At 32.1% G+C, this 144,179-nt stretch overlaps 6 protein-coding genes across 14 annotated transcripts in view; 4 read left to right on the top strand and 2 right to left on the bottom strand.

Annotated features, from left to right (window-relative positions):
* Nucleotides 1-10,290, top strand: part of LOC143911562 (ras-like GTP-binding protein Rho1) — a 147,182-nt gene extending 136,892 nt beyond the window's left edge. The window contains exons 3-7 of the mRNA XM_077430491.1: nt 2,741-2,828; nt 5,381-5,490; nt 8,367-8,501; nt 8,846-8,995; nt 9,249-10,290. Coding sequence (XP_077286617.1) covers nt 2,741-2,828; nt 5,381-5,490; nt 8,367-8,501; nt 8,846-8,995; nt 9,249-9,323 — 558 coding nt within the window. The 3' untranslated portion in view covers nt 9,324-10,290. The remainder of the gene's footprint in view (nt 1-2,740; nt 2,829-5,380; nt 5,491-8,366; nt 8,502-8,845; nt 8,996-9,248) is intronic.
* Nucleotides 10,291-26,827: 16,537 nt separating this feature from the next.
* AQP (aquaporin) lies at nt 26,828-33,181 on the top strand. 4 transcript variants are annotated; one of them, XM_077431720.1, is made up of 8 exons: nt 26,857-26,956; nt 27,049-27,223; nt 30,584-30,767; nt 31,188-31,310; nt 31,392-31,543; nt 31,617-31,755; nt 32,176-32,277; nt 32,611-33,181. In XM_077431720.1, exons 2-8 carry the CDS (start codon nt 27,173-27,175, stop codon nt 32,832-32,834), a joined length of 975 nt encoding a protein of 324 aa, XP_077287846.1. In that variant the 5' UTR covers nt 26,857-26,956; nt 27,049-27,172; the 3' UTR covers nt 32,835-33,181. The 4 variants fall into 4 exon arrangements, with proteins under 4 accessions (XP_077287848.1, XP_077287846.1, XP_077287847.1 ...); XM_077431722.1 differs by lacking the exon at nt 32,176-32,277 and having other exon boundaries at nt 26,828-26,956; XM_077431721.1 differs by lacking the exon at nt 32,176-32,277 and having other exon boundaries at nt 26,898-27,223.
* On the bottom strand, nt 33,086-35,348 carry LOC143912436 (aladin-like). The gene is made up of 6 exons (XM_077431719.1): nt 35,108-35,348; nt 34,439-35,028; nt 34,153-34,365; nt 33,923-34,083; nt 33,646-33,847; nt 33,086-33,565 (listed from the first exon to the last, which is right to left on the bottom strand). Exons 1-6 carry the CDS (start codon nt 35,225-35,227, stop codon nt 33,406-33,408), a joined length of 1,446 nt encoding a protein of 481 aa, XP_077287845.1. The 5' UTR covers nt 35,228-35,348; the 3' UTR covers nt 33,086-33,405.
* A 1,163-nt stretch (nt 35,349-36,511) lies between these two features.
* Nucleotides 36,512-81,195, bottom strand: f (espin protein forked). The gene is made up of 12 exons (XM_077431649.1): nt 80,258-81,195; nt 77,311-77,487; nt 58,970-59,153; nt 58,480-58,662; nt 57,130-57,270; nt 56,844-57,057; nt 55,471-55,665; nt 55,173-55,356; nt 54,549-54,883; nt 40,418-41,019; nt 38,393-38,589; nt 36,512-38,292 (listed from the first exon to the last, which is right to left on the bottom strand). The coding sequence occupies exons 1-12, from the start codon at nt 81,193-81,195 to the stop codon at nt 37,884-37,886; spliced, it is 3,759 nt and encodes a 1,252-aa protein (XP_077287775.1). The 3' UTR covers nt 36,512-37,883.
* A 43,238-nt stretch (nt 81,196-124,433) lies between these two features.
* LOC143911728 (lysosomal dipeptide transporter MFSD1-like) lies at nt 124,434-129,232 on the top strand. Its single transcript, XM_077430740.1, has 11 exons — nt 124,434-124,599; nt 126,129-126,328; nt 126,399-126,549; nt 126,620-126,745; nt 126,808-127,013; nt 127,114-127,324; nt 127,404-127,617; nt 127,694-127,791; nt 127,872-127,984; nt 128,175-128,265; nt 128,852-129,232. Exons 2-11 carry the CDS (start codon nt 126,163-126,165, stop codon nt 128,997-128,999), a joined length of 1,524 nt encoding a protein of 507 aa, XP_077286866.1. The 5' UTR covers nt 124,434-124,599; nt 126,129-126,162; the 3' UTR covers nt 129,000-129,232.
* A 3,313-nt stretch (nt 129,233-132,545) lies between these two features.
* On the top strand, nt 132,546-142,228 carry LOC143912120 (tudor and KH domain-containing protein homolog). Of its 6 annotated transcripts, none has more exons than XM_077431320.1 (13): nt 132,546-132,633; nt 132,787-132,934; nt 133,392-133,615; nt 133,703-133,924; nt 135,145-135,305; nt 135,387-135,531; nt 139,272-139,429; nt 139,501-139,572; nt 139,654-139,908; nt 140,046-140,184; nt 140,260-140,410; nt 140,613-140,716; nt 140,790-142,228. In XM_077431320.1, exons 3-13 carry the CDS (start codon nt 133,423-133,425, stop codon nt 141,251-141,253), a joined length of 2,064 nt encoding a protein of 687 aa, XP_077287446.1. In that variant the 5' UTR covers nt 132,546-132,633; nt 132,787-132,934; nt 133,392-133,422; the 3' UTR covers nt 141,254-142,228. The 6 variants fall into 6 exon arrangements, with proteins under 6 accessions (XP_077287446.1, XP_077287450.1, XP_077287447.1 ...); XM_077431322.1 differs by having other exon boundaries at nt 132,567-132,633; nt 132,787-132,966; nt 135,387-135,492; XM_077431323.1 differs by having other exon boundaries at nt 132,576-132,633; nt 135,387-135,492.
* Nucleotides 142,229-144,179: the final 1,951 nt, after the last annotated feature.

Here is a 144,179-nt window from a genome sequence, read left to right as displayed (position 1 = left end):
CGTGAAATTGTGCTGAAATGCGAGTATTTATCACAATGGTTCGAAATTTGGGTTATGCAAATAGAATACGTTCATAATGAATGCTAAGACTTACCTCGATTTGAACCATTCAAAGGATAATGTTATACATATGTATGTACACACACAAATGTTTGATACGTATAGTAGACTTTTTATAATCATACAAGCATACATAAATACGTTTAGATATAAATATTTTTATACGCTCTGCTAACAAACTATTCAGGGTTCAAAACGATTTCAAACCACCCACCTCCCCTTTAAGTTGAGAGTCACTAAATAGGGATCTCGAATGGAAAAGTCAAAATACCAAAAAGAAACGGTATCCGGAGCTACGAGAAAATTGAAATTTCCCATCTTCCCCCTCTTCTTTTTCCTCTTCAGCCGACCTGCTCACACTCCTCGCTGCTCTTTCCTTTCTTCTTTTCACTGGGGAAACTTTTAATCCTCTTTAATTTACCCCGAGTCGATACTCGTGGAGCAAGAATCCCCCGGGTTTTTCTCGTTCTCCTTTTGTACACAACGTTTTATCATTATTTTCCCATATAAAAAGGAACATATCGAGTGTAAGTAATCACGTTGGAAGTCCTTCCGTGAAATTATCATATTATTACCGGGGTTTGGTGCATATTTCGGCGGCTAAAAATAAAAACTCCGCTCGGAAAAGCGGAAAAACTGCCGATTTGCATAATAGTCGCAACAGATGCTGCTCCGGTCACATATGTGACCGCAACACAACCTTTAAATTTGAACCCGCTAATATACACACACATCTAGTTTATTTCGACGCGAAAACATTCCAAAATTCTTCGTACATTATTATAAACTAATAAATTCAATCAAAATCAACAATGTTTTCATTAATATAATAAATCCAATGGATTATTTTATACATTGAACCTTGCTAGATTAACGTCCTCGAATGTTCGACGACATATTTATTTTCCGGAAAAGTTTCCAGAAACTTTTCCTTCGGATCCGGGCTCTCTATTGTTTGAATTGATTTTCCCTCCCAACTGTTCCGTTGAATGAAAAGGGTTATTTTGATCATGACAATTTTTCCACGCGACTTGAATTATTTAAAATGGAATTGAATTTATCATTCGTATATACAAACCAGAAACACAGCTCAGTGGTTAGCCAATGCTTGCTTTTATATCCCGACCTTGGATATAAAAGCTTCCAAGCCCATTTTTTCCTATCAGAGTTTGCCAATTTATCTGATTTCATTGTTGGAACGTTTCCTACCAATTGACCACTTACCCTCATTTGTCACAATATTTGATTTTAATTTCAAATTTATAATAATATCATAAATTTATCTTCAAAGTTGGCCACAAGTGTCGCCTTGGGCAATCCCGTAATTACACCACGGTAAACTTAAATTTAAGGAAAAATATATAATAAATTTGCACACGGGTACCTACATACATACATATATACTTACATGCATATTTTATTTTACATAGATATGTACATATATACCAGGAAAGCTTGACAGGAAGACCCCAATGCACCATCCTAAACAATTAATTACATACAATGCAGCATTTTTATTACGTAAATCAAATCAAATTGATTAATTAATCCATTGACACATTTTTTTCTTAAATGCTTTTTAAAAAAAATATATGTGTCAATGGATTAATTAATCAATTTGATTTGATTTATGTAATAAGATTTATGTAGATTTGTATATTATTTTTACAAGTTTTACATACAATAAATATAGAAGATTTGTGACAGCATGTACGATGATTTTTTTGCCAATTTTGAGGAACCGTTTCAACAATGATCAGATAAAATTGGCAAACTCTGATAAACGATCGACTTGGAGTCACAAATATCCAAGTTTAACCAGTGGTATAGCGGGATCGAACCCAATAATTACTTGGTGCTAAACATACACGCTGCCACTAAGCCATACTGCTGGCTAATATGTACATGAACTTTAACTGAGCAACGTGATTGATCTTGCGTCATATGAAAAGTATTGAAAAAGAAAATTTTTCTTGGATCATGCATGTGTGTAATAATCTTAAATATGAAACGAATTATGTAAAATTTAATTTTTAATAAACAGTTCAAAAGCTAGTACCGAAATATATATACCCAATATTTGTGACCTAAGCTATAGAATCAATAAATGTTATATGTATTTACGTTCTAAGTGACAGTATTGACAGCAAGGTTCGAAATTAATTTTCAATGTAGTCCCTTAGATGTAAATACAACGTATATGTATGTGCATATAAGGTTGAACGTAACGTTCTTGTCTAATGGACTCTAAATTGACATAGAAGGTTTCAGGCAAGTTTTTGCCCCATGACAGAGTCGTACTATATTGATTCAAAATGTTTGAAATTTCCACGAGCGTCCTTTTATATACTTAAAAAGGTTGCTCATTTTTTTTTTTTTGATAATTATACAAATTGAAAAAATCTATCGACATGAATTGTGAGACATTTCGCTGGAGTGTATTTTAAATATGATACATAGGGGGTTATATTCCGTTTACGATTGCGAGACCGTTGTAATTGAGTTATGTGCGGATTTATGCGCGTATCCATTACTGTCGGGATTTCTTGCCCATACATCATGGGCGGAAAAAAATATAGCACAGAATTCGGATGAGCCCTTGACGTATCCGACTGAAAAATCCGTGTAACACGTGAAATTATAATTTTTTCATGTACAATATTATTTTTGTTTGTTTCAGGCGTACACCCCGACTGGCTTCGAGAAATATAGCACTACGTATAACGTGTCGGACTACAAAATAACATTTTCAGCTTGGGATACTTCAGGTAATCTATTTGTTATAATTAATAACTCTACTGAAAATTTTATTAACGTATTCATAATAAATTCAAATTTACCTCCCATTTTTCGCTCATAAATTAAAAATTCATTAAAACATAACATTGGATAGAAGCTGGGTTTAATATATTAATTTTAATCAAACTTATGGACTTTATTTATACTATCAGTCAGTCAAAGGTAATATTTATTTTACCACGCATGTTTATTTTATATATGTAATTTATATTGCGTGTGATTGAAATTTAAAGGGACTGAAGTTTCTATTTGTGTAATTATGTAGATAAGGTTCTGTAAAACAGATCCACATCCGAATGAGTATTTTATATATCGCTATAAAAAAGATCTTCGATCAATGTGTTTTGCCAGTGATGACGTATGGATGTGAAACTTGGTCATTGAATGCAAAGATGCTGCCCAAAATTCAATGCACTCAAAGAAGTATGGAACGCTGTATGCTCGGTATACTGATGAGAGATTGGAAATGGAATACGTGGGTGAGAAGTATGACAAGGGTGGTTGATGTAATGGTGAGGGATTGAAATGACAATGGGAAGGTAGCTAGAGTAACGGATGATAAGTAGATGAAAGAAGTGTTCAAATGGCTCCCGCCTGAATATAAAAGGGTTCAAGGAAGGCCACAGGGCAGATGGGAGGATGAAATTATAAAAATGCGTGATATGAAATGGATGAAAATTGCCCAAAACAGAGAAGAATGGAAGCATGTTGAAGATGCCTTCATCCAGCAATGGATGGCGAATGGCTGCGAATGATGATGACCAGAGATCGGTGGACAAGTTGCTTTTGCCCACATAAAATGGTTCACTATTTCAACCTTTTTTTTGCTCTCTTGCTTTGTAGGACATTAGTAATTGCCAATAGTAAGTGAACCGTTTTTTGTGGGCAAAAGCAACTTGTCCGCCGATCTTTGATGATGACATATTTAAACCTAATTTGTTGAGGAAGATGTAGTGGAGAGTGAAATGGCGGGTCACGTAGCTAGAAACGAAAGGTAGTTAGAAGAAGTGCTAGAATGGTACCCGAGAGAATTTAAAACGGCGAATGGCCGTAAGGATGATGAGTAGATGAAATTATAAAACTGTCTGAGGTCGATGACAGTTGAGAGTTATGGTGGATGAGATTGAGTGATGGATGAGAGCTGCGCAAAACAGAGACGAATGGAAGCGTGTTGGAGAGGCTTTAATCCAGCAGTAGATGATGATGTAATACTTCATTGGTTTGTTTGCATAATAATCGAATCAACCTAATTTTAGAAGTTTTGCTTTATGCTGAATAAAAAAGATCAATGCTATTGTTTGTATTATAAAATTTGTTTTAGTATATAACCATATATGTATATTAAGAATATATTTATTTTACATTATGATGCAGTACAAGTATTTTAATTCAATTTTTGAACATTTAAATTAAATATTATATTTATTGCAACGTATTAAATCTGTTTCGAATTTTATTTATGAACATTTCTAAATATACATATATTTAGAAATGTTTTGTAAAGAGTTTCGTAAAGTCAATGTTCCCTCCTCTCATTTCAGACGGCTCTTTCAGAATAAAGTTTGTATTGAGTCGATTTACTTTACGATTGTTTCCCAAATTGACTGCAAAGTGCTTCGAATAAAGTTCCCGTAATTTCAAATTATAAACTGCAAACAATAAAATCCTGTCTTTAATTCGTTTTCTATATACTTTGATCAGTTTAAATATATTGTATAAATTTTCATTGTTTTATTCCGATCAATATTTTCTAATTGAAAACGTACATCGTTTGCACAAACGATGTTTGTACGCTGGTAAATTATTAATTTTCAATTACATACAAAATTCATCGATAAACCGCAAAAATACGCATATCGTACACTTCATAGTGAGTTAATAGCAAATAAATTTGTAATCAAACGAGTCGTTTTTCATAATTCGTATACAGAATTCATATCAAATTTGGCACACTGTAAATTCACGATTATTTTCAAAATACCCACATCGATCTATTGCATATAATTAATTAATTTTCAGGAATTTGTTTACTGTTGCATTAAACGGTCTCGCTGCATTAGATACGAGAATTATAGCACGGTTTAATTTATAAGCGTTGAAAATCGACCCGAATTGCGGTTACCCTACCAGTTCAATTGCCGAATGTTGAATGTGCGGTCATGAATGTATTATGAATAATGAATTCGACCAGGCGAATGCATCATCACATATAACACTACATTTTTTAATTAGTATACATACATACATACATATATTTTAGACTCTTATAGATACGTCGTATCCACTCGTATCGAAACATCTCTCTCCCATTCACATCTAAGTTATCCGGTTTCTCAAAGAGTATCTTTGAAAATTCCGCTGGGAGATAACACCAATGCAAGTAATCTCATTTGCGAAGAATCTTCTAAAGCAGATCTGACCTGAATGCAATGCTTGCAACCACCTTATATTGTATAAGATTGCCTGAATATATGTACATACATATACTGAATAATATTAATATGTTGAAATTTGATTACAGGAACGCAAGCGTACGATACTGTGAGGCCGTTGGCCTACCAAGATGCTGGAGTTTTCTTGCTTTGTTTCACAGTCAGCGATCCGACATCTTTACAGAATGCAGTTACTAAGGTAGCAATTTTATTTAATACACCACATAAATTTTATCTCTGAATTCCGGTCACGTCTCTGAGCGACACTTTTCAACCCTTTCGTGTCTCGCGAAACTGCTAAACGATGTTAACGTTTACGTTAAACATAATTAGTGTTAGTGTCTCGTTTCGTAATGTTTCCAAGTCATAAATTCAGAGCAGTTTTCCTGATCAAAAATTAAGTGCTGTAATTTAAAATGAAGTTGGGCTTTCATAGCGCTTTCATGCGCTGTGAAAGTGTTTTTGTAGGCATACATATGTATATGTGAATACTTACATATTACACTATCTACATATATTTTATTATTATTTATGAAAATATATTCAAAGTTTGCAACAGAATAGTTCGGAATCAGATTATTGTTGACCATAAAGCAAACACACGTGCTGTTGCAACTGGGAAGGGCATTTCTTCAGATCGTTGTTAATCCGTACTATTTTATTATTTCGACAAGTTTCTTGTACATTTCTTCAAATATGGGAATCACTGCTATCGATCATTGTCAAACCTATGTCAGTACAAGGATAAAATATCGCCGAAATTATTCCAGGGTGCCATAGCACTGGCGTGTTAGCGTTTTTTTACATGTGCAGAACTATCATAGAAAAACACGTGCCGCGTACTTCTCTGTGTCTGCGCCTTAAGTAAAGGTAGAATGTACAATGGTATTAGGATTTTTGATTTCCCAGACTTTTTCAATTCACGGGATTTATATTTTTACTTTATCTATGTACGTAGTAACAGTAGATGAAGTTTTTTATTACAAGGCTCTTTTATTATGTGTATAATTTACATATTTATATAATATTTTACAAAAGTAAACAATATATCTATTAACTAGAAGAATTTTAATTTTAAAAGTAAATTTATTTGATATTTGCTTCTTAAGAATACTAAAATATTTAAATGAGAATCCGAAAGCTTATTTCTAGATTTAGTCCAAAGACTTCCAGCATTGGAAAAAAATCTTTCAGTTTCAGTCGAAGTTAGTTATATAGTTATCATTTATTTTTTTAAATCGATGCCATTTTTATTTGCAATATTTTGTAGATTTATCTGTCCTTACTCCTTATTTAATTCTTCGTTCATCGCCAAACACACAACTGTCTGAATTCATCAGAATTTAAAAGAGTTTCTTCCATTATGGAATCCTCAATACGAGAAGGGTACACTCGCTTGATATAGTTTCATCGTAGGATATACATTCGACTTTATTATAACTATTCTACTTTTTTTATATTTATTAAAGAACGTTTTGATTGAAATATTTTTCCCGGGATTCGAGATGAGAATTCCCCGGACATCGGACATCAAAAATTCCTTGGAATTTCTGTTCCGGGTCGACCCGGGCAGAAACCCCAGTTTGTATAGCAAACTGGCATTAAAATTTTTTGAAATTGCAAATATCGTGCTCCTCAGTTGTTATATTAAATTCGGTGGAAATAGATCTATATAGTTACTAGATGATATTATACATTGTTCTAATTAGGGTTCAGATATTTTGGTACGGCGTAGAGGCTATTTTATAATAATTAATACATATTAATTATTATAAACCTTCAAATACGGCACAGCGGCGATTGCGGTTTTCTCGGTTTTTCTGCCTGCAGGCTTTCCGTTCGCCTATTATTTACTATTCCTCACCTTTATCGTCCTAGTTATAAATAGAATATGAAAGAGCGTTTTAACTCCATGAAAAGTTTTCACAATGAAAATATGACTATGATAGTTATCGCATATATTAACATACTTGAATAAAGTATTAAATTTTGGGAGTATATTTTTAAATATAGCACACATGTGCTTGCTTAATTAAATTGTAATATTGACTGCTCTTGAATAATGTGATCGATTTTCCTTCCAAAATACCTTAATTTGATGCTGGCGCTTGAAAGGGCTCGTAAAAATCCTTATTCATTATTAAATATCGAAACCGAGTTATGCTCGAAACGCCTAGAATTCTGAATTATATTAGAGCCACTGGTTCGTATATTAATTCAAAGTTGTAACTATGTGTATCTTCTTCGTGTATGGTTCACTTGTCTCGAGTTAAATATGATGTATTTATGAAAGTTTTCCCGAGGACATGTACATATATGTACATAAACACAAGAAGAGGCTGTCCCATCGAGCAATTTGAAGGATTTTCAGACGAATCTAAAGGATGGATAAGTTTGTGATGTGCTTTGAAATATGAAAGTGAATCATAAATGTTGGGCCATCAATGTTTATTATATGTAATATATGTACACAGTGCTACAACTTCCTGTATACCTATGAGAATAATTTAGATTTATATTTTAAATTTATTATATTATTGAATACATTAAAAGATATGATTGATATTAAAATTTATTTTACGTTACAATATATACAACATACATACATACATATGATTCTTTTACCGCTTATCAACTTGGCTTTTATGAAAACCCACAACGAAATTGAAACGAATGAGTCGTCAGTATTAATTCAATTGTACGGTATACTTTTTGCCTTCTATATTAATTTTTAACATGGAGTCGAATCGAATTATACCGTTCCGTAGTCGAAGTCATAAATAATTACAAAAAGTTTCGCAATGCTCAGTCGAAAGTTCAATGAATGAATGGCTTCTGGATCGAGGCCAGATCGAATGATTCCCATTTTGTCAAACTATTGTTAATAAAATGGAATGGGAAATAGAGGAAGTTTTCGAAACAATGGGGAAAACTACACGCCCATTGTTGGTCTCATTATGCTTATACATATGTACGTGAAATTCTGTGAATTATCGCTCGCGTTTGCCGTTGACGGCGTTCAAAATTGATTTTATTTCATTTGGTTAATAGTTTATTAATTATATTCTTTTGCAGTGGTACAAAGAGATCAAAACCCACTGTCCTGGACCACCTGTGATATTATGCGCGTGTCGCATTGACCTCAGAAATGATCCTGATATCATAGGATACTTAGCCAAACATCATCAAATCCCAGTAAACAGTGAACAGGTATGTACTACATATATACATATATATATATATATATATATATATATATATATATATATATATATATATAAATATATATATATATATATATATATATATATATATATATATATATATATATATATTTTTTTTTTTTTTTTTTTTTGATTTTTCGCTGTGGTATTGTTGATGTGAATACTATTCCAAAGAAAAATAAACCAACATTGACATATGTCCATATACATAATATGTAATTACAGTCGAACTGTGCATTGTATTGTAAACGTATGCGCTTATGATAATTTATTAGTTATAAATGTTCACCGGTCTTTGTCTGTAATTTAATGGGAATTTTTGTTATTCAGGCAATTGCAGTCAGTAGACAGCTTGGTGCTACTACATATGTGGAAACTTCAGCCAAAACTTCTTCTAAAGGCGTAAAGGATGCTTTCGAAGTTGCTGCATTGGCAGCTTTAGGAAAATTGAATAAAAATCACACTGTTATACAAAAACAGGTATGTTTGTTTCTCCTAGCACTATTTGACATTTATACATATACAATACATTTTTTTTACTTTATCTTTTTAAACTTAGAACTAGATTTATTAAGTATATACTAAAGAAAGTACAGTCGGAGCATACACATGTAAACAATTGTTATTTGTATGTGTATGTTTTTGTGATTTTATTGAAATATTAAAATTACATATGAAAAACTTTATGTGAATGTTATAAAATGTATTTTAATACATAAAATGAAAATTGCAGGTGGGGAGGAGCAAGAGCAAGCGTGACCTGAAGGCTGAGCTGAAGGGGCGAGCGAAGAGTTGTTGTGTTATGTGATCTTTGGCCGGCGGCAGCGCCAGCTCCTCGACTCCAGGAAGCCACGGAAACCGGTGGCCAGCTGGTAATGAGGTCTGAATGCACCAGCCGCCACTTAAAAATAAACTGTTGTCCACTTATCCGTTGGTCTCCTGGAGCCGAAGAGTCCACGGGCCTCGTACGTCGTATCAGTCACATGTCCGCGAGTTGAATTTCACCCCATTGAATTGACGTATGAAAATCGGCTCGGTGCTACGTGTGAAAATGTTTATCCAAAGATAATTTGTTTTTATATATAATATATGGACGATCTGCTGAAATGTTTCATTTTGTACATATGTAAATACATACGGTATCGCTTCACATCTATTTTCTGACTTTGTAAGTTATCCAAAACAACTTGTTTGTCATGAGTATAAATAAATATTCAGAAACAAAATTCATTGTTTGTAATTTGCTTATATTAAATGTATAAGATTTGGACCAAATATAGTCGCAAGTATTATAGAAATGAAGCCAATGTAAATTTAGTTACATAACTAAAATTAATCATGTTGTAAAATACACTTACATATAATGCAATGGTCGTTATTAAAATAGACGTATTAATGTTTAAATAAACATCAATGTTCAATTGTGCATACAATTTTCATACCAAATGTCCGATTTTATAAAATATTTGTTTTTAAAGCTTACTGTTAAATTTTTTTTTATATATTGGTAGTACATTGAAATGTTTTAATTGTAAAATTGACTTTTAAAAATGTTTTAATTGTAAAATTGACTTTTAAAAATGTTTTAATTGTAAAATTGACTTTTAAAAATGTTTAATATTAAATGTGGAATACAATGTTTGTTAGAATGAATTTGTTTATTCATATGTACCGTCAAATTCATGTTAGATGATTTTTTCAAGTCCACGTTGGCTTTATTTTACTTACAATTTTATGGCTATGTTGATGAAATTTATAAAAATTAAAATATTATCAAAATATATGTCATATTTTTTAAAAGAAATATTCTTGTCTAAATATTGTATTATGTAAATTTACATATATAGAAAAAAATTAAAACATTTTATTAGATAATATAGTGGTATCAATGACCCAAGCTTTAATTGTAATAAATATAAAATTTTATTATATTTAGATTAAATATCCAAAAACCACTGTAGATAATTTATTATATACATATTTATAATGTTTCGGAAGAACATTAGCGATATTCACGTTTTTTGTAGTTTTAAATATTGAACAATAAAAAATCAAGAGATGTTTATTATATTGTGTTATAGTTATAAATAAATGTATGCAAGTTATTATATATAAAACTAAGATTATAAAATATGTATCGGAAATTGTTATTTTTTATAAATGCCTGAATGATGTTTACATAAAAAAAAAAACAATATGAAGTTAGAGTTAATATTTCAGTGTCTTGTAATATATAAAATAAAATATATAAGATAGCCTTTGAAATTGAATAACAAATGTAATTAAATTTTCTTCTGACATATCTTCTCCCATTTTACATCCATGCATGCATGTACCGTTTTAAAATTTTCTAAATTTCTCAATGTGGTATATAATCTCTAAAAATCGATTCTATTATACATACTTACATACATATGTACATGTATATTTCAAATTGTATTTTTATATTTATGATTGTTTTTAATCATTACTTTTGAATTCTCATTTTTATAATTGAAAAAATTAAGTTCTGCTATTAAATATATGTAATTTATTCGATATTATTTAAATGTATGTCTTTTTGTGATTCATGAAAACAAAATATTATTCATTATTAAATATGACTATCCTTAATACTAAATAACTGTCCCTTGTTTATAACGATTGTAGGTATTAAGGTCTAGTCAAATATTTTATAAATGTATAAAGCTGTGATGTTGAGACCATTCAATGTTTTAATTTTTAGCAGAGATAATCTGATTATTTCGATGTACGATTTCATCTCTGCCAAATTATTCGATTTGCATATGAAACAATAAATATGTATTAAAAAGCTCTAACCGTACGAGTTTTCAAATAAATGTTTTAAAATCAGAAATGTTTTTATTTAAATTATTACACTGAAAACAATTGAATAATTAAAAAAATACGCTGCAAATAATTGAAAGCTACTCTGGAATTTATTATATAGGTACATACATACATAATTCAAATTTAAAGTGATTGCTTATTAAGTTAGACTCACGTGGAACAGTTCCGTTTTCCCAAAGCAATTTTTCCGCCTTTGTCGGCAATTTTCCTGGAATTTTCCACGCACACACATACATGTAAACCGGCGTCGAACTGTCAATCGCAAAGTCGAGTCCTCTCGTGATCCTGATAAAGCGAAGGATCCTTTGCCATCCGGTGCGTGATGCTGTTTGCTTAATGTGACGGAAAAAAGGAAAAAGCTGCGCTGGACCAGCGGCCCGCGGGCACAATCATTCATAAATCTCCTTGCGCATAAGCTCGGGGAGGCCACCAGCTCCCTTAAATGCCTTCCGTTGGGATAGAGGGTGTGTAGGGGGAGAGGTCAGGCCCTTGAAATGGGGGAAAATTGGTTTTGTACACACAAATAATTTCGTTACGCGCGCAGCCTCGACGTAAAGAATATTATACGCCAACCTTAGTCAGCGGATCGGAAAATGAGATCCAGTTACGCACTACACTTATAAAACTTCTCCCTGTGTGGGTGAGTAGCCTTTTTTCTGACCTAACCCCATCGAATCATATCCAAAAAACTAAAGGTGAAACGTAATTGGTTCAAAGGAAAAAATAGCACCATTCATTAAATCGCAATTTTTTTTGACAATTACTGTTTGAAAAGTATTTACATATGATTTCCAATCCATATAACATAAATTACATTCGCAGCCAGAAGTATAGCTCGGTGGCAGTGTTAATGCTAACCACCGAGAGATCCCGGATTCGAGCTTGGTTTGACCTTGATTAAAAATAATTTATTCGGAGCATTTCTGCAGCAAGAGGGCGGTCTCCCAAGAGATGGTCAGACCAAATCAAAGAACTGATGGGATGCTTCAACTTCATGGGATGCAGAGAATCGGGAGGAACGGATCGTCCATCAAATTCCACATGATATCAATTACCACGACGCTCAGCATTGAGCAAACAAGGAAAAAGATTTCTGCAGTGCTGCTGGTCAGACTTGGATATTTGTGACTCCACGTCGATCATTTCCTATTAGAGTTTTCCAATTTATCTGGTTTCATTGTCGAAACTGTTCCTCATCAAATTGGCAAAAATATTGTTGCGTGGACGTGAAGAAGGGGCTTCCAGGATCGGAGAGAAAGACGCAGGAGGGTTGTAGAAGCGGTTTATTCGTCTGCTCTCGTCGGCGCTCCAGGTCGGAATGGTTTCCAATTCGAGAGCGCCCCATATTTATACATATTTGGGCTCAACAACTATTGGTCGATGAGTCAGACGATTCCATTGGCCGTTACATACGGCTCATTCATACGTAGAGGCCATTTTGGCGGGAACGAGAGATCAGGTGATCTGCGCTAGTAAACCATCGCTCCACGAGCGCTACTCACCTAATATCTACGTTACAATATCCTACCTACCATTTGTCACTACTATTTGAACATAATTTCAAATTTATAACATATAAATTTATATACACATATTTGGCATCATGGTAATTAAAAAAGAAATTACCAAAATTACAATATTATCCAATTTTACCTATCATTGTAGACTTAATGCTTGTTGCAGACGTAACTTTATTATATACTCAAAGTTATATAGCGAATGTTTAAAGTACTATGTAGTTGATAGAATCATGAATATTCAAATGTAATACATTCACACATTGTATGTACATTAACGGATCCGGTCGGTCAGTTATTGCAAAAGTTTGCCATCACTGTCATAAAATTCACCAGGGTCCTGCACATGAATTTTGATACTCGAAACGATACTTAATCATTATTTCATCGCACTCGTTCGACCGCTTAATTCAAATTAAAACACAATAATTCACTTTACACGGTTCAACTTGCAGCGACGGCGTCATTCGCGAATTTATGATGGCAATTTGTCATCCATTGACAAGCGAACGTAAAACTGTTTTAAACTTTTCTCACGCGTTGCATGACTGTGAACAAAATCCGCCTAGTAATAAAAACAACTTGATTCCATATATTGACGTTCGCATAAATCATGTCTGAGTACTTTTATAATCTAATATTTTTATTCCGACGATTCAATATTTTATGAACTCTATTCATTGCGGTGTACGACTGTTCGCTTTTCCTCTATTGTTCGAGAATTTTCCGCGAGTGTCCGCATCCGCATCCGTTGGAAGAAAATTAAATGAAAAGTCATCGCACGAGAGGAAATTACGCCTAGAAATGGGCCATAGTTGACATGAATAATGTAACTTATTCAATCGTATTTGACGAAAAGATATTCAATTTACTTGATATTTTTTTATTAAATTAGGTTTTTTGCAGTATACAATATGCTACAGTCGAATTTTCAATTGTTATATACTTTGTCCAGTCGGAATGAATCAACTTACATATGTACGTGGGGTAGACGGAATACATTCCAACTAGTCAAAATATGTTACAAGTGGAAAATCTTAGAATGGTTATATTTTAGATTTTGATATCATTCATTCTGTTCTTATTTGTATTCCGTTTTTTTAATCCAAATTTTTGAATTTGCTTCACAGAACTTTAAATGCGACCTGATTTTGATGTATTTTATTCATATGACTGCTTTTCATAGTACTAGATATTATTTTATTGGATTGAGAGCAATTTTATGATTTAATAAGAACGCATGCTTTTGATATGGAGAACGTATAAATTAAATCCAGCACAAAGAGGTCGGCAACAACCGGAAGCTTCTAGCATTTCGGTACAGGAAATTGTGCATTCGCACGCTCCGGAGCTTTCGGGGTGGGCGCGAAAACGAAAATGAATAACCAACACTCCCAGATACGGCGTCTCGATGTTAAGCAATTTAGGATTAGGCTTAGAGATATCTTCAAGTACCTAGTCTATTATATAATATTATCTAGAATATAATATAGGAAGCACAAGGCGTTTGTTCAATTTTGATGTGATAATGGGTCGACGTCACATTCACGCTCGAGCTTTGTTCCTTCTCTGCGAGTTTCGATGAGCTTTCGTTTTGCAGATTCAAATTGATTTTGCGGTTTAAAGGAAGCTTTTACCGTTTTGTTTACGTTATCAAAATTGCACGTGGCAGCTGCCAATGATTATATTTCTCGACTGAAAGAATCGACTCGACGCTGAGGTATTTTGGAACTGATCGAATCTAATTTTATATTCGTTATACAGGTACATAGACTCAACGTTATTACAGATTCGAAATTATACATACTTAAATCGAATATCCTGAATTTATTCATTTATAATTTGTGTCCTGAAAGTTTGGTATTCGGTATAGAAACCTACGCCTTGAATTGATATTCAATAAGTTATATTATAGTTACCTTTTAACTGTAAATGGTGTCAAATTTCTTTAATATATTCATTTGTAATTATGTAATGTATGTCTGTAGTCAATTTGTGTATCTTGAAATTCAAATCCAACAACAGATTTACTGTATTATATTACAGTTTAAAATAATACAACAGTATGTTACAAACATATTATAGAAAAATTGTTATAATTGAAGAAGACGTGTGAGTGTTGCATTTTCTATAGATAGTTTAACATCAAGATCCATTAAAACAGTAGTTCTTGGAAAAGTTCCTTAAAATAAGATTATAGATACATATGTAGTGAATCAGATACCACCTGGGTCCAAGATTCAATCGGCATGGGAAGGGATCGATGTTATTCAATTAGTATGGAAGGCGATCACTTGTATATCGAACTGTACTTGGGTTCAAATTCGACATTGACTTCCAAGTCTAGTTTTAATACCGACGATTCGCCTTACATAATTTACGCGAACGACTTAAAATTATGGGGTCTCCTTCTCGGCGTACCTTTATCTTCTTTGCCGAAGTTCAAGCGTTTCTCCCTCTACAACCCACGGGGTAGATTCATACCCCATTCACCACGACCGCTTCGGGGCAGAGCCGTAAAATAAATTCCATTACGGTGAGCAGCCATTTTTCTCACCGCATTAGCTCTGACAACTAACGGTTAAGACTGACGGTTCTGTTTCGATGTCTGCCAAAAGTGAACCAAGAACGAGCGTGCAAAAGTGAACCAAGACCGACGAACGATGATAATATACAATATATTCAGTTTTTCAATAGTTTCCGGAGGCCTTTGTTCAAAGTTTAAATTTTCCGGAAACTTTCTGTTAAATGTCTTCATAAATACAATGCTTTGTTTTACCGTTCCTTGAAAATTTGCACTAGCACAGATTTCTTACGATTCTCAAGATTTGATCTGATGATTCTCCCGCAAAAATGTATAATAACCTGGAAAAATGTATAATAAATTGTAGCCCCAAGTATAATAAATTGTACTTAAAAACATTTAATACAGGGAACCGAACCGAAAAACGGAATAGCCGCTATTTTTGCCGGAACGAAAACCGAAACCGAACCGATATTTTTTTGCGGTTCGTTTTTTCTGTTCGGTAAAATTAATATATGTATATACTTTGGGAGGGATAGCATTAATGGACAAACATACGGGAATGTATATAAAAAATATGTTTTTGAAACTTTTAGAAAAATATAATATCGATATCAAACAAATCTACTCTGTTGCAACATATAATGTACCTGAAAACTTTTCCTTTCATTGAAAACTGTTCTTTCCCTCATCTCATCGGAATAAAATGTGTGGCACATACTTTAAAATTAGCAATCAAAGATTCTATTAACGATTCCGATTTAAATACAGTCACATGTGAAGCTTGCGACTTGGTTAAAAAGTTTAAAACCCCTTGTCTTATTTATTTATTTATACAATTTTAGCTAGTTATAATGAAATTTAACGAAAATGATACTAAAAGACTGTATTACTAAATGGTACATACATTCGATGTGTTAAATTCTTTATTGTTTTGTAAAGAATTTTGTTCAAAAATAATTAAACATTATGGAGTACTATTTCCTTGAATATATGTAAATTGATCGAAATTAATGTCATCATTGAGACATTACGGCCATTAAAATAATCCACGATGAAATTGCAAAATGAGCAAATGACGTTGAGTGATTTTTACGAGATTTGGATTCAATCGAAATTGAAACTACAAAACTTAAAAATAGATACACCCATACTTTTAGAATAAAAAACAACTAGATTATTTCTAAACTGTTGTCACACTTTTGTTCCTAAAAAGCAGGGCCCGATGAAAAGTTGGTAAACCTAGAGAAAATCAAATAAGTATAAATAAAAAAAAATGTATTTTGTATGCAGTTTCCTCCCTCTATTCTGCAATGCTTCAGCGGAAAGCTATACATGCTAGGAAATATTCTTCTTTGATATTTTAATTATGTACCTATGTATATGATCACAATAAGTTAGTATAGCGAAAAGCCGTATAAAGAGAGGTATATACGGTGAGGGTGTATTTACATTAACTTGCTAATATTTAAATACAAGAGAACCGAAAACCTAAAACCGAAAATCTGAACTGAACCGATTTTTACCGAACTGGAACGAAAAAATAACGGCTCGGGTCCCTGATTTAATATGAATACGATTGTACCTCTTTTGACGGATTTACAAACTATGATACAATTAGGTCTAAGTTTCGAACCACGAATGAAAGCATTTTACTCTAAAAAATGACGGATAATCGAGGTAGAATTTTCAATTCAAAAAATAATTAGTAAAAACATTAAATTTTTAAAATGATTTTGCAGAATTCCTCACTACATATACATACATATATATGTACATATTTACATACATAAAATCATATTATTTTGCCAATTTCAATCTCCCAAACACTTATTTAGTCGAGGAGTCATATACATATGTATGTATATATCATAAGAATTTAAAATTATTTTCATTTGTTTTGATCTTGAAAAAACGATATATTGTTTCATTTATTTATTCAAATTTGACTGACAGCTAAGCTACTTAAAAAAATCAAACATAATAGCAGAGCTGTGGAGTCGGAGCATTTCAAGCGGAGTAGGAGTCGTAAATAAAGTCAACCGACTCCGACTCTTTATTATTATCTTTATTACAATATGTCTCAACTAGAGTCTCCACGAATAGATTGAGATTTATTAATTACTTTATAAAAATCATGAATTTAAATAATATTATAAATAAAATTGTTGATTTGCTTTGTATTTTGATGTTTTGCGGCCAAAACCGATTGTTTCCTCCGTCTCATACTTTTTTTTGTATTTTCATTTTTATTCTGATTTTGTATTAAATTGATTTGTTTGTGTAAACAATTAATACATATACACAATGAATGTAGTTACTTTTTATTTATACCTATTTAATTACAAATAATTAAATAAATTTGGTTAAATGTCAGTTTTTAGATATTTTTTATAATTCCTTTAATTTTTTATATTTTAAATATCGCTATTATTTTCATAACTCATAATTTATACGTTGACAAGAAAATCGCTCAAGCTGGAGCCGGAGTCGCTAAAATTTGAACCGACTGCCACAGCCCTGGTATTTTCTAACGTGCAAAAACAAATATGAAAATTGTAATATGTATGTTTGTGGAATATATCGATTGTCTTATAAAATATATGATTGAAATGTACTGTTCATACAAATAATGATATTATTGAAAACACATCCACTGCTCGTACTAAACCGCAAGCTCTGCTCTCAGACTAGACAAAGCTTTCGTAAGCTCCTCATATTCCAAAACTCAATAACGGAAGCCGAACCCGATTATAACGATCAGGCTAATGTATTTAATGCATAAATTCGATTGTCAATCAACCGCATCGTCAATAATTGGATAGCCACTACACATTGGCATAATTTGACATGTGTAATAAAATTTTGCATTAAATTATAAAGAATTTATTAGAAAATTAGTTATGAAATTTCAAAATATACCACATATGTATGTACATAGGTATCGCTTTCATTAGTCATAATTTAAATATCGACATGTACAGAATGTGCCAGTCAGCGTCGCGTTATGGTGATGAGTTTACTGGGCATGTCTTGTTGCTCAACTGTCAACAGACCGGCTCCCAATTTCGTTCATAAATAATTCATACGATTCAAATTCGCGCACGGACACGAGCCGTCAAATTAAACGGTCCGTCCGTCACATTTGACGGTTGAGCGAGCGAACGGCAGCTACATACATACATAGAAGTTTCGCCGAATTTCAATCGCACTGAGACACGAAGCCAAAGTGGGAAAACAACAGAAGCAAACATTTTTTTGTTAAAAGCCCTATATACATACATACATACATACATACATATACCTACATATATGTATATAAACGGGTCTACACACGTCATCGAAAGGTCGAAAGATTGTAAAAGCAAATATCGTAAAGCAAATATCGAAAATCGAAAGATCTTAAGTCGAAAGATCAAAAAGAATGTATGCATGGTAAACGGTACTATGTATTATATGTATATATAATATCGGTCTCCGTGACGAGACAGAATGTTAAACGACAGAAAACACAAATATCAGAAGGCAAAGATCTTAAAGCGAAAGATAAAAAAAAAATGGTGCATGTGAAACGGTACATACTCACTTAATTTGCGCGAGCAGAATACGGGAGGAAAAGCATGTTCCTCTTGTTCCTGTTGTATCCTGCTCGCGCAAATTAAGTGAGTATGTACCGTTTACCATGCACCATTTTTTTTTTGATCTTTCGACTTAAGATCTTTCGATTTTCGATCTTTGCCTTCCGATGTTTGCGTTTTCTGTCGTTTAACATTCTGTCTCGTCACGTAGACCCATATAATATACATATATCAGTGGCATGCGGTGAAATTATCTCTCTTTTTGTCGTACAGTCTTGCTTAATGTGCGCGAGCAGGATACGGGAGGAAAAGCCTGTTCCTCTTGTATCCTGCTCGCGCAAATTAAGTGAGGCTGTACGACGGGGGGAGAGATACTTTTACCGCACGCCACTGATATATGTACATACAGAGGTGTGCCACAATGGATGGACCACTAAGGTTAAATAGTAAAACAGGCTACTGAATGCAAATGTGAACAAAACTTTGTGGAATTTAAAATTGAATATGCTAGTTAGGGTTCAGGTAGTGACCCAAGTTGAAAAGAAAAAATAGGGGTTGAAGGGGGATGCAAAATCGGCCAATTAGCAGTTTTCCGCCTTTGGCGGTGTCAAGACGTTTCAGGAAAAAAAAATTATATTTTATTTCACATAAGACTTAAAGTATTTATTTAAATTTTATTTCATTAATAAACCTTTTTTTGTTCATTACTAGTTTATATTACAATTGTTCACGTGTTTTTAATTTATTTTTTCTGTATATTAAGTGATTTTTAGTTTTTTTCAAAGACCACCTAAAAATAAAATAATTGACCGTGTTAAATTTTTAATCGCGCTAAATATTTTAAACCATGTTAAATATTAATGTGCGCGCGCAGAATACAGGAGGAAAAGCCTGTTCCTCTTGTTCCTGTTGTATCCTGCTCGCGCAAATTAAATGAGTATGTACGTGAGTATGTACCGTTTACCATGCACCCTTTTTTTTTTGATCTTTCGACTTAAGATCTTTCGATTTTCGATCTTTGCCTTCCGATATTTGCGTTTTCGGGCGTTTCACATTCGGGCTCGTGACGGAGACCGCATTAAATCATGTATGTACTAGTCTTATTGAATAATACTAATACGTTATTATTAGTATTATTAAAGATTGGCACTGTATCTTTTCGAAATGCATTCAAATTCATATCATATAGAATAGGTATATTATAATATACATACATATATTGCCAATATATACTTTGCGAATGCAATTCTCCTTAGGGTGATACAAGTTCAAGCACACACACTCGTACATACATGATCTCAACCATAATCCGAAGTTGGATAAAGTTTGTCTTGTGTGCAATTCCCTCTGAGGCACCGATCCTTAAAGGACATCTTGTCTAGAATTGGCACACGTTACAACGGCACTTGCACTACAGTTTCAAATGCTTACCTAAACTTGGATTATTGATTTTCAGATGTACTTAATTTTGAAACAAGACCCAAGTTCGAAAAATTATTTGATTTAAACTAGAGATATACAAAATTGTACTTACATGGTATTTACAAGTATATAATATGTATTATATTATAATATACATATATAGAACAAAGTAGAGTGCAATCCCTAAGACGATCGTTAAGGGGATTCGCCTTTAAAAAAATCCCCGAACGGCCCTGAAGAGAGACTCACGCATATATATTTTTCCATGTGAATCCTGAAGGAGCTGTTGTTTCATTTTTATTACAAACCTAAAGATACCTTAACTTTTATTACAAATTAAACAGCACTGGCTGTAGTGAGATACGATCACTTTTAACAATACGTGCAAAACGCAAACCATATATGTATGTATTGTATTATATTACGAACACGAATCTTCTATTAATAATTATGTTATTATAATATTCACCTAAAGATCGATATCAATAGTTTAAAGTTGTTTTAAATTCGGACGAGTCTTCGTATTAATTCATTTTTATTAACTAAATAGGATGTTGGTAGTTTCTAGGTACATAGATTAGGGTTGCCATAACTGTCGAGATGCCAACAGATATTTAGGAGTTCAACAATAGAACAAACGTGCAGTTTTATCTAAATATTCTTAGCTCGTCAGTTATTTAGACTATTGGAACACTGCTTATATTTTCATTTTGGTGTCATAAGAAAAGGAGGTGGACAGAGAAAGTGCTGGTATGGTACCCGAAATAATATAAAGGGATGAAAGGAAGGCCGCTAGAAAGATGGGTGGACGATAATAGAAAAATGTGTGGGCTGAGATGGAATAGAGGTGCAAATGTGCGATGACGATTTTTGCGCCCCCAGATTTTGAAGCCCGGGACCGTCGCTCCCTTCGCACGGCTCTGTATATATGATAATAATTTAATGTGACATGGTGAATTTCTCGACGGTGAAAAGGTCATACGGTGAATTGACTGAACTTATGTACACCTTTCATTCCTACATTTACTTGTTTTTCTTTAGTTATTTTTGTCTGAATAACTTATTGCTAGATATAATACTGGGACAGCTGACTCATGAACTGGGACTCGGGACACATATCTACATATGTACATATAAACCGGGACGTATGGTAGCCCTAATGACCATCTGTAGATCCATTACTATTTACACTATTTATGTATTACTTTGGTTTATGAAATATTCGTATTAAAATCTAAATAAGAAACCCAGAATTTTCCATAATACATATGTACATACATATATATGTACATATGTGATACGAGTATGCATTATATGTACATATACATATGTGTGATATGTATGTATGGATGCCTGGGTTTACGATAGGGAATCCAGTATAGCGATCATACAAACTTTCTAAAACTGTGCACTTACAAATATTTATATGTATATATTTTTAAGAATATTCTACCTTGCCACTCCTCACAATATACAAATGAATGGATGTATGTATATTATATTTATTTATTAATAGTTTTGGACCATTGTGGCATTACAGGAAGAACCTAATGCGCCACAATGGCCTATATTTAACAAATATAATACAAGTAAAAAACAGAAAAATTAGAAAGCAGAAAACATGGTAAAATAAAATAATAATAAAAAAGAAACAAAAGGAAAATAATAATACAATTAAAATAGTACATAAAAATGTACAAAGGAGAAAGAAAAAGTAAAATAAATCAAACAAAATATGAATAAAAAAAAAAAAAAATCACAGCGAGGCCCAAATGGAAGAGAGTAGATTAAGATTCCACACATACATCACATTCAAATTAAGAAAGTAATGATGAGCGCAGGTTACCAGATAAATATGTTAAAATAACATCCGATAATCTACGCTCCCCAAGGTGGAAAATATCACATTCAGGGACGGCAGCAACGATTTCATTGAGAAGTCGAATATCTCTTGGAATAGGAGCCATTCGAAAAAGAACTGTGCGAGCAGCAGGTACAACCATCAAATGATGATGTCTACCACGCACATAATTATTAGAGACATAAAGTCCCAACTGTTCCAGCAACAACGGGCATGACGTATTACCACACAATAGCTGGAGAACGAAACGAGTTAACGAGAAGTTTCTCCGAAGTTCAAGGGAATTATACCCAAGCATGCCCAATATGTAGATACTAATAATCACTCTGTAATACTAACCCAATATAATATATATATGTAGATACTAATAATCACTCCGTAAATAATAAAATTGTGACTTATTTCAATAGCAATCTTCGCGTGTTGGAATGATTAATTTACGTGTCAGGGGGGAATCCTCAACAATTACGAAACAATAGATTGGACAATAGCGTGCTAAATGGTCTTTCCTACAATTAATACAGCCTTTTTTTTGTACTGCGAAATACATAATATACGATAAATGTACAAATGATAAGAGCACGGAACGAGACAAGGGACATTTTACACGCGTCACGAACATTCGAACAGTTTCCACTAAACGTCATACAAGTATGTCGCAGTACTACCATTACATACGATGCAGCTTGTTGATGCTGATGATCAAAAGTGCATACTCGGATCTGAAGGGCGATTACGATACTGAAGCAGTCACTAATGCGGTTAAGTGTCTCCGACAAATCACGGACAGGCAATTTAAATTTGATCCTCACGGATTCATGGTGATAACCAAGACGTTCAATATGTCACATACAGCTGATGATGTGTTGAACGAATATTTCAAAATAATCCATCAGTATCAAAGCACTACTGTTATGGTGATAGGAAACGATCAAGAAGACATTCACTGGAGGAAGGATGGAAGTAGTGTCGTCACAAAGAATGATGAACATGCAGATTCTGACGATTTGGGGTTCACATTCAACGAAGATGTCTTCATACAATCTCATCTTCTCTTCATAAGATTGTCTGACATTTATGTTATAATCGTAGATGGATATCGTATGTTCAATAGCAAAATAAGGCAATTGGTAAGAGTGCCTTCTTGGAACGCAAAAGCGAAGATGATCATCTATATTTCGGCTATTACTAGGAATCAAAGAAGGATGATGATGTATCCCATGCATATATTGAGGTCTCTTTGGTCTTATCATGTAATGAATGTAGCTTTGCTAGTTCATGATTGGAAGAATCGATCAGTGATAAACATATTTTCATGGAATCCTTATGATCCACCTAGAAGATGCGGAGAGAAAAATCAGAATACTCAAAATTTGGCGGAATTGTACGACAAGTGCGTCTCTGGATCATTGACGAATGAGGTAGATCTATTTCCAGAAAAAGTACCTAAAAACTTAATGAAATGTAATGTTAGTGTTTTAGGAGTAATTTGGCATCCTTTCTTGAATCACAATAGAACAGATAAATTCGCTGGATTTGATCGTAGCATTTTAGATCTTATAGCGGAAAGGATGAACTTTAGTATAATTTTAAATACTACAGAGCCCAAATGGGGAGATAGATATGAAAACGGATCATGGAATGGAATGTTTGGCAGCTTGAAGAAAGGCTATGGAGAAGTAGCAATCGGTGCTATATACCCAGATATTGAAGTTCATGAAGATTTTGACGCTACACTGTCTTATTTGCAAGATTCTTTCGCTTGGGTGGTACCCAGAGCTAGAGAGATACCAGAATGGGAGAATTTAATCGTTATATTAAAGCCAACCATGTGGTTAGCTACAGGAGTTGTATACTTCATGTGCACTTTAATTTGGTACGGCCTAGCCAAAGTTCAATGGGAGACCGGTATAAAACTGAAAGGATACGTTCCGAGCATTTTGGATTCGTGGTGCATAAATTTGGGGGTCTCTACTGTATTCAGACCGAATAGTGATTCCTTCAGGGTGTATTTTTTATTTTTCTGCTTATACAGTATGATTTGGTGCACTGTATATCAGACGAAACTTATCACGATATTGACAAATCCGACATATGAAAAACAATTGATGGAAACTGATGAGATTTTAGATTCGAAAATTAAGTTTGGAGGTAATATATATTTTAGAGATCTATTCAATAATTCTATAGATGAAAAAGAAAATTATTTTTTCGATAATTATTTAGAGATGAACGTGCACAAAGTGTTGGATCACGTGATTAAATACAGGAATGTAACAGTGTTGACTAGTAGATTGTACGTGAGGTACTTATCGGCGACTACTTCTCGTTTCAACGATGCACATGGTATCCCGCTGTTTTATACAATAGAATCGAATGTTTTCTCTTTTCCGATTGAAATAGTTGTCGTCAAAGGTTTTGCCTTCTTAGAAAGATTTAATTATTTGCTCTCGCTTTTCAAATCTAGCGGACTTATACAACGTTTGTATATGAGATTCGATGAAGTGACTAAGAGAATTACAGCCAAGCTTGTAAGGGAGAGCAACGAATACGACGATGACGATGCTTTGAGCTTAACACTGGAGCATCTTCAGGGAGCTTTCATGGCTTTGCTTCTGGGAACTATTACAGCGACGATAGTGTTCGTCGGTGAAGCTGTAATTTACAGAAAAATCAGAGCAGGTGAAAAATCTGGTAAGAAACGTCATAGAAAAAAGTGGATTGAAAATAAAAATGTTAAAGAGAAAAGATACGATGTTCGAATTAAAAAACACTTGATTTTTTACCCGCATGGTGAATTTATCAGAATGAGTCATTGGCTCGACAAGCAAAAGAGCTCATAAATAGAATAATACAAATATATTGAAAGTGACTTTAATTTTGTTTCATTTATTGTAAAAAGGAGGACTCCCGTCGAGGACTAAAAAAATAGAAGTCAACACACGTGTTTTTCTGTGTGATCCGTGGGTACATTTCCTTTAAATAAATAACGGCTGAAAAAACCAAACCAAGTCTATAAAAGTTGCTGCATTGAGCAAATTAGTGCTAGAATTGGTTTAAACGTGCTCTGAGTTACATTTAAGTATTGTATTATTTTATTACAAGAAAAATTATACCACAAAAAGAATACTCATATCACTTATGTAAGTAAAATTATATTAATAATGGGTATTATTTAATTTTTACAATGGTTAAAACTCATGGTTATTTCTTTGATTTATATAAGTAATTGAAAATATGCTATTTTTGCTTTGAAATCAATTTTATATGTACTGTGAAATTCATTTATATTGTATTTAAATTTGTACAATAAATCAAGTAAGACTATTAAAAAAAACTAGCTTTATTCATTTTTTATATACAATACCAATATATTATATGTACATACATTTGAACATCTTATTTAAAAAATAAACTTGAAGTTTTGAAATTAATTAACATATTCATATGTGAATATAAGAATTGAAAATTATTTTCATTTGTTTTGATCTTGAAAAAACGATATATTCTTTTATTTATTTATTCAAATTTGATTCACAGCTAAGCTACTTAAAAAAATCAAACATATAATAGTAGCAGAGCTGTGGAGTCGGAGCATTTCAAGCGGAGTCGGAGTCGTAAAAAATCAATCGACTCTGACTCCTTTTTATTATTTTCTTTATTACGGTGTGTGTCAAATAGTCTCGAATTCTATTGAAGTAAATCCATTAATAAATTGAAATAATTTCTTTATAAAAATCATGAATTTAAATTATGTACATTATGCATACAATCTTTGAATTGCACGCATTTTGATGTGATGTCGCCAAAACCGATTGTTTCCTTCGTCTCACACTTTTTTTAATTTCATCTTTACTCTCATTTTATTAAATCGATTTTTTTTATTTGTGAAATTCATACTACAAGTTGGAGTCAATTTGAATTGACTCCACAGCCCTGCACAATAGTATGTATGCATAAGTATAATACAATTTTCATTAAATTTATTCAATGTTTAATCATCTTTTATTTTTCATTTTCATACACATTTTAATTTTTACAATTACACCAAAAATTGTAATATTATCTTTTCATATTTCCAAGATATCAAATTGTTTACAAGCATACATATAAACAGTAAAATTTTCTACTAAGCATACATATCAAGAATTTCACACACTTCCCCATTGCCTCAAGGAGTTACGGTTTACCGTTCAACTTACAGATCCCCTCCTCTATATAAACGGCCCTGGACACTGAAACTTTCATCCCACATACACATTTCAGTATTGCTCGCATACAACTTGAACACACCACATCACTTAACACTCTCAAGACCGACAAGCGAACACGCCGTAAATTCCAGAATATTAAATTACACAGTCGTCCGCTTCCAAAGCCAAAAGAGCTCCATTCTAAAATTATTAGATCTATATTGAATATGCACCTCGTTTAATTTTTTTAACAGGATTGTCCACGTATATAAGAGCACGCCTGCGGTCGGCGCGCGCGCAGTCTATTCCCAACGACGTCTAATTAAAGATCAGCTGGGATGATGCGAAAACCAATGGCACAGATCCGGGATAACAGCTGGGTCTATTACGGGAACCATATCGGCTCCGGCGACATCTCGCTTCAGAACCGCCAACTGAAAAGTATACGAAGAGGGACCCTGAAAAGTCGCCGTTACATAACCGACCACCGCTCCAGGTGAAGTACGACGGGAATCTACCTCGAATCTACACGGTCCCGTCTTTCCGAGGATTTCCCGTCACATTTTAGATTATTTTTCGTGTTCTTAGGATGTCCAGTGCGTAGGGATCGGTTTGGCTTCCATTTAACCGGGAGATGATAGTGCGGTGACGCGAGTGCACTCCTCGTGATACTGTACTGTGATTTTCCGATTGTAACACTGAATTCGGCGAAATGAAGATCACCATAGATGTCCTGGGCATCTTTTTGAAGATCGTCATCAAGGTACAAAAGTTTTACTACGCTTAATTCAATTTTAAACCAATTTTTCCTTTCAAATTACAAACCTTCCTCTTAAAACTGAGCTATGAATAAGTCTAACCCCACTGATTCGACAGTCAACGGGCCCAAAATAATAATTCACTGGGGAGGAGATTAGAATAATTATAAATCACGTTTAAGTGAATTTGAATAATCTAATACAAAATTTAATTCAAATAATTATTGATTATAATTTAAATAAATATTGATTTAATTTGAATAATTACTGACTCGCCAAAATTTTTCGATATATTTAATTATTTTTGATATATTAAATAAATAAATGTAATTGAACTTTGAATACACTAGATGCATATTCGTTTTTACTACATAAAAATAGAATTTAAATAAATATTACAAAAAAAAATATATGGACCCCTACAAACAAACCATCATGATATTTCTTAAAACAACAATAATAAATATCAAAAGACTAAAAAAAAGAAACGTCTAAATTTATAACGCGATATTCTAAAAATAATAAAGACATCAAATAAAAAAAATACGATTTATTTGAACACATGCTTTGCGACATGTGTGTTTTTACGTTTGAATTATGCGCGATTTATTTGTATTAAAATATAATAAATATATTTTCTGAATGCCTTGCCTTTTCAAAGTTTAAATACCGCTTAGATGAATAGCCCAATAGATCACGCGATGTTCAAATCGACTCTTAAAAATTCATAAGCACGTTGTTATTTACTTATTTATGTACATATAATCAAGATTTGGTCGATTGAGATTCGCTGTATTATTTGCGGAATAATTTGGCTTTTGGCAAGCATTCGAATTTTAATGGATAGCCATTTGTGTGTCAAGGTGAAGATGTAAAGAACTTGAAATTAATATTGTACGAAAATAAACAGTATTTTTATAAGCTCTAGCCGTATCTAGTCGATCTAGCGTATTTCATAACGTGTTATAAAATCAAAAAATCCGCATTTTTTATTCAAGTCAAAGTAAAAAATAAATGAAAATCCTTTATTTAGTGTAATCAAAATAGAATCACAATATCAAATATTGGTCCCCTCTTGTTCATGTGACATACGCGGTGTTGTTGTTTTAATATATGTATGTATATATGTACATATGTATGTGTATGTACATACTAGGAGTGGATTGGACGAGGTCGACTAGATCAGTTTAAAATGAACAGTTGATCAGTTTTGTCGAGCCAAGTGTGTCGAGTGTAATTTTTGCCAATTGAACTGTAGGAAAACCGCTGTAAACATCCAGTTAACAGTAAATAAATATCATATGAATGTACAATTTCAATAGTGAAGAATGTCGTTGAATACCTATAGATAAATTTTCCACTGCAATTGGATTAGTTTCATACTGCGATTGATTAAAGTCGGTAAAATATGTTTAATCTGAAAATATTATAAAATATATTCTCGCGGTTGGTATATATCATACATCGTATACGATAAAAATGTATTGGAAAATAGGGTGAACCTGGAAAAACTCGGAAAATGCGTGACTTTCTGAAAAATTTCGCTTTTAAAAGCGTCGGTCACGCGTGAAAACCGTCTCTCGAGCTTTTCCCGCGTTTTCAAACTTTTTCGGACAAAAATAATTAACACGCAAGTCCGGAAAATTTTATACAACTTCACTTTACGAGCGATTAAATTTAATTTGTTGTGCGAAAAATTCGCACTCAAACACGCCGACCCTTGTACGACACGATAACCCTTTTCAAAACCACGGCCCTTCTAGTAATATTTAATTTTAATATATTTGGAACAAACGGAACGAACGTTAAATAGATATATTATAATTATGATTTTATTAAAACAACTAAAAAAGTAATATCTGCTATAACAGTTTACATAATACATATAATGTAGAAATATATTATAGACTAGATAATTAGGATGACTTGAAAATGTGCTCGAATTAATCAAAAATTCCCTTCTTCACCTGTCACCTCAATTATGTGATTTTTTTTATATAATATGTAAAATAAATGAATGTAACTTATTTTATGTAACCATTCTTTATCAAATTTGGCAAAAAGAAAAAAATCTGTTATTTATAAAAGGGATAATATTTTTGTCACGCCTGTAAAATAAATTAAACGAAAAATGTCAAAACGACATTTAATGTCAAATTAACATCTCTAAAATAGCTCGCACGACAGTATCGGCGTTCGCACGGCAAATCAAACGTCAGACGGGTTGCTCGTAACAAAAATAAAATTTGACTTTTCAGTGAAATCATAACCAGTCACATTTTCATTGAGTAATCGTAATATCTTAGCAGCTAACACTTATTTATTTAATGTTTAGGTTAGGTTAGGTTAAGTTAAGGTTGTCCCTATTCATTTAAGATTGGTTTGTTAGAGTCGGTATTTATTTTTGTCAAATTTTATTTTGTTACTGGCAACCCATTTGACGTTTTATTTGCCGGGCGAAAACCAAATCTGTCGTGCGAGCTATTTTAGAGAGGGGCATTCTTTTTATTTGCCGGGCCGATAAATGGTACCCTTTATAAATATAAACACAGAAAAGTAAAGCCAAAAAAATAAGCTCAGAGGGCTGTTCAATAGTAAGTCAATAAGGTTTTAATTTTATCAAAAAAAAATTTGGAATTTTGATATACATAATTTCCGATGAATAGTCAATTAAAATAAGTTATCGTTGCATTTATTGTGTTTGACTTGAAAATGGGCACTTAAGAGAATCACAAAACTCAGTGGTTTTGCGATGAGAAACAGGTGCGAAAACATAATATTCCGGGTCAGAAACGCGTCCGTTAAATTCAAATATCGGACGATGGAGTCACGGCGGAAACAGGCTTTCGGAAAATGTCCGCGGGACGGAAATTGCAAACCGTTCGATCGGACGGCATCCGGATATCCGGAAAAGCGCGCGAAACCAAAATACAGCGCGCGCGTTATCAATCGACAGGCGGGACAGATCGATGCGAGATGACGCTGGAGCGAAAAGGACGCAATTATGCATCAACGCGTCCCTGGCTATGACGCAATAATGCGTCATTCGAACGCGCGCGCTGTACGAGATTATACCTACTCACGTGTGGAGCTATATATTTTTGTTTTGATAGCAGAAATGGCATCGTTTGCCTTTTGCGAACGAAATAATCAATACTTACTGGCGACGGCGATGTCTCGATTCGCAGATAACATTCAGTAGTATTATCAATTACTTATCGCCGACACGATACTCTTCCATAAAATACTTAAGAATATATTAGCTCCACGCTTGTAAAATGGGTACAAACTCAGGTATCGCTCTATTTTGTATTATACTGATCATTTTAATATAATTTATTACATATTTATTGCAAATATTTAAGGTCAACAAGATGACTTTCGCCCCTTTGGTCGTTTCGACCCTTTTTATACTGTTGACATCATTGCTGGCACACTGTGCAAGAAAACTTACCACAAAGTTGATCAAAGATCCATTCGTTAAAATATTATTTGAAGAAGCCATAGCTGCTGCTGAACTTTGTGGATGTTGTTTTGAACTCATCATCAGTAAGTATGATTATATTACAATAAAAATTATAACTTTGCAAATATCTGCGTTCTTTACAATATGTAAATTAAATCAAATAACTTTCTTGTACAAACTAACAAAGTACAGCATATGTATGATTAAATAAATATACCTATAAAAAGAACAAATTTTAGCATAAAATCTAATAAATGTAGTATTAAAGAACTATTAAAAAGCTTGTGTAAACAAGGCTGTTGTACAATTGTCGTTTTGGATCTGAATTCAAATCGTCAAAGGGAAAAAAGCAGCCCAAACTAATTTGAGCCAATTTAACTCGAACTTCTGGAACATCCATTTCAGTCGTATCAATGAGATTGGTTACAAACTAATATCTAGATATATAAAGATAATTCATAATTTTCACCAAACCATATGTTATTAACAAGTGTGTTTTACAGTTGCAGACAATTTTGGTGTTGCGACATATGCAATATTTTTGTTCGTGTTGACGATATGGTGGTCTCTCAACTGGGGAGATGCAACAGCCTGCCCTTACACACATTTAGAAGAGTACGTAGAAGGTAATTCAACCATAAAAAACTATACAAGACGTTTAAATAAATCAGCAGTCCAATTTAATAAATAAAAACACTCTTTTCAAGGTAAAATCGATATAAGAAAAATGCTTCTCAAAACATTCGCCGAATTGACGGGTGGTCTTCTCGTCTTTAAATATGTACAAATGTACTGGGCTTTGGAAATATCCGACACGCACAAAGACCGAGCGTTTGAAGACTGCAAAGCAGATCTACAAGTAAATGTTTAATGCTGAATATTTTATCTATGTTCTTTATTATGATTTATTAACGATTTTTTTTCATTTTAAGGTGCCTATGTTTTACGGGGCAATCGTTGAAGGTATTGCCACGTGTATATGCCGATTATCGTCCAAGTCTTTGGGAGATTTGAGTCCTAAATTCGCAACAGCCATCGATTCCTTTATCGGAACATCTCTCGTCGTCGCAGGTGATTAGAAATTCTGCCTTAAGTATTTTGCACGTTTGACTAAAATCATCATTATTCTGTCCGAACACTCATACACCGTCCCATCATTAACAATTGGTCTTTTTTGTTAAGATCGTATGTAAATCCACCATCTTCTTCATCTACATTATTCCAAAATCTCATACTTTAAAATAAATTTAGCCAATTTGTTCTCGAAGATACCGAGTCAAACAAATTAAAAATTAAATTAAGTTTTTTAAGAAACAAATTATTTAAGAAATTAAAAATATAGCAAATTATGTACTTTGTTTAAGAATACTAACTAATCCAACTGTAGTAACATAACATACATCAACGCTCATTTTAAATGAGTCAGAACAAGTTCACCGTCAATGTAAATAACGCTTTTGATTCATGCATTCACAACTTGTACAATTGCAGGGGTACTGTTTAGGAATACGGAATATATCTTCACTTACTTGGATAGATCGACCAGTTCTGATTTGAGCGTATCCGTTTTGTGCAAAGTCAAATTAGGAAAAGGTACTCGACAAATCCAAAAGCTTGTATTTTTGTATGTTATTGACAACACACCTATTGCTGTATATAATGAAAAAAAAAGAAAGACAGAAAAATGACATAAATGCATCCGCACGCTTGCATTTTATGCAAATGCGTTAGTTGTATCTGTGCCTTACCTAATTTGACGTATGCTGTGTATGCTATTATAATCACAACTAATCATTAAGTGCGTAGACTATTGATTAACATTAGAATATCGTTTCAATTTTGTGCATGATCAGTTTAAACGAATATCAAATTCAATTATTTTCCAAGTTGTGTTACCGTGGTGACAGTTTGTATGTTTATTTTCAGCTTTTGACTATTCCGGAGGATACTTTAACCCGGTCCTGGCGACTTCGCTGAAGTACGGCTGTGACGGCAATACGATAATTGAACACGGTGTTGTTTACTGGGTAGGAGCATGCGCCGGAGCATTACTCAGCATATATCTGTACAAAATGCCATTCGTGCAAAAATTCATACACGGATCGAGCGACACGAACGGAAGTATTTGGGACGAATCAAAAGAAGAATAAGCGCGCTTGGAGTATCCTATCAAAATTTCCATGAAACTTTTTTCAACGCAGAAGACTGGTTTACTTTATCCCTACGAACAATACAATGTTAACGATTGTTACTTTGCACGATGTTGAAGTTGTGCAATTGTTTATTATATGTACAATCAAATTTAATAACTTTAATATAACAAAATAAATATTAAATATACGAAAATTTTAGCAGAGTTTTGCAATACGATATTATTATGTTTAAATTTCTAGTCATTGTTAAAAAAATTCATATTTTATTATGTTTAAATGAACATTGTTGTAAATATTCACAAATTTTATAAATTTATTGTTGAATAAATTAAATTATTTATTTCATTTGTTTGTTTATTTATCTTGAATACACTATCTACATAAAATAATCCAAAAGCTGTATGAAATCCAGAATTTTTTTCAAATATTAGTAATTTATTGGTTGAAAGTAGAACTTTCGAAAGTAATTATAAAACATACAAAAAAAACATTAAAATAAATAATAAAATGATTAAATGACAAAGCTAAAATTGGTTGTAATATCATAAAAATTGATTATGTATACAATTTAAAAGGATTTATTTTCCGATTGTGCTACTTTGTAGATGAATGGAAAGTGTTGAACTCGTCCACTAGACCAGCCAATTGTAAGACAAGCTCCCTCATCAAAATTCTTTTGAAAAGCTATAGCATTCGGAACTTCATTTTCTATTCCAGCTATGAAACAACTGTAAACAAAACAGTAAACCGTAATTTAAATAGACTTAAACAGATAAGAAATTTATTCTAAACAAAGATTGTATCTTACCAAGGAGATATTTGTAAAGTTAGTTGCATATTTGTATTGAAGACAGCAACTACTGACGAATCTTTAAAAATTATAGCTAAGTGGTGACCTTTGGGACTCCATTGCAAGTCGAGAACTCTACCTCCAGCAACTTCTCCACCAATCAATTCTATTCTTGTTAGATCTATGACAGGCACTGCGGTAATCGGCAAATTGCTATCAACTAAAAATTGTACAAAAAAAAACATTAAATTCTGAGTTGAAATTTCAATGTCTAAAGAAACAGATTATGTCGCACCTGCAAACAAAGTCGCATTAACAAATTTAAGCGCATAAACAATAGGTTCTTCTTCAGTAGCAAATAATAGCACTTGCGAACATGGAGACCAACGTGCTGTCTGAACACAACCACCACGAACTGACCATCTTTCCGCTTGCCAAGTGGTCGTGTCCCATACCCTGCACGATAAAAAAACATACTATGGTCAGTAAAAGTAAACATCGACAAGGTAAATATGTATAATTTACCTGAATATGATACCAGTCGTAGCAGCGAAGAGCCTAGATCCGTCTGGTGACCATGTCAAATGTGAAATGCCACCACCAGCTACTCGTCGAACAATACATGGTTCACCTCCGGAAGGATTCCATACGTTGAGTGAATAATCTGCAGCGCAAGCACTGACTAAATACTCTCCACTGGGTGACCAGCTTATACTTGTCACCGGAGAATGACCAGGACTGCAATAATTAAAAAAAATATATTGAACTGAGATTCCTTAACAATATATAAACTTCCAATTGCTAAACATACTTGATTAAAATTGTTGCATTACTAATCGACGGTTTTGTAAATGTGGAATTGGGGTCGACTGTCCATATAATAATACCGGCTTCACAACCAATTGCAATTTCTGACACTGAATACGGTCTCCAAGCGATCATCGAAACACCTTTCTGTGTGCTGCATTTCAACAGCGGTACCAAATTTGAATCCGAACTATATATTCTAACGTTATCATCTGCGGTAGCGACAGCTATTTTAGAAGTGTGAGGATGCCATGCCAAGTAGCGTACAGGCGAACTTGTCCAATTCCTTGTATGGGAATATCTCGAGGTTAGTTTAGGTCCCAAATCTTTTAGATGAGGTTGGAATACATGTCTTATTTTGGTAAGTATCGTAGCTACTCTCAATATGTATGAAGCGGTGCACATGAGCAATTTGTTATCTATTCCATTTTGAGGTTCTGCGGCCACTTTTAAAGCTTCCACGAAACCCTGTTTGCACCATATGCTGGTTAAGCGTTTCAGTAGGTTATCTTCAACCTCCAAATACATTGATACACCTTCATCACGGGTGGTTGAAATGTCTCTCGTGACGTTTATTGATGGATGGTGTTTTGTCTGCAAAGTGAATTAAAAGCATAAAACGTATATGTAATGATAGATTTCATAGCTTTTACAATACTTTTAAAGTACTTACGGAATTGGTGAAACTGGATATGTTGGCGAATTCTTTTCGCATGCAACATACGCCATTTAGTTCACAAAGAGCAATTTCTCCTCTTGGTGGTAAGCCTGGAAATCCCTGAAGAGATGCCATTAGTTTGTTTCGATTTCCAAGTGAGATATACTCGAAATTAGTGCGAGCACAGTGTGATCGTTTGAACCGGCAAACACGCGGCCGTTGCAACTGTCACTTTACTTGACAGTCTATTTATCATAAACGCTTATAAATACGGCCATAATAATTCATACTCTAATTTAACTTCTCATTTATAAACATGAAAATTTTATCATTTAATACAATGTATATGTTTTAAATGATGTTTAGATCTTAAAATAATTATTATTTTGGTAAGGTATTTTTGAAATGATTGCCTAATTCTTTTGTGCACAAGCTTAAAATAGCACATAATGGTAATTGGATTATTACTCACATTGCGATCGCCCAAAAGACGATCTTTGCCTTGAAAATCGCGAATACGGGATATTTGGTAATAGAGTTCTCGTTTGTATGATGGTCTTTTCGGCTACCAGATGTTCCGTTGGTTCGGTGATTACTAGTCAAATGTGAACTGGTCACAGGACAACCGGTCGCTCTAGATCGGTCACACGTGATACCCGTCACACTAAAACTGGTCACGAGAAAACTGGTCACAAGAAAATCGGTCAACCGATTTTAGGGTGTGACCAGTTTTAGTGTGACGGGTGATCACGTGTGACCGATCTAGAGCGACCGGTTGTCCTGTGACTGGTTCACATATGACTAATAGTCCGTTTACCGTTCCGTTATAGAGATTTTAGTGACTTTTGGGCGAGCGCTTTGTGGGCAATAATCACCGAACCCACATAGTATATGTTTATTTGAACTATCCTTTATATTATTATGGAGGATAAACGAATGAGACGACAGGCATGTTAATGCACGTGTTTATTATATGACAGCTGAAGACAGAGTGAGTAGCGGCTCTCCGAACCCAGCCGGGTTGGTCCCCACTCGCAGGAAGGCAACCAAACTCGACCATGTCGTATAAGCGAGCCGCCACATTATACTGCATTTAAAATCCTGAAATATGTTTTAGAGAGAGCTGATATTAATACTTCTTAAGAATTAGACCTTAAGAAGTATTAATTATATCTAATCACTTAGATACACTTACATTTAGGTAAAGGTTTTAAGTGCTGCATTTATTTTTGAGTAATCTAAAAGTAAAAAATAAAAATTGAAAATAATAATTTTTGGGTGATATTGTGTAAAATTTTAATACATGTAAAATGAGACAAAAAAATTCTTCACTTAGACTGTAAATTTTGTTTTGTAGTATGTAAATATGTAGGGAGAAAAATAAGAAAGAAGAAACCTGCTTTAAATTTGTTTATTTTTCAAATCACAACAACATAATCATATACATACATATCTTTTACATTACATATTCCATATTTTTCATTTTCAAATACATATTCACAACAAAATAATAAACTCAGACTCGAATATATTAGGAATATAAAATATACAATACACTAAACCCGAGTACCAAGTACGCAAGGCAACAATTTAAATTATAAAGCAAACTGTTTTTTTTTATATTTTTAAAATTACCATATTTTATAACGACCGCATACAATGAATTTTTCTAATGAAATATTTAAAGCCGTTATAAGAAGATTTTCAGTGTATTTAAAAACTATTTTAAGTTTTCGTTATTGTCTGTACATACATACATAATTGAGTCGATTGGAAAAACCCTTATAATGAAGTGGAAAAAAAATAATAAATGAAAACTTTTTATTAAAAAATTTATATCGTATGATATTAAATTGTAAAAATATACATACACATACGTCTTTATCAGTCGCGCAATATTAATACAAAAGTACATACATTATTTTTTGCACATAAGCAATAATTTGGTAGTTTGAAATACATATATAGTTTCGCTTGTAGCATTTCAAGGGATTATAGCATTTTCATGAATGCTTAAACTAATATTGCAGCTAGTGTCGGTATAATACTTATAAATATATTATATTAAAATTTTATCACTAGTAGTTTTCTATAAAGCGCATAAAATAATTTAAAAGCCATTCGAGTTTTAATGTGGCAATACAATTGAGTTTATTTTTTACCATACTTACAAGGTATTGTATTTTTATTTTTCATATTTTATTGCACATTTATGACTGACATTATAATACACGAATTAGCCTATATTTTATGAACGTAAGTGATTAAATATCAAAAAATACATATTTTACCATACAAACAATGTTATTAAAATACACATATGGATTTTTAAATGTAGGTCTTTAATAATTTTTATTTAATTTCAATTATTATCTATGTTATATTTCGTAAAATTAAATAACATTCAAGGCACTTATCTAAATTGGCAAAATATAATATAATTAACATTTATAATGAATAATAATATCATCGTTTCTGAGTCATGGAAAGAAATATTATTTAATTAATATTTGGGGTATCTTAACATAATTGTAATACAAGTCATAGAAATTATGAAATCTTGCAAAACACAAAGAATTAAAGCGAAGAGAAATACAAAATTGGTAGGGATAATGTTCAATAATACATAAAACATGTTTTTGATAAATTCAAGGATATAATGTACAAAAGTAAATATTATAGTTATTTTAAAAACGACTCTGCCTTCCTAACGATATGACTTAAGAACTAATCTAGCATATTCCTGACTTTATGTATTCTACATATTTAATAATCACAACCAAGCACACAACTAATCCAACAAGTTTAACTTACTATTCGTTTTTCTAAGCTGAGCTCTCCATGGTATAATTTGTATTTCATCATCAGAATCATCGTTTCTTTTATTACCATTAACAACTGCATGCTTTCCATTTCCATTTACACCATTTCCATTCAATTTAGATTCACCATTCATTTTCATATCCCCATTAGTGTTGCTATCTCCGTTCATCTTGTGACCATTTTGATTTTCATGATTTTCCTTATCACCGTAGCAGTGTCCGTTGCGATCTTCGGAATCGACTGCTAAATTAATGTTATCTATTGACACGGCTCTCTGATGAGGCGAATATGTGGAATTACTGCGCCAACAATTATCAGTATCATGGTAAAACCCGTTCCGTGGTTCGTCAACAACTCTCGGCGTGTAAATAGTTGACCTACAACATATTATGCAATATTTTATAATCTTTTGTTTACAATATTTATAATTTATCATATTAGTAATCAATTTTATATAAAATTCCTCACGTAACGCACTTGATTTTATTATCAGTATCTTCCTTCTTTGCTATTAGTTGCCTCTTCCATGCTGGAATTGCTTGAAGTCGTCTATGTTCAGCTTCTTTTGCCAATCGCTCTTCCAAATCACGCCGTGCACGCTCTGCAGCTTTCTTGGCTAACATTTGTCTTTTCCAAGCTGGAATCACATTTCCAGTTGGATCACGTTCAGGTATCTGTATATTTAAAAAAATGGATTAATAACAACAATAGAATTGAACTCCGAATCAAACATATTTTTCTTACAGCTTTCTCTTTTAGTTTGAATATATGATTCAATTTGTCTTTGAATTATATTTGTACCTACATACATACACGTATGGGCTAACAAGAGACATTGTTTCAAAAATATTATTTTTTATTATACCAAAAATATTCTTTTAAAATCAAACTTTATCCATATATAAAGTATCAGCCAAATTATTAGTATAAAATATAGAATGTGGTTTTTTATTGTCTGTGGTACATATAATATTTACTCATTATAATGCTTTTATGTATATATGTACATATATATATATATAGGTAAAAAGTGCTAGGCTAAAATTAATTCAACCTAGTTATTCAAATAGATGTTAGTAACACTTTACATTCAAGCGTTCAGTTAAAAAAGAGTACAAATTCACACATACCTATGTAATCGCAAATGAACACAGATTAAAACAGCCGAATAGCGTATCTCATTAAATGCAACTCATTCGAATCATGAAAATTATAATATGATACCAATATGAGAAACACAAATTTCACTTGAAATATGCTGCAATGCATATGATTTATTGCCAGTCGATTGATTTACAGCTTTTTTTCGCACAAATGAATACTGATGAAGTCGCATAGAAAATATTCGCATGGATTTTCATTCGATTTTTCACCCGTAGCTGGTTCGATGCACTCGATTATAAAGAAAAATGCGTGCGTGCACACAACGCACATCGTGCATCGTTCCGTAAACATCTCAACGCTTTTCCGGAATGCGGTGCTTGTTCATTATTTACGATTTGAAAATTTAACAGAAAACATACAACAACGCGTTAAAAATTTACACACCGTCTAATTCACATACGTGTGTATCTTATATATAAAAAAGACCGTTCGTTGTGTGTGTGCTCGTTTCTGATTGGCTATCGTCAAATATTCATATTTTTTAATTTAATTAAAAAAAAATGTTTACTATTAGATTAGCCATGTTTAAGCGGGTGCTCGATTATGTATGTTGTATTTTATGATATTAATAAAAAAATGTGATCATATGAACACATAAATACACATAGAGCGAACAATAACGACAAGTTGATAGTATGATGCTTTTAGTTGTAGATAGACTAATTTGTACAATATTATGTAGTTTTGCCAAATGGAATCATCACACATCGAAAGATACTTTGTAATTGTGTAAGGTTTGGGTGGGAGCATCGAAAACAAATTAAAGTTTCTTTGACGATGATATCGATATCGTTGAATATTATTTTTTTTCGATTCATTAGCCATGTTTAAGCGGTTCATATTATAAATACCGAGCGAAGCCGGGTAAAACCACTAGTTTATAATATTCTAACATTTGCAACTTCAATCTTGAAATTATCAATGGTAAACTGTATTTCATTGTATTTATTGTTACTTACCTACTTGACTCTATAGTTATATGAGTTTGATTTACTGTATTTGTTGTTGGTTTTAAACGATGAATTCAGTTTTAGAGAAAAATAATAATCTTTAGTAAAATCCTGGGAGGTAATAATATTTCCACAAATTCTAAACATAATGAATTTCATCTAATTTACATTTAATTTATGTTTAGTGAGACCTAAAATTCTAAATCTGTCTGCCATTAATGTATCCACATCATTGCCATTGTTATCACCAGAATTTATCGATCCATTTATTTCGCTAACAAACTTTTACAGCTACCATATCCCACGAGTCTATTGTTTGGTAGTGTAGTGAATGGTTGTCATTTCCATGAATAATACTGAAATAAACTACAAAACAATCCATAAATACCTTTTCTACAAAGTTATTAGCGGTGAACTGCTTCGTGAACTCGGAATAAACTTCTTTGTCGACCATGTTCTCAATTTTAGCTCGTTCGACCTTCATTTTCTTGATGCCCGTGATGTCTTTGGACATCTTCAACTCTGCAATCAAATCCGTTTTCTGAGCCTGGAACGGCTCAGTGGCCAGACACTGCATGCTGACACTGCGGACTGGGGCGGAGAGAGTCTTGGACGCGAGCATTTTATCAGTCCTCCTCAGACGAACGCTGTTGAGATCTCTGATGCTGATCGTCGAGAGGGGCTGGTGTCTCTCCTCGACCTTTTCAGTGGGCGGAGGAGGTGGCGGTGGCGGAGGAAAAGCGCTTGGGCCTTCGCTGGCGCAGCGCTCCTGGGGCTGGGAGACCACCATGTAGTTATCTTCTACGTCCGAGGATTGTTTGGATGAAGCCGCTGACGAGCGACGATCGCCGATACTCCTCAAGTACTCCGACGGTTTGATCAGCCTGTTGGAGTCTCCGGTCTGAGGGAAGCTCGGTGGGACGAACGGAAGCACCAGTTGCTTGTTGACCAGATGGGGAGTGGCGGAGCGGACTCGCTCGCTCACCGACTCTGCAAAAACAGAACCGTGAATGTTAAACAACAATCGAAAGTGCTGAATCGCCATTGACGATTGTCAATGTCGGTATAAAATAATAATAACAATATATTCGGAAAAAAATCGATTCATCCCACTTTCCGCGTGACGAAATGTCTGTAACAATAGCTTTGTTGTGTGCATCGTTGCACATTATTGTATGTTATTGAATTCATCTATTTTATTCTTACTTTAGTCAAGTAAAAAATATAAAAATGAATTTAAATCCACTTATGATATTAAACAATAATATATAAAATACCACATCATAGAAATTGTGAAGTAAATATGGGTAGTTTGAATTTTTTTAACAATGCTATCGCATATATGTAACTGTTTGTATTGAAATGATCTTAGTGGACGACTTGGATCGTTTTTAAAATGATGTATTTCTATGGATGGATATATTGATAGTGGTGTCACCCTAATGGTTTCCGGAAACCCGTTGTTAAAAAGCAAAAGTTTCTGGAAACCCGTTAGAAATCTAAAAATTCATATATTTTTTGTCAAAAATTATACAAATCTTGAAAATTGTTTTCGACGGTTACAACTTCGAGAAGGTCGCCGTCGAATTCATAGCAGGAAAATACATTTTTTCGAAATATATATAAATTGAAATAAACTTGGAAACCCGTTGTTCCAAAATTGGGGTGACACCACTGGATATACAATTCAAAACTCAATCTTAGATCCTTGAATTCAAAATAATTTAAAAATAACATAAAAAAATACTAAACAGCAAGATTTACGACTTAATATATAATATATTATATGTAAGTATACATTAATATGGGATTTTTTATCCCGCAAGACTTAATTTTCACTATAACTTTCCTATTGAACGTAAAAGCTAAAAAACATTAAAATTCGTATGAAAAAATCCAATCAGCTCAATATTATTAGTAATAAATACATTTAGAAATCGACCTACAAATCTTAAGAAGCAATCACAGTGCACTCAATTTCGATGAGGTGCGACATAAATAATCAACTGCATGATAAAACATACGAATGATGCAAGCAAGCTTCGAAGAGAGAGGATGGTAAGCATATATGCATTTTGTTTTATTTAAAAATTAGAAATTCTACAGCTGTTAAAAATACATACATATGTATATGTGCGATAACCATCGCTATTTTGTAAATTTGAGTTGACTATTTCATTCTCATAATGCTCAATGCAAAATTCTAAATCATGAAAGCTCATTTGCAAGATTGCGATCGCTCGCCAAAGAGACAGTGCATAATTATTGACCCAGATGTTAAAGCACACATGAAACGTATTTAATGAAGATTAACACAATAAAAATTTGCAACAACGAAGCAGAACGTAATCATATTAAAAAAAAATGCAAACCACACTTATACGAGAGAATCGTCTGAAAATCAACAGTTTTATTTGGACGGATTTAGTTCAAGTTGAGAGGAGCATATACAAAGTCAAAACAAAAAATGTAAATAATGATATGCCAATTCTGCTAAAATTAAAATTAAAACCTGAGATTCAAACACAATCAAAAAATTAAATTATATATTGCTTGTATCCATTTATTTGGAAAACGATTTTGGGCATACGTATGTTTAAACCATTAGCGTGCCGTGAAAATATCCCTGTTTTTTTTCGCACAGCTTTACTTACGTGTGCAAGAGCAGGATTCAAGGCGACTAGGTGTCGTCATACTGAGTTCTTTTATCCTGCTCGCGCACAAGTAAGTAAAGCTGTGCGATAAAAACAGAAAGATTTTCACGACACGCCACTGGTACATACATACATGCATATGTATTCTGTATAAAGGATTCAAGCTACGTGATTTCATAATTTATAATAAACAGCAATTTCATAATTCTTTTTTTTATACATTATGAAAGCTATATTTGTTTTTACTTTTGTTAATTTGAAAAGATAAATTTGGGCATGTATTTTAGTGTTCTAAAATCATGAAATAATTGATGTAGTTTTTCCAAATGGAACTAGCCCATATGACCGAATTTACCATGGATCTTTTTCGTTCAATATTCATGCTTTTAAAGTGAGCTTTGGTATTGTGCCACACTTTAAAAGTGAGCTTTGGTATTGTGCAAAATATAAATATGTATACTAAGTAATTTCATTAGGCATTAGTGCTTCCAAATATTAAAGTGATTTAAGGTTAAGTTTTTAATAGCAATTCTGGCCAAATATTAAAGTGATTTAAGGTTATGTTTTTAATAGCAAATGGTTTTAAGGCACTAATTTTGATACGATTTAATTTGAATACTACCATACCTACTATACGATATAATACATTATTTAAATGAACTATGTATGTACATCCTTTAAAATCCGACAGTGAATTCGATCAGTCAATATTCACTTTTAAAGCACGTCCATATCAAATCATATCGCTTGCAACAAAAACACTAAAACACAAGTCCAACTTACATTGATGAACTTTGTTTCTTTGTTTAGGCACTCCACTCCACACACATACACACACACACAGGAATTCAGATTAAAACAACTTTTAATCAGCACTGTACGTATTGTTCGCGCAACTTTATCGTACCACTGGCGAACGGAAACGGAAGTCCCGATGAGGAACGGTCATGCTCGTCGGAAGAGCACTCCCTCACGACTGCTGAAGCACCCGAAGAAGACTATTGGATTGGTGGTGGAGGTAGACGAACTCTCATCACGACAATCGGAACTCGGAACCAGCAGATTGTCCGCCCTCCCTCCCCCCATCGGAGGAGAGGGGCACGGAAAGAGAGTGAGCAAGTGTGTTACCAGCTCACTATCCCCTCTTCTCTATACGATGATTTTTTTCGCCATAATTTTTCATAAAGTTCGCAACTTAATGTCTACATTGCAAATTTAAGGACCTATCAAACCTGATCTATTAATGATTTTGATGAAAAACTAACGTCAAAATCGGTATACAAACATACATAAATATAATGTGCTTAAAAATACTCAATTCATGAATGAAGCACTTATTTTTAACAATTTCATGAATTGAACACACACAATACAAACAATATGTATAAAACTGAGATTATCTCTCGTATGCCAATAGTAATGGTGTCATTGAATTGAGCAAAAGTGACGTTATGTAAGAATAATAATAATTAGTTGGATTGATGATTTACAGTCAATCCGCAGTATTGTTTTAAAGTTATGCGAATAATGTACGTAATCTTGTAAATGACCGTAACAAACAAAACTATTGTTAATTTCACACAACATACAAGACAATCATATCAACGATGAAATAAAAGAATCTTTGTTAAATGATGACTTTCATTTCCGCGAGAAATCCTTAGCTAAGACGTACATACGTACGTTAATCTGCGTTTGAAATATGTGATGGTTTTGATTCCTATTACATATAGGTACATATATGTATATGTAATAAGAATCAAATTAGCCAGTAGCATGGCTCGATGGTTGGTTGGGTTGGGCTTCTCGGGAGAGAGGCGCCGGGTTCAATCCCGTGAGTTAACCTTGATTGAAAATAAATTATTCTGAGTATATCTATATTGCTGCTGGTCAGATTTGGATATTTGTGACTCCAGATCGATCGTTTCCTATCAGAGTTTGCTAATTTTTCTGATTTCATTGTTGAAACGGTTCCTCCATTAAATTGGCTAAAAACCATCCTACATACCTACTATGTATGTCACCACTATTTGAGTATGATGTCTCGTAATTTAGCGACTTATGTAATAAAAATGCTGCATTGTTTGTAATTGGCCAGGAAGGCGCATTGGGATTTACCTGTTAGGCCTTCCTGGTATATATGTATATATATATATATATATATATATATATATATATATGTATATATATATATAATAATAATAATAAATACATAGATATGTATGTATAATATCTCAAATTAGCGCCATGTCACCAGTGAATGATCAAACGGTATTACGGAGTCGAGATGACAAATTGTCGGTGATTTTCAAGTGCACTAGATCTAATTGGCCAATTATGTGTCGACAACAACCGTTGTCGTTGGTCGAAGAAGCACAACAGTTGCATGAGCACCGGATTAACTGTCGCGCAATCATAACACCGAAACGTTGTTTTTAAGGAAAAATAAAAATGTAACGAAACAATGAAGGAGTAAACAGCTACCGTTTATCAGAGTAGTAGAGAAGAGCAGTGGAATGCAACACCCAGATACTCCGTGGCGCGGAAGAGAAAGCAAGCCGGTCCTTTCGTGATGTTGCCGATTTGTCACGTCACTGAACGAATCCTGCCGTACCGTTCCGTGAATAGATAAAACCGAATATTATTAAATAAACTTCTTTCTAATATAGTATCACTAATCGGTAACAAGATATTCAGTATCATTCCATATAACCAGCACCACAGATTAGTGATTAGCTTGTTATGCTTTCAAACCGAGTGGTCACGGATTCAATCCCTGCCCAGTGCTGCTGGCCAGACCTTGGATATGGTACTCTAGGTCGATCGTTTCCTATCAGTGTTTATCAATTTATCTGATTTTCATTGAAACGGTTCCAACAAATTGGCAACCATGACCTATTTCTCGCAAATTTCGAGATTTTCATGCTACAAAAAATGCAAATGTATCCTCTATTTATAGACATATATGTACATATATATATTTCTATATGATGCTCTGTTAAAAATTAAATCTATAAATAAATTGTTTATCGATGTTTATAATTAGCCAGGAAGATGCATAGGGTTTACCTGTTAGGTCTTCCTGGTATTTATTTATTTAAAGTTTGGATCATTGTAGCATTACAGGAATTCCTAATGGTCAAAAATATAACAGAAAATAATATACATTTTAGTTGTAATATGTATATTTCAACTGGCGTTTTTGGGTTATTCCAATTCAATTCAACCAGTAAATGTGCGCCAGTTGTAATATAACAGTTGAGTTTTCATATCTCTGATGTGTTTACGAATGCTTTAGAATTAAATAACGCGTTAATATTATATTTGCTAGGTATTACGAATAAAGGTAATGAGTACCGTATTATGATAACTCTAAGAATATGTTCAAAACAAAAATTTTACTTTCCAACTCAATTTACTAGTCGAGTGACGTTTTCACGAAAAGTTAACATCTCTCTCTAAACTGGTACCAACTCATAGTTGAAATTTTTTTTCAGTTGTAATATATTAAGACCAGTTGGAATGTAATTCGCCACATGAATCAACTTACGTGAGTTAGACGGAATATATTCCAACTAGTCAAAATACATATATTAGAACTGAAAATATACTTCAACTATAACGGTAGTTGGTACCAAGGGTAGATGGAAAATATTCCAACTAGTCAAAATATATTACAACTGGAAGATACACTTTAACTGTAACGTACATATATATATACATATTATATGTAAAATATGTTAAAATGTTCTCTTGTAATAAAATGGGCTAAAACTTCAGCTGTAATCGATAATGACTATCGTATTTTGATCCTATGTATCTTTTCGATGGATCAATTTGCTTGTCAACAAAATACAATATTGCAACTATTTTTTATGACAGCCTACTTATGAAATTCCAGGCTTGTCAGTAAACCATTTAATTGTAGACCTTTTCGATTGAAAAGCTCCGAAATTTTTTTCTTATCTTTCCGATGGCATAACTTAATCAAAATTTGAACAAAATAATGATATATCTAACGTGGAAAATATCAGAACTTCGATAAAAAGATATGTGTATTCATATACAAGATTCGGATTATAGGACGAGATAATCCAGAGCATCGACAAGTGCACGCGATGCATTTCCGAGCGCATAACGGATCCTACTAACCACATCGCACACTATCGAGATTAAGTCGATCGCCAATTATTATTGGTGCATATCGACGATTCTTCGAAATTTGGCCACCGTTCGCGTACCAAATTCAAATTTGCAATTCGGAAAGACTACGAAATCATCACGTTTGTCGAGATAAAATATGCACACCTTCTCATCGCTCGCGCGCGCTGCAAATGTCACCGTTAAAGAATGCGTTGCACGATCAATTAAAATGTACATATATATGCGACTTTCGAGTCGGTTGCAAATTGATAAAATATAAAAAAAAATACAAATTAATTAGGCGTTATTATGACGCGTTCGTGTGAACGTTAAAACTAATTGACGACGATCAATTTATCGCACGTGACAGTTTAATTATTTTATTTTACAATTATTATATACATACATACGATAAATTATACGAAATGTTGGCGAAAAAGTGAATTTAAAGCCTTACGGTGTTACTATTATATTATATTTTAGATGAAAATTTTAGATTTCAGCTGAAAAATATGTCTTCAATGGAAATTTAATAATGATGATTTTGTTTTTATTTCTTTTTTTTGATATAATTATTGCAATGTAACAGTATATCGAATATATATGTATGTACATTTGGGTCACTGCTCTCTTAATCTAATATTTTATATTACTAATGCATTTAATATATGTAAGCAAAACCATTCACTTAATTGTAACATCTATGTACTACTATTGTACGTATGTATTATTCATAAATTTGAATAGAAGATAAATTGAATATGTATACAAGAGATTTAGACATGTTTAGGTAAATGTCTTTTTAAATAATTTACGACATTTTTTTTGCTAGAAAGGCATATGTTACGCCGGATAAGACATTAGTGCAATTGATGATAAAAAATATGAATGTTTAATTGGAAAGGTGGTTCGCTTGTTAGCACTCATTGAGTTTAACGCTCGCCATTAACATATTACATGAAGCAATGGGTAAAAATAATAAAAAAAGAGGAAGCAATGCCGGTACAGATCTTGAGCATACATATATTATATATAGGTATATACATACATACATTGGTCTCAGTCTACATATGATTCGCCTCCTCTCGTTATCGGTCGTTGTGGTCAGAGAGAGATCCACTGGTCGAGGTCTACTTTTCTATCGTTTTGCATAAACCAATTATTCTCAAAGTCACTCTCGATTTCCGCTTTTTTGAGCGGCAAATTCGATTCCGGCGTCAAGAGCACCAGATCGACGGTTTTCGAATAACCTGGATATGTCATGACGAGCGCATAAACACTTCGACAAAAGAAAAGAAAGTAATAATGAAGTGTATACGATTTTGACTAACAAATTGTTCTGAAAAGAAATAGAACTAATTTGAAATTTAGATGAAGCAAACTAAGAGATCAAATCTCTAAATATTTTAGTTATGAATTAAGAGTCTATGAATTTATATAACATTTATATAAAAATAACCCCTTAAATCTTTAAATGTCATCAGATACATTTTATTGAAATTTGACTAACTATGGCTATGAGTTATATAAATATAATTTTTGTCTATGAAAAAATATCTTAACTCATTATGGACCACTGCGTATTTTTCGCAAAGAAACGGTAAAATTAGTAGGTTTTGTAAATTAAACGTAACACTTAAACCTTTCTATCAATTAAATTGAAAATTGAGGTAAAGCTTCTTTAAGTTGTATTCAACAGTATAAGTTATCATATCAATATTTCTCAAACTGTGGTGATTTCTATATTAATTTCTTGTATAAAATTTATATATATTTCAATATATTTTCACATAATAAATGATATTTATCGTTCAGATCACTGTGTTATTCATTTGAATGAAACATTCAATTTGAGAAGTATGTATGTACATACATACATATGTATACGTATATATGAAAAAGTCGGTGAATTTCGACATCTGAGGATTTGAAATCGTTTTTGTATTTTGGAAAATTATCGAAATTCCTTTAAAAAAAGACAAGTTAATAAGCCATAGAAATATTTATTTTTTAAATTTATTTATCGTTTTTTTTTTTGAAAAAATATGCTTGTATGATTGGAAGTTTGAAACTATAACTTTAAAATAATAATTTTTTGTATGAAATTTTAAGGATTTGAAAACACACGCTGTGTTGTGACGGCCTTGAATGTACTTTTATATTTAATTAAAAACACATCGTGTGTTTACGGCCCATAGTGAGCTAATAACTGTACAACTTCATATGATCTGGTTGAGGGATTGTTTATTTTGAGATCTTGGCGTGTTCTATTTTTGCATTTGTTTATTTTATTTTTTTATTATATGTTTTATTTTCTTATTATTGTATCCTCTTTTGTTTTATTACTAATGAACTATGTAATGTCACTATTGCAAAAATGCAAAATAAATAAACATTTGATTTGAAGTGAAGTATAGTTAAGTACATACATATTGTTTTATATTGAATATGAAAATCTGCATGAATGGAAGCAAAAGTCTCAAGTCTCAAATCTCAAGCACTAAAGTACGTATTTTTTTTGTATATTATTCTCCAGTATTTCTTTTTTTTTTCAACAAAAAGTTTGATTCTCTAGTCTCAAATTTTGCCTAATTGATAGTTACATATGTAGAAATTCAAAATATCTACATGTACGAAAGTACAAATATACTTTCCATAAAAACAAATCGCATTTCGCTTCTCGACAATTCACTCCGAAGAATGCATCTTGTTTTTTTACCAAACCAATACACATCTACTTTCATAACAAGTTTATAAAGATTCCAACATACATATGTACATATATGTACATTTGAAAACAAGCAATCATTCAGGATCAAGTTGGTGTACAATGCAACTGCAATTGCCTAATACATTCTATAAATATTACATTGACAAATTACAGTTGGTACATACATATAAACACAAGCTTTATTTATTTCAATGCTTAAATATATACTAATAAATACTTTAGACTCAATTTATAACATATTGAAGGCAAGTGTTCCGACTACGCCGAACCTACGCTATTACGAGATCGAATTGAAACCATTGCTGAAGTCGAGGAAAGTCGCTGAAACTGGGTGAACTTTCATTTCGGTCGATTTATTGTTGTGTCACCGTTGTAAAGCGGTCAATCGCTTCAACATTAACATCTACAAATATTGTAATTAAGTGAAACTGGCCAGCATTGCAGATGCCATCTTAGCGAGTGCTCGCTCACTTGCCTGCCGTAAATGTAAACGTAAATTCTAGTACGTATGTACATGTACATATGTATGTATGTAAGTGATAGGTAAGAAACGCAAACGTCAACTTAAAAAAACACGAAAGAAAGTGAACACGTTGATACCATCTCGTTTTTTATTTACACTGATATTTAACATTGAATTGAATAAATTTATGACAGCTAGTTTAAATATACTTGGTAAATTGAATCTATAATTATTGATGTATATTGGAAAAAAATAATATTGAAATGATTTTAAAAATAATATGCAATACACAAGATATGTAATATTTTTAGAAATTTCCTCAACTCATCTTATATGCCAATATTTTGAATAATACATAGATCTACGTATATTAAAATGAATTTTTCCTAATTTGTTCGTACATATGTACGTACACAACGTTTTTTTTGACATGGCCTTTTTTTGTTATTTTTTATCTTCTATTATGAAAATATAAAATTTGCAATTTATGTAGTGCAACAAAAATTTTCATATTAAACTTATGGCACTATATTTGCTATTATGTCCAATTCACTCAAAGCTCGGTATAACGATAATATGTACATATGTAGGAAACGGAACGAAACGTGGGTGAGAAGTATGATAAAGATAGTTGATATATGTATGTATGTAGTGGAGAGAGTGAAGAGCAATGACAATGGGCGGGTCACGTAGTTAAAAGAATGGACGAAAGGTGAAAAAAAAAGAAGTGCTAGAATGATATCTGAGAGAATTGAAAAGTGTGAAAGGAAAACTGCAAAGAAGATGGGTAGACGAAATTCGAAAAAAATTCTGGGGTGAGTTGCGCAAAACAAAGACTAATGTAAACGCGTTGAATAGTGCATGGTGAGTGGCTGTAGGATGATGATTTGCTTTTATATAGTACAAAAAAGATTCATTATCTTGCTGAAAATTCGCTCATCAAATTTAGCATCAAAAAACTTTCGAGGACACTTCTTATATAATTTATTGACTACTAGTGTTTTTACCCGGCTTCGCTCGGTATTTGTAATATAAACAGCTTAAACATGGCAAAAAAATCAAATAGTCAACATTCATTTGTTTTTTTATGAAATTTATTTGAATTGAAAAAAAATAATATTTCACGATATTGTTATCGACGTCATAGAAATTTTAATTTGTTTTCGATGCTCCCAACAAACCTTTAAACCTTAAACACATATATATACATACATACAAAGTCTCTTTCGAAATTATATATTAGATATAATAATATCATAATGAATTTACCAAAACATCATATTTATATTTAAAAATTAATTATAACATTGTTATTTTCTTAAATTAAATTATTATTTTCTTCTTATAATGAATTGACATAGCAAAAAAACACAGATTGGATCCAAATAAATTTGATAGGCATACATATCATTTTAAGGTACGCATTAGTGCATAGGTTATGGATAATATGTCAGAGTTCACCTTTGACGTAAAACCACCTCATCTTGGCGCCAAATCGACCACTTTTACACCGGAAAACGTGAACTCAGCGCTGCCGAATGAGGCTCATTAGACGAGACACTGACCAATACTGATATAAATATTGGAGAGTTTGGATTTCGTGTAATCGAATCGTCTCGGCTCGTGCCAGGGGAATCGCCTAGCACGTTCATCGCATGTTGCGTTTTCTTTTCAAGTGCGTTCGTTACACTCGACACTGGATTCGAGATGTTATCTTGAATTTACGTGAGCTTCGGTACGCGATCGTATACAAAAAAAAAAAACAAAAAACCATTTTTCCGCACTATTTTAGAACAATTACGCTTCATTAACATATCGACTAATCGTTCTGCAATTGAGCAATTAAATGTCTCGAAAGTGTACTCGGCCATATGGTGACACGCGACCGATCTGCTCGAGCTATTTTCAACCCTCCAACAGTCAGCTTGCGACTTTGGATATACGCGAAAGCATTCTCAACGAGTCGTTCAAGTACACGAATCAAAATTAGCAATAAAGAAAGTACATTTGGCGATGTTTTCAATTTGTAAAAATTCATCGAAACGACGAGATTTCGATCTGTGTTAAAAAACGTCGGCGTACGCGCGCAATTAAAACAGTTTCTTTTAATTGATTTTTGCGCACAAAAGGTGCACATTTTAAACCGCGTCGAACAAAATGTCTCTACATTTAACGTACCGTGTAATAAACGCAGAATTATGTATGCGAATCTCCTAAATTTCGTTTTCTTTCACAGTGCACGCGAATGCATCGAATATAATGCCAAAAATTTAGACGATACAATCTCCAGGAAGCGGTTTACTATTTAAATTGAATATGCGATCCGAATCTGCTTGATGGATGACATAGGAATAAATCTTTCGAAATCGGACATTTAAAATTTAAAATAACCCGTTCACATTTAAGTAGGCATCAAAACAAATATAAAAAATAAAATAAATTAGTGTCATCAGTCGGCGTTTTTTTAAACTTCAGATCCACCGCCTTTTATAAGAAATTTGGAATTTGACGCTTGATGCAATTCCAAACAAAAATCGGTATGAAATATTCATCCCATATATACTGTAATATAGCAAATCTCCTTCACGAACCAAATCCAGACGAGCAAGTTTCATGTATTTTTTGTAAAGATGCTGCAACCTTCTAAATTGTGATTGTTGACATGTACATATGTTTGTTGCATCAATATACATACTATGTGTAATAAAATCAAATTGTATCGAGTAAAAGTTAACATATTACAAATTTTTGCTCCATTTTTCATACATCATCACGCCCATTGAACACATGGCAATGGATTTAGTAGTTTGATGACCTAAATGTGTGTGTGCGTATGATCGATGGATTTTACGTGAAATCATGTAAACACGTTGAGGAAAAACCATTTCGATTGGAAAAAGTAATAAGATTTCTCTTCTTCGCAAGCCGCCGATCCACTTTACGCCATTACATTTCATTATATTCAAACTGAAACGATTCTCAATCCGCGATATCTTACCGTGAATTCTTCGGCGGCTGAAAATTGCAAATTTTTAATAATATAAATTAAACGATCGAATCCGACGATTGTACGGACGGTGGATTTTTAACGTTTTCGCATTGATTAAACCGATCGCAATTCCCGATACGGGTAATGAGTATTTTGAACGCTACTGTTATTGAGTTGGTCGAATTCACTAATAAGTGTTTTTAACGCGAATAATATGCTAGATAGGAAAATGTCCGTTATTAATGCTTTTGTATTTCGATGAAAGTGCGAAATAATGAACGACCTAGTTATTTTTATCGATATGTAAAAGTCATACATTTGTGTGTGTGTGTGTGTGTGTGTGTGTGTGTGTGTGTCAATTTCACTATTAAATTTTATTCGAACGACTCACCTATTTGATGCGATCACTTTCCAGTGCGATTGATTCGAATTCTAAATTATATAAATAATTGAAAAGTAAACCAAATCCAACGCTAAAGCTTTCAGACAATCAATGTATATAAGAGAAATATATTTAGTTCAGTTCATTTTTTATGGTAAATCATTTATAGGTATATAGTATAGTGCTGGAAATGGCAAAGCACCCAAGAAGACGTGGTAGGCTGAAGCTCACGTGGATGGAGCTCGTTATAAAGGATGTCAAAGATGCCAAAATACCACCTGAGACAACTCAGGACAGACGATCCCAGAGATGCCATATACATATGTACTAGTAGAGCAGACCCCAAAATGAAATGGGATAAGGATAAAATAAGAGACAAAGAGAGTGATTTATATGTCAACATACGTAGAAGCATATTATACATATGTTCAAAATATGCACTGCATATATGTATGTACATATAAGGTGATACATCGTAATCGAATATATATTTTATAATATATTTAACCAGCAGAATAGACTAGTGGTTAGCATATATGCTTTGAACAGAGTGGTCACGGGTTCATATTCTACTGGTTTCTGCTGGCCAGACCTTGGATTTGAGACTCTAGGTCGATTGTTTCCTATCAGAGTTTGCCAATTTATCCGATTTTCATTGAAACGGTCTCGCAAAATCTCGAGTTTTCAGCAATCTCGAATTTCGCTGAATTGTATAAAATGCTATAAATTTACAAATTTGACGATAAATGTCTGTGGATGTTAATTGATATGCATTTAGGCACTTTGTGTAATACTAATAATATTTGTATCAAACGTACAATATTTTTGGCCAGGAAGGCACATTGGGGATACCTGTTGGGCCTTCCTGGTATAAATTAAAGACAATATAAAATAAAAAAATTAAAGATGAATGTTTGATTGTTTGTTGACGATGCAAATCTGCAGTTTTCAATTGAAGATCACCATACATTACTATAAGTCTCTAGATTAGACCGTAGATAGCTTTCTGAATGGTTGGAAGCCTTAAGTTAAGAAGTCCTATACAACATTTTCTGCCTATAGAAAAGTTCCATTTTATACTTTTTTCCTAATTTTCCCCAGTCTAAGTGACGCCGGGTAATTTGACTAGTATTGTGCATATTTTCTTATGTACGTACCTGATTTTTCACCATCTTCTACACTGGGAATGACAGGAGGAGGGGGTGGAGGCGGTGGCGGTCCGACCGGAGCTGAAGCCGCCCTGTGAAGCACGCTTCGCCCCCCTAATTCCCTGCATCCATCGTCTGAAGAACTGCCAACATCACTGGCACTGGACACACCCGATTCGGCTGAATTAGACACTGGCTGAATTGGCTGACTCTTTTTCTGATTTGAAGATTTCGACTGCGATTTCTCCGAGGACTTCTGAGACTTGGATCCATACACGTTCTGCTTGCTCTTAGTGGACTCTTCGCTATTCTTCTTATTGTGCTTGGACTCCTTTTGGAACTCCCTGAAACATTTCAAAATGTAATTATAACGCATACTTGCACGCGAATCAATGTTGAATCGAATTATTATAACATTGAAATCATGCATTCTATTCAAGATCATTTTTATTAATTAGAACTATAACTATTTCAAAAGCAAATATGCTATCTCTGAAACGATCTAGATATTATTTTTGTAATAATTTCTGCAAAGCTATTCCAAATGGCAAAGTTGATTAGTCTTTGTACCTAGAAGAGACGCTTCTTATCGTGTCCCTCGACTGCCTGATAGACTGGCTGCTGTAGATGGACCTGGTTTCGTCCCTGGCCAAGTATATATCTTCGTAATCATGATCGTGATTGTGATTGATGTGATTGTGATTCCGATCATTGCTATGGTTCCTGGTACGTTCAGCAGAACGTTCGGACAGATCTGAAGACGAAAGATTTCCATCAGATCCTGCACCAGAGCTGGACGAGTGCACTTCCACCTTCACTGTATCGGAAACGCAAGTGTGTAAGCAAGCATTGTATATATATAAAGCGAAGCAAGCAATGAAAACCGATAACATAAAAAAACACGTATGCACTATATATTATATTAACATACCTGTCATCCCGTTGGTATGATTAGGCATTTCTTGTTTTGCCCTCTCCTGCTGTCTATTTCTTTTCGTCGAGTTACCATTTATTGACGACTGGGTTGATTTGACCTCGAACAAGTCTTTGACTCTGTTGTAGATCAGCTCTTGAGGGTTGTGAAGATAGAAGCTTTCGCCGACACCAGAAGAAGAGCTGGATGCACCTTTAGAAATCAAATATGTGTGAGAAACGGCAGATGCAATAAGCGATCGATACGGAATGATCAATCGGAAAAATGGAAGCTGCCCACTTCCTGGTATAATTTTTAACAAAGATTCGCCTTTCCCACCCAGAAGAAGTTGGAGTTTCTGCATGTATAATTAACTAATTGTTTCGCTTCACGATATAGAAGTTTAATCGACCACGAACGATCGGATTGTGAAAGTAGGAAGAAATTAGCATTTTATTATGTTTCAGTTTTTGATAATTGATAATAATTTTATATAACGGTGATGCTAAGCCAAAATATGTTTCGAATCAATGAGATGATATAATCGTCTTAATGGGTGGTAAAAATTAATCAATTATAATCATAAAATATACAATTTAGGTAGATCTTGGTTATTTGTGATGACTAATATAAATTTAATTTAAATTCTATATTATAAACTTTATTGGTGTATTTGAATTTTAAAGTATAGAATCAAAGTAACTTGATGAGATACTTTGATATAATTTAGTATCTATAATAAACGGAATCAGTATTCAATTTTGAAAATGTCCATACGTCTTGCATATTCATATTTCTGACATCCTTATAGTGTGTGAATGTGATGCAATATAGCAAGGCCTAAATTAGCATAATTTACATACATATGCATATGTGTTTAGTAAAAATATATAATATTTACATCATTTACTTTTAAATGCAAAAATAATAGATTTTTTTTTCTAATAATAAACTATAATAATAAAAAACATTGTATTATACATATATATGTATATATATATATATATATATATATATATATATATATATATATATATATATATATATATATATATATATATATATCATATACATATGTACATAAGTATATCATTGATAAATAAAAAAAATATTCTAAATTAAAATTACCATACATATTTGTGCAACTTAAATTATAAGGATGGTAACTTTTTATTAGATAATACAAAATAAAATTTTTATTCGCATTAATACTTGTGTAACGATATGGTATGATAAAAATATGAATAATTAATAAAAATATGACGAATACTAGTCGTTTCAAATTTATTAACCCTAAATGATTATGAAACTAAATGATTTCATAAAAACACGCACTTAATTTGTGTACATCAATACTCCAATTAATTTATAGAAAATTAATAGGTATATACCAGAGCTTTCTTCTCCAGAAGAAGCCGTTTGATGTGTTGCTCCCCTCATCGGATTTACATAGAGGCCATCAGATGGTGCATGCGCTGGTGCTAAAGAAGACCTTGTTGAAGCCGATGATCCTATCGGTGGATGCAGATAAAACGGTTCTGGGGGTGCCCGAGTCGCAGATTGAGAACGCCTTCGATTTGAGTTTACGCAATCAGGCAAGGAGCACTGAAAAACAACACATAAAAACGTAACAAACATTGTTTTAAAAATATAAAATAAATATTTTGGAAACATTACTGTTGAATCGCTAGTCCTGCAAGCACAAGAGTGAACTCCTTTGTAAGAGGCCAGGGATTTGTGGGATACAGTACTCTCCCGACTGTCGCGGCTGTCTCTGCCTTCAGAGGCTGCTCCGTGCTGTACCAACACGTTCAGACACTGAAAACGCACACAATTGAATGATGTAAGTCGTATTTTGTTAAACTGCAGACTTAAAAAAAAAGTTCGGGAGCACAGAGCGTAAATCATATTTGTGGAAAAATAAAAAAAAGTTCAAAACGATTCGGGTAATGCGATAATAAGTGGAGTGTTCGAGGTGTAGAAAATGTATCTTATATTTGGTCCTAATTCGTTTCAAATTTTCGGAAATTTGTTATATAAAAAGAATTATAAGACACTCATAATTTGATTGAGATTACTTCAACTAACCGAAACTGTTGTAAAATAGTAACTATTATTGTAATCTACATTTATGTATGTCGTATTAATGTATGTATAATAATATCAATATATACATAATATAATATAAAATTGAGATTGAAAATTAATATTTAATATTTTTTACTGTAAATAATGCAATGCATATTTATCGATGAATCCATATTCAATAAAACTAACATCTTTTAAAATGGAAAAAAAAACTACGCTTACTATTAATATGATTTAAAAATTGCTGTCAATTATATATAATAAGTTTTTTCCAATAACATCCATAGTTTCAAATTAAATTTCATCATTTTTTCAAAATTAAATTATGTCGTGATATCAAAGAATACCTTCTCTTGTTGATGTAATAACAATTTTAAAATTTTCAAAATAATATTATTTTATTTAAAAAGAAGAAATTTAATGATAATTAAATATATATATATATATATATATATATATATATATATATATATATATATATATATATATATAAATTAATAATAAATGCTAATAAGTTCTACCATGTATAATTTGTCGTCGAAAATGTGAAAGTAATTTATTCAAATTGATTGTGCAAACAAACGAAGGATATACTCCATATGTATTATTAATTCAGCACTGATGTTTTATTTAAATATTATATTAATGAAAAATCGTAAATGCAAATGACTAAACTGATTTCGTTTCTCATTAGGAATAGAATAGTTCAAAGTTCATCATTTATACGGCATCCAAAATTCTACAACGTATCAGGAAGACCTAAAAAATATTTTTCTTAATGATTTTTAAATATATTTCCTATTACTTCAAGGCTTAATATAACTATTAAAATATATTTAACATATTTAATTCTGCTTTATATACTTTGTTTAATTATTGAGAAAAATTATCTATTCCCATCGACGTTTTTTTTAAGATTATTTATAAATACTAATTTACCTCAACTTGCTGATTTTCTGCAGCGTCATTTATAGGTGATTTTCCAAATCTATCTAGACTGATTCTTGCACCGTGATTTAGCAACCATCGCACAGTTGATAAGTGTCCTCGAGATGCGGCAAAATGCAATGGGGTAGCACCATCACCATCTCTTAAATTCGGGTCAACGCCTTGCTCTTTGATCTGAAAAAATAAAATAATAATTCATTCCAATGTATTCCAATTCAAGATCGTCATGTTTGAACCAATTTCAATGAAAACGAAACCAATCTTTATCTGAAACCAGCTGACTTTCTCTCTCTCCTGACAAGTATATTGTATGTAACTATTAATATGATCAACCTCTAGACTAGTGTATATATAGGTGAACGAGTTATTATTTCATACTCATGGTGAAAGAGAAATTTACAATAATTTTTAAAATATACTCATCGAGAAGGTACGAGGTTAAATGTTCTCACATTGTATTGTAAAATTGAGTATAATTTACCATCCATTTGAGACAATCTAAACAACCCATTTGGCTAGCGGCGTGTAGTGGAGCCATGCCATCACGAGCTCTCGCCAGTAAAGACCCTCCAGCTTCTTCTACGAGAAATTTCAACACTGCCAAATGTCCTTCCTGGGCTGCCAAATACACGGGTGTGACGTCGTTGTCCATTTGAGTGTTTGCACTGAAACCAAAACAAAAAACAAAAAAACGTCATAAAACTTTCAAACATACCTACAGAATTTTCAAAATTCATTTCAAAAATAAATTATATTAAACAAACGAACAGACCAATACTTTTGATGCATTTTGGTTGTTTTAAAATGTTTCAAAAACAATTGTCCACAGTGGAAAAACAACACGTAAATGATCCAATCGAAAGCTTTCAAATTAACGCACTGTGGCACTTTCGGTCTCATTTTAGTACTTAATAGAAAGCATTATCGGCTTTTCTTGTATCAATGGCACTAAGAACAATCGCATTTATAGGAATTCTAACAAATTATACTGAAAAAACTGGAGAGCTTCGTGTACACGTCTTTGTAATCGAGCGAAATTTTCCTCACTAAACGCAGAAACAGTACAAGTTGTAGTACAAGTTCAAGTAAATCGAAAGCCGTCATCCGTAATTGCTATTTCAAGTTATGGGAAAAGCGGTATCTATGATATTATTGTATACGTAGGCGCAATTTTAGAAAATAAAGTATTGTAATAAAATATCATTTGAATCAAAAACTATTTGACAAGTAAGGCACACTGAAGTTGTAAATTGTCAACATCACACAAAACTGCATTCGAAAGTAAGCCAATTAATTTACGACGTTATATTAATTTAATATAAAAAATATATGTATATATATACAGTTAATTTAGGATTTATTAGAAAGGTACATAAAAATTTAGTGACACATTTTTATACAAGTGAAAACGTGACGGGAAGACATGTTTCATCTGGAAAACTCGATTCAATGTCGCATAGGCACTTTCACTGATCTTGAATGTTTACTTATCGATTCTAATTTATTGCTTTGATTAGAAATGCATTGATTTCACTATAAGTAAAAAATAAATGCATATATTCTAATCTAAATTAGTAGCATGATGTTGTCAGGAAGTGATTGAGATCCAAGTTGTATTATTATATTTACACAAAAGCTTAGTAGTTTTTCTATCGCATTACTCAATATTTAGTCTCCATAAAGCATACACTGCAATGCAAAATTTCATAACACCACATGTAATGATATTTTAATGTATAAAATCAACGCAACTCACACAGTTTGAAATACGCATGAAATCCATTGATAAAATAATTGTATTATATTATGAGTAAAATTAACCTCAATTTTTAGGCTTCGAATAGGCGAGTATTAGTAGAGGCAATCTAAAGAAAAGAAATTTGTTGATAATATGAAGTTATTTTTCTTACGATCGTAACCGTATCGTAACATCGATTTGAATACAAATCAATTTTTCAAAACAACTTAATGGCATTTCCTTTACAAGTAAAGAATATTCTTAAACTGCAAAACCACAACGAATGCCGACAATTTGAATAATAATAACGATTTTTTATTTCTGTTTTCATTCGTTTAAATAAATCAGAAGATGTTTCAAAATATCCGGATGCTGACGAAAATTCAGTAAAAAAATGAAAATTGATGTTCATTTTTTGCTACATTTTTTTCGTTTGGCATAACGTAACATTTTCGCAACCGCAAGCGCGTCAACGCTAATTAAATTGCCACGGTTTCAAATTCACTGCATTTTCATTAATTTATACGTTTAGTGTATTATACTAATCCAAATAAAGTCAAGTGATAAATCATATTTTAGAGCTGTACTGTATACATAGTAATTACGGCTACCATATAATTACCCAGCTTTTATGAGCTTTCGAAATATCCCCAGTTATACAATTCAACAAGTTGCCAAATTTCATCTGAAAAATTGTCGTAATCAAATGGACATGTTAAATGACTACCATGCTAAATTTTCGCGGATTATACGCTCCCAATACTTCGATCAAAGGCAATTTGCTCACCTTTGGCTGAAGAAATAAATGGAAAAATACTGTTGTTTTGGTATGGTTGTTAATTTCTGTCCATAATAGCATTGTTCCCGTGCACTTTCACTGCGCAGGTGATATCACGGTCTAATTTGCCTATTTTCTCATAGACCAGTCGCCGATGAAAGCAATTATTCTCCATCCGAAGGTAAATATGTTAATGGCGACGAACAATGAGTGCAAAACTGGTCGACTAATCGATTTAGATGCGGCGAGAAAATTCACTCGATTCGCTACTGTGAAGACTGATTGAATATATAGTATTTATGTATGTATGTATATTACAATATAAAGCAAGCCGTATATACCCTAGTACTAGAATACTATTGTTAGAAAATTAATCGAAAGGTGTCGAACCGTGTAAACAATACCAAAACGTTTTAAACACGATATTAATCTACACGTGTTTTAACACTTGACCATATTGATATCTTAAAATATGCGAGTATTTAAAAAGTATACATCGAATTAAATTTCGCACACGTCATTAATATTAATCGATGGATAATTTTATTCATCGGCGACAAATCACTTTCGAATACATTAATCTTCGATAAGCAATTTTTAAAATTTACGTAATCTTAACGAATCAATCTTTACAATATTAGCATACGGTAAACTTTTAGATATAATATATCAAAAAATGGCTAATAATATGAAATTTATTTTATTGCAGTAGCATATTTTGTTTATCGAAGACATCATCAAACTATACTGCGTTCAATTTTAGATGGCGTGATCATTTTAAACAAAAATACGTTTGATAAAAATGTAATAAACACGTTGTAAAAAAATAACATAAATATATATATATGTAAATCAATGTTTGTCTGTTTGTAACGTATGCGTTCCTATACCATTCAACCGATTGCGATGAAACTTAGAGTTATTGTGTGTTAATAAGAGTTATTGTGTGTTAATAAGAGTTATTGTGTGCATGTCTACGATGGTTTCTGTAAAAAAAATCCCCCAAAAACGGGAACGGAAACGGGAAAACCGGGAATGTGTGGCATTGCAACGCAATCATTTCAAATCTGTTCGCTTCGCCACCTGTTTCCGACACGTTTCTCCTATATTTCTTCAAATATGGGATTTATCGTTATCGATCACCGTCAAGCAAGGATAAAATATCACCGAAAACACTCCAGGGGGTGATTTTTGAGACTGTGTACCATGTATTATATATGGACTAGTTTGCGTTTATTTCGCATGTTTAATATTATCCACGTACCACTCAGTGTGTTTTCACCCTGAAATACTTGCAAGTCGCTCAATTTATTGGTAACACGGTAGATTGACCGTGAAACGCGTGCAGGGACGAGTATATGGCGACTCGCATTCGTACTTGTCTTTGGCCCACTACCGTCATACCTTTCATTCGCACATTTATTTGTTTTTTACTAGCCTCTTCTTATTTTTTAATAGTTTTTATCTGACTAATTGAATGCTACATAGATAAAATGCTGGAACACGGGGACACAGATCTATGTACATATAAACAGGTACGTATGATAGCCCTATACTAGAGTGATTACAGTTGAATGTAAACAAACTAATAAGAGTCTTGTAAAATGAAGAAATGAAGAAGTAAAATATTCTAGATTATTAAATAATTGAATAAATTGATACACGACGGATATGTTGAAAAGTTGTGTAGTTTTCCGGTTGCGTTTTTCCCTAGAATTTAAAAATAATAGGCAATAAATACATTCTTTGGAATTGTTAATTGCCGTTATACATACGCATCAAATATTCCGTTGATGTTAAAATAATCTTCAAGTGTCGGCACGTTTTAAATACGCATGCGTAATTAGTAGAAAGTGTTCGGATTTTATGTTCACGTTAAAAAATGCCCCCCGAACATTTGCACTGAAAAAAAATTATATATAAAAAAAACAACGGTCGGTAAATTTCACAACTGAACCACGCTAAAATTCAAATTATAAACCGTGAATTTAAAATTACAATTCGAAACGCCCATCGCCGCGCGGCAGACGTTATTGAAAATTGGTTTTTATCCGTCTGGAGATAAAATTTTTGGATCAAATTACGGGCTCCAATTACCGTGAGCTCAGTAATAGTAATAAAGGTAAGTATATCGAGATTTTTCTGTCTAAAATCTTATACGGGACTGAATGTGTGTAAATTGTTTTCAAATGTCAAACGTACTATACTATGCAAATGTCAGATATAAATTGTGTGTCAATTTTTAACATCATTATCAATACGCAATAGTAATTTGTACGAGAATTTCACATACAAATTGGCGTTTTAAAAATATTACTGTTTATAATAATAATAATAACAGTCGATTTTAATTTTATAGAAAGCTTTTTTACCCGGCTTCGCTCGGTATTTGTAAAATAAACAGCTTAAACATGGCAAAACAATCTAATAGTAAACAATCATTTGTTTTTTTATTAATTTTATTTGAATCGAAAATAAAATAATATTCAACGATATCAATATCCTCATCATAGAAATTTTGATTTGTTTTCGATGCTCCCACCAAACCTTTAAGCCTTACATACAAAGTCTTTTTTGAAAGTATATATTAAATGTAATGTAATATAATTGTTGAAGACTGTATTACCATTAAGAAGCATTCGCAATATTTTGAATGAATTGTGTTTTGCATTAAAGGAGATTTTTTAATGTACAATTTTGAATAACAAATCATTTGCTCCAAAATTTTTTGCGATATTTCAGTGATTATTTTTGCAATTTATTAGTAATACCTCATATCATTGACCGCAATCCATTTTCAATAAATATGTAAAAAAAATCGTTACGAAAGTATCCATTTTAATATATTTTTCGAATCCATATGAATTAGAGCTTTATCATTCGTAATTGTTCAAAGTGATAGCGTTTGAAAGTTATTTTGTAATTGGTTGAAGCTTTCCCTGTAATCTATCTGCCATTAAAATTATTCCATGGCAAATTACATTTTATTGTAGCGGAATTATGAAAGATTATCTTAAATAAATCTTTATTTGTCCATTAAACTTTTTTCATTGAAGACTATACATACTATGAATGCACTATCTTGATTGTTTATTTATGCTAATCCGACAGTTATTGTATTCGTGGTTCAATATTACAATGCGTAAAAAATAATCGGTTCATTTAAAAATTTGATAAGCAAAATCGAGTTATTTTCGAAAGTAATTTAAGTAGATACGTGACCACTTTTCTGAAGATTTCCTTTTTGTCTTAATTCGCCGATGAGCAAATTGAGCGGATAAAGTTTCGACGAATTCAATTTATATAAACTACAATCTTCTGTAATTTTATATATTATATTAAATTCAGCGGCTTATTATCGGAGGAATCTTTGATCATTCTGACACACTTTAAAAACGCCATTTTATTATACTAGCCAATACGAATGAAACTACCACAGTGAAGAGAAAATAAATCAAGCTTGAAAATGATCATTTATTGATGACTTAATAATATATAAACAAGTATATGTACATATATTTATGTATGTAAAGAAATTTAACATAATTATTTTCAAAATACAAATATCAAGATTGTTAATTGTTTAGCATGAATTTTTTTAAATATTTATTGGTACATTTTATCTGAATTTTAATATTTGCTTCATGAATATTTGAATATTTATTTGCTCCCAATGCATTTCCACATCCTATTCAATATCTAAACTAATGATATTTTGTGGTTCAATAGGTATTGAACCAAAGATTTGCGTGTATAATGGCATATATCCACCATTAAAATAAAAAAAAAACAATAAAAAACATATTTAAATAAAATATATATTTATACATACATATGTATATAATATATTATTTAAGTTTGCACTATTGTAGAATTACAGGATTTCCTATTAAAAATAAATTTGGATACACAAATATGTATGTTTAATATTGTTTGTTTCTATAAAGTTGAAATAATTCTAGATTCTTTAAATACGTTTAAAAGGTATGTCTGTTTGTAGGTATATTTCATACCAAAAAATATTAAATTGGTTGTTTAAAATATCAAGAAAGTTCACAGTATACATAAATATACTCAAATCAATTATAAATCAAAAATAACATGACATACATTTAAACAACGCCTATCATCATTTGACGAGTGTGATAAATCGACTTACAAATACACGACTACGTTTGCGGCAGTGATTAAATATAATAAATGTAATTTTCCGACATGAAACTGGCAATTCTAGTAAAAGAGGTGTTCTAGTACCTAAATTGCTAAAAATTATCGATAAAAACAATTCGAAAATATATATAAAATGGATAATGATGTTGTAGTGGTGTGTGCGCGGGGTGCGTGCTCGGATGGGTGAGCAATTAATTTTTAATCGTTTTGTCCGGCTCGGCTCGTTAGACTCCGTACAATGACATGCGTTGGTGTTCCTGATCGTCGTCGCCATCATCATCATCATCGTCTTAGTCATTAGCTGGAAGAAGACGCCGTTGGCAAGTGGGTTTGTAGGGCTACTTGGCGAGCGACGGTCATCAATCACGAGCAAAAGAGGAAATGCAATCGCAAACGACAAACAACAAACATACACCACACCATTTTTGCGTTGCCATTGTCTGCAATTTGACGGAAATTCGGAAAATATTGTCGATTTTCAAGCGAATATTACATCCAAGTGAATCAGCGTTTATGTCAACAATGAAGTTCCATTATTGTGCATGTAAAAAAGCGTACATACATACATCTGTTGACATTTCGATTAAGGTTTAATTTCGATCAGTCAATACTATTATATACATACATACATTATTAAATACTATTATATACATACATACATATATAGAGATTTTGAAAGTCGTCTCTTTACCTTCAAGCGTGTACATATTCTACAATACTGTGTATCTACTCTATTGCTTTCTCATCTGTTCTAGATTAGAGTGAATTACGTTAGAGGATTCAATTCATTGATTCAATTTATTGATTCAACTTTTAATACAATCAAGAAAGAACACAAAATTACATATAAAAAAAGATACAGTCGCGGTTTCGGAAACCGGAACACCATAGAAAAATGTGATTTTGCGTGAAATATCAATGATCTTAAATAAAATAAACACCCAAAGTCATTAAAATGGTAGATTATATCATAGTGCTTTATTTTAACGACAATCGTTAAGAAAAGAAACAACAAAAAAAAAGTTAAGGAGAATTTTAGTCCGAGCCGGTTTTTATGACCAAACGCAGTCTCCACAGTTGAATGAAATTTTGAATGAAAAAACACGGTTGAGCGTAAACTTTTAATTTTATTAGTCACATGGTATTAGTTACAAATTATAAGAACTTAATAAATATTTTGTTGCGGCTCCTTTTAATTTTATGACGGCTTTTATACGGTTAGGCATAGAATCTATTAAGTTTCTTAAAATGTCGATGGGGAAGTCTTCATACCATACTTTTTCAATGGTCTCTTTTAATGATTGGTGGCTAGACACATTTGTTTTACTAATCCTATATTTAATAGCCATCCATAAATTTTCAATTGGGTTTAAATCGGGACTATTCCCAGGCCATGTTAATGTCTTTACACCCAATTCCTGCAAAAGAAACCCGAACCTAAAAAAAATTAACAAAAGTATTTCAGTATTTTGACCGAAATATTATTAATTACATTCAATGCCATTAAATAAAATTAATACTCACTAATTTAGCTCGATGACAAGGGGCAGAGTCATCTTGGAATATGACATCATCAGAATTTGAAAGATGGTTTTCCATTGATGGGATAAAACTTTCTTCTAGAATTTTTTTATATGCTATTACGTTAATGGAACCTTGCAGAAACTGTATTCCACCAATTCCATAATAAGAAAAACATCCCCAAACCATGTGGCTTGGGGGATGCTTCACTGTTTTCATGGTACATTTTTGGTCGAATCTTTCTCCAACTTTTCTTCGAACATACGGAAAACCATCGTAGCTGAAGAGGTTGAATTTCAACTCATCAGAAAATATGAATTGTCGCCATTCCGATGTCGTCCAATTTTTGTGATATTTCGACCACTCTAATCGATTTTTCACCATTTTCTTCGTAAGTAATGGCTTTTTCGCAGGTTTCCGAGCTTACAGTCCAGCTTCTCTTAGTCGTCTTCTTAAGGTTACATCACTAATTTCAATTCAAAATTAATCCGAGATCTCTTTTCTTATCTCTACATCAGTTTTGAACCATTTCCGTAAAGCTAATTGAGTTATCAGGCGATCTTGTCTCTCGGGTGTGCATCTTTTCGGTCCTGTCCCCTTCTTAATATCAAAAGTTCCAAAATCCTTTTTCTTTTTCATTATTCTTGACACAGTAGATACAGAAGGTCCCATTTGTTGAGAAATTGATTGCAATGAATGTCCATTGTCTGCCAATGCCGCGATTTTTATATTCTCCTCCAATGATAGTTGAGTGTATTTTTGCATGGTATTTTTATTTTCAACGATTTCGATCCGTAAACCTCGAAAGCTCACACTAAAATGAACTTAAATCGTAGAAAACAATCATATGTAAAAGACCCGATCGTTAAAAACCACACACCTAAAGGGACAATATTTTTATTGCCCAAAAATCGTAAAATCACAAGTGTTCCGGTTTCCGAAACCGCGACGGTATATTATTTTTGGTTTCGCAAAATTCCTCTATATAAAATTAAGCACGCGTAATGATTTCGCGATAATTTCAGGAACAATTCTATATGGTATAAAATACCACATACAACTGTATGTATTCATTACATATAATGCTATTGATAGGGGCCTACCTCGTTCCACCAACATGTAATATCTCAAAACTCGTTTTCCCAACTTTTTCAGTGAACTTCGTCGTCGAGTTGTACACAAAACTTATTTTACAAGATAAACATATAGGTAAACATAACTATTAACAAAATATAGGTAGAATAAATTTAAACGTTTTTTAAATATTTTACAGATGTGTTAATAGCTTAAAAATGTATGAATGATCATAATATGTCTCGTATATTAAAGATTGTAATACAAAAAACATTTTTTAATACAATATACAAACTCCTGTTTAAGCAGAAGTTGAGAAAACGAGTCTCGAGAGTAAGTTGGTACGAGGCGCACTGTATTGATAGTATCTATATGTACATACTTACATATAATATATATCATATTGACATAAAACATTGAATTACACAATTTTACTAAACTAAGATATATATATATATATATATATATATATATATATATATATATATATATATATATATATATATATATATATATATATATATATATATATATATATATATATATATATATATATATTTATATATATATATATATATATATATATATATATATATATATATATATATATATATATATATATATATATATATATATATTTATATATATATATATATATATATATATATATATATATATATATATATATATATATATATATATACATATATATGTATGTACCACCCGCTCTTCATATGTATGCATGGTAAACGGACTATTCCACACATCGTCATAAAAATCGCGAAAAAATTTCGATCTTTCGACTTTCGTTCAAGTGTTCAAGTTTCTTTGATATTTGATAAATATTCGACACATACATACATACTTGCAAGAAAATTTACCAGCATAAACGTATTAGATAAACTTATTCATTCCATGTTTTTGATTCTATTGCCGTATTTTATTATCAAAAATACTTTTAGATCTCGTTTTTAGTTCGTTTAGATAAAAACATCAACACATTTTTACCAAGCATTGTACAAAGTTTGTAAAATTGTGGCGAAAACGGCGATGATCAGTCTGACGAAGATATGGAAAAACCGCTGTATAATAAGAAAACAAAAAATTCCCCATTGCATTGCATGGGATCGAGACATGGATGCTTAAAAAGAGAGAAAGGGACATGTAAGATGAAAATGTAGGAAACATGTAGGTAAAGGATTCTTTCCCACTTTGACCATATTGCCAATAATAATGCTGATAGTCACTAGAACACTAGGAAGGCAAGTGAGAGGACAAATTAAAGAACTGATGTGATCGACTTGCTTCCAACTTGTCATAGAACCGGGAGTACTAGTAGATGTGAATCGTCCACCAGATTCCAGATGATATAAATGTCTATGATTCTCAGCATTAAGCAAATGCGGAAGAAGAAGTTTTAAAGAAAAAAAAAAATCATAGACTTAATTTCTGTCGATACTATTGATGATATTATACATATGTACATATAGACCAAAGATGAATAAAAATTATTCGATCTTTAGACATTGGAAATACATATACAACCATTTTAGAGGCAAACAATGGTAGTCCAAAATCTTGATACAATTTTGTTTCAATAAAAGAAATTTGAACATAAAAGATAAAATATGATTCCAATATTAACAAAGTAATCTTCCAATATTAGTATAATGGATGATGATCGGTGCAAAACATCTCTATCAAATGCAAACCAGAATGACACAAATTGCTCGTGAAAGATGTCTCATTCTCGGTGCGTGAAGCTGCACTAGACCATGTCGAAGTATGCCGTATCGATTCCAATAACTCGGATCGACTGGCAAATACACACATAACATCGCATCTTCGACGGTAAAATTCATAATACGATTATATATGTACATATGTATGTATCATATTTTTCGTAACGGACAGTAGCCGTTTACATACCTAAAGTTGCGTAAAACATGAATCGTAATAAATTTACGTAATGTATATTAAACACAACGTGAATTATATAGATCGCGCGCGCGTGTTTAATTTATATATTGGTGAAATAAAAATCGCGATGCACAAAAGTTATTGTGGCTTATCTTCGGAAGCGATCTTCGCACGTTGGCGATAACCCTCGTGTGAAGAAAGTGAAAATTAGCGTCTTTCGTTCGTCACGGTCAAAATGAACCGGTAATATTTTTGGACGGTGATTTCAAAAAGGCCCGACTGGTTTGCAAAAAATAAAAACTGAATACCCGTATTCAAAAGCTATTAGAAAATTGCAGTACATTTTTTATTATAAATTTCATTTTACATACATATAATTTTATTTAGTTCCGAGTAAGCTTAATGATTTTTTTTTAATGAAACATTATTCAAACATTTCTAATAAATAAGAGAAATAAAGAGTATGAAATTAGTATGGAGTAAATTTGGGTGAATGAATGCCATTTTCAAATCTAAAATGCCCTGTGCTTGAAATAAGATCTTCGATCAATGTGTCTTGCCGTTGATGACGTATGAATGAGAAACTTGGGCATTAAACGCCAAAATGCTGCATAAGGATCAGTGCACTCAAAGATGTATGGAACGCTGTATGTTTGGCATAGCGGAATGCGTGGGTATTGTGGGAAGTATGACAAAGGTGATTGATGTAATGGTGAGAGTGAAAAGATTGAACCGGCAATAGACGAGTCACGTAGATAAAAGAACGGACGATAGATGGGCGAAATAAGTGCTCGAATGATACCCGAAAGAATGTAATAGGGTGCACAAGGGAGATGGGTAGATGAAATCAGAAAAATGCGAGGGATGAGATTGGTGAAAGTTGCCCAAAACAGAGACGAATGGGAGCGTGTTGGAGATGCCTTCATCCAGCAGTCGATGGCAAATGGCTGTGAATGATGATGATCTTAGGCGGTCGATGTATGCTTTTCAAATAACAATATACCTCTCCATTAGTGTTCAAAGTAAGGCGTTAAAAAAAAGCATGATTTTTCCAAGAAATTGACAATAGTGAACCATTTTTTGTGCGAAGAGCATCCATCGAACGTCTCTGATGATGATGATAATGATGAAATATTAAATCTAATTTATCGAGGAAGATTTCAATTGAAAGGCAGCATACATAACATCTCATCGAAACTTATTTTTATATAAATTTTGAATGAAATTCTATCAATCAATTCGAAATGTTGCAAATTAAAATAGTCATTGAATTGATTTGCCACAATTTATAGCTCAATCGAACCATTTTGATTAATCAATGAGTTTTTTTTTAATAATTCTTGGAAGAAATGATAAAGATTTCTCCAGATATTTATTTATTTATACGGTAAAAAAATGGCCATTTTACACAAAGTAAAAAAAATAAAATACATAAAAATGAAGTTAGTAATAAAAATTAAAAAAAATATAAATATACTATTATACAATTTGAACAAATTCAGATGCGCGCCAGAAATGTTTTAATATTGATGCATAGTATATTAATCAGACATCCAAATGATTTTTGATATTTACAATGCGTTTATATGATTCCGTTATAAAAATTTAAATTTTCTTGCCAGTTAACTCTTTTCACGGTTGTAAATGTGTAGCCAATTAACCAAAAACTTATGTATATTTTCGATTTTGATTAGATCGAAGAGATAAAATATGCGAATTTTAAAATTTGCATCACGTAAAAATTCATCTTCTACTCCGTCATTATGAGGAATCTGCGTTTCTTTTATAACCTTAACAATTTCGAAAATTAAAATACTTTCACCGTCGAAGCTTTTCTAAAGCTTGACCCCGCCGACGGTATTAATCTAGAGACTTTTCACTGATCCGAATCGAATTTGAAAAGTATCATTAATTACTCAAACAGGTGACGACTTATCCGATAATGCAGTTGTCGTGAAGACTTATGATTTAATTATTAGCATTATTCTTATTATTTAGACGTGTTTTATATCGTCAGAATCGCACCGTAACATCTAGAACCGTTCGGTTACAAGCGGAACAAGAGAAATGTGACTCTCGTGATCATCAGCACAGAACAGACCCCTTGTTTTGTGTCACCCGTTCGAATATTTATCCGTAATTACTGCGACATAAATACTCCCATGATTATCCGATAAAATGTACACAGCTTTCCTTCAATGATAGCAGCGATAGATGGAAAAATTCAAGATCGGAACAAACATTTTTTGATGTCGTTGCAAGTTTAACATATTTAATTCCTCAAAAATTCTAAACATCTCACCTGAGGAGTCCTCTTGATGCATGTCGATGTCGCTTTTTAGCAGTTTTACTACTGCAAGATGACGTAGAACTGGATCGAGATAGTCCCTTAACCTTTTCTCGTTTTTCCAATGAAAAGTTCGACATGGTCCTAGACAAGTTTACAGGATACATGATGAAGCACTCAAAGGTGACTTTGTGTCTAATTTAAACACATTCACATCACAACCACCTTCTAACTAATTTCACAATACGTTTAAAAAGTCACCGATTGCAAATTTCGGCTTGAATTAAAAGAAAAAACACATTAAATTTAATTTTTTTTAGAATTGCATACTAAAATGCAGAATTATGTCGAAATGAGTTTTGACGATACGATGTCAAGAGGTCGTACGAAAATTCCGGTTAACCTTTAAAATGATTATATTGACACACTGATCTGTATTATACGAGTGATTTATATTACAAAGCGAGCGGTCGTAATGAGCTTTTACGGTTAACGTATTCTTCGGCAATATTTTTCGGTGGCTAAGCAGACAGATCATATTTTATTTTTGTTCATTTTTTGGTTGTTGTTGTTGTTGTTGCCAGTTTCCGTATTTCCTATGGTCATTTCGCAACCTGATTTCAACACTCCAGTTTGTACAAACGTTGTGTTTAATTGCACGATGTTACGCGCGAAAATTGCTACATTCGAATTTTTTGTACGCGATCGCATATGCGGCCATATAATCCAAATTAATCCGCAAAATTCCAACGATGCAATTATTTAATACATATTTTATATAGGCATATAAAAACACGCCGAAGATTAAACGAATACAAAAACGCTACCATAAACATATATTATAATGCATTCTAATTGTAATAATTATAAAAATGAGGTTACAATTCAAATTCATTTAAAATTTTTCATAGATAGTTTGATAAGATAACTAACTGGAAACCGTTTTATATACCTTTAGATATAAAATAACATACTATATTGTATAAGATGCGATACATTATAAAAAGAAATTTTTAATACTTTTCCGATACAATTAACAATTTCCTACAGTTAAGTAAACTTTCCTTTTAGTTTACGCTCATAGCATCATAATTATTACAATTGACTTCACATACAGTACAGATGCAGTTTATGGTTTTATCTTAAATATATTATAACAAAATAATATTATGAATTTATTTTTATTTGTGTTTTATTTAAAAAATCGATCACATAAATCGCCATTGACTTGTGTATGAATTTGAAAGAAATTTTTTTTTCACACTGCACTATATTATTTATGAATCATACATTGTTTTTCACTTAAAATTCACTACAAGGTTATGGTCACAGAAGTTCGGGTCAAAGCACACACGTTTTCCGTCCCAAAAAACCACTCTTGAATAAATGCCCTGCCGCACGATCGTCTCGCACGAGTGTTCAATGTAGAGTGAACTACTGCGAGACCAAGATACTGCTGGTACACTCCGTTCACCTCGACGCGAACAAAACCACGTATATTATTATATTAAAGTCGTATTTAATATTTATCAATGCGAAACCGACGTCGACTCTCGGTTCGCCTTTCGTTTTGTCTGCTTCTTTGCTAATTGGCAAAAAAATATATAATTATTTATTAATAAGATTCGTCGCAGAGCATGTAAACATTTCACAGTTAAACATTCGACCTATTAGTTTTGACATCGCAGTTTGGATGTATTCTGTTTAATTAGTACAAGGCTATAAATTCAAAAGCTTTTAATTAGGTATCATTATTTTCTTATTTTTAAAGATTTTATATTTTCCTTTCGATAATCTCACATTATCTATCGAATGCAAATAGGATAAGAGTTTCTTTTGATCTAAAGTTAAAGTCATTTTCCGAAATCATCTACCACAAAAGTCACATTCACATTCAATTACAGAAAATTTATATTTGCTTAAAAAAGTAAATATCAATGTCAGTTCATTTATTTGCATTTAATTCGATAATTTCATAAACCTATTTATCAAATAAATAATCTGCCTAATAAAACTATTTAGTATCAGATATATGTTTATTTTATTTATATATTTATACCAGGGCGACCTAACAGGTAAACCCAATGCACCTTGTTGGCCAATTACAAAAAAGAAGTAAAAATCATTGAATAAATGAGAAAAAAAACACATGTATGTACAAACACACAAACACATATGAACATACACATAAACATATGTACATACATAGTATGTAAACAAACAAATACATGTGGATATACATATACATATATAAATATGTAAATATACATGTAATATATTTAATATTTAAATATACAAATATATAAATGTAGGCCATTGTGGCGCATTAGGTTCTTCCTGTAATGCCACAATGGTCCAAAACTATAAATAAATTAATAAATATTAATGTATATGTATATATTAATTTACGTAAATATGTGTTATATTTGGTATGAATCTATTTTATTTTATTTTAAAAATATTTTATTTGGTAGCCCCAAAGCGTCACTGTGGTTATATTACAAATATAAGTTAAAACAAATCAAGAATAATAAAAATCATAAAAAAATAATAAAAATCAAGTAAGAAATATGTATGTACATATAATACATATAATAAAAAACAAATAAATAAGATTGAAAAATTATTTCGTGCTATTTAGGATGTGTTCCATCAATTCAACATAACTGGCATTGAAGAGGTCCAAGTAATGTGCCAGTAAGTTAAGGAGTCGAAAAGCTCTGGAGAGGGGGGAGTTCATGAGCACGTTTGATTTCGCAAAACCCTATGATTTTCCGGGGCCCAGAATTTTAGTCTCTCCAGGATAGCGGGATTGTGAATCTCTCCTCTCATTAATTTTACGAAATGTTTCCCAAGAAATAAATAAGTTAGTGGAAACCACTAAACCAAAAAGAAGCCATTACCCATTATCTCGCAAAATTTCGAGTTTTTCAGCATCTCAATTTTGTCCCCCCCCCCCTCGCCCCTAATTAAATAATGTTATTTTTTTCAAACATTCAAAAATACTAACAACATTTTAAAAGGTTTTTAAAGTTTAAACATTTTTTTATAATTTTCGGGGGCTTAAAAGGGGCGTCACGAATCAGGAGTGTTATGGTAAGAACACACATAAACGTGTAGCACGGGACGTGCTCGTGATTTTCAGTTGTGATCTTCAGGTGTATCTTCATGTCATTTTTAATTCGTACGATCTTATTATTTCGACAAGTTTTCTCCTACATTTCTTCAAATAAGGGAATCACATTTATCTATCACAGTCAAAATTTTGTCAGTACTAGGATAAAATATCACTGAAAACATTTTATGGGGTGAGTTTTGCCAAGGATCGCGTTGGTATAGACTGAATATTTATTTTTGCATGTGCAAAACTATCTGAAAAAAACACGCTTGTTTCTGCACCTTTAGACGAGCACTTAGTGCGCCTGTGGATACAAATCCAACACATTATGATTTAAATGGAAGAATAATTGCGTGAAAATGCACTGTACATAATGTGTACATGCATATTCAAACTTTTGAATTATATAATTGATAGTCTTTTTTTATTAAGATCAAATTCCAACTTCCAAACAGATCCCTCCGTAATTTTTCATTATTTCACATTAATCCCTGTTCTACCAAATATTCCTTTAATTCCTTTTTGTATAGATCTTGCTCTTCTTTTAACAATATCCCCCTCTTAATCTTTGTTGTTGTTACTTTTATTGCTTTAAATTTCTATTGTATATCCCATATTTCCCATTATTCAATGATTTTCTTCTTTGTTTTTATATTTTTTTTTTTCATTGTTGCTATAAATCTTGACTTAACTTTTCTGATGTCAATTTTGTATATATGTATATACAATATTATTTTATATACGGTGTAATACGGTTTTTTGGGTTTTTTTTAATAAAAAAAACATAAATATATTACGGGCTTAAAATATTATTTGATAAAAGCTATACAAAATAACTAATATATCTACGTAGAATAAAAACTATTGTTTATACGCTTCACATAAGTGTTCTTGTCATATTAAGTGATATATAAAAACGAAAGAAATGTGATGTCTTAAATAAATGGAAAATCACCCAACCATTACTATAAAGCCTTAAAAAACATTTGTTTTATTTTAAAAACAATTGTTTACACTAAATATTACATTAAGGAAGTAATTCTGTTGTTCCGTGCGTTTTCTTAACAATTTTCAATTTCATAGCCTCCAAACAGATTGAATCTTTAGTGTGTTCATTATTTGTAGCGTAAGAGTTGATGGTGTAATACTATTTTATTAAATACGAATAATAGTATTTTTCAAATTTAAAAATTCGTTTATTTGAGATTATACAATATACAAAAAATATCATGTTTGTAAAACGTATAATTACTATATTTTCATTGACAACATCTAACCATTCTGTTCGTTTTCACTATCCCTCGCAAGCCAACTGTCATTCGGTGAAAATTAGAAATACAGCAAACAAATCTCTAATCGATTCTTCAATTCACCGTAATAGATTGTTTAATAGCGTAAAATTTGTTACGTTTAAAAAACATTCCACTGTTAATATTATTATATTGCAAAAAAAAAAATAGAAACGATTATCAGAGATTATCATTTATTATGACACGTCAACATACATACATATGTTTATATGTACCTATGTACATACATATGTACATATATTCGTACTATCGAATCTTTTATTGAAATTAAATCAAATGATTTTCGAAAACACGATACCAAATAAAAAAAATCGGTTTCTAGACGACGGCTTTCGCTCTCGTTTGTTTTTTATTTAATTTCACGCCTCGCAAAATTTTCGGCTTTTGATTAAAAAATTAGCAGTAATTTGCTAAAAAAAAAACAACGACATTTAACAGCACTAATTACAATACGTACATATGTAAATATATAGTCCTAATGAATTAAAGCCTTTTTCATTTACTTTCAACATGAAAAAACTTTCATAAATATTACAATAAAATAATAATCCCTCTTTATAACGTAATGCACGATATAAAAAGTTGGTTATTAATACGCATACGATAATAATTATATATCGTAAAAACAAGTCCACGACCGTTGGAACAAAGCGTGCCGCAGCATCTAGGTGAGTGGGGCTAACGGAGATCTGTACCATTTTAACTCAAAAAGCTAACTTAGCCTTAACTGTGGCCAGTACTTAACTGGACTAACGTTGAGGTACGACACGAGACCAGTTACTTGTTTAAAACCAGATCTGACATCGTTAAAACTGCACACGGCCAACATTATTGCCGAGGTTGATATGTAATCTCCGTGGCACACGTTAACCCATTATAAATACAAACATTATATATTTTACTGACCTTATATCCGGTGCTGAGTCAACGAGTAGTCGAACGCAATCCAAGCATCCCCTGGCTGCTGCGTAATGAAGAGCCAGGGCCCCATTTCGAGCCCTTGAAGGCATCGTACCCGAGACTGCGCCCCCGACAGCGGGGCCCATGGTGCCTCCAGCTCTCCTCACTGCGTCCAAACAAGATCTGAAATTTAATTAAATATATTAATTCATTACATATCCATGAATGAAAATTAAGCACTGACGTGGATATAAAATATTTTACTCGTGAGGGCAGTTGATTTAATCGTATACAAAACTTGTCAAATAAACTCGCAGTTGTGACAATTATTAGGAGGTTGATTTATATTAGAAATAAATGAAACAATAAATACATTTCTTTGAATTTTATAGAATTTTTTTAGTTAAACTTACAGTAAAGAAATTTTATGCACAAAAATTAAATTTAAGTACGAAATTGTATATTCCATTTTTCATTGATTTGTCATATTATATTATCATTCGTCTTCAAAATAATGTAAATAATTAAGTCTTTAAATAATTCTGACATCTATAAAATAATAATAAAAAAAATACTAGTGACACCTATAAATATTTTTATAAACTAAAGTAGTTTGGAAAAACGTCAAAAGAGCTGCTATTTTATCAAAATTATATTTTTCAAATATGAAAAATGTAAATAAAAGCAAATTTAATAGCAAATATACTAATAAAATTATTAAAAAAGAAATTACATAAAGAAAACATGGTTTCAATATAAAAAGATTTTGAAAATCTCCAATAGAGCACTTCAAAATTGTCTCAAAAATATCATTAAATATTTTTCTTATATCGTCGGTATAATGGCAGAAAGCTTTAATTCAAACATTCTTGTTTTGAGAAAATGGGTTTTTTCGAAAATCAAGAAGTTTTAAGCTCTCTTTTTTTGTTACTTAAATCATTATTAATGTTTTGACATTCAATAACAAATTAAAAAAATCAATGTTTAAAAAAATCAGAATACCAACGATATGTTATAAATATAAAAATTATATATCGCACTGATAAATTAAATTATATACATAAAAACAAATCATATTTTTTAATACAAACATTCATTAAACTTGACCGTGAAATTAAGCTCTACTACTAGATATATAGTATATACTCATCTAATATTCTAATGAAATAAGTATAAAACGATTTACGTACAAAATCTTAGAATTGGATTAATCATTAAAATTTTGCACATATTCCATTATGTGCATACATACATGTATCGAAATAGATTCCAAATATTATGCACGAGATAAAATTGTGCTAAAATTAATCAATTTTAATTGCACAATTATTATCATACAATTCCGTTATTATCTTAATTCATCACACACCAATTATTTTTCGTTACAATTCAAACAATTTCAGCAAATCTAAATTTATATACATAATTTAATACAATTTTGCAATATATATTACGAGAAATTTAGTAGGTCGGAGTCGAACACACCGAAACGTTATTCTCAATTATTATATAGTAATTAAACAAACATTTTAACCAACGTGTAATTCAATTGATCGTTTCAATAACGCATAACTTCACAGTTACTCACTCGGAAATGTTTCGTCAATTTTTAAACCGTTGAATATAAAATTAGCAATTCAACATCATCCACCATATGTATGTCTTCATCTAAATTGCATTACGACAACCTTGAGTAATTAAATTTATACGCACATATCAATACAAGATGTATCAGACTATAAAATGGTTAACTGCAACCATAGTTTTGACACACATATGTATAATAGTTTAGTGACACGTCCGGTTAAATTATGCGGCGTTGCAATAATGACCTATCTTGATATGCTAACTGTGCATAGTCAGTCAATGAAGTTGATATTATTAAAAAAGTCAGTTATATCAACTGTGTCAGTGCCTTGAAGTTATATATGCTGATTTATTTATTTTGTGATTTGTACGTAGTTGAATATTCTATTAGTGGATTGATTTTAAAGTTAAACTTGAGTTACACTAGCCACATGTCTATTGAAATATGAGATACTGTTAAAACTGTGCTTGTCGAGTTTTGACAGCGAAATGGTAATTATCTGCATTGGATCAATTATTCGGGAACATATTTCAAACGTGAATATTTTTGACCGTTACGCAATCAAGTCGAAGGTGACGCAATTACATATAATACATATATGTATGTATGTACTTCATGCAGATGCCTATTTTCATCACTCAAAATTGACTAAATGAAAATGTGACCTGAGCTGTTTTTCATCCGAATTTCCTTTCAAACTATTACAAACACATGTGAGACTATTTTTGTCTTGTATAAGTTTCCGCATGAGTAATTATTTAATATTTGCAACGTCGTGAATCTTTTTCACTTGTAAAATTTAATAATAGTACCTACACAATAGCATATCGTTCAGCTATTATTAAATTTTATAAGTTTAATATTTATATTCAATAAAATATATTCACGAAGTTGTAGATGTCGAAAAAGTCACTCGTCTGGGTTAGTTCTATTAGGAATTTTGCTGGTAGAATTTACACAGTATTTCTCTAACTTCAATCTCCCTCCATACAACATAAAAACTTCAGTAAAACTTTTCTCCCCCAATCACTGATATGACAAACGTCTGTATTGAATACTCTATATAGTGTACAGTGTATACCGATTTAATAAGAATGATTCATTAAATTCTAAACTATACATATGTATATTTTTTATCAACATATGTATGTAATTCTGTAACTGGATTAAAATATATGCACTTCAGTTTCCTACTTAAGCTTATAGTTCGAATAGAAAAAATACCAAACTGACTATGCGAAAGATGACTCATATGATCCATCAGTGTAATGGCACTTGTTACGTTTGATTACAGTTTATCTCAGGTACGCATGGAAAAATATAGGGGCAACAATTTCCACAGCATAGATAGTATATCCTAATTACCTCAAATTACCAGCATATACTTCATGGTCAAACTCTCCATGACACCTGGATACCATCTCGTTCCTTGCCTCGTTCACGTCGAACAAAACTTTCCCGCTCAAATTGGTGCCGAATGAAGAAATCGTTGGAGTGGACACTTCCAAAGACCTACTAGCCATCTCTTCAGTCTTTGGAAAGCACCTTTTAGGTACTTCAACGTCTACATGATGATCGATCTTCTTTTTGAAAGAAGGCAAAGTCGGCACCTTCTTCCTAATATACTTCCTAAGCCTCAACGACAACATGAAGCGAATTCTAATGTGCCTTTTTATGTTACGATCGTACCGCAACTGCTCCTTCAAAATCTTCTTATCTCTAGTTTTAACTCTGTGTTTTTGGATGAGCTTCAATTTCGTCTTTAATTTCTTTACGTGTTCCGTATAGTCGTACTTTTTACCAGATTTTCCTATGACTTCTTGAGGGTAAGCGTATATGGGATCTGGATTGTACGTATCTAAATGCAGATTATTCTTCCACTTCCTACTCAAAGACCAATTCCCATCACAAGTAGAGTAGCTCAACCTTGAATTTTGATCTGCTGAATCGGTACCGTCTTCGTTTAAGTATTTTAAGTTGTTTCTGAAAGAATATGCGTAATCTCGCCTTTGCATCCAAGTCTCTTCAGGCTCGTGATTCAACTTTTCCAAAGTCGACACTTCCTTGTCAAGCTTTAAATTGTCCCTTCTTCTATTTTTCTTTGATCCCACACGGAATATTTTACGCTTCAATTCTTTAGCTGCGTCCTTTCTAGACACACTCCTTCTTTCCTTTTCGCGCTGAATTTCCTTTTTGATTTGTTCTTCAGTCATAGGAGACCAATCTCCAGCCTCGGAACAACAACATATCTCTTTGACGAATCGCGCCAAAGCGCCACAATATGATATCATGTCTTTTGTCATGGATAAACTTCATTTAGAACATCTTTAATCCATTTGTAAATATGAACACACGCACATGATGTTGTCTTTTGAAAAAAAAAACAATAATTTCGTGAAAAGTGCGGAATAAAAATCAAGGAAATTAAAAAGACGACGTAATTTAAATATTAATCGAATGCAGAGCCTTTTTCACCGTACTGTTCGTACCTTTCACTGAATTAATAACGACACGCCATACACCTCAAGTACAACAAAATAGTGTTTGCACATCGCGTGCATCAATATGAAATTAATTACATCGTTATTGTCAAATAGTTACGTGACATTAAATTATGCACAGACGTTTTAGAAACTAGACGTATGTATGTACGTCAAGTACGAAACGTCTCGATCGATATTACCTCCATGTATACGGGCATCACTACATTTTTTTTCGAAACTACATACATACATACATATGTATGCATATAGTTACATACATATTGAAATAAAAAACGTGAAATGAAACGGAAGTGTACGACGGCAATAACATTGCCATTGTTCGAAAATAACCATTGGTACGTTATTACGTGAGGCTAATTCGAAGAGGTCATAATACTATTTGTATGAATTTGAACTTTGTCATGTTATATAATAATATTCATTGTAATAAGACTCATTGAACTGTTTATAAAAATTGAAATATACATATGAGTAAAATGTATATTTTTAATTATTATAAATGTAATATTGAAACGCGCTACATATAGTTTTGATACGGTAATTAGAATCAGATTGTTCCGCAACGTTTATAAAATGGAACAATATTTAACGCTCGTATACATGTTTTGAAACATCGAATAAAGATTTCAATTGGTTTTTGATTCCGATAATGCACATAAATGTATGCAAAATTTCATAAATGAAAAGCAACAATATAGGAAACTAAGCCCATTCAATTTCATTACCATTAAAAGTTTTCTATTATATTACAAAACTTAACAGTTATATACGTATGTAGATATATGTACATATGTATGTTGTATACATAAATTCTAAAGAAAACTATTTTTAATCAATTAATTATTTGAAATATTCCCCTTAAAAATACTAAAACATACAATGATTATGAACTAATATGGAAATTATAAAAATAAAATAACAAAATTTATGTTGTTATGACTAAGGAACGGCGGCCAGTTTATATTTGGACAAAAAATGGGTTCACTATTGTCAATTTATATTGTCAACCTTCTTTTTTGCTCCCTAACTTTGTAGGACAATAGAAATTTACAATAGTCAACCCTCTTTCCTGGGAAATGGATACGCCACCACCGAAGACTAGTTATGACATATTTGAGATATGAATTTCAAATTAAATACAGCACTCAATAAAGTTATAAGTTACATAAATATATGTATTGTATTTCCAACACATCAGCTCTAACATCAAATTGAAAAAATCGATATGAAAACTAATAATGCATACATACTAATTCAAATAAACAAACAAAATTTAGGCGCTTTTGTGGAAAATTAACGAAGGTTTACAATTTTTAAAACTTTCAACGACACTTATGATCACATTTCACAATTTTCAAAACATTGAAAAAACCTTTGAGAGCACACACTCGCGCTTTCAGGCGATTTTCGCGAGTTTTGCCGAAATTTTCACGCACTTTTCCTCGCGCTCTCCCGCAGAAAAACCATCGGTACGAACGTACGCGCGTACTTGACCGCGGTCAGATCAATATTGTAAACATTCATATGTGTGGATCTTTCAGTTCGATCGCCTCGTTTGTTGTAGAAATCGACCGACCGCACATAAATTACGTTCGAATTTGAATAACTACGATCGGTCTGCACGAACGCACACATGCGCGTCCGCCGCGAATCGAGCCAGCACGGAGAGTAATCGCTCTTTTTTTCTAATTATTTATTCTTTATTTATTTACTCGAAGATAACGCCGAGAATACTACGCGTCTCTCGAGATGGAAAGTCGACCGAAAATCAGCCGAAAGCCGACCTAACGGACGGTCGATAGTGAAACTGAATCGGCGGCCGGCCAAGTGTTAAAGGGAAACGTGTCAACTGTTATAAGTTGTACGCGCAACTTTTCGGCTGTACTAAAACGGTGAAAGCTTTCACTTTAAGCTAAGCCAAATATAGATGTAACCCATAGAAGGTGACAGTAATTGTGCGACGTGCTTCATCGCTACTGTTGCAATTCGTTCGACTCATGATGCATATTCAATATTTGTTTTGCTGTCATGTATTGGTTGGAAATATGTATGTACTAATTTATATACATATAATACAAGACGATTTTTGGATTATTTATGTACATTTATTGTATCGAAAACTATCAGAGTTAGAATATGCCTATTCAAACACTTTTAAATCTATTTCTAGTACTAGTATTAACAATCTAAAAATAATGTCTTGAATTTTATTTACAAATGTTAGCAATTACAGAAGTTTATATCATATATCTAATTGAGATACAACAGTATTAGATTAATTAGATTTTATTTAGCAAAAAGTTACATTAATTATTAAATAATAATCATTATTAATAATAAATGTTGGGAACGTAATGTCATAAATGAAAGTAAACACATATACATACATATGTATGTAGACATATAAATTTATTCATGAAAACAAATATAGATATTTATATAATTACATATATAAAAATTAACGTTTGAATGTTAATTCGATAAGCTAAACCACAGTTTTCAAATTAAGACTACGAATTATTGTATAATATCTCTGTCAAGATACCTTAGCTAATATCCTAGATGGGTTTTGAACGAACTTGTATACAAGAAAGCCTGGGGGACGCCGAGCAAGTGTGATTGATTGTCTGAAATATATAAACTCAATTTGTCGAAATCAAGTTTGGGCCCGTTAAAAACTGCGTTAAAAATATAACATTAACTTTAATATAATATGAATAATGATTTTTCAATATATACGGTAGTGGTCAATGAAAGGTTTCCAGCTTGAAAATATCAATATTTCCTTGTTTTAAGATGTTATATATGTTTTTTTATTTATTTTTTGTTTATTAAAATGAAGTTTATAATGTTTGACATAATATCAAGTAGCAATACAATGCAATTTAAATGAAACTACCATGTTATTTAAATTATTAGGAATCAGTAATTTAAGCACAATGAAGACAATTTAAAATTTTATTTGTTTTATGTTATTTAAAATTTTCATCACATATGTATACATATATACAACGAAAGACTATCGGAACTGAGATAAATTATCTCAAAATAGATACAAATATTTTGATGAGACTGAAGGCTCAAACGATGGTATGTATATATGTATGTACATATGTATGTACATATAGTATAATATATACTTTTTTTAGTTTTATAGTAATAACATCATTCTCCATACATTTATATTTGGATTCAATTCTGGATTATGAATTTAAACTGTCTTTGAGTTTTCCGGAATCTGTAGATTTTAAGAAATACGTTTTCTCACTTTAAATTGAATATGTAGTTTCGAATTCACGTAAATTATACGAGGTAAATTAAATTGACATGGAAAAACTTGTTGAAAAAAAAAACATGAAAATCAGCATGCAATTAACTAGTCTGTCGAAGACTTGAAAAATTTAATGAGATCGCCGACAAGCAACTTGTTTAGACGACACGACTAATTGTTACAATCAATCACCGAAAAAAATCCCTCAACCTCTTCAAATAAAATAATTGAATTTTAATAAATCTCCTATTGTGCCTATGAACTTAATTTAATCACAACGATTATTAAACCGCAGTGAAATTTATTCGACACGATGCAAAAGTGTTATAAATCGACTTTTAACGACGACTCCACACATCAAGAGTCGTCGTCTCGGAAGAAAGTGATCAATTCATAACGTCGATTATTACTATTAAGCCATCGTGACACACTTTTCGAGCTATAACGTTAAAATAATCGACGACGGATATACTATCAACGTATTATAATACGTATTTACGTACACGAATTTATCATACTTTTGCGCGGCTATAAAGAGACAAATCTGTACGAGGCAAATTCGGTCAAATCCATTCGTTCGAATTTAAATGATCTCAGATGATGCAGATCAATCCACCGATTTATCGAAAGTTAAGCTTTCGTTTCGATCGGAACTTAATAGAACGGAACTCTCGTTACACACTTAATCCGGAATCACACGATTGAACACTCTATTCGCGAGTCATTTTTACGCACTTTTTATTTACACATTTTAATTATTATGATACACTTTTTTTTAAATGTGTTTATTTATTGTTTATGATTTTTTTCGGGATTTTATTGCGTGAATTGACATTTCGGTTAGCGTTGTTGCGAACGCGTTCGCACCGCTTCGATGTACGCGGTATACTCTTTTGTTCCTTTGATTGTGGTACCTGATGCGACCCTCGTTGTGAGGCTTCAAATTTAAATTATTACCTCCCGATTGTCGGCGTTGAGGTCGTTGGAACGTGAGGAGGTTTCTCAAATTGTTAAAAAGTCGATTGATCTCTTTTCACATCCTCTTTTCACCCGGATGAAGGCCTGTGAAAAGTAGACGAATTTGTGCAAGAATTTACATGCGTTTAAAGTTAATATATTTACGGTGATATCTCGATTAGAATATCTACGACAGAATTACTTCCAGACAAATAAATTTCTAGTCGAAATTCAGTGGTACATATACTCGTATATGTACATACATTCATACATACATATGTACCATGCAATGCATGCAATGAAGCTTTCTGATTTTATAAACAACAAAAAATATTTTTTTACCAAATAGAAAGTATTAATTGAATATAGGAAGTTGTAAATTTTAAATGCTCCTTAGTCACATTATTTGTAAAACTATTTAGATTAAAACTTCAATAATATTTACTCAATTAAGAAGATTTTTCATCCGTTTCCAATGACTATGAAATATTATATATGCAAGCTAATTGCATTACACAAATAGTTCAGTAATACATATATAATACATTCATATTATATTGATCTTCTGTTTAAAAGATTTATCACAAAATTAATAGGATACATTTTTTAGAAATCTATATCATTTTTTTTCAAAATTATATTGTAAAATGGAAAATCAAATATTCAAAATGTATTAATATATTTAATCACCGTATATTATTACTGGTGATGCATCAAATTAATTTAAAATTCTAATACTTACATGGATTGATTCCGTTTGACAAAACAACATCCAAAACAAATTTATTTTTTGTAAACAATTTAAATGAAAAGTACATTATATGTATTTATTTTTATGTAATTTGGTCAGTAACTTCGTTTTATTTGATAACTAAATAGATGACCAGTAAGTGATATAATCGGTCATTGACTGCATGACTATTTTCCATTTGTCAAAAAATACTTTTAATAATAATCGATTTACTGACTGATAATTTTTATCTATTACATAAATATAGTATGTATCTATACTATGATGAATAAATTTTCGTAAAATTTACTGACCATATATTGAAAAACTGACTATTCAATTTGTGGCCTAATTTAATCATGAACTACGATAACTTCCATTGGAAATTTAAATTGATTAAATTGTATTGTAAAAATGTTAATAACTATTACGAGATTGAATAATGAATACTTCTTTCTTCTGTAAAAAAATATTATAACAATCAATGAACTAGTGAATAATTATCATTAAATATTAGAGACAAACTATAACTATAAAAATCAATCATAATATTTTGCAAAAATAAACTATTAAATCAAATATGATATTAATTTTACATTCACTTAAATCAAATATGATATTAATTTTACAATATTATAAGCAAACTCTTATATATAGTACCTATGTACATAAAACACATACTCGATCTAATCATCATGAGATACCTTTTCACATCTTTTAAAATCCCATTATATACTATATTATATTATAAGTAACCGAAGATATAAATCAAGACTGCAATGTAAGAAGAGACGAGTTTGATTACAATATTTTACCTATCCGCTTTATATTATAATGACTCAATTCCAATTACGCAGATTGTTCATATGCATACTTGAATCTATGTATTATAATATAATATTATGATAAATATATTGCAAAAAAATAAACGTGAGGTCACTGTATCCAAACAATTGCCGATAGGTGTTAAGCCATGCATTACAATGTGAACCGCTGTGTCTGCATTAGTACCGGTACAAACAAACATCCACAAGCACACATGCAGGTGTACGATAGTACAAACCGGAAGTACTTTCATCCACGAACATCCGCTCTGCGTCACCATCGAGAGGTCCCCTATTAAATTTTAGTAACGCTCTAGTACGAATTTTACCCATCATTGACCCTACAAGGTATTAAGGTATTACACAGAATCCCATCCACAAAAATCAATCAAATATTTATATGTAATACAAACATATTGTGATAAATTGGCATTACAATATATGTTTGTATTTATATTATATGCAGACCACAGTTGAAAAGTGTTATAAGTTCTTATGCGAGTCGGCCAAGATTTCTACGCAAATTGGTGTGCGACCCACATTTCGGGTCATCCTGTACAAAATCAAAAATGATGTACCCAGTCATACACAATGACCATACAGATGCAAATTGCATTGATGTTAAAACAAAATGGGTCCGAATCAAATGTACGGCAAGGTCATCGTATGACTCTGAGGTTTTTGAGTGTTTTAAAGGGGTTTGAATAGAATTTATTTAAATCAAGGGTATGCAATTAAATGAAATACATAAAAGAATGTGTTCGAAAACCGCATGTTGTGAACTAATGTTTTTCGAGTTCAAGTAACACATCCTGCGACATTGAACTAAAAACATCGAATTTCCCACAGTGCAAAATTTAATTACCGCAATTTTTTTCCGGCATTGTTTACTCTGTTTTCCGTGTTTTATTTATATACATAATATGACGCATTTATGTAATTTGAATTGAATACTTAGCTATTTTAGCTGGAATATTTAAGTTATAAATGGTGCATACAATCAAATCAAACTTCTGAAAAATTTTATTACATATGTACATTTAATATATATTAATAGTGTAAATTTTATTACATACATAAGTACATATAATATATATAATATTAATTGTGTTAAGTATATTTTCTACATACATATGTGTTTTCATAAAAAATTTAATTAAAAAATATATGAATATGTATTTTATGAAAGTTTTGTAAGTAACGAATAGATGGCGCTTTACATAATTGAAAATCTACAAACAATATGGAGCCGGTTTTAATCTCAAAAAAGTGCTCCAATTATTTCCCATTATATTTAGAGAGAAAGTCACATAAAAAATAAATTGCTATAATTTATTAACTCTTTTGAATAATGTAATATTCCAAACACCCATTTTCATTGCCTAGATTTATTAGATTTGAAGATTTTCCGAATAAGATTAACCGCTTAAATGCAACTACGCACATGTTACATACATATATATTTTTCCATTCCAAATAAATATCTATAAATTCATTTAGAAAGTTAATAAACGGTTCAATATCGACGAAGTCTTCATCATGATCACATGATGTTAATTGGAATAGTTTACACAGTTGACAGAGATCATATCAAAAGCTTTTATATATAATTAATATCGATATATGTATATTACAAACTAATCGTCTTAGTTTACGAGAGAAAAGAAAAAAATATACATTGAAATAAAATAAATAAATAAAGAAAAAAAGAAAATAAACAGACAAGTTTCAAGTCGGTTTCCCTCGTTGCAAAATGCTATTTGCGTCAAGTTTAATAGAAAATCGTCGTAAGATCTTCACTTAATTTTCTTTTTGGTCATAACGAGTAAATCTACCGACACTTTATGGCGAGAGAAACCATCGATCAAGTAGATTTATGATGGACGCACAGCATTTGCAAATTTAAATAAATATAAACGATCAGAAAGTCTTTTTTACTTATACTTACATACATATATTATATATACATAAATAGTTCTAAATAATTAGTTTAGTAACTCTATCAAGGTGATTTCAGTCTTGCTGAAATTTCTCCAGCGAGAGATTTTAATGGCCCAACACCTTGCGGTCAATTTCACAGATGATTTGTGGAAAAATAAAAAGAGCACGCGCATTTATGTATTTCCTTATGGAAAAAATGGAAAGTCTGACCGAAAACACGGCAATCGTTATGACCGTTATGTATAAACAATTACGGCTTCTATTATTTACGCTTTACAGCATAACGATCACTCGGATCATACCCACTTATTCAACTGTTTTTGAGTTGGGAAAGGAAAAATTGCGTGAGGACAGCTTCCAAAAAAACCTTGTAAAACAAAAAGAAAATGACTAGAAAAAAATATTTTCATTACGGAAACTCAATACCTATAATTGATGATTTTTGAACAGACTAGGCTGTTACACATTTCAAAACAAATTGCCGAATTATCTATAGTATTGCAAACGATTGTTATCCAATTTACAACACAAAATAAATGTATTCCCTCAAAACTATAGATTTAAAAGCATTTTTACGACTTTTTTTAAAGATTTCCCACGACTTCAGAGCAAAATGTATCTGAAGAAATTGATATCGAAATTGAAACAACAACAACAAAAAGCAACTGTTTGTGAACAAAGAACATCCATTATTTCAAAACGAATGATAATTTATAGCACATAACGCAAACATCGTCAGTTGAATCCAAATTAAAAAAATATATACATAGTTAAAGAATAATAATAATACACATTGCTCAGGTGTAAAATCAGTGTTTGTCAATGTTAGGATAAAACCCTAACTAATTTTAAATCACCATAGAGACATCTATGGATAAATTTGACAAGCCAATTACATTTTGAAGAATTTTATAAATCGGCCAATTTGAGATACGGAAAACTCGAATTTTACGAGAAATAGGACAAGGTTGTCAGTGTATTGGAACCATTTCAATGAAATCAGAAAACTCTAATAGGAAGCGATCGACCTAGAGTCACATATCCAAGGTCTGGCAAGCAGCGTCGGTCCAGGGATTGAACCCATGACTACTCAGTTGAAAGCATTACACGCTAACCACTGATCTATGTTGTTAATAAAAATACCAGTATGTTTATATACGGTCTCCGTGACGAACCAGAATTTTAAATCACAGAAAACACAAATATCGGAAGGCAAAGATCGAAAATCGAAAGATCTTAAGTCGAAAGATAAAAAAAAAAGGATGCATGGTAAACGGTATATACTCACGTACATACTCACTTAATTTGCGCGAGCAGGATACAACAGGAACAAGAGTAAAAGCCTGTTCCTCTTGTTCCTGTTGTACCCTGATCGCGCAAATTAAGTGAGTATGTACCGTTTACCATGCAGCCTTTTTTTATCTTTCGACTTAAGATCTTTCGATTTTCGATCTTTGCCTTCCGATATTTGTGTTTTCTGTAATTTAACATTCTGGCTCGTCACGTAGACCCGTTTATATAATACAAAAATACGAAACTATCAAAAATTTGCCTAAAAGAACTAACACGAAAAAGTAACTGCAATTACAACTACAACTTTGCGAATAATTTTTGAACAATATAAAATAAAATTCATAACATTTAACAACATTAAACAACAGCATATTCTTGCTACTATTGCCTACTATTATCAAATTTGCTTTTACATTGTTCAAATTATAAAGATATGGCTGTCAAAAAAATTCTCATGAAATCTGAAAATTTTATACAGCGTTACGACCATTTAATGTCTTGGTAACGATAATTTATATTTAAGCGCAGCTTAAATAATTATATTTTAATCAATATACTTTTCGTATTACAAGTACTTTAAATAAATAATATGGGAATGATCTTCGCATTTGTTTATCATTGGAAATTATCATCGTAACAATGAGTCCAATGAGCGTGGGAGCATATTTGGGATGCGAAAAATACAACAGCGTATAAACTACTATAGCAAATTAGTGTACCGACGAACACACACACACAGGCATAAACAACACAATCAAAAGTTGAAAGTGATAGCGGGTATTGCACTGAGTGTGATTTTATTCGATAAAAGTGAATGCTAGGGAAAAATACCGAACAAAAATATATACTGAAAGCTTATCGCGGGAGCACGAAACAAACACGCTTTTGTTACATTGAGCAACGAGAGCAAAAGTAGAGTTTTGTTTTCGGGACGAAAGTGAACTTGATCACGCGTGAGAATTTTCAGAATAAACATGCATATCTATCACCAAATAAAAATATATACATAATCAAAATCGTCATAGATAATACTTATCACACTACGTCATAATACATCATAGATAGTACCCATCAAACTATCAACATACATATATATGTATGTATATTAACCATCATCATCATTTAGAGTCATTCACCATCCACTGCTGGATGAAGGCTTTTTTAACACGGTTCCATTCGTCTCTGTTTTGGGCAACTCATCCATCTCACCCCACACATTTTTCTAATACCGTCTACCCATCTTCCCTGCGGTCTTCCTTTTACTCTTTTGCATTCTCTCGGGTACCATTCTACAACTTCTTTTGTCCATTCTTCTAGCCACTTGGAACGCCCATTGCCATTTCAATCTCTTCACTCTACATATAAACTATATCGATTATCCTTGTCATACTTCTCACCCACGTATTCCACTTCCTGTCTTTCTTCGTTATACCCAGAACACAGCGTTCCATACTTCTTTAATGCATTGGCTTTTTGTATCATCTTGGCGTTCAATGATCACAGCCATGTGTCATCACTGACCGAACACATCGATCGAAGTTTTTTTTCACTCGGAGTTGCATTTTTGATTTAAAAACGGCTTTTATTCATCCGAATGCATTCCATCCAAATTTCGTGCGTGTTTTTATTTACTTTTCTTTACTACCAGACATGTCTATTATTTGTCTTAAATATAAGAAATTATTGACTTCTTCTTCTTCTATTTTATCATCTAATTAAATATATTACAAATGTAAAATTTTTCCATATTTTTTTAATACACTATAATGACTAAAAATATATATCTTATAATCCTTCAAATATCATTTGATACTTAAATATTCCTCACAAGTACAACGCTTTGCGTTCAACTTGAATGATATGTAGATAAAGAACCTCTGAATCACAAGAAAATATCGAAAGAGGGAGAAATGAAAATGGATGAGAAAAGTAATACCGAATAAGTGAGTAAAAAGACTAAATCAGTAATAAATAGGACATCATATTTGACTAATGGATAGAAAATGTACAAAATAAGTGCTCAAGTGGCATCATATGTAAATTACACAGAAGAAAGCAAAGAAGATTGTGTTGACCGCGTCGGAACACAGTAGATGAAGGTTGCGCAAAATGTACACAATGCTGATTATTATCTATGTAAATTTAATTTCTTTTATGCTATTACGTATAGTTTTTTAACCATTGAGATGATTAAACCTGTATATTCATCACCATAACTAAACATTACGACGGTTATAACTACAATTTATCTTAAATGTATATATTCAACATTAAATATTGCAATTTTTGATACATTCCAAATAGATAGATACATGCGATACATTCCTAATAGACTTTAACATCTCCTATCTATATAATCTTCTATGTTTAGATGTACGATAGGCGTGTTAATAGTTAAAATAGCACCATACACACACACACACACATACACTCAATCCCAAGCTAGAGAAAGCACCCCCACCTGTTAATTATTGTCAACGGCCTTCAAGTCAGGTATAAAAAAGAAGCCACTAAACGTAATTACCAGACAATTAACTCTATCGTTAACTGTTAATGTGTATACGGTTCACTTTCACGTTATCCGTCGATCGTTTTTATTCTGGTTTTGCGAGCCACCTAAAGTGGCGCGCACACGCTCAAAGCTAATCAGTCACTTTAATAAAGCTCCTAAAGGCTCATCATCGCCTTGTCTGCAACTTTTTGCGATAATAAATCATACATGTAATTAATAGTATTGAAAAATGACGTGCGAAATGATTCAATTCCTCTACAAATCAGCGGTTAGATCGAGTGATTTATAGCCGGTGAGCGTGTCATACGAATGAAATTGTGCGTTAGAACGACCGGTTTCGAAGAAATCCAATCTTTAACATTAAAAATGCTAGAAATCGCATCTAGAGGCTTTTGCACGGTAATCAAGACCGTTTATGTGGTATATCTATGGCTGGGAACATTAAATATGCACGCATCAAACGGTTGACCCACCTATCGGACTTTTATACCCCAACAGTTAGAACCGCAATAAAATATTTTGCGAAAAATTCAAACTCTAGTCGACCTAATTGTGTGCGCTTCGGATTCGATACAAACGGCGTAATATTTCAGATTAAATCAAGTATAATATTAACGTTATTTCGAACTTGAAATTAAATTTGCAAGCCTACCTCGACACAATTCGCATAAGCGCCTCGTCCGTTATTTTATTCGTTTTATTGTCGATGATAGCAGATATTGTCGGAATTTAATTTGATTCTGTTCAAATATTGTATATAGATAAAATTATCAATGAAAAACTTCAAGGAAATCTTTGGAAGACCGATCAAATTGCGTTGTTGTGATATAAAACGCATAGTGCGTTTCACGGAAACGTGTAAAGTTATATAAAATGCGTTATAAAAAAATTATGCAATTCGAACATTAATTACTTAACCTTCTTTTGATTTTTAAAACAGTCTTATTCATGTATATACGCTCACATTCTGTTCATACAGGCAATATACTTTTCTATATATGTACTTTTTCTTTTCATGGCTGAACTGAACTGAAATTTTATTTAAATTCAGCTGCAAATTTAGCCGCTCCAGATTTACAATACGTATAAGATTTGCCTCTTCCTCTTATTTTACCACGTCACCGAACACAACGTGTAGATTCAGTCATATTTCTTCTGTTCAAATTCAAAAATAAAAAAAAAAGAATTCAAAAATCCAGTTCAGATATTTCACATAAAATCATTTGAAAACTATGAAAGTTTTTTTTAATTATTAATATAAAGTAGCTAAAAATACATATATAATTTTTTTGCAATATGATTGTGACGAATTATTACTATTTTTATGTGAAACTCTTAAACAGGAATTGTATGCTATCATTTTTAAATAATTTAATAGTATCGTATTAAAAAGAAGTGAAGGTGAAGGGTTTATTTAATAAATTGAATAAAATCCTAAGGGTTTTGCAATTGTTAATTCGCATCAATAATCTCAACCTTTTTGCAAGAAGGCTGTCAATGATGTTTTATAGGTATGTATGTACGATGACGGTATAATATCGACCTTCCTGGTTGAATTGAATGAAGCAGTAGTAATATACTGCACTGCAATAAACTCGTATAGTTTTGCTTGATGAATTGGGAAGAAGAGCATCTACATACATAAATATGACGGAGCTGATGAAGTGGTTTCCGCAGTGGAAGATTGAGTGGCAAGGATTGTCACACATTTTCTTCAACTCATGTTTTATGAATAATCATTGTGTGTAATGATGCTATTTAGTACTTACGTAAAAAAGTTTGACCACAGATGTTGCCTTGGGCAACCTGTATTGGCACCTATGGTCGAGGTTAATATATAATGGATAAATAAATAAAGAAATAAATAAATAGTAACTTTTTTGTTGTCAATAATATGAAAAAATATTAAATTACTGTATATGTCTGTTTTTAAAAAATAAATTCCAAACACACATAATATAATAATCAAATGCGTTTTTTGATCTTAAATGGTAAATATTAACCCAAATGTGTATGTACTTACATACGTGTATGTATGTTTCTCTCAATTCAAATCATATTTGATTATGAGTAATGAGTTAATTATAATAGAAAATCGTTTGATTGCTTTGCCACGTACACAAATATGTAGATATATCTTTAAGTACATATATGTATATGTATGTATGAACATTGAAGAGGGGAAATCTTCTAATGGATTTCGAATAGGATTAGAGTTGTTTTATTAGCTATAATGCATATCATATTAAAAACATTCTTATATACAATATAAATGTGTACTTTCACTCGTCAATGTCTTTACGCTGTAGAAACGATCTGTCCATATGACTGTAAATTTGAAACTTTGCACAGCCGAAAAAGTCATATTGCAGACGAAAACAAAACGAATGTGTGCACTTATGTTTGAACATAAGCACATGACTATAATTTCAATATAATATGGAAGAAAACGTGCATGTGCAGAGAGAGAGAAATATGAAATGTGACTTGCTCGTCGCATCGTCTTTATTGTTTCGATGCTATGCGAATTAAGGCCGAGAAAATTTTCGTTTTAATGCGAATAACGTGTACGGTTACATTATTATAAACATCGTAATTACGAGCCATGAATATTCAATTCATACAAATAAGAGTCATAAATTTTTGAAAGCCTTGCACCACGACGACATAAAAATTTGATTGCAAATTTTTTTACACGAGTTTCTACAAGACACAAATTTTTATCAAATTGACGAAGACAACTAACATGAATAATAACACCATCGTAATTATCATATTATGAACATATAAATTTAATGTTTGATGGGTGAATTTAAATTGTAATGGCGCTTGATTGCTCACACTGACACATTTCCATAGAATACGAAAATATGCTTACGTTGAATTTTTCTTCATTATTTTCATTGAACTGTGTAATTACAAACGAACGGTTATTACATTGCATTGTGAGTGTAATATAGTAATGAAAATTTAACAACAAATGTGCAATTTGTCGGTTGAAATTTTTACAGGTCCCGCAATACACCGGTTTCCATTTGGGTTTTATTGGTAACTAAACGCTCTATTGTCGTTGGGTTAATAAGTGTTATTGTCGATGGGATGCTGGATACTTCGACCTTGGGAAACTCAAAGGAGAAATTTCTCCGTCGGTCGTGGGAAGTGTGGTGATGATGACGGTCCCATGAATGGCACATATTTATGCAAGAGAAAAACACGTCACTATTGTCGTCGCATCGTAACGCACAGTTTTCCCTATAAAATATTTATATCGGAGCTACATATATAAACAAAGCCGATTATTATTGTTTAACCCTATAAGGTCCATTTCAGAGCGACGTTAGAAAGAAAACGCCTTGCCGTTTTTCATATCCAAATCGTATATATGTATGGTAGACGTCAAAAAAACTTTGGTATAACGAAGCGAATTGGTATAATTTCATGGTGCTTTGGCGAGAATCTATTCATATTGTATTAATCCAAACAAATCCATTGAAAATTTGACGAACGTGCTGTTATTTTATTTTATTTTATTTTTATTTTATTGTCACAAATCAATACACACTCGCCATTACAGATTTGCTCCAATGCGACGGGTTTACGTTAATGAAATACATAAACAATCAGAAATCAGAAATACAGTAATACATACATATACAATCAGAATATATAGAATATAACAATTAATCAGAAATAATAATCATAGTGACATCTATGGATTTCAGATTACTGTGTATAATTAATACAAATTATACACAGGCAGATTTTTGTGACAACAGGATTAGATTTTTTAATACCAATTTTCAGGAACCGTTTCAGCAATGATCAGATAAAATTGGCAAACTCTGATAGAGAAACGATCGATTTGGAGTCACAAAACCCCCAAATCTAACCAGCAGTGGCGAGGACACGAACCTATGACCTCAGTGATGCTAAATATATACGCTATCACTAAGCCAAACTGCTGGCTATATCCTTTTCACATTATATTTAAATTTATAATACTAATCATATTTAGATAATACAATTAAGCAGAGTGGATGCTTGTCGTAAATTGTTTCGAGAATAAAAATATGTAACAGTAGGCGAATTGGCAAACTATGTTGAAAATGTATCGCTAAATTATAGTCAAACGTTTTCCTTAGATTTTTTCGGTTTAATTGGTTCTTTTGGTATTCATTATGATTAATTTCAATCGTCAGTTCCCCGTGGTGCAAAAAAGTTTGCCAACCCATGATACATATCAATTTTGATTACAAAACATTTGAAAAATGAATTACTTTTATACTAATTTAAAATAACACCTGCTGCGCAAGTGGTGCAACACTGCTCCTAAGATAGTTCATTGGGTACATGATAGACAACAACAAAAAGTATAACAATAATAAACAAATATTATTATTAAATAGTTCAAAGCATTGTATAAAATAAATTCGTAAGGATTAATAAAATTGAATTATCTCAAAGATCTGATCTTAAATGTCGTTCGTTGGGCTCTGTTAACGCCATTTGGCGATTGGCGTGTGTGTTCCACCACGTGTGTTACACTTTGTCCAAGGTTTGCAATGGGAACGAAGCGATGGCTACGACTCTTTCACGGGACGTTGACCATCCGGGTTAATAACGACCAGTAATTACAATTTTATCAAACCAAGAAAAATACTATGTATACGATCGCCCAAGACTTCTTTATAAGAAACGGGAAGGTTGAAAACAAAAAGAAAAAAAATAACGAAGAAATAGATTGACTTCACCTATAATTTTTGAGTCTGCAACAGTACCGTTGGTACAGTAAAGTACGATTTGAATGCCGATTTTCAGTAATCGCGTGTCGAATTTCAAAATTGATCAGTAATAATTGGCGATATGGAAACGCAGTTGTAACGGATCGAATCTTAACGGATATTCTGAACGTATTCGATTCATCGAATCAATGTGGATATCTATTGATTATATACGGAAACTAAATATACTTTTGAGTAAATTATATAAAATATACATTCATTTAAATAATAATAAAACGTACATACACAATACGTAAACAATAAACATATCTACATATATTTTTACTACGCATAGTAAAGTATCAAATTAGAATTTTTTACAAATGATATATGTAATTGGCGTGAAAATTTTCTACAATTTCCTTGTCATCTACGATGAATTGAATTTATCAGTAGGAAACGTTTCAATACAAAAAAATATTATTTTTGTTAATTTTCACTATAAAATGTTTTACCTGCGTGAATATGTCCAATGATAACTATAAATACTTAATTATTTTTAAAATCTATATTTACCATGGTGCCTTACAGGTTTTGACCCAAGGTGATACATGTACCTTATATACATTTATAACATTATTATTATAAATTTGAAATTATTTAAATATATATGAAATTATTATATATTATATATTCAAACTAGCTGATACTGGCATGCGTTGCAATGCCACAATAACGCATGCAATTCCTGTTCCCGTTCCCATTCCCATTCTCGTTCCCGTTCCCGTTCCTGTTCCCGTTCCCATTTGTCGGAAAAATGCAGGCAGCGAACACATTTGAAATTATTCAATTATTTGTTTATTTTACCCTAAAAAACATTTGAAATTATTGCGTTGTAATGCCATTCAATCCCGTTTTTCCCGTTTCCGTTCCGGTTTTTGGCCGATTTTTTTCACAGTAAGCTTCCCAGACATGCATACAATAAATCCTGAAAGTTCCATCGTTCCATCGTACAATAACGCATGCAATTCCCGTTCCCGTTTACGTTTCTCGGTGCGTTTCAAGTTAAGTTTGATAAACTGAATTCGATTATGATAATTACTTTTGTTGGCTCACTCTCGTTTATGAGATATAAGTGTTGAAAAAAATGCGCAATTTTTTTAGTTTTTTGGCTTTTTGGTCTTTATCTCTGTTGAATGTTTGTTCTGAGGTTAAATTTCTTTCATATGTAAATTATGAAATAGACATTTATGAAATAAAGTATAATAGGGCTAAGAATTATGACACATGCAAAAGAAAACATGTTAAGGACTGTCGTTTGCAAAATTCTATTGGAAAAGGATGGAATAAATAAAAGAAATTGTGCAAAATGGTCACGCATGAGACTCACGTAGACCTTCTAAAGTCATACCCATTCGTGCACAATACGTTGTGAAGCTTGAAAGGAAATGTGCTTTTAAATATGGTCAGAATGATCATTGAAACGGTTCTTACACGACCGTGTATAATTTTTAATTTTTGTATGCAAAATAAATGTACATAATACGACAAACCGAATCAGACTCCGTATCCTACAAACCTTTAGATACGGCCAGATATACTGATATCTTGAATACGTAAAACAGATCAATCTTTATATAACATAAAACGCTCTATAACCAATCAATAATCATTAAATTGTATACAAATATGTACGTATGTATAATATGTGTATCACAATTTGTTAGTATGATGAATCGTCGCGTTGGACAAGTTCCAAAACGCAAGTCACATATGAAACTACTACGTCTTTTTGATTTATTATTAACATGTAGAATACGACGGGCGTTTACTTTCACTATTGTTGTCTTTTTTGTTCAAATTACAGTGCATATTAAAAAATGCATCTAAAAACATAAGCAAATTTGTATCGATTTGTACACTCATATAATATATCAAACCTAAACTTTCTTCAAATTGAACTATTATAGAATAAATAATACGCGTAATTAGCTTCTCACTAAGTTACGCCTAAATGTTTATTACCTAACCGCAGATACACACTGTAACTAAAACGTGTAAATGCATAATAATTTTTATGTAATATAAAGTGAAATTTAATTTCGAATTGACCGTATGTATAATAATATTTGAAAAAATTTACATAAAATATTGTAGGTACTTCGTTACATCAAATTAATACATATATCAAATATAGGTTTTAATTTATCTGCTTTTTAAGAACGATATACATACATATATACACATATATGTATGTAGATTTAATTCCACACTTGTATAACTATGAAATTAACGACGATATTAAAATGTCATTAATTAAATTACTCAGATAAATAACTCTCACTACTTTCACATCAACGCTTAAATGAAATATTGTAAAATATCCTCTGTAAAATTTCGAATGTAGAATACATATATCTTGTAATAAAAATTTCTATTAATTATCGATTAAAATCCGAAAGCTCATAGGCTTACTTTTTATAATCAAATCAAAATATTGGTCTCTAAAAAACAAAAAATATTCATTTTATATTCAAATATTAAAGTTGAACGATTTTTTACCGGGTTTAATTTAAATGATAGTACCAAATAAAAAACGAAATAAATTGCATTACTTTCTCCACTATATTATGCTTGGTTGGTAGCTTTTTACACATGGATTGCAATAAAATTTAAATAAACTTAACAGTATTGTAAGGTTATACATCAAGGTCACCATCTAGAATGCATAAAATACGATCTAACAGTTAAAAATGTAAAACTCTAATTAAAAATGCAAGTAAAGTATGCCAAATTTTGACTAAACAATCGCTAAATATTTTAATTTTAGTAGCTAAAAATATTGATTATTTCTTTCTTTCAAATTTTTAAATATGTATATTTTTTTTTTTGATTTTTAAATGCTTTTTATTATTACGAAATTATGTTCACAATACATCTTATATCTGTTTTAATAGCTACTGATCTACTGATCATTTTCTATTTTACAATTTAATTTAATTTGGTTAGTAATCATAGTATTATATTATTCTAATGTTAACTACAGCATAATAGGAAAAAGAGCTCTAAATCCTATTTACAATCCTTATAAATGTTCATAATATTAATTAAAGACTCTCTAAAATGGAAGACCTAAAGCAGATTGCGTTTAGGTAATCTGTTTAAATATGTATAACATGGCTTTCTCTATAAGATTCAATGGATGGTAACTTAAGATATTTAAGAATTATATTTAACATTTTTAGCAAATAAAAAAATTAATACATTCCGAAACTGTCATCATCACTGAAAACACTAATTTTTAATGCAAAATATCGTGATCTTGGCATTGTCGCGTGTCTGCGACTTGTCGATGATCAAGTCAACTCGCCGACAACAACATTGGAAGACGGGAAGTGGGCCAACAACCGCTCTCGCGAGCCGTTCGTATATCTCAAAAGATCAACAGCCTCCGGCGACAGACGGATTCTTTTCTACCACAAGTGTCCATCCCAAATAATAGCAGAGTCGGGGGGAATGCAACTAATCAACAAATTTCTCTTGTAGAGCGGTGTTTGTGCTCGCACTTACACGGATAACCGGAATCCTACGCTTGAGTTTCCAAACTCTCGTGACGTTTTGTTTGAAGAAAAACAAACACGTATGTATGTACATACATATTATATACAAATATACCAGTTGGATACATATCAACCTCTTGGATGTTTCACTGTGACCTTAAACTGCACAAAGTTCAACTGTTGCAATGTCAATGTGCAATTAATATAATATCATGTACACGGTAAATTCATGCTTATGTAAAAAGATTCGTTGAAATACGCATTTTCTTTCCAAAATGGTTTTATAGAAATCTTTTTTTACCCTTTTTTGGAATTTAATTTATTTTTAAAAATTCGTACTAAAACCAATACACATTTTTATTACTTTGAAGAGGAAATCATTATTTTTAATTTGTAAATGTTGTTCAAAATTTATACTATTTCACTTTTCAAATTCAATTTTCAGCCAAGGTGTTTGGATAGTAAACATCCTGTTTCTCAACAATTCGTTTGAAATTTTAATGAAATTAGGTATCAAATTGAAGAAACCTATCATTATTTTAAATTTCATAAACCCTAAATTTTAACTACTCTTTTGAAACTACATATGTACATACATATATGTATGTATATAAAAAATTAAGCATCCAAAATTTCGTAAACAATTATAGTAATAGAAGACTTTCAAATCACAAATAATTTTTTTGATTACTTTTCAATTGCTGCATTTTATAATTCAGCTTAAAAACCGTTTTTTAATATTAGTTTGTACTAATCATTGAGTTATGTGACTTAAATTTAAAAGCTCGTCAAAGGAGCCTTAAAAAATTGACCTTATTTAACGAGGTGAAATATAATAACGAATATATCTACATATCAGTCAGTTTTAAAACTAATATACCAGCATTTACAACAAAAATTAAAAAAGTCTAATTTTTCAAAGATGACTATTAATCTAAAAGTCTGTTTGAAATTCACACTATCAAATCAGCCTCATCAAAAATATTACGAACTATTAAATTCTTTCGTTATGCTGAATATTCTTTATAATGAAACCGAAGTACACTGGAAATTGCAATTATTTATAAATTGTTCAGAAGGACGGAAATAATTCGTTATACTAGGAGTTTCGTTATAGAGAAATCCAAGTTTATGGCATTTGATTTTGCGGATTATAAAATCCTACCCATTCTGTTTCTATGATATTATTTAAAAGTAATTGTTTATTGATTGTTTGAATTTATATTGGATAAGGTAAGGTCTTCCTGTATATGTATGTATTATATAATAAAAATATAATATTTACAAGGTCTATTGAAAAGTTAAAAAATTCAACTATATGTACATAAATGTAAAATGCGTCATACATAGTATACTTTCATATACGTACATAATTACAATAAAAAAGTTCAAATACTGAATTAATAGAATAAATGCAATTATAACATATCCACAAAGCGTTGATTATTCGCAAAATTTCCGATTGGAATCAATCAAAATACCGTGGAAGGCAATTACTAAAAATGGACGAAACAACGTACGCATCACACACGGAACAATTCCATTTTTACTATTTAAATAAAATTAACGATTTCGGTATTGTTCCGGAACGTTCAAATCGAAATTTCACTATTATAAAACTGTACGATCGTATTGTTATACATATATGTATGTATACGCGTCTAGACGAATAATGAAACTTTCTAAAATTATTATAAAAATTATCGTTAACTTTTTGGCTAATATTATATTTGGGGCTTACATACATATGTATATCTAATCACCGACTACATACAATTATTCTCACCTGGTTAAAATCTCGTCCGTTGCTATCTAAAAATCCAATTGCAACAACTAACTGCAAACTCACATCCAATTGCGAAGACGAAGCCTCAAAAATTATAACTCAATCGTCTCAATAAGCCATCTGTTCACACTTATTTGTAACTCACAATTGGCAGTCGATTATCGGACTAAGACGAGTCATTAGATTGCATTAAAATACACAAATGCACGTACAGACACTGTTTAACCGTTTAAAACGACACTAAAACGATACAGTTATCCTCCAGATTATTACAATATAGATTAAAGTACAGTCTATATATGTATAAAAACTAAACAAGTGTTAAGGGTTTTTTGAATTTTCCTTTCTTCCCTTACCATGTATAAAAGTACCATGTATAACATTTACTGTCAAAGTTTGTTAGATCCTTTGATAAAATTGCACAGATTTAAAAAAACATCACTTTTTGCACTATATATCACAAAAGTACATTTAACCATTTAATAATGTTGAATTGAAATAGTATCGGAAGATAGTCACTATAGTATAGTAATAAAGTCACACGCGTACGTCAGACGAGAAACGTCAAATTCACATGTTGTCGAGTAACGAAGCTACCGACTCCACAGTTCCGACACGAATGTTAGCCAACGGCAGCTACAAGCCACGGCTGATGATGCTCATGGGAACGTATATGTGTGTGTGTGTGGACGATCAACTCTCGCATCTCTTCGGATGTTCCGTTCTTCGTCCGGACCGAAAGAGAAACCGCCGATGACGATGTAAAAGCCTTTCGCGGGAAAAAGCTCGCGAAAAACTGCTTAAAGTGCAATAGGTGGAGACTTGACGCAATTCGGTGAAAATTTTTAGCACGGACTCATAGATAAACATGCGTATTTGGCGGGTCTACGTGACTTGACAGAATGTTAAATTACAGAAAACGCAAATATCGGAAGGCAAAGATCGAAAATCGAAAGATCTTAAGTCGAAAGATCAAAAAAAAAATGGTGCATGGTAAACGGTACATACTCACGTACATACTTATGCGTTTTCTTAATTTAACATTCTGTCAAATCACGGAGACCGGTATTTGGCATATTGAAATTTCAGACCTAGATAAAGTGTGTAGAACAATATTTGTATGGTAAATATCACCAAACTTTCGCGATTATGTACATACACGTGTTAGTATGTGGAACTAATAAAAAAATTCGTATGATATTTACTCTGCATGGAAAATTAATATACGGTGACTTGATCGAGCGGTTAACTTTGAAACCCAAAATGAGTACATTTATTATGTTGGGATTTAGTACGTACTCTTTCTATTTATGTAATAAAAATGTAATTATGACATCAAAATACGTTAACATAAGACTTTTTTCAAGTCGGAATGATATATTTTAAATGATAAAATAATTAATTGTGAATATGAAAAACCGTGTTTTTCTTTCAACGTCAGAGCTGCAACCATCGTTTTCTATTATTCCATTCCGAATTGATCATCAACTAATTTCTTTTCATTATATGGACCTACGAGAGAATCAACGAAATAATTGTCCATTTTCCAAACTATGTAAATTGAAGGACCTGTGTATATATGTATCTATAACATCTATGTACATACATACATAAATACATACAAGGTATATATTTATTATATACATATGTATGTCCTGTATACATATGTACTAACATATACATTGGGTTTGGACATTGACCACTCGCTTGAGTCTCATTTTTCTCTTGTATCATATTGCTTACTTTTCTAGACACTATTTAAATAGTATGTGAATTTACAAAGTTAACAATTTTCGCAAAAAAAAATACTGACTTTATTACATCCATATACACTAACATTAAGCGTTTTATTATTTAATTTGGATGTTAATTCGATTTGAAATATATAATATGTACATACATGCATACATGTATTATGACTTCAAGTCCTTCAAAAATAAATTTGTTGTACAAATTGATATTTATTTGATATTTTATTGTAGATTTCAAAAATAATACGTAAATTAATGTTAAAAATAAACCAATTTCCATTAGATGGTCATATGCCTACATACAACATCTAATGTTTCCCGGATCAATTTAGATTAACAACAAACGTTGAATTTTATTTCGTTCGTACCATACATACTACCATTGTTACAACTTTGACACAATTTACAATCAAGCACATCTCACCGGTGTATGCGTAGGTATGTACATATGTTGAGTTTCTTGTTTTTATACAGTAATTTCTACAATATAATCGCACGAGAACACCCTGATAATGGATACTTTTATACAGTGCACAGACAAACCGATGTTTTACTGTGAAAATCGAGAAGAAAACGCGTCGCACAAGATCGATTGTTATTGACGACCGGAAGCACAACATAATTAAATTTCACATCGACAAGAATGTCTTACTATGTAGTATTGTTAATTAATAAATAACCCATGGATTTTCAAATTGCGCATTTTTGCAAATGTACATTTCCTTCGGAAACAGTTGGCGGGTATCCGATGATGACGACGAGAACAAGAGTGGTCAAACGGCGAGTGAGCGAGATGCATTTATCTCCGCGTCCTTCGCCCAGAAAGAGATAGTTAGAGATACAAATATTACCCAGTTTTAGCGGCGATAAGTACGGTACGCTGGCGAATACCGTTTTGCCCGTTAGTTACGCACACAAGTATGCATACATTCGCACACTCACACGTGCGCTAAGAAGTATAGTCCAATTATCGCTTTTTGAATTAATTGCATTCATTTCGCTCTCGAGAGCTGATATTTTTACGTCGTACATATTTTAAATGTATGTATGTATGGTTAAGAATATCGCCGATGATGATAATTATTTGAGCGCTGAGAAATGTTATTATATATTTTGAAAGTAAGTACGTATTCTGATTTTTGGATAACATACATTCATACACATACCTGATTTCATTTTACACAAACATACCTATGTCACATATACAATGTATATATATATATATATATATATATATATATATATATATATATATATATATATATATATATATATATATATATATATTTGTGTAAACTGTTTATCTGTGAATTTCCATTTATTTTTAAAAAATTATTCAGAGCAATTGCACAGTGACCGCAAATCGAACGAATTGTGTCAAAAAGTACAACTTTCATTCAAGTGAAAAAGTATACTTACATGTTATATACGTAAAAAATGTACATATCTATCTATTAAGATACATGTAAAAAGTAGAGTTTATTTCAATTAATCATGCACACTCTTCTTAACAGATTTATCCTAAACGACGAGAGTGATATACTGATTGAGAATTATTAATTATACATACAGGTATTATGTACACCCCATATATTCACAGACATTAAACACAACATAGATATATGGTCAAACATTGTACAGAACTATTATACAAGGCAAATACAAATGTCGATCCACAGAGAAATCTTTTTTTCAAATCAGCGAAATTCGAGATGAAAAACTCGAAAGTTTGCGAGAAAATGGGCAAAGGTTCCCAATTTATGGGAACCGTTTCAATGAAAATCAGATAAACTGGCAAAACTATGATTGGAAACTATCGACCTGGAGTCACATATCCAAAGTCTGGTCAGTAGTAACCGGTGGAATTGAACCCGTGACTACTTTGTTCGAAAGCATTATATGCTAGATTTGCACCCAGTGGCAGATTTATGCAAATTTGGGGGAGGTGCTCACCTCAGGACCCGTGATTGGACAGGAGTCCCAAAGAGGTCATAGCATTTTTGAAAAATAAAATTTGAATGAATTATTATACTTTTTTATATCAATTTAATACGATATCGTGAAATTTTAATTACTTTCTGAAGAAAAAAGCGTTCATTAGCACAAAAGCGTTCATAATTTAACATTTTCGAGAAGCTTCATATTTGCAATTATTTTTCAGTACTTATTTATAGCTATCGTTTAATTGTCACTAAAACATCCGGATTACCCGTGCGTTGAAAACCTGGATAATTTGAATCGCGATCAAACCACCCCTCAATGTTTTTCCGATCAGCATTTTAAATTTTCCATTAATCTGCATGTCTATATATGTATGTTTAATCACCTATCTCGATCTCTATAAAATCCGATAAATATGTAGATTTCCACATTAGGAAGAATTTTTGTCCATGATCGAACCATTGTTATTCGTTATATTTTCTACCAAGATTTTACCATTCCGTTTAAAGCATCCAATTCACTCATTTTTTTTCCAGAAATTGATCAAATTATCATCTTTCTCAGCAATTTAGACCAGCACGGTAGAGCCATTTCATTAATGATATGACACCTTCGTCCATGGGTTGAATTATACGTAATATTAGGCGGTAAAAATTTAGCTGTCATAACAACGACATTTGTTTTTAATATAGTTTCATTCGGATGAGAAGGAACATTATTTATTAACAATACTTTTTTCAATAGCAATCCTTTAGTTTTTAAAAAATCTCACACTTCAGAAAACCAATTAGTCTTGAATCAATCTTCAAAAATCTCTCTATCCAATTAGTAATCTCTCTATCCATTCCGTGCTCCTTTTTGGTTATAATAATCAACAGGAATAGTATTTATTTCAGCCCCACAAATGATCTAGGATTTTTGGCTTTTCCAATTACCAATGTATTCATTTTTTGAGTTCCCGATTTCCACATCACTAGACTATAATACGTTCATTGGACGCTTTGTGTTCAAAAGTGGACTTTTCGTTTGACGAAGAAATTTATTTAATGCAAAAAGTAATTAAATAAATTAATATACATACGCATCTAACGAAAAAATCTTACTGACCGACCAATGCTCCAAATCTACGAACTACTACCTTTTTTTCACATGTCATAAAAGACGCGTATTTTCATTCTAAAATACCCTTATTATTTATTTTATACATTTACGATATTGGCATTAGGGTAGGGTATTGGGGTAGTCGATAAGTGTAAAATACATCTTTTTGCAGATGATACATTAATATACATACATATGTATGTTACAGGTAGATTGATGTGATATCCAATATTTTGAATAGATATTTAAATTATATGTAGATATATTTTAATATGCGAAAAATTTATCAGAACTATTAGAAAAATACCTACATATGTATATGTTGGTTGTTATTTTTTATAATTGAACAATAAAGTATGATATACAGGTATTCCTCAACTTACGACGGAGATATGTACGTTCCTGAACCTCGGTCGTAAGAGGAATCTATTTTTTTTCTGTAGTTTTACTTACTTTTTTACCACCATCATATTGTTTTATCACTTAGAGTTTCATTTCTAAGTCTGATAGACTTTCTATTTTTTTTTAACACGAGTTTCTTTATCAGCCATTATGAGCACAAATTATAAATCTATATATGTACATATGTATATAAAATTGAATGTCTGTTTGTCTGTCTGTCTGTCTCGTATAGGCTCCTAAAACACTTAACTGATTACGATGGAAGTTTCAGGATTTGTTGTATGTATGTCCGGGAAGATTACTGTGAAAAAAAAATTGCCCAAAAACGGGAACGGAAACGGGAAAAACGGGAATGAGTGTCGTCGCAACGCATTGTTGCGTTGTTAGGGTAAACATTGCAACACCTTCGTTGTTAGGGTAAAATAAATAAACAATTGAATTATTTCAAATGTGTTCGCTTTCTGCGTTCTTCCGACAAATGGGAACGGGAACGGGAATTGCATGCGTTATTGTGGCATTGCAACGCATGCCGGGTTCAGCTAGTGTTCTTATAAATAAAAATTTGAGCCTAATCAACACGTAATTGAGAAAATAAACATCCGAAAACAATAACGAACAGTTAAAATGACCGTACGAGTTTGTTACCGTCGTGCGACTCGTGTGAAAAATAATTAATACATATTACTTATTTTCGGTCGTAAGTGCGAACCGTCGTAATTCGAACCGTCGCAAGTCGAGGACTACCTGTAACAGGTATGATTTCCGATACGGGGCCCCTCGAGTAGTCCGGGCCCTGGAACTTTACCCCGGCTCCCCCCCCCCTCTCGTTGGCACTGTGTATAAGAAATCGTTTACGTGAAAATAAATTAAAACCGAATGTCAATAAAATAATAAGAGGCAAATGTTTTCCTGAATTGTAATCGTAAGTGAAACATAAAAGAGGTTTGTAAAAATGATGTGGTTGAATTGTAAAAATGTGATTAATGAAGTTAGGATTAATGATACAAATACTAAAATAGTTGATAATCTAATATATAATTTCGAAAGAGACTTCATATACATATGTATATGTATATATCTATATATGTATGTAAGTATTGTTCGTTGGAAGTCGAAAACAAATCAGTTTTGATTCTAATAAATTACCTCTTAATAATAATCTCTTATTTTAAATGATACTAAATTTATATTACTAAATGTAAGTACTGTCCATCCGCGTAAGTATGTAGCTTTTCCTTAGAAATCCATTGATTCAAAAGCACATTTATCATTATCACAGTCATGTAACATAATAACTTTCAGATTGTCGGTATGAAATATCCATTCATATACAAATGTATTGGTAAGTACACACACACATACACAAATATACTCGTACACTGTCTGAAACAAAATTTCAACCTTTTACGCTTTGTATGTGTATTTATGTTTATTCAAAATAAAGCAAAACCATGCCATAATCTCGACAACAATGATCGAGAACACACACGTGCATACCTACGATTCGATCTGAGCTTTCACCGGAAATTACGAACAAAACGTAAACGACCGATACTTTCCTTAACCATTTTTCACTCTTGTTTCAGACTGCTGAACCGCGCTTTTAATTTACGACACGTAACGCGAATGCATAAAGATAACAACCTAGATTTCGAATCGACCGAATGATGTGCTAACATCGAATCGTACACGTGTTTTACATAACGATCGATCCATATCTCCATAATAACTCAAATATCTAATTACCCTAATCTAAATTCATTCCCTTTAATTAGGCATTGGTTTATAAGAAAATCTAATGGATTTTTACTCATTTCAATGCGGAAATTCAGAATGATAACATTTTACCTGTTTATACCTAAAATCAAAACAAAAACTAGGTCAGGACATATTTGCAAGTACTACACAGTGGTTACACCTCACTGCATGTTTGTCCTTAAAGACCTCTCATACTGTATGACTATTTAGATTTACCGATGAGATACATGCAATATTTTTACCTTACAATAAAACTTAAATTCAATAAAAGAAAAACAATTAAACGATAAAAAATCTTAGTTATAAGCATACATATCACTTGAATGATAACTATCCTTAAGCTCATCACAACACCCACAGCGTAACTCACTGTAAAAGCTATTGTTTACCAGTAGAGAGGTCGTGGATTCAAGTCCCGGCCAAATATGCTGCTGGCGAGATTTTGATGATTATTAAAACACGGATCAACCGTCTCCTGCTATTGTTGTGACGGATCCAATAAATCGGTATCCTCCATTCCAGTGTCTGGCAAATTCGAGCTATTGTCATCTCGAATTTGTTGAATCGTGTAAATGCTACCTACATAATGAATTTCTCGCAAATTTGCTGTGTATCAAAAATTTTGTTGACTGCGCATAGATGTCTCTATTGTATTATATCCTGATCTGTTTGAAAAATTGTTAGTACTTATGTACAAAAATAATCTAACCATTTGTGTCGCCTTGGGGTATTCCCTTCATGGCACCTATGATGGAAATGTATGTATGTAATAAATAAGGATAAGCGGTCGGTTTCTATTTGGACAAAAAATTGGGTTCAACATGGTCAATTTCTATAGTCAATCTTTTTTTTATCTCTAGCTTTGTAGAACAATAGCAATCAACCCTCTTGCCTGGGAAATAGAACCCTAGCGTCAAAGTCTAGTAATAAAAACAAAATATGACTATAAGTACTATGTTGTTTAAGTTAATTCCCAATAAAAAATAATTCAAAACGAATGATTACTATAATTTAATAGATAAGCATGAGTCTTGTGTACAGAAGTAATCATCATCAAATCAATTTGACACGCAAAGTTCAAACGAAGGGCTAGCGAACTTTCGACACTCGAGCGAGGGTGAAAGTGGATTCGCTGCAACCGAAGAGTACAAAAACAAAAAAAATAATCGAAAACTCAAAAATGACTATGGCAAATATGCGAAACGAAAGTGATAAGTGCCAGCCGTGCCGGATTCCCACAAGCGCGGGAAACGCTTCATTGAAAACGCGGATAAAAATCGCGACGAGATAATCGCAGCCGGCGAACAGCCAGCGCTTCCCAAACTTTGGCCAGCAGGTCTCGAACTTGACTTTCGAATCCGAACGAAACGGACGGGGAGGACCCGGTCGAAAAAGAAAGTCGGTTTCGTGGCCCCGTCGAACCAGAAATCCAATCGACCCACCGTGAAGTCTCTTCGGATGAATCGATCGATGAGCATGCATCTGGACCACGTCATTCAAGGTCATGTGTAGACCACCGTGGAGTCGAAGATCACGCTCTGCTACCATCTCTCTCCGGTCCTGATATATGGGAAGACCTAGTGCATACGTGGTGAGCGCTAACTGCATTTATTGTTAAGTATTGTTTATGCGATGCATGTCTAATATCAATGATGGATGTGGCATAATTGCGCAACCGCCGGACCTAGAATTAATTATGCAATTCCGAGTACTATTGTCAAACAGGATGAACTCCATCAATTCGGACCGTGGCCTAGTGAAGTATATATGTATGTAAATAAAAAATAATTAATTACTTCGCCGTAAAATACTTTTTAAAAAATATATTTTAAAAAGTGTAACATCATGGGCAAATTAATTTTGGGATTACCGTTCAATTAACAATTTCATTTCCAGCTACAGACGTCGTTAACGCGTCTTTTTTTCGCGATAAATAATTATCACTTGTCGTGTTTTCGATTTTCTTTTCACTCACTTTTAACGAACAATTGTAAAATGAGGTAATTAATCTGTTTGATTTAAAAAGTCATCGACTTGAAAGTCGGATGAATGTAATCTCAGTTAGTGACCCGTAAAAAAAATTAATAGACGTATCAAAGTGATAAATATATAGTGTCAAAAACGTCTAGAACATTTAGTGGAACTTTTAAATATCAATTAAGTGAAAAAATCGACTGGGTAAAAGTGAATATGTATGCAATTCCTTATGCATGTCATGATGCTTTTGAAATTTGTATGTTCATTAGTTTCATTACTATCACTATTTTTGTTAGATGCGAGCCTCTAATTTTTTGACATTTTTAGAAAGCACAAATTCCGTCACTTTAAGCAACTTCAAATCTTCAAAACCAAATAAAAAAAAATCGAAAAAATTCAATTAAATATTAAAATATTTTCAATATAATGTTTCATATACATATATTATATTCAGAATATAAGAGCGTAAACTAGGAATTTGTTCAAATAATAATTAAATTGAATAAAATTTTCCAAAAGTTTTCCGAAGAAAATTAATTTCTCAATAGAGACATCTATATAATTTTGTTCATACTATTTACAAAATAATGTTTTAAATTTATTAAATTAAATAGATGTTCAATTTATAAACACATGGGTTTTAATTATATATTTATTTAAAATGATATATAGTAATAAATAAAACGATTTAATAAATAATAATAATTAAAGTAAATTAATTAAATTTCTAATTTAATTTTGTAGATATCTATTGACAAAAAATTGTACTATTTAATTGTTTTAACATAAAATCGAGCAAAATTCTGCAACAAAAAATGCATTTATTTTTATTTTTTTCAAAATCTTTTTAGAAAATGCAAACACTCCAAGAAACGCATAATCACAACAAATCATCATTTTTTTCACCAAAAACTCATTCGAAACGCCTTCTCGTCGATTCGGAACGTCCAAAATTCGATTATACCACGAGCAGACAAAACAACAACGAAAATATTCGAAAATTCAACTAGGCAATTAGTAAAAGTGTCACTAATGTGACGTTTTCTCATTTTTACGCTTTAAAAAAAACTCTCCCCTTAACAGTTTCTCGATGACGATTGAAGCAAACACTTTCGACGAAAGGTAACGTAACACACGATAATAATAAATAATTCATAATGTTACGCACACACACACATTATCGACAACGACAAACACCATAAATTACATCGATCACAGATCAAAAAGCCAACGATCTGAACTAACGACTCACGTATCGTGCATAATGTGGGGCCCGCCTAATGTAAAATTTCTACAATCGCGAAAAATCGGAATGCGTGAAAAATGCGATAAGAAAACTTCCTATCTGGCACTCACGTCGGAAACTACTCGACCGCTGCTAACATTGTTACAATAATTGAGTAATCTCGTACGATCTTGATGAACGCATATTAAAATATTCATTATAGCGATATAAGCGCGACGTTGGAGTACATTCACAATAGGCACCGCGTTGCACTTGCAATTGAATTTTGATATTATTTCCATGTACACATGTATAGTGTTTATTTGTCGTCACTTCCGTACTGTGCGGCTGCCGTAAGTGAAAAATACGACTATTGACCTAAAAATCGGTGATCTTGATACTTATAATCTATGAAAACCGTGTTTTCACACGGTCACGGTCAAAATATTTTGTTGTGGTAGCTCCAAACATATTGAAAACCGTGTATGGCTAAACAATGCATACAAATAGTACGAGCGAGAGTTCCGCATCTAATTAAGTTGAATATGTAAATAATAAAGCAAACAAAAAACCACACTTGCATCTAAATTTTAAGTCGATGATTTTCAACCTTTTTTCAGTGCGCGCGCAGTTTTCTAATATTTTCACATTAAACAGTCGATTAAAATCTTCTGACAAGTCAAATGAGAAGTAGCTGCTCAAAATAATTCTAGCACAAAAATTAAATGTTATTTTTTACATTGCTTTTTTTACTGGAAAATGGCGATGATAAGTCTGACAAAGATATGGAAAAACCGTTCTGGGTATAATGAGAAAAACTAAAATCCATCTTTTGCGATCTCTGTTGATCCCTATTGCATTGCCTTACATCATTATATTCCATGTCTTGCTTAAAACGAGAGAAAGGGACACGTTAGATGGCTTCGAAATGTGTTGGAAGCAGGGCTCGAAATGAACTGGAGCGCATTTCGTGAAATCCAAAAACGTAGCGCACAAAATTTCCATACCCTTTCGTAAGTTTTGAAACAAATTCTCGCTTAGACTCCAAAAAGAAAAATCTAATTAATTGTTTGGTTTCAGTTTGGAATAGTCTTCCCAATGACAATAGTAATCTCTGATAACGTTAATATTTTTAAGAATAAGCTTGATACTTTTTTTAAAACTAAAGGATTTCTGTAATTCTTCTTTCCCATAATCGTATTTCTGATTTTTTTTGTTTATATTTTTTTTGCTCTCTTATTTTTATTTTAATATTGTTTTTTTTAATGTATTTCAATTTTTCTCATTTTATTTGCATATACATACATATGTATAATTTGTTAAAATCTGTTTGATCAAACCCCTTAAGTCTATCGGCTTTGCCACCTCCCCCAAGTATATTAAATAAATAAATAAATAAAAATTCAAATTAAATAATTATTGCCGAAAATAATATGCCAATATTGCGATATTGAATCACAATTGTTGACTGCAAATAAAATGATTTACATTTCAATTCCACCAATGGCATTTATCTCTAGCCGAGAACCATTTTAACTATTATTGTATTTTTAACAAACTGGGTTCATTAATGTTACTTGAAAATAACGGATTACAAATTCTATTTAAATCGAGGGTTTTACGATTCCATGCATAATTTATGTCGACTTTTCAGTTTTGAGGCAAAAGTTTCAGTTTTGAGGCAGAAAATCAGCATTTATATGAACTTGTAACAAGCCTGTCACCAAATTCGATTATTTTCTATTAAATTGTCGGCTTTCTTATTTTAAATAAATTACCAAGGAACCAATATTTAATTGTTCAATCCTGCAAGTCTCTGTGATGAGAAAATCAGTAATGATTAATTTGAGAAACCCTGACTCATCACAAGCAAAAATGTCAATCTATGTATTATGAATACTTTTGAAGATACTCTTCTTCGAACGGTGGTCCATTGAGCTCATATTCTAAACCTCCGAAACACTGCATTCAATTTGGCACAGGACCGGGTCCCAGATAACAGGAAATGACCACGAAGCTCTGCATTGAACAAAACAAGAAAGCAAATTTGCAGATATTGTATGTGGACAAAGACAAGGACACTTGCACCAAGCTATTTTTTTACATTAATATTTCCCATGACGATAAAATATTATATTTAAATGTGAGTTGACCCCCACCCAGAAAACTTATTTACATAGACTTTGATTCGCTATTGGACTTTATTGGAAAATGGTATATGTTTATTCGGTAACGATATCAATTAATCAAAATTCAGTGGGTAGTTGCATTACAGTGGTCACGTTGCTCGATATTCGAGAGATGAAAAATAAAGCATTCAAAACCATGCAATCTAAAAAGTATTGTTCTCTTTAATAAAAAACCATTTAATAGTTCACACCGAACGTTTAAATACTGATGCAAACACAGTGTTAATTAAACCGTTAAAAATCATATCACAGATGTTGAAATTTCATGCAAGTTAACTTTTATAACGTTTTTTTTATTAACTAATCTACACTCACAAAGAACAAACTGTTCAATTTTTATTCAGTCACCAAAAATAATAAAAAACTACGCTAAAATACCGAATAGAATCGAAATTCACATAAAAATGATATTGATCGGTTTTTCAAACCCAAACTGTGCATCCTTAATACAATGGTACGCAAATACAATTATATCAATTCAAGTAATTTTTAGACGCACACTTCCCACAGTTTCATCTACCATTAAGTACTACTCGTACATGTTTAAGTGAATTTATTGCGGAAAGGTTTTGTCGATCAAGCGATAAACACGTACTGTTTATTGAATTATTTAGATACGATTCACGATTACCTTTTTTATGATTTTATTTCTTTTACGACGCGATGGTTAGATCGAAATCAGGAAATGACACAACCATAGAAATCCGATTCGTCTTTCTGCGCTTCTCTTGCACCGTTTTGATGCAACCCGATTCATTTCAAAACTCGCTAAAAAAAATTTGACAATTTCCTGCAGATTCTAATCTAAATCAAATAGCAAAAAGTATACATAGACATTGTCTAATCAATGCAAAGCTTTCCAAAACCAGAAAAACCAAATATTCTATAAAAATTAATCAAAAATACATACATACATATGTATGTACATACCAGTGGCGTGCCGTCATTGAACTACATACATATGTAGAGGGACTAGACTAGTCCCCAAAATTAAAAATTTCAACAATTGAATTACAATAAATTGTTCATAAAAATGATACTATTCACTCGGATTAACGAAGTTGAGAAACTGGAATCGACCCTACCTGAGGTCGTTCGCTTACACGGAATCACCGTCAGAATTCTGTTCTCTTCCATCGAAAACAAAGCATTCTTTAATTTACTCATCTCTTCAAGTATTTGTGTAATTATCACTGAGAATATTCCGATGTGTATCTTCATCATTCATCATTCTGGACAATTTCATTTATTAAAACAACACAAATATAAATAGAACTTTTTGAGTACAAATGTGGCAAGGGGACTCGGCTCGCGAAAAGATTTCGAAATAAGGAAGCCTTGGAATGTTGCATTCTCGATCAATTGTTCGACAAATCATTCAAAAGATTACGTTTTAAAGACAAACAAGATATTATTCAACTATTTAGGATATTTCTGTACGAAAATACATAAAAACAATACTCATCACTTCAAGACAGATTATTATAATTGGAAAACAATTTTTTTTTTGTCCATACCTATTACCCTGTTTTAATTAAAAGCCACGGCACGCCACTGATAAATAAATTTATTACAATCTAAAATTATAATTTTATATTTTAATACCCGTATCTGTCTTTCAGATACATGTCTACATACATCGTACAATTTCAGACAGCAATATAAATCCTACATGAAAAGTAATTAAACTGCAATCTGATAACAACAACAAAAATTCCAAAATAACCCCCCCCCCCCCCTCCACATAAACACACACACATGTTAAGCAATTTATTAGTGCGATTTAATCCAACAAAACCGCTCTGTTATGAAGTAATTCAAATTTTTGATAACTTGACGTATAGAAATCGTCCAAAGGCGAAACGTTAATGCAACACATTGAGAAATTTCAAGTTTCAAACGATTTTTTTTTTCAACAATTGTACGACGTTACACGTGCATACATACCTACATACATATATATTATTTCGATTTAATTCGTATTGAAGGTGTGTGGTATATTGTGCGGTTGCGGTGTTTAGCGTAACGGTTGTATTAAACCATTTCGCCCAACGAGATGTAGAGCGTAGAGAAGCTTAGAAACAAAGCAAACAACAATAAATAGTGCCGGCAAACGGTCGTTTATTTACTAATTTGTCAAAGTAACCGAGTGCCATCTCGACAGGTGACTCTTTCTTTTTTACACAGACAATGCAATTAAATATCGAGAGCTGCGACCGATTCGATAGGGCCGATTCGAGAGAAACGTTTCTAGAAAATCAACGAGTACGCAAACAAATACATAAATAGTGTCGTAAATATGTAAATAAATGAGAGTGAGACGTACAGAAAGTACCATAAAATTATTTATGTGCCATTTATATTGATATACATACATACATATTTCGGTCAAACGCGTGAATGACTTTCGGAGAAATTCGTTCGAATCGCGTATATTTATAATATCGGATTTACGATAATAGCATATCATGGCGGTCGAGAGTGAAATTTGCCATTTTTCCGATAATTGAATATTTTGGCATATTTTTTCTATCGTTTTAGAACCTATTTATTTTTTCTATCGTTGAATGTATGTGTGAAGTTTTTTTAAGAAAATTGAGAAAAGTCATATAAATTAATCAAAAACGTGTTCACTACTATTTTAATAAATTGTGGGTTTTTAAAATGGTTTTCACTGGTGTGCTTGATGAAAAGTACATATTATGTAAGTACATAATTTTGTATTCAAAATCGGAATATTTTTTTTAAATAACCCATTGATTAAATTATATTTTAAGTGTTGAAAATGATTTTACATTACTACATTTCATTAAAACAGGCCCGATGAGAGGGGGGGGGGAGACTTATAGGGTGCAGACAAACAGAATCGTGTTTATTTAGATGATTTAAATAAAACTCTGGCATGCTAAGTCTGCCCAAAAAATCTCACTCCTGGAGGTTTTTCGGTTATACATACATATGTATGACATAGGATTGATACTGATCGATTACGGTGATTCCCATATTTGAAAAAATGTAGGAGAAATTTTTAGAAATAATGAGATCGTACGAATTAATAATGACCTGAAGAAACGTCCATCCCAGTTGGACACCACGAGCACGTGCATGCCGTATGATTTAGTGTATTTGCACATTTAAGGGCACGGTACGAAACGGTAAGCTAAGTCCGATGTAAGCAAAGCCTGCAAATTTCCGGCTGCCCAGCGGTGACAAATTCGTCGACAAAATTTGGTATAAATAAAAAAATATATATTTTAAATTTCTTTTTTGTTCAAATTGAATTTGATGGTTTTCCCATGTAAAATATGTAAAATAATAATAATTAATTAATAGTTTATGAATACATATAAAATATTATACATATATATGAAAAATATATTGTATATAGTATATGTAAAATATTTTACATAATATTATACATATACTCGTATGTAATATTTTACATATATGTATGTACATACTATATATAAAATATATAGTATATGTAAAATATTATACATAATACTATACATATACTCGTATGTCCTTATTAAACACAAAACTATTTTTATTTTTAATCACCCTTTTTTTTACTTCATCTATCTTTACTTTATCTATTACTACATACATATGTACGTAGTAGCAATAGATGAAGTTTTGTGATTTATATTTTGATCAGTAAATTTATTTTTTCCCAGGACCTGAATTTTCTCTCGGCGCGTATGATTATACCACACTTTTTTTTATATTGCCTTAGTTATACAGTACATATATTCATAACATACACACATACATGCATATACAAGTTAATGTATGTATGTAAGCAATATATTTCATTAAAATTTTCATCAAAACCTTTTTTTTTAATTTCATGAACTCAATTAATTCGTTCACAAATGATGTTATTGTAAACAATGGAAATTAAACCCCAACATGTTAAGTCTTAAGTCATGTTTTCCACTTGTTAATTGGTTCAAACGTGTTAATTTATTCTTGACTATTTAACAAACATGCATTTGTAAAATAAAACTGCATATATCTACTTAATTCAAACATATGGATGTGTTTACAAATTGAGTTACGATGCATGAAAATTTGTACCACTAAAAAACACATTATTATGGACATCAGTAATTCAACTATAACAAAACATATAACCACTGATTATTAAGAAAGGTTATACTACCTGAAATACCAACAGACTTAAAATAAAAAATAAATAAAAAAAACTCACGGGCAAGCGACAAAATCTCTAGGATTCCACTCGTCTCCATAGCACTGATATCTCCCACCAGCATAGCATCCTTTATCGTCCAAATGTTGACCGCCATTGAAGATATACTCGCTGCAGCACACAGAAGAAAACCTTCCACTGTCGTCGTCGCAACGACAGCAATTCGAACATCCACCAGAACTATAATAGTTATCGGACGTAAAATCCACATCATCATGGGACGGCAGATAGAAGACAGAAGGAGGCCTGGCCGTGTCACTGAACCCGCTATTCTTACTTCCAGGATAAGCACTCCACATATTGGAATCGGGAGACGGCGGCACCATGGTGAAATGATCATTGTATCGCACCGTGGCCATCTCGTTGCGACTCTGTATGTAAGCGTTCATGTACTCCTGCCTGTACTTGTTGTATAGCTTTTTCTGTCGCTGATTCTGGATGATGTGGAGTCGGAGTATGTTCAGCAGACACATTTTGATCTTGCCGAGGAAACTTTTCAGCGAACTCTTGAAATCCGAGGGGAAACACTTCATCGAAGCTGGGGCATCGGCCGGTGTGTTTTCATTGCGCTGGAAAAATCGAACACTTGTCTGCGACACACGACTCTTGCACTTAATTACGCTGTGAAATTTCACCTCGATGGAACAAAAAAGGCAAACAATCAATGGCGTTTACTACCGCCGCACGCAACACTTTTGTTTGTTCAAATTCGTTTGCACATTTTATTGATTGTTTTCGCGATTGTTTGTCACTCGGCGACGTTGGTGTTGACCGCTCTCGAAGGCACTGTGGAGATGAATAAGCGCGCCATTGCTGAGGAATTGAAAGAAAGACCACGCTTTGCTGGTTCCATCATCGCTTCGCAGGCCATCACGGCTACCGAGCTGTCGTTGTACGGACTGGTCGAGAAAAACTGACTGCATTTGGTCATCGGCATATAAAAAGTATGTACATATGTACAATAAATCAGTTTCATACCCAAACACCTACATATGTAATATGACAAAAGATCTTCACTGAAAATATAAATTTATATTTGACTAAGTATCAAATAACACTGTTCGACACGAAAAATGGTTCAGAGACGAGATATGACTTTTCTTATAGATCTATTCCCAGTGAACACGAATCTGGTAGTAAAAAATGTTGATTGGCTCGAGATTCGGAGATATATGTGTTTTTTAAATCGCACGATTTTTCTATATCTTGGAGTTGTTCTGTCGATGTCTCAAAATCTGTCAACTTCCTGTTCAAAATGAATTTTGGAATCTATAGTCGGTTATTTTATCTTTCATTTGTAGTTCTTTTCAGCTTTCAAATCTCTCTAAGTAGTCGTCCAGTTCAAATCAAAAGTCAAAAGTACGTATTTTCACTTGGCACTTTTTCCCATTGTTAATACTTTTTATATCGAGTATTTTCTATTGAAACATGTTTATGTGGATAGTTTTCTGGCCATACTATTTTTTGTTTTCGTTTAAAAGGGTTAATCGGAAGTGTGCAGATTCGTGTTCAATAGGCATATGAAGATTTATAAGAAAAAATATATCTCGTCTCTGAACCAAAAAAAAAAGTCATCATTTGTCGAACAGTGTAATTATAATATGTACATAATTAATAAGTACTAAGCAAATTAAATATGTCGTCATATTATATTATATTAGTAAATCAACTTACTTGATGTGTTAAATACATATGCTGAATATGAATACGTAGCAATATTGAAGAGCCCAAAATCCAAAACCGATTGAAATTTATCTGCAAATTATAAAAATATTGATACATAAATGTAGTATGTATGTACTAGTAATATTGAAGTTAGAATTATTCTTAATTAAATAATTAATATGTGATAAATTCACTTCAACAGCTACTACATGAATTGAAATTGTAATGAAAGTAATAGTTATTGGGGTAATAATATTCTCAATACATTTGATTGCAAACTTTCAAATTATTATCATTTACAGCCGATTACCATCCATTCAATGCAATTAAATTCCTGAATTGAATTGAATTATAATTGAGATATACACACAGTGCCGGTTTAAGGGGCTGGCTCGGGTGATGCCCGAGGGCGCCAAATAAGTTAGGGCGCCGCTCGATGCGCCAAAAGCCCTTTAAAATTAAAATTAGAGCTCCAAAAGCCCTACATTTGTACTCGGCAAATTATATTCAAACAATCTACTGGAAAAAGCCGATCTTCAAATTAAGCTCACCGCAAATTCAAAATCTGATATTATTAGCGAATTCAAATTCTGATACTATTAGCAATAATATCATATTTTGAATTAATTTGAAGATTTTGAGCTTTATTTGAAGATCGGCTTTTTCAGCCGATCGGCTTTGCCGAATACATATGTAAGGCTTTTGGAGCTATAATTTTAATTTTAAAGGGCTTTTGGTGCTTCGAGCGGTGCTCGAACTAATCAATTTAAAATCCTTTCTTTCAAATAAAGTTCAAGGTAAAATTAATCCAGTCATTGTATTAAACTTTATAAAACAGCACAATTTACAAGAATTATATCCAAACATATGAGTTTCTATGCTTTTGCTGCCACTCCTTGAAACTATAGCAAGGTACCAAGACCGGGAAAAAGGAGGATGGTAATCCAGTTTTTTATAATTTTTTTCTAAGAGTGTTAAGAAAAAATTGTCCGAGGGCGCCATTGGGTGTAAGGCCGGCACTGTATACATACATACATTAAGGTGGTAATTCATACTGATTTTACCGGTACAGTACTGGTTTTTTGGGTATCTTTCCTGGCAGAATCCTTAGGATGGGCCTATTTATAAATATTGAAATCGATTTTTTTTTATTTTCATAACGATTTTCTAACGTTTATTAACATTTTTACTAACATTGTTTTGAAAAAAATGTCCTGGTTTTGTTACATAACCTAAAAACATGTAAAATAGTCACCTTAATACACATATAAATAGCATAACAAGAGAGGTAAAACATTCCAAGTTTTGTACCGTACTGTCGTTTCAGCAGTTTGAAAAGAAAAACTACCGACTCAATATCAAAATCGAACGATATCGCCACGCAAAAATGACACTTCGGTACAGTTTGCACACGCGGTATTTTCGCACGTTCTAAGTCGAAGTGCATCATTTTGTTCGTGCACGACGTGAGATGATAAATGTTTTCCTTGTAGAGTGTGTGTGCAATTAGGGCGAAATTCGTGCGACAGACTGGTTAATGACAAAGTTGTTGAGCGATTTTCACGCTCAAAAAACTATATCTCTGCCCGTGAAAACTTTTACGTTGTTATAAATACGTACCTATCTACGTATATAACTAACTGCTCTTTAATGTCGCTATTGAAAAAAAAATCGCACTCGAACCTATTATATATTTATGTATATACATATGTACATAAAGTGTGCACGATATTTTTCCCGACAAAAACCACGATTCTTAAAACAATGAATAAATTAAAATATTTGAATAAATAAAAGAACGATTGTTTTTTAAATATTTCAATTTCACTTTTAGAAAAAAATATTTAGTATTATATTTATATAGAAGATGTTACATATTACATACACATATAATCATTCACTATCGTGCAGTATTTGTTATTAGATGAAAGCTAATATGTACTTTTTTTACACATGTAGTTTCGTAGACCAATTTCATTTTTTACAAGGCTCTTTTATGTTTCACTTCACAGACGCTTGAGCCTTTTACAATTACTATTTTCTTACTTACAATTACTTTTACTATATAATTCTATTTTCATACAAATATTCCCAATTTTACAACGACCAAACTAGATTTACCATTTAGAGTCGATTAGATAAACGAATAGGTCTAAGTGTTAGACCTTTTCTTTCTACTTTTCTTCACAATTTCATAATCATTTTTTTTTCATAAACAATGTTGTAAGATTTTTTATGGTAATTTATTTATTTATTAATAGTTTATTAATAATTGTTGAAATCAAAAATGCGTAACCCTTCAATAGTTTTTGGGATTTTATATGCATATCTTGGTAAAATATGTGCATTTTTTACATATCTCCTTTACGTTTCACTTACGATTACAATTCAGGAAAAAGTTTGCCTCTTATCTGATCGTTTTCATACTTTGTCATATTGCTCATTTTGGTCATCAATATAAGTAAATGGAGCCTCCGCCATTACGATAGAGATAAAATATCGTATAAGAAGCATTTCAGGTCCGAAAATTTTTAATCTCGGTGACAGTTGGTAGTCATTAATTTTATACATAGATGGCGGTAGTAAAAAAAATATATTGGTGTTTTTATTCAAAATAATAATTTTATATACAACTTATACAAGAGGTATGTTTTTAAAAAACTTTTTTTATGATTTTCTAATTAAAAGAAAAATCGTATATAAATCGAATAAATACCACGGTATATGTGCTTTACTTAACCATAAATCCCAATTTTATAGATTACTTTTATGTACATACATATATATTTCGTTGATGTTTCTCACTAATACGTAATGTTTTCTTTATTGATAATAAATTGAATTCTCCTTTTTATATCTATGGTCTTCAATGGCTAACCATTTCAAATAGGTTATTTCAATTTTAAACTAATAATAAAATCGTATTCTACATATATTTACATATATGCTGAATAAGAGTATCACACTTCCAAATACCCAACTAATATTATATTATATAAATTAGGCCTGTTCCTATGATCACTCATTTTATAATATAATTTTAACACAGCATAAAAAGAAAATTTAATTTATATTCTATATTGATGAATAGAAAGATCTGATTAATTTCAATAGAATTATTCTTGGTGAAGTACTACAAAATGCCATTGAAGTTTGACAGATGAGTCAGAGGTGGCAGTAGTATAAAATCATAATAGCCCTGCTATTTGTTGTCACTAGTGTCAGTTGTATGACGTTTAGTCATTTGTATGGTTGGTTTTTATATATATCATCAAATTACGGGCAAAAACGCATTAAATATCAACTTACAACAATGGATTTAAAAGCATGACGATAAATTTTCACTACAGTTGAAAATCTTTTTGACAAAACGTTACACGTCATTGGTCTGTATAGTGTTAATAATCATGTCATTGTTCGTGCATTGTACTAATTTTCATTGTAATTAGTTATCCCTATCTTTTCTCTAAGATTTTTTTGTTCTATAAACCGTTTTAGCTCAATTTTCTTATAATATATACTTACAAATGACAATATGGAATTTCAGTAGTTGATATTTTTTATTTTGATTTTTAAATGCTTTTTATTATTAATAAATTATGTTCACAATACATCTTATATCTATTTTAATAGCTACTGATCTACTGATCATTTTCTATTTTACAATTTTATTTTATTTGGTTAGTAATCATAGTATTATATTATTATAATGTTAATGTACAGCATAATAGGAAAAAGAGCTCAAAAACCTATTTACAATTCTTTTTTATAGTTATTTTTTTACTTATTTTTTATAGTTATTTTTAAATATATGTATTTACGTTTAATATTTTCATGGGAAAATTGATTATTTGTGTATATATTTAATTGTACTATTTCACCACATGCTTTTCTTTGTCTTTAAATTTAACTTTCTAAATCTTCTTTTGATTACGTATGACTTTTTTCAACTTCAATTATAAGTATATTTTTTTTTTAATTATATTTAGCATTCAGAATTACTCAATATTTTGCCTAAATTTATTTTTTCTGTTGACACCATTTCATCGAGGAATGCTTGGAAAATTTAATCCTTATAGTATGTATTTTACCGGTTGTTGAAATTTATTTACATATTAAATCAAACATATTGTAAGTTTTTTTTAAGTTATATGCTTAAAATATATACATTTTTCAATTTTGTACAAAAACAAATTTTGTAAGGTGTTGTTAAAAAGTCAACTATAAATCTTTGTTATTCTAAAAATCTTAGAAAAACTTACTTTGTTCATTTATAAAAGGTTTTTAAAATTCATTGTAAGCGTTTGCATGTCAACCGAATTGTGGTGTTGGGTCATCTTCTGAGTCATAGGTCATAGTCTGCTAACCACTGCCATATTTCATGCAACTGTTAAACATGAAATCAAGCATTAATCTCTCATATCTTATTAACTTTGGTTTTGTTTGTATAATTATCACTCAAAGAGCTCAAAATATCATAAAATTTGTACACAATGAGTACTAATTAAATTTATTTCGTCCAATCCAAATACTTGTGTAGTTTACAATTATACTGTGACCTAAAATTTTAGTAATATTATCTCTGCGTGGAAATACAATACTTATTTATCGTACGTATACATACACTGCTATCGATATTTTTGAATTGTGGTATGGTTCGTTGCTATCTTTCAATGAACATATTGGATATTATATACAAAATATTTTTTCCAAATTTCTTGCATACATCCGTGTCATATTCTACCTTTTCAATATTTCTCCTGATGTATAACTTAAAAAATTGTTACAAAAAGTGTTGCGTTATGCCGATATTGCTAAATAGATTAGAAGTAATAAAATAAATATACCATAACTAAACTCATGCATAACTCAATTTTTATTTAAAATTTACGCATGATCTTTTATTCGTCCACAGTGAAATAAATAAATAATTTAAATTAGCCAAAAATATGGATTCGTCAAGAGATACTTTAAATGAGAGAAGGACCAATATACAGCAACACAATTCATCAGAGGAACACATTGAAAATGGTTGCTGTTCAAGAAGTGTTTGCAATCCCAATCACACCTGCTACAGATATATAGCTCTAATATTTATGTGTTTTTTAGGAACCGGTTAGTGTATGTTATTTCTTTGGTACATCTTATATTGCAATTTATAATAATTTATATTTTATTTTTCAAGGTTCCTATTTTTGCTATGATAATCCGGGTGCACTTCAGGATAAGTTCAAAGACGATTTAAAAATGACTACCACTCAATTTGTCTTATTGTACTCGATTTACTCGTGGCCAAATGTTGTGTTATCTTTCGTCGGTGGTTTTTTAATAGACCGGTAACCAAAATACTTTTTAACGTTTTTTAGAGTCATACTTGGTTTTAGTAACATCTTTGTTTTTTTCCAGAGTTTTTGGACTGCGAATTGGAGCTATTTTATATATGGGTATATTGTTAATAGGTGCTTTATTATTTGCCTTTGGAGGATATATAAACACCTTCTGGCTTATGGTAGTCGGTCGATTCATATTTGGGTAAGTTTTTTTAGTGGCAATATAAAATTATGATTTTCTTTAATCGATTATTTACATTTTAGAATTGGAGGTGAATCTTTAGCAGTTGCACAAAATAATTATGCAGTGCGATGGTTCAAAGGCAAAGAACTGAATATGGTATTCGGATTACAAATGTCGTTTGCAAGAGTTGGAAGTACTGTAAACTTCATTGTCATGGAACCTTTATATAATTGGGTTGCTACTTTTACCACGGGATATCAAAAGATTGGAACCGTACTTTTTTTTGGTTTGAAATTTTTACTATACGATTATTTAATATTTGTATATTAAATTATATGTCGTGTTATGTTGCATTTCATAATGTTAATATAATTTAATTTTTTTAGCCTCTTTAACTTGTGTTCTTTCTTTAATATGTGCACTTATACTTACATATATGGATAAAAGAGCCGATACAAAGTTGTCAGAAAACTCTCAGCATGCTGAAGAACCAATGAATTTGTCTGCGATTAAAGATTTTGGTGATACTTTTTGGCTACTCTCAGTGATATGCGTATCATATTTCGTCACAATATTTCCATTCATCGCTTTAGTAAAGTAAGTTTACTATATTATAATTTTAATAAAATTGTAATCAAGCTTCAATCGATTTACTAACATATATTTTTCCAAACAGAATATTTTTTGAAAGGAAATATGATTACGATCCCCAAAGTGCAAATCTAGTTAATTCTGTAGTTTACATTGTGGCTACTATTTCCAGTCCCTTCTGGGGTCTTTTAATCGATAAAACAGGAAGAAATCTAAATTGGATGATTTTTAGCATTCTTACAACATTTGCTGCCCATGGAATGCTAGCATTTACGTTTTGGAACCCTTTTATAGGAATGGTTAGACATTTTAATAAATTTGAGAATTGTTTATCCATCTTTAATAAATTGTTACAAACCATTTCAATCTTAATAGGTCACGTTGGCGCTATCATATTCACTACTATGCATAACATTGTGGCCATCAATATCGTTAATCATTCCAGAAAGTCAATTGGGAACAGCATTTGGAATGTAATTTATATCTATGTATATTATGCTTGATAATCAAACATAATGTAAACATGTATTACATCTACTAATTGTATTTTTAGATGTCAGTCGGTTCAAAATCTGGGTTTGGCTGTTGTTCCTCTAATTTGTGGCATAATTGTTGACAAAGGTGGCTACTTTATGTTGGAACTCTTTTTCCTTGGCTGCCTCATAGGTATTTAAACTTAATACCATTGGCGAATGATGGAATTCTCTCTATCTCGTTGTGCGATGGAGATAGAGTGGATCCACTGTACACCACTCCATAATACATACAATATGATTATAAGTTTGGATATGATTTATATATGACGCATTTTTTCCAATGTATCAAATTAATATATATGTATTTACTATTATTTCAGTTTCCCTCATTACTACTGTGTGTGTAGTTGTAGTGGATTATTCTCAGAAAGGAATACTTAATATGAAACCGAGTGATAGAGCAATATATCTGTAAGTGCTCAAAAATAGTCTACATTTTAACCGTTTGCCCGCGGTCGTCTTCTATGGAAGCTTTGCGCGACAAGTCTGTAGCGCGGCTGTCTTGCTTAGAATTTCTGAACTTTGCACGGGATTTTGAGCCTTATATGCGCCTATTTCAACTGTTTTAAGGTTCAAAATTGGTTAAATATATTACTGAGAGTTGAATGCCATCTATTCAATTTGCTGAAAATGAATATATACCAGTCAAAATTAGTTTTTTGTGGATCGATACTGAAAACTCGTTTATGTGACGTCACGTCTGTTGAACAATGGCGACGATACATCTCAATTGTATGAAGAATGATTATTTGACAATTAAGCCAAAACTACGAGATATATTATGTATTTTATTGTTTAACATAATACTTTATGTGTTATTTAACACATCTGGTTACTTGAGTAAATATTCAAATCTGTATTTAAGGTCGAAAACTCGATTGCCAAATTCGCGAAAAAGGCCACGTACAGGGCTCGTTCGCTATATTTATTGCCGCGGGCAAAGGGTTAATAATTAACTAATACAAATAACATAACTATGTATGTATGTATTTTGCAGGTTGCAACAAAACGATACAACACCTTTGATACAAGATGAATCTCTCTCAAATACTTTGGATGTAACCCGAGATCACATTCAACATTCAAATTCGGATCGGATTAGATCGCGTTATCTAAGTAAGATTGGAACTCATCCAGCCATTTAAGATTTCTTACTTTAACGAATAGTTAATATTATTGACTCGAGTGATGAAAATATTTTTATCATTGTGCCAAATAATAACTACATATAAAATTATTTTGGAAAATAAAACATACATGACTATGTTTTTAATGCTTGATTTACCAATCAATTGATTTGAAGATCACATAGTTGTTTTTTTTTTTTTGTACCTTATCTGTGTATATGATGACAATAGATGAAGTTTTGTGATCATTAGAAAATTCAACCTAGTTTTTAATTTTACCAATGATTTAACCCTTAAGAAGTTTTGTATCGATTTCATGTTTTATTTGTGATTTGATCAATGAAATATTTGGTTTTTTAGTATGCTGTGATTTATGACTATTGATGTATTATATAAATAGAATGGTTCGTTGATTATTCCGCAAAAAGCGATCTCGCGCAAGTCACTAAAATCTCGATCATGGAACATCTGGCACCCAAAAACTCCATCAATCGAAATCTACCCATGCGAAATATTGTACTAACAAGAACTCGAGTGCCAGATATTCCGTGATCGAGATTTTAGTGATTTGTGCGATATCGCTTTTTGCGGAATAATCCCTTTACCAAATAGGATATGTATGTATAAACATATTTAAGCTTAAGCATTACAAGTAGTGCTATTGATTATACTTTTTATAAAATACATATAACTTGAAAATTAAAGAAATGTATGTACATATGTACATACATACATACATGTTATTGACTGATATGTACATAAATCAAGTGATAAAGGGTTAATATTTTTAAAAAATTATGACTGTGATATATCAATTAAAAATATTTTTGTATTAGATTTTACATTTGAAAATTTATATTGTCCTATTTAAAATTAAACCAATTTTTAATATTTTGACAAACGTGAAAGTGAAAGATATCTTTATAATTGTAATTATTTTTAAAAATGTATACTCTTATAATATGTAACATTTTATTATAAATAGTAAAATTTATTTTTTATAAACAGTAGTTTTATTTAACCACATTTTATACTTATAAATCTTCAGTCGCATAGGCGCTCGTTCAGGGCCCCCAAAAGACCCCGCAGATCATGTTAATCGAGTTAATCTACGATTGCCTATTTTATATTTTTATCCTCATCCAGATAGAGACAAATCTGTAGGCATATAGTACAACTGAAATGATCTCATCAGGTCACTGCGACACATATCCAGGAAAGTCATTAACGTATGGCACACGCTCGCCTCGTCAAAAGGTCGACACGTGTTTCTATACACGTGTCTGGGAAACAAAGGAAGAACTTACTGAACCCATAAAAACCACGAACTACGTCCAGGCGTATGAACCCATAAAACCACGCTCGCAGCAATACTAGGGCAGCGCGAGTACCAAGAACAAAATATGTGCACACGACACACTTCGACCCAAAACGTTTATAAAGCAACGCAGCAACCTCCACCGGCAGAGTGAGCCTCTGGAGTTCAAACAGATCACTTCTCCGAAGAAACCTCTTCGTACATACAATAACCACTGTACCAAATTGAACAAAAATAAACGATCCTCTTTCAAACTACACAACACGTGTTTCGTTAGACCGGGATACGGTCAACATACTGTGGCGGCTCGCTTATACGACATGGTCGAGTTTGGTTGCCTTCCTGCGAGTGGGGACCAACCCGGCTGGGTTCGAACAGCCGCTACTCACTCTGTCTTCAGCTGTCATATAATAAACACGTGCATTAACATGCCAGTCGTCTCATTCGTTCATCCTCCATACTGGTGACCCCCGACATCGAGCCACGCAGCCTCGATCAATTTCAACATGCCGCTCATCCCTGCCTCGCCGAGCCAGGCGGGAGAAGCTACCCGCCGCGCCCCCATCGCCATCAACACGCGTCGCGGCCCGCGGGTGACAATAAACGAGCAGACACGGCTACCTACCTACCTACCGACGTCCAGCCACAACGTCGATGACAGGTGCTTAAAAAAATGGGGGAGCGAATGAGACGACGATCTTGACAGCTGGATGTGGAGTCATGCGCGATCCACTACACATAGAACGGTCATCCAGCACCACAAGACATACACCACCTCAGCACCATCATCATCATCAAGGCCCCGTCCGTCCCCACACCGAGACGGGCGGTAGCGCTACAACACCTCCACGAGCCACAACGACTCACAGTCCAGCTCGGAGTATCATCAACCACATCGATGCCCCTGCCGCCCCCGCCGCCCCACCAACCGACATCAGCCTCGGAAGAGCGGCGCCGCCGCAGCATCGCATCGCATCGGCGCGACCATCGGACTACCCACCGTCCTGCTCGCGACGTCACCGCCCTCGAATCTACCGACCATTCAGGGCGGTACACCTATGTACACAGCGGATGACCCACGTCAACAATTTTTTTTCTCCCCACGTAATAATTTTTTCTCTTTGTGTAACAATAATTTTTTTCTTTTGTAAAATTTGTTTCTTTGTAATTTTGGTATCGCTGATGCTGGGGGGGGAGTGATGTGGCGGCTCGCTTATACGACATGGTCGAGTTTGGTTGCCTTCCTGCGAGTGGGGACCAACCCGGCTGGGTTCGAACAGCCGCTACTCACTCTGTCTTCAGCTGTCATATAATAAACACGTGCATTAACATGCCAGTCGTCTCATTCGTTCATCCTCCATAATACCTTCCCTGTCTTACAAATCAATAAACGAAAACTATGTGCAATGTATAAGAGGTATGTAAAAAAACGAAGTCTTTTTTTTTGTTGGCTATGTGAATTTTAAAGGTAAAAGTCACAGTCTTTTACCGAGAGTTGGCGCGAACAAATTCACTTGTGTTGTTTCGGTGAATAGGTGTATAGCATCCTGTCACACTGCATTCAATAATAAAAAAAAGACGCTCTGTCCCTTTCGTGCGCTTCTTTTTGAGTACGAGAACGCGCCAACTCTTAGTAACAGACCTGTATATATTATGGGGTTAGGACGAGTGCGACGACTGTGTTGGCAATGCACAACTATTTATTTTGACAGCCGGGAAGGAAGTTATTACTAGAGTACAAACCCAAAGTGCACCGCTCATCATAAATAAACCTAGTTTTATTAGATTAGATGGATTATGTATTAAATAATTAATCCATCTAATAAAACCATTTCATTGATAGGAATCTACATATATTTATGGTTAAGTTAGTGAAAACATTTAAACAAAAAAGAGAAATTTGTATTCAAGCAATTTACATATTATTACCTACCAATAAAATAAGTGAACACTGCTTAAAATTTGGTTAAAATAACAATTCAGCTCTATTTGCCCACTACTGATTAATGGTATAATTGAACATATTGTGGCAGTCTCGAGGTACTGGTCGAAAAACCATCGGTTGGCCAGTGTTTCGCCGGTAAGTAATTACTAAAGCCCGGATAACCAGCATGCCGTTCATTGTTAAAATATTGTAAATGCATTTTTAAAGGTTTGCCGAACCTTTTTTACAAAGCATTTACAATAATGGAACAATAGACGGCGCGCTTCCGGTCCTACCTCTAGTAATCACCGAACCGGGATTTACTTGTGCTTTTACCGCCAGCTAATTTTTTACGATGGCAATACTGTCACATTTGACAGTTGGATTTTGCCGTGAGGTGCTTCGTTTATGTGAGTATTGTCATCAATTCGTTTGTAAAACGTTTTTATTACGGTTACTGAATAAAAATTCAACAATAATGTGAACTTGACAAAATGTGACATGTCATGAAGGACGAATGCGCACTTGCGTCATACCGATAATTATGTCATGTCTTATTATAGAGTTGGCGCAATGTTCACTCGTTCAAATTATATTGAGTGAAGTGCGCACTGTGAGGCGGCCCGTATCTTGAGGCTGGCTTGCTAGTGGAGGCGCAGCCTCAGGGACCAGCTCCTGCCGGAGAGCCTCCCTTCAACACTCACTACCTTTGTCTGTATTCTAACTTGTTTCACGTTTGTGACGTAAGATCATGGTTTATCATTAGAAAAGTGAAATGTCAAATACACACAACTTATAAATAGGATGTTGACATCCATTCTGACTAAGAAGTATTTTTGTTACATACAAATAATCTGCAGTAATATCTCACTCTTGCAGAAAGAGTGATATATTACTGCAGATTATTACTTTCTGCAGTTCAGTGCCAAAGAAAGATGTCGAAACTAGATGTTTTTGCCTTTCGATAATTACAATAAAAGATAAATAAATTGAAAAAGAGCTAAAATTTGCATTTTAAGATAATCGGGGAGGGGGGTGGAAAAATCTAATATTAATATGAGTGAATGCTAAATAAATGAATGTCGATGGACTATCAAAAAAAAATTGAATGCTACCTTACTTGATATAGGTTTTAATATTTAATATGTATTTATTTTATTGATTGCAGGATAAGTTGATTGTGTGTTTAAAGAGTAAAAATGGTTCAGATTCCAAATATTGTTTTGCCGGTAGTATTAGGTATATCGCTGTGTAGCGTTTCTGCTTTCCTCTTATATATTTTATTAAAAAAGGATGATGATGAATTGGAGAACAAATCCGATCAAACCGAATCTTCCAAATTTTGCACGAAAGATATACCCATTCCGAAAGGATTAGTCGCTGCCATCATAGGTACGGTGTAGATATTTTTCGCATTAATATATGATTATTTAATTATTTAGATAATTATTTGGTTTTACAGTCTATTATTAACTGCAGGTCGTGGTGGTTCAACGATAAAAGATTTGGAAGCGAAAACTGGTGCTAGAATCAATATGTCTGATTCAAGTAAGAATAACGAAGAGCGAATATGTATCGTTCGAGGATCTCAAATTGCCGTTACGATGGCTGAAAATTTATTGGATGAAATTATACAGCAGCAAAAGAACCTTCAAACTGTTACTTTATCTGTACCTCATTGGGCGACCGGAAGAATTATTGGTAAAATACAAATATGTGAACATATTAATTTTTCACGTTCAATACTTAATATAGAGTTTATTACCTTCAATGTGTGTACTTTTATCACACAATAAATAAGTTAACGGTATTAAAAAAAATTAAATTGTTTGAATTAAAATGAATTGAAATTATAATAAAAAAGAAAAGTCGATGAATTTTGAATTTCAATAAAATCAATATTTTTATAATTTTAGATCTTATTTTCATATTTAGCCAATATTCTTTATGTTTTATATATTTAGGATTAATTTTCTTCAATAAACTGAAAAAAGTTTATTCATATAAATGTTTACTTTATTTTATATAAGATATAAATTTACCTTTGTATAAATTTGCTGCGTAAAACATTTGGATGACGTAAAGTACAAAAATATTCATCCTACCCACCAAACATTTCTTTTCTATTATTTTTGCTCCATATGAGAATCAGAAAACCAATGTAAAAAAAAACTCATTCTTAAGATAATTTCATTGTATGGCACATATTAACACTATGGCGGCCGTTGACCCGTATTTGTATCATGTTGGGTGCACAGCGTTTAGTGGCCGCTGATACATATATGATTCACGATTGCGCGAATATTTATTTTATTTATTTTATTTTATTGTCACAAATCAATACACACCCGCCATTACAGATTTGCTCCAATGCGACGGGTGTACGTTAATGAAATACATAAACAATCAGAAATCAGAAATACAGTAATACATACATATACAATCAGAATATATAGAATATAACAATTAATCAGAAATAATAATCATAGTGACATCTATGGATTTCAGATTACTGTGTATAATTAATACAAATTATACACAGGCAGATTTTTGTGACAACAGGATTAGATTTAATACCAATTTTCAGGTATATTTTTATTTATATTATATTTTTCAGTCGGCTGATATATATTTGTATCACGTTTTCGTCATAAACGAAAACTTGATACAAAATTGTATCGTCGGCCACAAACGATTGACGAAAACGTGATACTAAAATATATCAGCGGATTGAAACAGTTCGCGTAGTCGTAAATCATATATGTACCAGCAGCCACTAAGCGTTGTGCACCCAAAATGATACAAATATGAGTCAGCGGCCGCCACCGTGCTAAAAATGTTCAAAAAAGGAAATTATCTCTTATAGATCGAATATGCAATAAAAAAATGTTTTATTTATTGTACTAATTGTTATTTTCAAGGTAGGGGAGGTGAAAACATCAATAACATATGTCGCTCAAGTGGAGCCAAAATAACAATAACCACTTTGAATAATGATACAGATACTGTAAATCAAAAAAAGGTTGTGATTATAGGAAATCCCCTACAGATTAAAATCGCATCAGATTTGATCGAAAAATGTGTAAGTTTAATAGTTAATACACAATTTCAAGTGTATTACCATTGATGAACTAATTCCGCATAATGTATTCTATTCTTGAAGGTTGTGGAAGACAAGTTGAAAAGGGAAACTGAAGGGAAAAATAGAGAGCCAAGAGGAAAACATGCGGCCTCCAACACTGGAAAAGCCGTAGTGGGGACTGATCCAGGTACGAAGGGATCCTGCCCGCAGAACGCCCCGCCAGCTGGTAAGATGCACACCTCCGGTGGCGGGGGACTCGGGCAACGCACTTTCAATCATTTGTTTTAATTTACGTGTGTTCCATGTGTTGTCCATTTCAAAATTTACATGCTATCCTTCTTAACCTTTGGACTCGAAAATTTTTTAGGGTTTTAAACAGAGAAATGTAATATTAATAAGAAGTGGCTTCAGGTGTTCTTTTGTTGTCAAGTGACATTCTGTCCACGGACAGATATAAATAATTTTAGCATCAGTCGTATTTGACACTTGGTGCTCGACGTATGTCCGATAAAAACTTCTCTGTTTGTTTATATTACTCGTAAGATGGGCAAGCATCGGTAAAAGTTGCACTATACATTCAAAAACACACAATAAACAACATGGGATACATTTTTATAAGTAAATTGATCCGATTGTATTCCGTGCGGTGTAGCGTATTTATAGAGACGTACTGCGTAAAATTGAAAAAAGGGCCCCTCTATTCTTATTACTAGAGGTAGGATAGTCACAGTGCTATCCATTGTTCCATTGTTGTAAATCCTTTGTAAAAAAGGTTCAGCAAACCTTTAACAATGCATTTACAACCTTTGAACAATACGCGGCACCCTCTGGGTCCGGTGACTACTTATTACATCTCTCTGGTTTTAAACCGTAAACTTGAAACGTTTTTGAGTAATTTTGTTTTTAAGTAAAAGTTATTATAACTTTTAATTTTATTGACAAAAACACATACAAATGGTTTATAGAATAGCCATAAAAATTAATTTTTAAGATTTTTTTTATAATAATTAATCAATGTTGTAAATATTTTCCAAAGAACACCCATAATGCTAAATTTTATGTTTCTACTTGAAATAATGACAATTTCTTGCCATTAGAGCGTTCGAAACACAAAACAAATAACCTGTAACACTGTAACACTGTGTGCAATGTAAGCCTGTAACACTGTGTGTATTGATGGCGAGTGGCATGGACTCAAATTTCATATTTTATGACCTGTAAAATGTTGCAACATTACACTTAAGTGATAACACGTTTTATACTTATTGTTATGCGGGCTCTTCACTCGCGTGCGAACACGGCGCGAAATCGCACTCCGAATCTGCGAGTGTAGTGACATCTTTTTACTAACATATTTTTACTTTGTTCGTGCCAGTGGCGTAGCTAGAATTTCGGGCCCTGATGCAAAAATTTCTCCCAACTTCCCGGCCAGTTTGTTCGCTTCTGATTTTATTTATTCGTATGAATTTCGTAATTTACTAACATTCTCATATATACGATCAAACACCAAAGTGGCTTCGTCTAAACTTTAAAGTAAGATCTCGTTCCTGCAATCGATGTTTCTACTCGAGGGCTACACGCCTGATTTGTTATTGACACGCCTACTTAGTGTATAGCAGTGGTGTACGGTGAAATTGTTTCATATCGAGCATGGGCCGTATGCTTTGTATCATTTATGCACAATGGTAACTACGCCACTGGAAGTGTTGCAATTTCGAAGTTCCCCGCCAAAAATGGGGCACGCCTCCACTCACATTTCGACTCACACACGGAGTTTCCGGTTTACGGCGTTTTACTGAAGCTTCGCAGTTTAGTTTGCGTGCTCAACGAGAATGGAAATATTTTGTAAATAAAGTATTTTGTAGATAAATAAATAAATATACTTACAGAATTAATTGTATTTTTCGTACTACATACGCCTTTCCCAAGAAAAGAGTCCATTGCATCATAGGCAAACCATATATATACTATACTATATATAAAAACCGACTGTCGCTAAATATTTATATTTGTATGTGACGGACGATCAACCAGTATGGGGGAACCAATTTTTATTTTTATTTTTTTCATATTTTTCATTTTTTTTTTTTTAAACGACGCCCCGGGACGTCGGAGGCGTCCTATAGCTGGACGAATATAGCGAATCCTTTTTTTTTTGCATTCCTCTGACGAAATGCCCATAATCGCGCCCACTCGCTTCCAAGAATTCAAGAACACGTTACCGCGTCTCGAACGCATCACATTTCGACTCACACACTCGGTGTTCGCGGCCGCAGACGATGCGAGTGAAGAGCCCGCTTTATGCATTCATGCTAAAATTATCTTTGTTATCAATATATAATGGAAATTCACAGATTTAGAGTAACCAATAAAAGTATAACTGATACTAACGTAATATGCTCGAATGCCGCCGCAGTGGCGGAATTCAGATATTACGGCAAACTTCAATGCCGCCGCGATGGCAGCATTCGAGTGCAAATAGTTAATATAGTTTAATTTTTTCAGAGTTGCCTTGCAGTTACTCCGGTTTAGCTATACATACATCTATATGTGAAGCACCCAATATGTGATTACATATATGCAGGTCATTTCAGAGGAGGGAGGGCAGTGGTGTAACAAAGGGGAAGGGTCTTGGGGGTATCGTTACCCCAGGCGAACAGTTTTGGGGCGCTACGAAGGCAAAATATTTTTTTATATTTGCCACAAAATGTCATATTTTGTAGTAACTTAGGTTCACTTCAAAAAGTACAATGTGAGCGATGACAAATTTGCAATTAAAAAGCATGACTGTTCTTCTTAATCCATCTGTCAAACGTGCAGTCTTTCTTTAAAACAAAATGTGGCGCCTGATTTGAGCTTGACCATGAAAACGGAAGCTGCATTTAAACTGTTAATGTTTTCTATACATTTATGTATACTGTAAATATGCAGGGCTTTTTTTTGAAAGAAAAAGGTGTCGGAACTCATCATTGTCAAGTTTTTTATTATAAAAGATTGTATTCAAATTATATTATATAGAATATTCGTTTGAGACATAAAACAAACCGAGAAAAAGGTACCGGAACGCCGTTCCACCGCGTTACATGTATTAAAAAGCCCTGTATATATTTATATACACATGTAACAATAGGAGGAGGGCAGAAGGGCAAAAAAAAGCTTGCTCCCAGCTTCATTTACCGTCTACACCAATAGAGGGGAGGGGGGGCAGCTGCTATTTGCCTCACAATTTTAGGGGGCTCAATTTTAGACTCTTCGTCAGAAAAAATACATAACTCGTACATAAAACTTACATATGTATGTATAAAAAATCTGAACAATACAACGTAAATGTCCAGATAGCTTGTACTTTAGATTATTCTGAAATAATATCTAATTTTACTGATGTTGAAGCACCAGCAAATAACTTTTCTAAAAAAAATAAAAGCTATTTTACTAGTTTTGTAATATATTTATTAAAAAGTATTTTCCCCCATGGTTTTGAATTTTAAAAATCGGGGGGGCCTCAAAAAGATCGTTTGTTCTGGGCCTCGTATTTTCTCTGAAAGGCCCTGCATATATGTATGTATGTATGTACATTTTATATTAATTTTTTCACATACTTTGAAGGTTTTTTTGTCTTTAACATTTTTTTTCTATTTATTAACCTTATCTCCATTAAACCAAATCAACTTGGGCAACTCTGAATAACATTGATATTATCATACACTAGCAATTATTAAATATGTGAAAATTAATAGATTCGTCTTGCATTTTCATACAATATTGTAATTAAAATTTTCACCTAGTGATAGTCAATACTTCCTATTTTATTTTTATTTATGTTCTATTATATTAATTTTCTTCATGCTTTCAATTATAATTTTTGTCCGGATTGGTAAATTTTAATTATAAAATTGTATATTTAATTATTAATACTATTATGTTTTATTAGCATACTTTTTAACGTTATGTATAAAAAATATTTAGGAAGTAGCGGTGCTCTTTTAGAAGTGTTTGTATCTGCTGTATCTTCACCATCTCGGTTCTGGTTACAAATCGTGGGACCACAAGTTGAGGAGCTCGATAAATTGGTTGATCTCATGACCGAATTCTACAGCAATGCTGATAATCGAGATCTTCATAGTGTAAATATTTTCTACAGATGTTATTATAAATATTTAACTGTGCTTATAAAATGTGTTTTTCTTGGATATAGTTGTCAGACATTTTGGTCGGTCAAATGGTGGCCGCCGTATTCAGACACGATGGAAAATGGTACAGAGCAAAAGTATGTGTTAATTGTGTATATGTACTATGGGAATGTTCTATTTTATATAATGATATTAATTTATATAATAATTTAATGTAGGTCGTCGAAATTAAACCGAACGAATTCGATAGTAGTCTGCAAGTATGCGATGTTCATTTCGTCGATTATGGTGATAATGAATATGTTGCAACGAATGAATTATTGAGTCTTCGCACCGATATGTTAACGCTGAGATATCAAGCTGTAGAATGCTTTTTGGCTGGTGTGGCTCCTGCACCTTTGGAAGAAGGTACTGAAACAGAGAAAAACCGGTGGGACAATCAAGCTATTGAACGTTTCGAAGAACTCACTCAGGTATTGGACATGTTGAGAAACAGTTATATATCATCAAAGTTTCATTATAGTGTTATCTAGTTTGTTATTCGAAATAGTACTGTGGATTGACCTATCTTAGAATAGTCTTATATGAATGTATATGTGTGTTTTATTAGGTAGCAAGATGGAAAAGGCTTTGGTCTCGTACTTGCATCTTTAAAGAGCGTCCGAAAACCGAAGGAATTTCCAATCTTTCTAGAAACTCGAGGGAAGGATCTCCTATACCCGGAGTAAAGCTTTACGACACAAAAGAAGGTTTAAATTTTGCCTAATATACATAATTTTAGCTAATCGTTAACATTTGCCTATAAAGCTTTTGATTCGTTTTAGGTAAAGATGTAAACATAGGACAAGTATTGGTAGATGAAGGATGGGCTGTGGAAGTTGAAAATGAACAACCACCTAAAACTTTAATGACACCACTTCCCACACCAATTGCCAATATCCCACCACCATCTTTTGGCGATTTGGAATGCTCACGGTAAGTTTATTTTTTTCGAAACAATCAATATAATATTTTGACAAAACTAATCAAAAAAAAAATTATTCAAATGATAATGCTATCAGAAAGAGATTGGCTTTATTAAAATAAGTGAGTGCTTATACTGAAACAAATGTAAATAAATGATACATATTTATTATGTTCATACAACAGATTTGTAAATTCGATGTGTTTAATGTAGGGTTCTAGGAATGGTCACTGGAAATCGGGAGGAAAGAGCCTCAAGTTTACCACATGGTGGATCTTCCCCTTCGAGTTCACCTCGTTCAGATCGCACACAATTGGGTATGATATATAATAAGTTAATCCAAGTCTCCAAATACGGTGTTATTTATATCATCTATAATACTTTTTTCAGATGATAGTTTTCAAGGGATGTCTGATAGTGGCAAACCAAAATCAATGTCATTGGCTGCGGGTATCGACACAAACGCAGACAGTCAGCCATTGGTATCCCCAGTTCCTAACCCAATTGCAGAGCTCTCGTATCCGAAACCTGAAACTAACGGCACACACCACATGAACGGATCGTCGACATCAAATCAAGGAAAAAAAGTACAAAACGGTGACTTTTTGAACGCCGAAAGAGGAACAAGCAACTCAACGATCTCAAACTCACCAAAAAAAGACGAAACTCACAAAAATTTAGAATTAAACACTAAGGTGCACCCCATTCACATACCTGATCCGAAAGACGAATTAAAGGCCAAGATGAATCGGGTCGATTCTCACCACGGTAGCTTGGAGACAATGGGAAAACAGACTCCACCTCTCAGTATTATCAGTCCGGAAAAGATTCAACCAACAAGCGATAGCCATTAAATGAAATAGAATGTGCTTTTAATTTTAGCATTTTTTTTTTACATGCAATATCCCTCGTGTTATATGCATAATTTTCCTATTATTTTTTATTACTTGTACAAATTGAACAAAATATAAAATTAATATTTTGCTGTGATGCTTTCTTCCGTCACATTATTATTTAAATTTTTTATTTGAATCAACATTTCTGGCTTTTTAAACTGTGTTTAAGCTATTAAAAAATGTTTCGTTCCTGATGATTATGCCAATTACTTTATTCACCCTAAGTTCAACGATTACATTTAGTTATGTTAAAATTATTTTCGTTATATTAGTGTGCCATATATGTATGTACATTTTTGCACATGTTAAAAACATTATAAAACAAATATTGTATGCATTTCATTTTAAGACATTTATAAATTTGTAATCTCAATGTTATCAAACGGTAATGGTTATTCCGTCAAAAGGAATATTTTCTCATATGTATAATATATAAGACAGTACAGCAATTATGTACCTACAACGCTTTTTGTATTTTTTTAATTTCATGTTATTCAGGACACATTATTCATTAGTTTTAATATTCATCAAAAACATATTTGAAAATTTCTTCAGTGAGTGTAATGAATTTCCATGTTTTAATTGTACTATTCAATCCAAATACTTTTCCTATTATTTAAAATTTGCTTTCTTTGCTTGACGTATTATGATTTTCTCCACAGTTTAATTATATAAAATTTAGTTCTACTAACATTTCGTTATATTTTTTAGCAGTACAAATTTACAAAATCACTTGTGCTATGGTTGGAGTGAAATTATTATAGAAAAGTTGTTTGAAAATTTTGAAAAATAAAAAAAAAAAAAACTGTTGTACTTATATTTTATATTGCATACATCACTTGCAAATATGTAATTTTTTGATTTTTCATTACAGTTTTTGCAAGTACACTATGTAATGAAAGTGATATATAATAAAAATTAATATTTTCCCACTTATGTTGTATCATTTTATCAAACATTTGACAGAAAAATTACTATACACAATTGAAATATAAATAAATTAGCGTTTAATCACACATAAAACAAAATGACAAATGCTGAAATCAACGAAAGCGAAGCAAAATTTCGATTTGGTGAAAGTTCCGAAAAAACTCATGGCCGATCAGGCGTATAACCTCTAATACACCATGAACCAAAATTAACTTTTAAATAATGATAATCTTTATCCATCACATTTTAACATACTACACAATATTAAGTATTAATTAATGTTATGAAACTGACCACTGAATTTATATGTTTCATAATTAGTCCAATTTAGCATTCATTAACACACTATAAGTTGGAGATATTCCATTATATGGTACAATATTTGTATGGATAGGAAGCTGTGAATTATTAATATTCTAGTATTTGTCTATTAACAAGAAATACAAAAGTATTTACAGTAATACACCATTTACAAATTTTTGTAACGCACCATAAAATAGTGTCACAACTCAACCGTAAGAAACTGTTTAAACACATTTTGTAGTCTGTCCAATTCTGAACGTTCAGAAAAAATACTTAATACTTTCCAATATATTACATAGCTTTGTACGATATGCTTAAAACTTCCTCAAAGCAAAAATCTATCAACAATTCATAACATATATTCATTTGTTAGAATATTTATTTCATAGTAACAAAGACGGCAATATGCTACATAGAATTTCGCCATTGCGTACTTCAAAGTCGTCAACCATAGAAAAAGTATAGCAGAACGCATTGTGGTCAAATTCGACAAAAAAAGGTGAGAAACAAACCAATTGAACTGCTTAGCCCCACCATATTTAACAGGTGAAAACGTATCGTATAAATACGAATCATTTCAAAAGATATTCATCAATTGCATCAACAACACAAGAGACATCGAAATGAAGCTGGTGAGTGCTCCATACAAATACGTATCGACTTCTCATCTTTTACCATATTCTCACGTGCCATTTTTCTATAAAGTTATCCGTAGCCTTTGCCGTTTTGTGCTTAGCACTATGTGCCACGGCTCGTCCTCGTTACATAGCCATCCCAGTTGATGATATACAATTCCTTCATTTCGAACCATCGGAAGCGGAAAGGAGTATCAGAGTAGCGAGACAAGCGGCCTATTCACCCCCAGAAGCTGCTTACATCCACGGTAATTTAAAAATCATTTTCTATGGAGATTTTTTATCGTTTGACGTTTATTTAATTTAAATTCTTCAGGTTCTGCTGAAGACTCTGCTTCTTCGGAAGCTCGCCATGCTCGCCAGGCTGGCCATCATGGAGATCCCCATGATTACGTAGACTACGGAGCTCACACTGGTCATCATGGTGCTTTCGGATGGTATGCCGACTTCCCAGTCCATACTCATGATCATTAAAAAGTGATCGCGTTTCAAAGACATCAATCAAAGTGCTCGAATATAGCACAATAATACATACATATGTGATAATTTGATTCTTATCTGCCGTTCTATCTGGCTTAACAAAACCAAAGATTTCTTCATTAATTTTATATTTTTTTGCATTCTTGAAAATCTTCGCTTATATTTTAAGTTTTATACTCTTCCTACTCTTTTTTTTAGTATTGTAGTTTAATAAATTATACTTACTTTTCGCTATCTTTGAAAATCTATGTAACATTAATTTTCCATTAGCAATTAACATTTACATCTATAGCTTTTTCTAAAAAATTTAATTCCACACTTTCCTGTATTACTATCTGTTTCTTATTTTTATTCTTATTACTTGTATTATAACTTTAAAATTTCCCTTCTTTAACAATTAACTGCTGATGTTTCAAAATAAAAGTTCTATTTTCTCAATATTCTCTTATTTATTACACATAATAATTTATTACACATAATCCTGTTCGGAATACATATGTAACTTACATCATCAAAATACACTGACGAGTGATGAC

The sequence above is a fragment of the Arctopsyche grandis genome, chromosome 5 (assembly GCF_051622035.1).
Source record: "Arctopsyche grandis isolate Sample6627 chromosome 5, ASM5162203v2, whole genome shotgun sequence".
NCBI classification, from domain to species: Eukaryota; Metazoa; Arthropoda; class Insecta; order Trichoptera; family Hydropsychidae; genus Arctopsyche; species Arctopsyche grandis.
Note: the sequence above shows the minus strand (reverse complement) of the source record. Positions and strands in the feature narration are given on the sequence as shown.

Coding starts and splice junctions, on each gene's coding strand:
- AQP (XM_077431720.1), top strand. CDS start 27,173: ATGAAGATCACCATAGATGTCCTGGGCATCTTTTTGAAGATCGTCATC. Junction 27,224..30,583: donor TTTTGAAGATCGTCATCAAG/GTACAAAAGTTT, acceptor CAAATATTTAAG/GTCAACAAGATGACTTTCGC. Junction 31,311..31,391: donor TTTAGAAGAGTACGTAGAAG/GTAATTCAACCA, acceptor ACTCTTTTCAAG/GTAAAATCGATATAAGAAAA.
- LOC143912436 (XM_077431719.1), bottom strand. CDS start 35,227: ATGGCATCTCTTCAGGGATTTCCAGGCTTACCACCAAGAGGAGAAATT. Junction 33,848..33,922: donor TAATGCGACTTTGTTTGCAG/GTGCGACATAAT, acceptor TACAATTTTTAG/TTGATAGCAATTTGCCGATT. Junction 33,566..33,645: donor ACTTTACAAATATCTCCTTG/GTAAGATACAAT, acceptor TTTTGTTTACAG/TTGTTTCATAGCTGGAATAG.
- f (XM_077431649.1), bottom strand. CDS start 81,195: ATGACAAAAGACATGATATCATATTGTGGCGCTTTGGCGCGATTCGTC. Junction 55,357..55,470: donor TCATACCAACGGGATGACAG/GTATGTTAATAT, acceptor TTTCCGATACAG/TGAAGGTGGAAGTGCACTCG. Junction 41,020..54,548: donor AGAAGATGGTGAAAAATCAG/GTACGTACATAA, acceptor CTGTTTTTGCAG/AGTCGGTGAGCGAGCGAGTC.
- LOC143911728 (XM_077430740.1), top strand. CDS start 126,163: ATGGATTCGTCAAGAGATACTTTAAATGAGAGAAGGACCAATATACAG. Junction 126,746..126,807: donor GTCGGTCGATTCATATTTGG/GTAAGTTTTTTT, acceptor TTTACATTTTAG/AATTGGAGGTGAATCTTTAG. Junction 128,266..128,851: donor AGTGATAGAGCAATATATCT/GTAAGTGCTCAA, acceptor TGTATTTTGCAG/GTTGCAACAAAACGATACAA.
- LOC143912120 (XM_077431320.1), top strand. CDS start 133,423: ATGGTTCAGATTCCAAATATTGTTTTGCCGGTAGTATTAGGTATATCG. Junction 139,430..139,500: donor ATAATCGAGATCTTCATAGT/GTAAATATTTTC, acceptor TCTTGGATATAG/TTGTCAGACATTTTGGTCGG. Junction 140,185..140,259: donor GCTTTACGACACAAAAGAAG/GTTTAAATTTTG, acceptor GATTCGTTTTAG/GTAAAGATGTAAACATAGGA.